At 50.6% G+C, this 118,746-nt stretch overlaps 2 protein-coding genes across 2 annotated transcripts; both read left to right on the forward strand.

Annotated features, from left to right (window-relative positions):
• The first annotated feature begins 15,259 nt into the window (after window positions 1-15,259).
• Window positions 15,260-75,316, forward strand: Cacng4 (calcium voltage-gated channel auxiliary subunit gamma 4). The gene is made up of 4 exons (XM_032912409.1): window positions 15,260-15,508; window positions 67,466-67,549; window positions 72,759-72,899; window positions 74,077-75,316. The coding sequence occupies exons 1-4, from the start codon at window positions 15,289-15,291 to the stop codon at window positions 74,613-74,615; spliced, it is 984 nt and encodes a 327-aa protein (XP_032768300.1). The 5' UTR covers window positions 15,260-15,288; the 3' UTR covers window positions 74,616-75,316.
• Window positions 75,317-92,370: 17,054 nt separating this feature from the next.
• Cacng1 (calcium voltage-gated channel auxiliary subunit gamma 1) lies at window positions 92,371-105,321 on the forward strand. Its single transcript, XM_032913317.1, has 4 exons — window positions 92,371-92,784; window positions 102,938-103,012; window positions 104,112-104,249; window positions 104,644-105,321. The coding sequence occupies exons 1-4, from the start codon at window positions 92,553-92,555 to the stop codon at window positions 104,868-104,870; spliced, it is 672 nt and encodes a 223-aa protein (XP_032769208.1). The 5' UTR covers window positions 92,371-92,552; the 3' UTR covers window positions 104,871-105,321.
• The last annotated feature ends 13,425 nt before the right edge of the window (window positions 105,322-118,746 follow it).

The raw sequence follows: 118,746 nt of genomic DNA on the forward strand, positions 1-118,746 counted from the left end.
TGTCCTTTTTCAAACTAAATTTTATTTTATTTTTGACACAGAGTCTCTTACTAGCCTGGAGCCCCCAACTAGGCTAGGCCGGCTTCCCGTTGAGCTCCAGGGGTCTGCTTATCTCTGCTTTCCCAGAACTGGGATTACAAGTGATTGCCACCCTGCCTGGCTTTTTTCCCTTTAAAGATGTTGGCGGTTGAACTAGTGTCTTTATTCTTGCATACAATCACTTTGCCAATTAAGCCATCTCCTCGGCTCCCTAGAATTAATCCTGACTCTGCCACTCACCAGCGTGTGGGAAACTTCTAGATCGCCTTGGGCCTCAGGCTTCACATCTGTGAGATGGGAAGTTGGGTTTTGGAAGGTACTGAGTGAAAACGTGTCTCAGTCCAGGGTGGAGTATGTTTTAAACAAAATGTGATTGTCGTTGTGCCAACCCCAGAACCTGGGTGGCCTGAGACGGGAGGAACAGGGCAGCACCCAGAACTAGGAAGGGCAGAGGGGTTTGCTTATAAGGACTGGGCGGGAATAGGGCATCCCTGAGGGACTCAAGCAGACCCCCACCTTCCAGAGCTCAGACTCTGGTCCTCCTCTACCTTCCCACTCACCTAGTGCCTCAGGGTGGATCCCAGCAGGAGAAACCGGGTCACACAGAGCTGGCAACAGAGTGTCACAGCCTGAGGCAACATTTAGCAATGACTTTCTGCAGGCTCGCCTCTCCTCACTCGGCCTCAGCAACCCATCATTCTAAGTTCCCATTAGAAAATAATGGTGATCATCCCTTAAATAATCAATGTTTACAGTTTACATTTAATTTACCGGAGGGGGATGGGCCCAGCACTTCCACCTCTGACCACAACTTGGTTTTCCATTTGCCTCCTATTCTTGGTGCCCATCCCTTAAAGAGGAAAGGGCACAGGGCAGAGGCAGGGGGATTAGCCTGTGTGGTTCTGGCACTTTCCCTGAAACCAGTCTGGCAGGACCTAGGAGACCCGGGCTGGTAAGAGAAGCCAGAGAGGAGGTGAAGAAAGGACTCTTAAAAAAGAGGGTCAAGTATGGGCCTCCCCTCATCTCTTCCCAGCAAACAGACCCCCTCAGCCAAGGACCTCAGTAAACCTCAGTAAACCTCAGTAAACCTCAGTAAACCTTTATTTTGATCCACTGGGCCTCATCATCTTTGACACTCTCAACTTCTGGCTGACATCTCCAGTCAGGCTGATCAAAACACGTCAGTCCCCAGCTAGAAACCCTTCAAAGGCTCCCCATGGCTCTGGGTGAGATTACAGCAGGTCAGACAAGCTGAAGTCAGCCTATGGTGGCCCCAAGGCTGCTCCCCTATGAGACTGCCTTTCCAGCCAACACCTCATGGCTATACACCAGGCCTCAGGGCACACAACCCATGTCATTTCCCTAAACGAATCCTTCGTGTCCAAATGAGAAGACACAGCAGTAAGCAATCCGGTTTCTTCTAGATTCTCCTAGCATCAGGGAGCTCTGAGACCTGTGGTCACCAAGAACAATGTGGCAATTGCTCTGCCAGAAGCCCTGGAATTCTACAGAGGATGCCAGATGGCTATCATCAGTGCAATTCAATTCTGACCCTATTAACTGGAGTTAGTGTCAGATCTTATTCAGGAGGGGTTCATTCTCCAAGAATGCCAACCCCACTTCCCACATCAGTTGAAAGCATAAGTGTCATCTGGGGTTCCCACATCAGGATTTATTAGAGCATCTCACAAGACTCACAGAAACAAACTTATCAGGAAGCACATCACTGAAGGGGCTAGAGAGATGCACCGGGAGTTAAATGCACTTGCTGCTCTTGCAAAGGACCACCGTTTGGTTCGCAGCACCCAACTGTAGGTTGGCAGCCTACAACTGCCAGTAAACTCCAGTCCCAAGGGATATGGCGCCCTCTTCTGGCCTCCTCCGGTACTAGGCATGCACTCAAAACCTTCATACACATAAGGCGTTCACCAGAGGTATCAGGACGAGGAGTGAACTGACCTAACATTAGCCAAGTAGCAATTCCATCCACCTCACTCGTGTCCCTCAATCCCATGGCACAGCCATCATGGGCTCTGGGGAAAAGGGTGTAAGTGTCTTCGGAGGCCCATAATTCTGTCCACCACGGAGGGGACTCAACCCGTGCATCCCGCAGAGATGAAGGACCGAAGTGAACCTACAAAAGGTTATGAACCTTTTTGCCATTATGAAAAGTAATCTTCAACAGGTCAGCTGCTGGGGGAGGTGGGATACTAGCTGGGGTGGGTGCAATATTCATCATGTGCCTCAGGCAAACTGGGCCCCACTACTGCCCTTCTCCCACAGACACAGGTTGCCTGGTGGCTGTGCCTCATGTGTTCCGATTGCACTATGGAAAAGCCACCTTGGAGAGGTGACTCCCCACTCTGATACCTTCGATGAACTCTCCTAGCACCAGTGGGTGGCTTCCCCTGTAGGAAGCCATTTATAGATAAAAGTCTGCCTTGCTTAGAATTGAGAGGCAATTGTTTAGACAAGGATCAACCACAGGGTCTTCCCAAAGACCAAGTTACTGGGAGCCTTCACTATGACTCTGAAAACATACAGGAGGGACTGTCCTGCAGGTTTGGCCAGTCCACCATCTATGTGAGCTAGTCCGAAGGCGATGGAAAAGACTAATTGGGTTAGGTAAGTGTCCGATGCCCAGGCCAGCTAGCAAAGCCCCAAGGCTAGCTTCACCAGGGAATGGTTCACAGCCTTGTCCTAACCGTTCTGTCTGGACAGCAACTTCCCGAATGCCTAGAACACAGCTGACTTTCTGCCCTCCTCTTCCTTCTGTTTTTCTTCTGGGAGAGAACGAGGGTGGTTGCCACAGCAACCCATTTCTCCCTGAGAGTTCATTTTAACTACTTTTCTCAGATGCTTGTCTGACAGGAACTCTTCCCTTCTGGGGATCTGCTCACCAGGTATGAAGTCGGTGGCCCCTCCCCCTTCCCCAGCCCTAAGGGTAACTATACACATTGACTCAAAGTGGGAAATCAACTTTAAAAACAAGACTTTCAGAGGAGAGAAGGAAACAAAGTAATTACATTCCCGAGCCTGCTCCCCATGCAATATTGAACTTCTAAGATTTGGAGAGCCAGGGAAGCTCGCTGTACAAGTATTGGTCTTTCTTCTTCACTCTTCTGCCTTCGGATGGCTCAGGAAATCTCTTCCTTTGTTTCTCTCAACAAATGTTTGTTGGGCTTTTCTCTCCATGAGTTGGGCAGAGGATAAGGAGTAAGTATGGCGCCCACCTCCTGGAAATGGGAAGGTAGACATCAAACATGCCAGCCACGGGCTAGGTAGGACTGAAGTTCTCTCTCTGGTATGCGCAGGTCCTGGGTCCCTTATCCCGAATTACACACAGACGAAAGAAAGCCTTTATGTTCATTCTTGGGATAAGGAAAGGAAAGGAACCAGGAATGGTGGTGCATACCTTTAATATCATCATTGAGAAGACAGAGGCAGGCAGCTCTCTGGGAGACCTAGGCCAGCCAGAGCTATAGCACGAGAGCCTGGCTAAGTGAACGAAGAGGACTTAAAACAGAGAAAAAGCATTCACCAGGCTGGGAGACTTGGAAAGGTCTCTCTGAGGTGATGTTGCAATAGAGTATGAGGAAGACCTTTATCCATGGACCCAGAGCTATGCTACGACGTTTCTGGGTTGTTGGGTTGGAGGAAAGGAAGGTGGCTGGTAGGACAAGAAGATAGCCTCTTAGGGAGGAGAAACCTGAGGATGGGGCAGAGCAGGTGGCCGGGGTAGGTATTGGTGCTGACGCTGAGCACACAGGAAGTTCTAATGGGATCTCAGCTGAGCATCCACCACCACTGAGATTCGCACACATTCCCTAGCCCATGGAAGGAAAGGACACCGAAGAGGCCAGTGTGAACTAGGAGGCAAATTAGGTAGAGGGTCTTCTGGTCAAGAACAGGGCAGGTGATACTGAGCTAACCCGGTGAGGCTTCAGACCAGAGCACACAGAGAGCTTCTAAATATATCCTACTTGTAAGACTGTGGGAGGCACAGACAGTGGGAGGCTGGCGGTGGGAGGCTAGCAGTGGAAATGTGAGAGGGGACCGAAAGGTTTGTGGCCTCAACCATGGGCTGATGGCTACATGACGCTGAGATGGAAAAACTGAAGAAGGACTAAGTTTAGAAAGAGGAGGAGGCTCTGTGTGGCCTGAGCTCTCCTTAGATGCCTCCCTAGTGTCACGCAATCAAGTCCGACCCCTTCCAAATGAGTGGGAAGTTTCATGAGAGCTGGCGATCACGTGTGCTGGGTCATGGCTTTGTCCTGGCTCGCAAAGCCAGGGTCCCAGTACTTGAGGACCCTGGGCTGCCACAAGAAACTATCGCTAACCTGAAACAACCACCCAGACTCACTTTCTCCATGCTTCAGAGGTCAAAAGCCTCAGATCAAGGTGTTCTTAGAAAATGTGCACTCCATACCTTGCTCCCAGCACAGCTGTCTGCTGGTGGTCTTCCGTGGGTCTTGGTTCTGAACATCATTCTCTGCCTTCACGTACCACAACCCCCATGTCTCCTCCCTTCTGTTTCTCCTTTTTAAATCATTTATTCTTAATTTGTGTGCATGCTTACGCTTGTGTGTGTGTGTTGTATTGTGTACATCCATGCAGAACTCAGAGCACAACGTTGGATAATTTCTTCTATCTCCTTATATTTTGAGCCAGGGTCTCATGGAACCTGGAGTTCACCAATTCAGCTAGATTGGCTGAGCAGTGAACCCCCAAGATCCTCCTGTGTCTGCCCTTCTCCCCCAGTGCTAAGATTTTACACACACACACACACACACACACACACACACACACACACACACACTTTTTTAATGCAGATGCTGGGGATCCCCATGCTCATAGCTGTGGTGGTTTGACTAGGAATGACCCCATAAACTCATGTGCTTGAATGCTTGGCTCTTAGGAAGTGACACTGTTAGGGGGTGTGGCCTTGTTAGAGGAAGTGTGTCACTGTGGAGGTGGGCTTTGAGGTCTCCTATGCTCAAGCTAAAAACAGAATCTCTCACTGGGACTCATTGACTAAGCTAGGTTGGCCAGTTGATTAGGATGCACTTCCTCCAACAAGGCCACACCTACTCCAACAGGATCTCTCACCTCAACCTTTCCAATGCTACAAATGCACATGCCCCACCATGCACTCCCTCTACCTCCCGACTCTCCTTTTTATAAGGGCACTTGTCTCTGGACCTCAGGCCTCCCTGATGCTCCGATGATCTCAAGATCATCTTAAAGTTGTTTCTATCTGTAAAGACCTTTCCCCCGCCTAAATGAGTTCACATTTACAGATTCTGGGGTTTGGACATGGCTTTGTGTTTTGAGAAATCCAATCTACCAGTTGAGAAGATGATTGACTGAATCTCATAATCCCCTAATCACAGGGGAGTGGCCCAGAGCCAGGCACTTGTAAGCTCCAGATAGGCTCACTGGTCAAGGCAAGAACCAAGGGTAATACAGAAGATAAATTCTGGCTTCTCACCCAGTGTTCTGCAGGGTATTGGTATTGCCAACAGTTTCCTATGTCAGCTGTAATTCCACAGCTAGGGGTTCTAGGCAGAACTCGTGGTGTGTATGAGGGAGAAGTGTGGAACCACATTTAACTGGCTTTATTTTTTTTTCCCAGAGCTGGGGACCGAATCTAGGGCCTTGTGCATGCATGCTAGGCAAGCGCTCTACCACTGAGCTAAATCCCCAACCCCATGGAACCACATTTAAAAGCAGCTGAAGCATCCCAAAGGGGAACATGACCAAGCCCCGTGACCAGAGCTGTTTCTGTGTCTCTTCCTCCCAAGACAGAGAAGAGCAAAGGTACCATCTCCCAGCCGAGGCTCCCCGCACAGCATCCAGGTTCTCCATTCTTCCATGTCTCTTGTGTGGTCATCCCTACATGTCCCAAAGACCAATGACGGTCCCCACTTCTGCTAGAGGAAAGCCCATGGGAGATTATGATTGATAGACATTTTGGCCAAGGTTGATGTGACCTCTAACACTGGTGCTGGGGACGGGCCCCTCATACACACCTTGGCTCTTAGGTAGGTTCCCCTATACTCTGTCAGCCAGTGTTGAATCCCCCCTCCATCTCGAGGGCACCAATCCCAGACAGGATCTGCTATGAGCTACTGAAGAAGGGGAGGGAAGCCTGAAGCCTGATTATCCACTTAGGCAAAGAGGTCCCAAGGTGACTGTCTACTCAGTACACATCTGCCTATCCAAGCTACACCAAGATTTGGGAATACAGCTTCTTCTCTCCACCTGAGGCAGACGTCCACAGGGGTCTGTCTCTGCAGATGGTATCCCATTCCTTGGCTCTGACCACCATCTCTGTCCCACAAAGAGGCTGTATGTCCTGTCCCCAATGTGGGTAGGGACCAGGTAAGTGACATTACAGGAAGACCAGCAGGAAGTATTCTGTCCATACCCAGACACCTAACCTGAGGCATACTGCTGTCTTCTGCTAGTCCTGTCTTGCAGGCTCTTCAGCCCTCCGGGGCCCCTTTGCTCATCCTCCATGGGCTCCCCTAAAATCCACTTTTCTCTATGCTCTACTTGTCATGGTGTCCCAAGGCAGTTGAGTTAAAGAAGCCGTTTTACATTATGGATAAGGAAAGAGAGGCCCCTCTCTCCCTTGCCTGGTCTGCATCCACACTTGCACTGGGTTTCAGCAGGCCTGTCCTCTCTTCTGGGGATCCACAGGACTAAACAGATCACGCCGGGCACCCACATCCCCAGGAATCAAGCATGGAGCCCCAGGGTTCCCACTGAGAATCCAGAAAGGTGCTCTTGCCGAAATCGCCCTGCATAAGGACCAACATGGCAAATGCCTTCCTCATTTGTTTAGAGCAACCGCCATGCAGTTCCACCACACAGGGACTTGGGGGTTTCGTCCTTTTCCCAATGCCTTTTTGCCTCTTTTTTTTTTTTTCAAATATTTATGAAGAGATTTTCCTTTATCTTGGCGCATCTTCTCCACCGTGGGTGTCAGCTGGGAGGGCTCAGACAACAAACTCCAGAAGGTATTTTCCCCAAAGCAGCAGCTGCCTCTCTTGGCAAATGCAATGATTGGGGCCTTAGCCGAGCACTGGCCGAAGCAGTACAGGGGGAAGTGGCAGGCTGGTGACCCCATGGCCTCAGTCTGGGTTCCCCGGCTCTGGACTGCCTTGATGGAAGGCACTGAGGCAACTCAAGAGAACAGGATATCTGGAACCCAACATCCCATAGTCCTAATGTCCTTTGCCAGCAAGGACTCGGGACACTTTTAAGCACCCCCACCTGTCTCTGAGGACATTGATGCAAAAGCCCCACACTCTTCCAGGGAAACCACCCCGGGGCTGTGACCTGAAGTTCCAGTGACTCATTTTCAGGGACTTTGGCGACACTTCCAGGGGGAAGATTGGTAAAGAACAAGCTAACTGGGTCTGGATTCCTAGGCTCTCCCATGCCTAGGAGCCTTCCCTGCATGCAAGTTTGGGGACAGGCAGAAATGCAGTAGCAAGAAGGCAGCTGTGTAGCAGGGGTGAAGGATGGTAAGGAGGGCCTTGTGAAATCATCCAGATTTCCCCCACCCTGGCAGTTACCCCTCTGAAGACCCAGCTAGTCTGGGAGCCGCCAGCCTTCTAGTCCCTGTCAGTTACCCAGAGACCAAGGCAGACTGTGTGGGCCCACGGTAGACTCTGTTGAAAACCAAACACTTTCACTGAGAACCTAGCCCCAGAGGCATCATGGCCCCATGCCCTGGTTCTCATCCAGATTTCTACTATTAATCACTTGGAAGTTTTCAAATACAGGATGCCAGGCCCTCTTCCAGATAGCCAGAATACCAGAGAGTGGACCATATATAATCCGAAATCTCCCAAGCCATTGTCAAAGGCATCTGGGGTTGGAAATTATTGTACTCTAGGAAGAATGTGTTCCCTGGAGACTCCTAGACAGGAATCCTAGCCCTGACCTAAAATAAGACACTTAATTGCTCTCTGGAAGCTTCACAGCAGCGTCTAGGAAACAGGGATAGCAGCGCCTTTCTCACGATGAGGAGCTCGACCCACAGAAACATCAGCCTCCCATCTTCTGGGACAGGGGATTAGTTATGATGTACTCAGAAGAGTCTGGAGTGGCTGGCCAAGTCACTGGGAATAGTCACGGTGTCCACAAGCTGTGATGATAGGTGGGTCACCTCTCCTACCTGCAAAGCCACCACAGGGCCCCACCCAGGTCTGGGTACAGACACTGTAGGGAGTTTCTGCAGATACTGAGCTGTACTATCCACTAAGTGACCATGCACCCTTCAGAAACAAAATCGGTGTTTGTCTTGGAATTTCAAATGGCTTGACACACCTAAACCATCAATGTAGGTAGCCAATTCCTTCCCAGACTGACATGGAATCCAGCACTATCAGAGACAGATTGTGGGGTCTAAGAACCTGGGCTGCTGTGAGACAAGGTGGGGAGGGGCTAAGATGCATAGCAGTCATGTGAGGGTGGGCGGGGAGGGGGGAGTGTGCTTCTGGACAGACAAACCGGAAATGCCCCCAGCCATGTAGCACGCCACTTGAAGAATTTCCAGAATACCTTGAATGCATGGCTTGTTCACACAAGAGATTTATCTCTCCTGTTTTTGTTTGTGGTGTGCGCGCGCGCGCGCGCGCGTGTGTGTGTGTGTGTGTGTGTGTGTGTGTGTGCGCGCATGTGAGTTCTAAGGATCCCAAACCCAAGTCCTCAGGCACAGCAATCGCTTTACTACCTGGGCCGTCCAGCCCTGCTCCGTTGTTGCGTGGTGAGAGACAGTCTCACTGTTCACCAGGCTGGCACGAAACCCATCATGAAGCCTAGGTTCTTCTCAAATTTGCAATAATCCTCCTGCCTCCGCTCTTGAGTTTTGTTCTTACTGGAGTGCCCCGCCGTGACGAGCAGGAAATATTAACTCTCGTTACAAGCATCTATGTGCGCTGAGCTAATGTCAGGCCGCTCTGTGGGGCTCAGGCAGACACCTAACTGCTCAGCTGCACTCTGGAGACTTCATCCTCAGACCTCACAACAGCTGTCTGCAAACAGCTACGTGGCCGGGAGAGCAAGTTCTCCATGAGTCCATGACATAGGGTGTAAGTCATGTTCCTCTCCTTCTAAGCCATGCACGACCATACCCTTCGGGGTTGGGGGAAGAATTCTAATAATATTTTAGTGACCGAATGCAGTGACTTTAACTATGTGCCTGTCCCCATCCGTTGGTTCCCAGGAGACAATATGGACCACAGAGGGGGATTCATTGATGGTGACCAACGTTTCTAAGCTGGATAAAGTAATGGGCAAAGGATGCTTGGGGTCTGGCAACGCCCCTGGTTGTTAGCATTCGAGGGAGCTGAGCACTTAAGCTTAATTGCTTAGAGGTATTACCGACCGAGATAACTGCTCCTTCAGTATATGTTTAAGACAAAATAAGCATAAGCTTTAGGCCAGACTGCTGAATCTCAAAATCACGCCATCCTTGGCAAAACGAGGTTCCAATAGTGTCTACACTGAATTGGGGGCGGGGTGAGCCTCAATATGAGGCAATGCCTTTAAAATATTGGCACTGCTTACTAAACACCAGTCTCTAGCACTCAGGCTTCCCCTGGCTACTATTCCACACAGCCACCCAAGACAGGTACTTGGATCTCTTTTTACCAGAGTGGTTCAGCCACTAGTCCGAGGCCACAGAGTACAGAAGGCAATGACTAGAACCCCAGGTTAGCCTGGGTGAGATGGCTTTCCTTTCCTAGTTCATCGCACGGTCTCAGACAAGTACGAGAGACTTGGAGCTTTCTGATGACCAAGTGGGCAGGAACGGCAGAGGAGGGGAGAGAGTGCAAGCCTTCTGCCGACCTGGGTGATTCAGAAGGACGCCCCATAGCATAAAGCGAGCCCTCCCTCTCTTCAGCAAGACGGCTCTGAGAGGGCCAAGAGCATCCCACCTCCAGCCCCCAGCGGGCAGCTGAGAGCTGTGGGAGGCACGGATGAAAAGGGAGGAGGGTTCAGGAGGCGAAGGGACCGGACCTTCCCCCAGAGCCAACCTTTCACTCGCAGCTGGCACTTGGCAGCAGAGCCTTGTGCTGCCCTCTCTCCCAGCTCCTTCACAGGCCTGTTATATTTTAGGAATTAAAGCTGCGCTCTGTAAAAGCACCGAGGACGACACGCGTTCGCTGAAGAATGTGCCTCTCCTGGCTGCACTCCCCACCTGCTGCTCATGCCCGGTGTTCAAAGGCTTCCTGTCTCTCGGTGCCTACCCAGTTTTTTCCTTGGAGTTGTCTCCACCTTTAAGAGTCAGCTCGGATTCAGAGGCTAGCTGAGGACAAAGGGACCTCTGGCCTGCTCGTCCTGTTGAGTGTTTTGAAAAGGATGTTCTCAGAATAACCATCTCGTTCTCCAGCGTACTGGGCTGGAAGCTTTGGCCGAGATGGCCCTTCCTGTCAAATATGCTCAGTGGCGGGGCCGGTACCAGAACAGTTTCTTGCTAGGGAGCTCACTCAGCCCAGCCCCGAATGTGATTCCCTTTGAAAGCACACTGGTCCCAAATAAGCGAATGAACCCACACCGGGCTTCACTCAATGGTTCACTATTTAACACGGACAGCAATGCGCTGGCTTCTCCTCCCACGGACAATGCCCAGGAGACAGCAGCAGCCAGAGGCCAGCATTGTCTGGAGGGGGAGCCAAAGGGCTCTCATATTACAGAGCTGATCTGCTTTCTGCTCCTGCTAGCACCTAGGGACGGTCCTGGTAAAGAGAGAAAGGTGAGCTCCTAAGACCAAGGGCTTCCAGCAAAGCACTTGCCCTCAGCCCCACCTCTGCCTCCTTTGAAGCAAGGGGAGGGATCAATAAGCCCTACACTCCACCCCCACGTGACTTTGATAGTGACTTGGACTCGAGTTCATCTAAACGTATAGGAGGAGTGGGGACCAGAGTAAGCAGAGTGGCCTCAAGCACCCTCTGAGAAAGTGGGGTGCCACGTTAATTATCAGAGCCTGCCCTAGAGAGAGCTGTGTCCAGACCCTGCCTCAGAGGAGTTACTGTTTACCCACATATGCAATGTGGTTAAAGACATCGTCCCTTCTAGGACTGAAATCATGATGAACTTATATGAGGCCACAAAGACCCCCCCAAAAAAGACACCCACTAAATACCGTCTCCCTTCCCTCTGCACTGCAGAGGGCCGCCTCTGAGGCTCCTATCTTCCTTTGGTGGAGCTGAATAGGAAAGCTGGGTATCCAGCTCAAAAGGGATCTCAGAGATAAGCAAATGAAACGGAATAAACTTGAATCCACAAAGCCAAGCCAAGCGGCATTTTCTGGTCTGTGCTCTCCCTCAGAGGAACCCTCTGAATAAGGAAGAATAAAAAGTCGTTTATTTTTTTTTTTTTGCGACTTTGCATAATCTGATGGAGGGAGCATTCTTCTGGATGCTAAGCAGCCTCCGAGTAGATAAGCCGCCTCCACCCTCAGTCAAGCCCTGGAACACTCTGAGACTCATCCCTAACCTTTTACCTATAAAAGCTCAAAATCATTCTTTCTGTCTAGGTGCCTGAGATGCTGCCCAGGCTCCCTCACCAATCCCCCTCAGATAAGCCTCCTGAAATCACCACAGCCATCTGCTTTGAGCATTGAAATAAGATATCACAAAACATTGCCACATAAAGGTCGCTCTTTAGGGAGGACAAAGGGAGACAAAGCCCTTAATAAAGGCTTTCGGAGACACCACCCACAGTGTCTGCAGCCCTGGTGGGTGGTGCGGCCTCTCTTCCTCCAGCTGCAGAGGTAGCCCGGCTCTACCAGGCCAGTTACCTTGGCATTCACGCTCTGACACGCATGCTTTGCGGCATGAGCAGCCCAGTACTGTATTCCTCTCCCTCCTCACTAACTGCCTGGTGTGGCCGCTGATCCTCAGATCTGAGACTGTGAAAATTTTCACTCACAATGGTTCCATCTTCACAGCTTGTGGAAAGTGAAGATTTGAAGCAATTACCAGAAAGAACCAATGAGGAAAGAACCACTCAGAATTGGGGGGTGGGGGGGAAGGATTCTGGAGAAAGGCTTTCACGGATAGTCTCATGCCCCACTTTTTTGACCATACAGGGGGGCAATGAAATACGTCGTCGCAGCACAATTTGTCCTAGGTGGCTCCCTAGAAGAAATGTCAAGTGTCCTATCTCTCTGGAATAAGACTAGCCCAGAATCTTCTCCCAAGCAAGGGTTGGAAATATCCTTCTCTCAGGTCTGGAAGCAACCCAGGGGACACTGAAAACTCTAGGGTCCCCAGGCAGCAAAACTCTACCATTTAGAAGCCTTGAATGTAGCTGAGCAGAAATTTCCAGATTTCAATTGTGCTCACCCAGGCATGATGAATGGCCTCGGACAGCCTTGAGTTTCTCCAGCATCTCTGCCGGCGGTGAAGTCCTTATTTGACTCCACAGTCTACACCCACATAAGCCCAGGTCCAAGGGTGGCTGCAGGTCGGGTGCTCACGGACAAACAGGCAAGCCAGCAAACCCCCATCAGTGTCCTCTCAAAAGAACAGGAAATAACAACGATCCTGAGGAGATGAGCTGAGATCTGGCCTGCTGGGGTGAAAGCTTCAGCAAGCTTCTCCACTTCTCTTCACCTTGACTGTCCAGGTGTTAAGGGGCGATAGTGACAACCCACCGAATGTCCTACATGTGCCCATAGCACGTCCTAATCTCTGTCTCTAAGAAAGAGAGAAGAAATGGCATCTGCCATTCGTCCACAAATGGCCATTCATCGCATGTGTGCCCAAGGCTGAGACCTTCAAAGCAAATCTGAAAGGCAGACCGGAGAAGAATCTTCCTCCCAGGTGGTCGTGGCTTGTCCAAATCAATCTGCTCAGTACTCAAGATGGTAATGACCTTAAATCCCAGGTCCCTGCTTCTCCAGATCTCTCCAACACTGTCCGAGCCCCCCTGTGGGTGTAGTACAAATGCTGCTTCCTAGAACTGAAGACTTCCGCCCTACCTCCTGTGTGACTTCTGGGTTGCTTACTTGGAGGAGGGGATATTATCTCACACCTACCCAAGAAGGCATGATGGGAAATCTACTCTCTACCCAACCCCTGGAAGATCAACTAGGTCACTGCATTGGTTTCCTCCAAGATCCTAGAAGGCTCTAACTAGAACAGGCCAGAGGACACTCCTGTGTAAGCAGCAGCTGGCTAGCTCAGATGTGCTTTGTCACATTTTCATGGAACTCTCAGGACCACAGAGGTGCCTCTGGCTGTGGAGTGTGAGCGTGTGCTCTCCACCTCATTTCCTCAGAGAGCAGCAGTGAGGAGACCAGGTTTGCTTGTGTTGGCCGACTGTTAAGGATTAGCTCTGAAACGCAGACTTGCTTGAAAAGATAGAAAACGGCGCCTCTCTCTCTCTCTCTCTCTCTCTCTCTCTCTCTCTCTCTGAGCACAGAACCTTGAGTTCGTCTTGGAGGCTCCTGGGGACAGAGGTGAGCAGCCCTGTTCTGAGCCAGGAGAAACCATCACGTGCTTTCCGGTCCATTCAGCCCTGTATCAGGCACTTGCTGTATACAGAATGCCAACCTAGACGACAGTGGGTTTTTCTTAAAGGGAAGAAAAGCAACGACTCCTGTCCTTTGAAACTCTGCAAGGCAGAACAGACACACCCAAAGGCAGAGAAGAGAGCCCGCTGACTGGGGTAGTCAGCCTGGTTCTCACACTTCATTATTCTGTAAATTTTTTTTCTATTTGTTTATATTCCCCTCTCCCAACAAAAGATAATTTTCCCAGGGCAAACATTTGCACACTGCTACTACACATGGCTATATACATCCTAGACGAGGGGAGAGCTCACACTCTCCAGAGAGGAAGAACAACAGTGCTTCCAGGCTGGGGTCATTAATTTTCTCTGAGGAGAGCTGGGAAGGTGCCACCGGGAAATAAAATTGCAAGGGCAGCAGCTTTTCTACGTTATCTCTTTCGAGTTCCAGGGGTTCAGAATAGCAGCCCACAGGACAACCCTCAAGGATGCAACAGGAACACTGGGGAGAAGTAAGAAAAGGCCTGAGCTCTCGGTGGGTTTCAGGCCTCCTGCGGGGGAGGAGGGGAACTGGATGGTGAGGAAGGAGCCTGACTCCAAGGAGCAAGGTCTGAATCCAGCTTGGGACCCTGCCAGCACCGAAGACGATTAAGCGATGAGGCCGGAGGGCCTGAGGCAGAGTCTGACAGGGTTAAGGGGAGGTGAGGAAGAGCCGGTTAGGCTGAAGAAGAAAATAAAGGTTCAGAGAAGGACAGGGAGAAGCAGCAGCTGGACAGGGAGGCTACAAGACTCTAAAACAGTTGCAGGGTTCCTGCCTCTACCAGCAATGGGCTATCAGAAGTGTGACTGTAGTGTGTCACATTCTCAGTCCCCCTCCGAAGAACTCCAGAGCTTCCCAGTGCCTGCTAGAACCCCTTGGCTGCTTGGGTTGGAGTGGAGGTCTGGCTTGGCCCATAAAGAATGTCTCCGGTCTGTGACCCACATCTGGGGCCTTTGGAAACCAGAGGAGTCTCACTCTACATCCCTAGACCTTCCTAACCAGGTAGAGGCACAAGGCCGTGCGGAAAGGAGGAAAAGGTATACAATTCCCATCCCACAGATTTCAGAATCCCGGGGACTAAAGAGATCCTGGCTGTCCCGGATTGGAAAGGGGGTGACCCGGGACGCGGTTTCCCCGGGGTCCTTCCAGGGAACCAATCTTTCTTTCCCTCACCTTCCTTCGCTCTAATAATGTGAATGAAGCCTGGGAGAGAAAAGAGAGCGCGCGTGAGCGCAGGGAGGGGAGCGAGGGGAGGGAAAATCCCGGCCGGGGGAGAGCGAGCGCGGGGCCCGAGGCGGAGGGGCGGCGCCGAGAGAGAGAGCGCGCCGGGCGGCGGGCGGTGGGTGGAGGCGCGGAGGGCGCGGGCCGAGAGAGGAGGGGAGGGCGGACGGAGAGGGAGGAGCCCCCGGCCGCCGCCGCCGCCGCCGCCGCCGCCGCCGCTGCCGCCTGGCGGCCCGCGTAGCCCGCGCAGCCCTCACTCGCCGCCGCGCCTCGGAGTTTGAGCCCGCGCAGCCCGGAGCGCAGGCACGCCGGGGCGCGGGGTCGGAGCGCGCAGCGCGGCGCCGCCCCCGGCCCTCGGCCCCAGCCCCTGGAGCCCCGGAGCCGCGCGCCGAGGGAGGAGGGCGGGCGGGCGCGGCGGGGCCGGCGGGCGGCGGACTGGCGAGGCGCCCACCATGGTGCGATGCGACCGCGGGCTGCAGATGCTGCTGACCACGGCCGGAGCCTTCGCCGCCTTCTCGCTCATGGCCATCGCCATCGGCACTGACTACTGGCTGTACTCCAGCGCGCACATCTGCAACGGCACCAACCTGACCATGGACGACGGGCCCCCGCCCCGCCGCGCCCGCGGCGACCTCACCCATTCGGGACTGTGGCGGGTGTGTTGCATCGAAGGTACGACCCCTGCCCCCAGCGCACGCACATAACACGCACACATGCACACGCACACATTGCCCCGGGGAGTGGGCCGGGGAAGGGGTGGGCGCGGCGCTGGCTCCACGCGAGACACAAAGAACCTGAAGCCGGGAGGGTGGATCCCCGAATGGACACGGGTGCAGCAGCCTCGGGTCCCTCCAGGCTGGGTACCTCCCCAACACACCGATTCCACAAACTCTAGGCTCGCACGCGCACACCCCCTCGCGCACAGACACAATGAAACACACAGAAACTCACGCACGCGCGCGCAACCCGAAAGCGGAGCGATCCCCAGGGGCCTCGCCCGCGCCCCTGGGGGAGGTGGAGGCTGGCGTGGGGGCGGGAGGAGTCTAGGGTGGGGGGGGGGGGAGCGGACGCGGGGGGGGGGGGGGGGGTTGCTTGGCAACCGGTGTCTGTGCGATTGCTATGGGAACTGGCCATCCTGGGGCGGGGCCGGCCGGGGGCGGGGAGCCTCGGGGCAGCGAGGCGCTCACTTCAAGCCCCCAACTGAGGGGGTAAGGGCTGGGTACAGGTTGGGCCCCAAGCGAGTCTGGGGGAGCCAGGTAGCTCAGTCGGTCCTCCTCGTGTTCCTTGAGACCACAGACTCACTCCTCCCTGCGCGATGGGGACAAGAGGGGAGCCACGCCGCGTCTCCCGTAATTGAAGCAGCAAGCCCTAGATCACTGTCCCTCAGCACGAAGTCGGCAAGAGACCTCCGTAGGAACCACACTGAGGAGCGTGGAGTCAAGAGCGGACCAAGAGTGGGCTGGGAGGGGCGTGGTCGCTCTGTCAGAGCAGGGCAGGGCTCTATGACCCCTTAGGAAGCAGAGACTTGAGAGGTGTGCTGCGGTTGAAATGCATCTAGAGACCGGGATTGGGTCCCTTGGACTGTGGGGACAGCTTCTAGGAGTGCGAAGCAGAAACCTCCGATGCATTAGGCTTCTTAGCCCTCCTGGCGCCCTCATGCCCAACTGTGAAACTCGAACTAACAGGTGTCTAAGGAGGGGCGGTCTGGTTCTGCCAGGTTATAGAGTCAGATCGATCAGCTGCTTGGTCTTGGCAGAACAGAGGAACTGGCGATCATTGCTTTAATTTTTCAAAAATCCTTGCGTAGTGTTTCGTCTTTCTTTCCCTGTCACCCTTTCTCCTGTGTGCACTCCGCCCCTGGGTGGTTGAGGAAATTCTTCCTTCCTCTCCTCCTTTCAGCTACCTAAGTGTGGTGGGATGCGACAGGAGGTTGGGACCGGCTCAGAAAGATAGCCCTTCCTGGCTGCGTTTTGAGTCATCTGAAAGGAGGCATTGTGAGGTTTTACTTAGTGATGCCCCCCTCTGTCCCCACTCCTGTCCATCCCTGTCCCCCAGTTCCGATTCCAGATCGGGGCTGCTTCTGCACTTGGGAGCTTTAAGCTAGCTTCGGGCAGTTTGTAGAAGACAGAAGTGTGAGATCAATAGTTAAGGGGGAAGCACATCTCACAAAGGAAGTGGTGGGCCCACGATGACAACCCCCCCTCACTTTTCTTCTGAAAAAAAAAAACACCATAATTTTGGGTATGCAGTTGCTCAGATCGTGAACACCTACACTTCTCATCTGGAGAATGTACCCACGTCACTACCTGCCACGGCACCTGAGTTAGACAGACAGCAAGGGCTGCAGAGCTGTTCTACCTCACACAGGCTCCACTAGATGCCCTGTGTGATGTAGGGAATCATGCCACCTCCCACCCCTGCCCCAAGGAACCCATGGAGCTGGGGCCTTTCCCGTTTCCCAAGGGAAACTTGAGCGCCCGCAAGGCTGGCTTGCATGGTGACTGCAATGCCTTCTTTATTAATCCCTCATCCTAATTAGGATTGATGCTGCACTTAGCATCTCGCCAGCTGCCTCAAGCCGTTTGAACTCACTGTTCATCCAGAGAGCCCTGAGCCGATCAGGGCAGCTGGCTCGCCTGGCAGAGGGAGCCATCTGGGGGACTTCATGGAAAGAACTGGGCTGCCTCTGTTATTCCCTGAAGCTTGGGGGGTTCTAAGGGGCGAGCAGGCTGTACCTACTGAGTGTACCAGGGCTGTGAGAGTTAGTTCGAGATTCCTTGTCCAACATGCAAATCCATAACTGGGCGGAAGCTGCCAGCTTTTCTCATAACACTGCATGGAAGCGGACAGCTCCCAGAGCCACTGATGCCTCCTGTGATGCCAGCCAGCACGTGGCGAGGGGCTGAAACCAGGACAGGACAGTTAACCTCGAGCTACTCCCTGGGGACACCAAGAAGTGTTTCAGAGGGTGGCTGCCACTTCGTTAGCTTTTGTGGGTAAAAATGCACTATTTCTTCCTGTTTTCTAGCAACCCCTACAAACACAGAAGCATGGCATCTGCACCTGCCCCCCAGCAACATCTGCACCAACATACACGACATCCGTACCACACATGACATCTGCACACACACATGACATCTGCACCACACACACATGACGCCTGCATACAGAAACATGACGTCTGCACACACACACACACACACTGCATCTGCACCCCACACATGACATCTGCACACACACATGACATCTGCACACACACACATGACATCTACACCCAACCCACACACACATGACATCTGCACCACACACACATGATGCCTGCATACACAAACATGACGTCTGCACACACACACACACTGCATCTGCACCCCACACATGACATCTGCACACCGCACACATGACATCTGCACCACACACACACATGGCATCTGCACACACACACATGACACCTGCATACACAAACATGACATCTACACCCAAACCACACACATGACAGCTGCACACACACACATGATGACATCTATGCCCAATCACACACACACACACACACACACGACATCTACACCCAACCCACACATAAGCATCTGCACACACACATGATATCTGAACACACACACACATACACACATACACACACACACACATGATATCTACACCCAACCCACACACACATGGCATCTGCACACACACATGATATCTGCACACACACACACACACACACACACACACACACACACACACACACACACACACAAGCATGACATCTAAATTAAGAGGTAGAGTTGAAAAGAGGAACCCTTTGGCTAACATGGACTCCCACAGCAAGCAGGCAGTGAATGAATACCCCAGGTGCAGCTTGGGGAGTCGGATGGGTTTGCTGGCAACTCCCAAATGGCCAGTTCCATTTCCTGAACGTTTCCTTGCCTGTCAGACCTGGAGAGCCAACCCTCTCTGCTAAGGCATCCACAGAGACACCTGACAGGGACAACTGTGGTACCCAGCTCCCCTCCACCCACCTGGCTCTCCACTGGACAGATGTCAGAAGTCCCAGGTACACAGTGCCCGCAGCAGGTTCACACGGCCCCTCAAGGTGCTGCCCTCACCTCCGTGTGCAGGCAAGTTCTGGACTTGCCCAGAGACACGCGGTCAGGAAGCAGCTGGGCTAGATTTGAGCCTCTATCACTACAAAGCTCTTCTTGCCACGTTACCCTGCCCTTTCCCCTGCAGCTTCTGGGTTGCCATTAAAAATAGAACCACGTATCTGGCTACTCAGGAGAGCCCAGCTCTAGGGTTGGGTGGTTGGCAGGAAGGCATTTGGAAGCGAGGATGTATAACGGGTGCACAGATTGCATAACACACTCTTCTCCCTCGTTGTGTGTCTCTCAATCCCTCTACTTCCGACTCCATTGCTTTCCTTCCATTGTGTTCTGGGCTAGCTTGTCCCTACCCGTCATTCTGCCCTCCCCACCCTACCTTCACCCCGTTAGCCATCTCTTTGTCTATCTCTGGACAAGGCCAGGGATGGACCGGGGACTGGGGGAAGATAAAGTCGTTTCCACTCTAGGCATCGTCAATGAATGTTAGTTTAATTTCTTGTCATTTCGGAATGCGGGAGGTGTAGATCCTGTCCTGCTCAGACACCCAAGAGACTGAAGTACCGTTTGGACATGGAAGGAAAAGAAGATCCTGGGCACAGAAGCAGGACCATAGAACCATCCGCCAAGACTCCATACCCACCATGAACCCCAAAACACACACAGGCTCCTGAGGCCCAGACCCCTAAGAGACCTCGTGCTGAACAACATGCTTCCCTCCCTCGCCCCTCTACCATGTCACCCATAGATGAAGCTGCCTCCCCCACACTCATGACTCTGACAGAACCCTCACGAGACAGTCTTGACACCGGGGGCGTCTCATGTTTCTTTTGTGCCGGCTGAGGGCTGGGCACTGGGAGGAGAAGATATAAAGTTCTAGAACGTGAGGAGTGAGGATGGGCAAAATCCTTTGCCCTAGTCACACTCACCTCCCTCGGCTGGCCAGAATCTTTGTCACTAGTGTCCCCAAACCTTCATTCCCACAGTGACACACAGATTAAAAATACCTATCTCCTAGCCCCGTTAGCCTGCGTGTGAGAAGGGAGCAGCTAACTAGGGTGTCTGCTCCAGAGGACCCAGCTATCCTAAGCTCTATCCTAAGCCCATAGGTGGGAGGGGTGAGTATTCTTCATACACCTCAGGTTCTTTCATGGCTGGTGAGATGGGAAGTAGGTCTTCACACCACACTCTGGGACGAACCAGACCATTCAGAGAGGCTGGGTATAAAGAATAGTGTTTCTGAGGCAGCTGCAAGGTCCCAAATTGTGCTGGGACCATTGTCACTCATGTTCGTTTTTCTTTGTCTTGCACTAACCTAGAGACAGCCCATCCAGTCCGGCTACGGTGGGTGGTAGTAGTAGCCAGAGCAGGCCCTCCATCCCTACGGCTTTGAGGTGCCAGTTTCTGGTTCCACATTCCCTCGGTGTTGATAATCGTCACCATTTACCTTAGACTTATACAGGGGTGTGTAGTCGCCAACAACACTTTCAGGGAAATATTCATTCTCTGTCTTTTAGAAATAGAGAAGCCGAGGTTCAAGATGGGTGGAGCTCCTGTGTCAGGGCTGCCTTTCCTCGTCCGCGTCAGCTTCAGTGTAGGCACTCCACCTTCCAACAGCTATAGCTTCCTTTATGTAAACCACTGATGCTTGGAGAAGGGCAGCTAAGGGGAAGTTTTACCAAATCTGCTGACCTAAAAGAATAATTAAAGATGCAAGAGGCAGGCCACTTAAGCAGTAGCCTTCTCTTTCCATGGTTCTAGAGGTCAAGGAAGACAGAAGGGGAGAGGCTAGTTCCTGAGCTCCAGGGCTCCTGGGCTCCTGGGCTCCTGGGCTCCTGGTGCAATGCTCTCCCTGACCTGCTGATGGCCACTTGCCTGAAGTGCTCACATAACAGTCAGAGGAGGCTGTTTGTGCCTAAGAGAGGTGAGGCTACTATGAAGACTCCTTCCTTATGGTCTCCAATAAATCTAATCATGCCCAAGCCCACCTCTGTGCTCTGCTGTCCACACTGAAGATTAGGACACCATCATATGAATTTGGGGGCACTCAACAGCTAGTCCAAGATGGGTGTGTTTCTTCCCCTACCTCGCCCAGCAGCTGTCATTCACGCCCCTGTCATTTGGAAGTACCCTTCCTCATCTATATACTGACAGACAATGCTGATGGCCTCCATCTCTTCTGTTTCTGTCTGTCCTTCCCTCATCCCTCTGTCTCTTACCAGGATCTTATGTAGTCCAGGCTGGCCGTCAACTCAATATACTAAGAAGACCTTGACCCCTGATTCTCTTGCCTCTCCTTCTGAGTGCTGGGATTACAGACAAGCGTGCATCACCATGTCCTGTTTATGCAGGTGCTAGGGATTGAACCTAGGACTTTGCATGTGTTGGACAAACACTGGCCCAGCTGAGCTGCATCCCAAGCCCTCTTCCTTCTCTCTCCTTAAAGGAAATACCAGTCCCCCTTTTTGGAAACCAGCTGACTTAGTAAGGAAAAGCTGCACATCTTGGTGGACCCTGGACCAAGGGGTGCCCAAGGTTCCCACCACAGCTGGCTCTGAAGAAGCTCTGTGCTACCGGACTTAAGATAGGCGTGATGGTGCAGTCCACAGGTCTTTACAGTAGGCCCCTCTTGTGTCAGTCTCCCCAAGCAGCTCAGATTCTGAGGACTTCCAGGATGCAAGTGGTCACAGGAGGGCAGAGTGGGAAAGGACCTCTGGTCCTAGGACCCAGGGTCTCAGAAATGTGAAAGGCAAAGACCAGCACAGCCAGACTGGAGTAACTCGCTGTGTTGAAGACAGACTGCCGGTTCTCTGTCTCCTGAGCTAACACGTGGAGTCCAGCTAACCTGGAACCTTCTCACCTACTAGAACCCCAGCCTTAACTTGCAAGTTGAGCAAAGCTGAGAGCTTCTGTGGGAGACACAGGGGCTTTAAGTTCCTTCAGAACACCTCGGCTGCGCTGTACAAATGTAATGTAAGCTGCCTGCCTGCTGGCACACTTCATTCATTCATTCATCCATCCATTCATCCACTCATCCGTCTGTCCACCCACCCGTTTGGCACAAGCTCACTAAACACCTGGTTTCCTGAGACCCGGGAGGCCCGGATTCTTGTTACAAACAGGACACACTTCCTAGCAGAGCGGTTGACACTCTGTGCGGATTCGATCCCTAATGGAATTAGAGAAGTGTCCTGGAAGAGACTGCAGTCCAGCCACACTCACAGCTGAACCAAACCGGATGTGGATGGAGGAAGATTGGCAAGGTGGGCTGTCCTCAGAGAGGGCACCCCAGGGAGACCCACAAGGGATCAGATGGCTTTTTGTTTTTATTTTTTCTAAGACAAGTTCTCATGTAGCTCAGGCTGGCCTAAAACTCGATGCGTAGGCAGAGTTGAACTTGAACCCTGATCCTGCTACTCCCCGTCTCTAGCGCTGGGCATAGACAATTCGTGTTTTATCCTCCAGCCTTATGTGAAGGATTCCATAAGCTAGGAGGCCCATGGTAGGTGGCCATACTGGAGTCTCTAGGACCAAATGACAACTGCAGGGATAGGACTTAAGAAGGAAGGGTAGGGAGAAAAGGAGGAGGAAGAGTCAAAGCTACGGCCCAGATCTGATGCTTCACAGCCGGCTGGATGACCATGGTGCCCTGTCTGAAAGGAGGAAGTCTGAAGAAATCGTAGGAAATCAGAGCCAGGGCTCACTCAGATTCTTGACATCACGAACCTTCATGTTCATAGTTAAGTAGTGGTGCTTGATCCTTCCAGGAGCCCATGATAACTGACAAGCCCCAAGGCTCATCATCGCCACTGGCCGCTCCCTGCAGGGCAGAGTTTCTAATCCTCGGTGGGCACTTGGTGTTTGGGCCTATACGACCGTATTGTGTCACTGCCTTTCATAGAAAGATCTTTAACTGGAACCCAACCTTAAACCACCCGAAGCCAGTAGTCCTCCTACTGTGACCACACAAAGTGTCTTCCGATGTCACAATGTCCCACGGGCTGGGGGAGTATCAGGCAGATGGCTGTGGGGATGGAGGCAGATAGGCCCGGCTCCAGCTAGAGGCTCTGCTCAATTCTCTAACCTTCAAGGATACACAGGGAACTCAAGCAATGGGTGGAGCAAGTCTATTAATGGGGTGACCTGACATCGGCTTTAGGTGCCCAGCTCCTTCCTTTATTAATAGCAAGGCTCCCCTGCCTGTGCCACCCCAGCACGAGGCCTCAGCCGTGCTGAGAACTGCTGATGGAGCCTAATTCTCATTCAGAGCAGGCAAAGGACACCCAGACCGGCATAGCAGAGTGACTTACCCAAGGTCACGTGGTAGTGACGAAGGTTACTAGTCACAGAGCTGGAGTAAGTGCAGAGGCCACCCTGTCAGGATCTGTCCCCAGCACAGCAGCCACCATGATATATGCATCAGGGTCATAGCCATAAAGGTGACAGCCTCTAGCATACACAGAGGACCCTTCTGGTGCAGCCTAGAGGTCTGTGTGACTCATACAGTGCTGTTCCTTCCAGACCCCAGGCTCTCTCTTCTGGCTTCCAGACAGTAGAGTGGACTCTCAGCCATACCCAGTCAGCTCCCTCCTTGGTATTTTCAGGCATTGACTTGGATGTTCCCCAGATACTGGTGGCCTCATAGGTGCATGGGTTTGGATCCTGACTGTAGCCACAACCCACCCACCCTAACCCCAAGCCACAGTCTCACAGGTAGGGGCATACAGATGCAAAAGTGTCTACAGACCAAGGCCAGGGGTCTCTCTGGTAACCCAAGATTTCAGTTGTTTATTCTTGGATATTTGAAACAGAGTCTCCTGTAGTCCAAGCTGAACTCACTTTGTAACCAAGGCTGACTTTGAACTCCTAACCCTCCTGCCTCTGCCTCCCAAGTGCTGGATTACAGATGTACACCATCATGCCTAGTTTGCCTGGGATCAGCTTTTGACAATACCGAGGTTTGAACTCAGGGCCTTGCACATGTTGGGCAAGTATTCTACCGCTGAGCTATATCCCAAAACTGTTCTAGTTCCTTACGGTGGTCTCGCTGCATGGCCAGGCCCTCTTGCTGTCTTCCTTGTTGGCCTCCCCACTGCTGGGATTACAAACTCACACCTGCATCACACCTGCACACCTGCACACCTGTACACCTGCACACCTGAATATTTGTACACCTGCACACCTGTACACCTGCACACTGACATACCTGCACACTTGCATACCTGTACACCTGCACACTGGCACACCTGTACACCTGCACACCTGAATATTTGTTCACCTGCACACCTGTACACCTGCACACTGACACACCTGCACACTTGCATACCTGTACACCTGCATACTTGTACACCTGCACACTGGCACACCTGTACACCTGCACACCTGCTGCAGGTGCTGTCTGTTAGTCCCTGCTGCCATCTCCATTGCTATCATCTCTGAGAAAGAGCCAGAGAGCTCATGAAGCTTCTTGGCTCAGCAGAGTTCCACACTGCCTAGGAAAGAAGTGAATGAGTAGAGAAATTGTCAGTCTGCCCGTCTCACCTGCCACCAGCCTTTTACCTCCTGGCTGTCGGGGACAGAGGCAAGACCCCAACAGTTCATCACAGATAACCTTTTCTCCCCACATCAGTCCATACAGAAGCTACAATAGCACAGCAGTCACAGGGATCCAGGTTCAAGTCTAAGCCCAGCCACCTGTTGGCTGTGTATCTCTAGACAAATTAGTCTCTCTGGTTATCAATTTTCTTAATATAAATCAGAGTGTTGTGAGATCAGCTCCTGAGGTTGTTCTAATGTCATGCTACGAAGCACGCAAAAGGCCCTTCCTTGTGCCTGGCACCTTGTACTCATTTGAAGTATCTTGCCACATTTATTCCCCCTTCCCCTAATTCCTGAACTTTGGAAGTTCACATAAGAAATAGATCTCCCAGATGTCGCAGCTGACCTGGGAGGTTGCCTGGTCAGCTTCCTGGCCACCAGGGTCTTGGGATGGATGAGTCTGAGCCCCCTTTAGTGGAGCTCATAGGAGCTAACTCATCACTCTGGGCAACAGAGCTCCAGATGGCTGCTGAGAACCCCAAAATTAATGGCTAAGGCAGAAACTGAGAGGCCATTGACATCCAGCAGCAGAAAGACAACATCTGGGATGAAGCTAGGGATGGTCAAATCCATCCTTCTGCCTAGAGCCAAAGTCAACCAAAAATCAACTCCAGATCTACGGTCGTGATTCCCAGTGCCTGGGACAGGGGCAGATAAAGAATGGCTGGGTTCTAGGGCATGGAGAACACTGAAGAGGGTCGGCAGAGCTGTGCGCTGCTCCCCATTTTGCCACTAACCATCTGGACACTTTTCAGCTGGTCCCTTAACCTCTTAAGCCTCCTTGACTTGCTCAGTCATCCAACTGGGAAATGATACCCCTCCCTGCCTCCATGCCTCCTCCCTTCTCTGTCACCCTCCTCCTTACAGCTTCCCTTCCTCCTCCAGCTTCCCGAGGCACTGTAGCAGGAACGACGGAGAGACTTCAGAATCCTCTTCTCGGAAACGCTCTTGGCTCCCCCGCCCCCAACACACCTTGATAGGGAAAGGCTTGCACGCGGGAGCCTCACACATGAGGTGTGGGGCAAGCTGTCTGCCCGCCGGAGGAGTCTCCCTTCCTCCTCCCACGGGTTGTCATCAGCCTCCGTCAAAGATTCAGGGGCTCTGCCTTGAGCCCAGCATGGCGCTGGCCACTGCAGAGACAAGGCAGAGTCTATTTCTTGATACTTGCCAGTCCTCTGGGCTCCTTCTAGAACACAGCCTCTGTCTCCCTGCCTAGCCAGTTCCCCTCTGCATGGAGCTGCTGCCCTGCCCACTCATGCACCTGGATTCAGGCAGTGTCTTCTTCGCCCTGCATGCAGCCACAAAGGTCTCGTCAAGCTATCTCCTCGTTCCCCAGCTCCCTCCAGTGAGAGTGCACCCCCCTTGTGAAAAGCTAGGCTTGTTCCCTGATGCTTCCAGCTCTGACACTTCCCAGAGTCTCATGTGAACCCGCTGATAGGGAGAGAGCTTGGAGGCTGTCCGCAAGACCTGCGTTTGAACCTTGCTACTTTCTGCTTGGACACGTTCCCTTGTTTCTCCGAGCCTCTGTTTTTCTCCTCTGTAAATAATGGGTGTATGGATGCTAGACCGTCATACAACAGTCACAAAGGTCAAATAGGATGCTACCCAAAGGTCCCCAAAGACTCTGCCCATACGTGGTGTCACTGTCTCACCGGAGAGCATGCTGTGCTGGAGATGCAGCCAGAAGCCTGGGAGCAGCATAAGGTGATAGTTTAGTAGGAGTCACTGAGTCGTAGGCCAGTGAAATACCTCAGCGGGTAAAGGTACCTAAAGCCAAGCGTGGTGGCCTGAGTCTATTACCTGGGTCCCACGAGGTGAGGGCAGGACCAACTCCCTTGAGTTGCCATCTGACTACCATAATCGTGCCATCGTGCCTTGAAATAGACAGCAACACACACACACACACACACACACACACACACACACGTAAGTAAATATGTTTTAAAATTTTAGTCACTGTGTCACCTCCCAAGCTTGAGAGGTAGCTTAGACTTACATGACTTACATGTAGTAGGCAGCCATCAAGTGGGTTTTGTGGGTACACCCCTCTTGTGGAGCAGACGGATTGAAGCTGGGAGGTCCCCAAGGTAGAAATGACCAGAGTCGAAGCCAGAATGGTGGTCTGTTGAGAGACCACCCCACTTGTCTATTGAGACAAGTAGGTGTTGGATGTCCAAGAAGGGTGTTTTCCAAAGCCTGAAGGAGGCCCCCTGATTGATTGGCTGGATGTGAAGTGTGGAAGTTGGGAGACAGGCACAGAAGTAAGAGGCTAGGAGGAATTTTGCAGTGGCTCAGTCCAGGAAGCCCACAGAAGAACCATTTCCCAAGGCTGAGTAGCCTGTGGGGAGAGGAGAGCTCAAGTTCTCTATGTATCTGGTTGAAGACCTCCCCTCTCCTGGGACTGAGCTAGCCATGGCCTGAGGATAGAGATGTGGAAGCCAGGAAGGAAGGAAGGAAGGAAGGAATGAAGGAAGGAAGGCAGGGAGGGAGGGAGGGAGGGAGGGAGGAAGGAGATGGATGGATGGATGGATGGATGGATGGATGGATGGATGGTTGGTTGTGGATGGATGGGTGAGTGGGTGATTGGATGGATGGATAGATGGATGGATGGATGATTGGATGAATGAATGGATGAATGAATGGATGAATGAATGGATGGGTGGGTGGATGGCTGTGTTCAGATGGATGGGTGGGTGGGTAGGTAGATGGATGGATGATTGGATATATGGATGGATGGATGGAAAGGATAGAAGGAAGGAAGGAAAGAAGGAAGGAAGGAAGGAAAGAAACAGCTCCCCCTGGTGATGTGAACTAACCCTGTGCTTTTGGCTTAAGGTAGCAATCAAACTCCTAAACTAAAACTCTAGCTGAGAGACTCAGGGACAGATTTTTGTTGTGGGTATTAAGTTGCAATACAGAGGATATCACGAGGATCCTGGAAGGTTGGCCTTCCTAGTTTGGGCAAGAAAGGGAGAGACATCTAGGAAATTTGAACTCAAGATGACTAGGAAAAACCCATACTCCAGGATCTGGGAACATAACTCGTTTGGTAAACTACTTAACTGCTTGATTCCTAGCAGCCCATAAACAAGGTATAGGGGAGCACATCTGTAAGTCCAGCACTCAGGAGAGGCAGAGATCAGGATCAGGTCAGGGTCATCCTCAGCTACATAGAGAGCTCAAGGGCTGCCTGGACGACAAAAGACAAGAGCAGGGTGGAGGGTGGAGACCTCCCCCATTTTCTCATGGTGGGCAGGGTCTGCGGGAAGTGTACACACACACACACACACACCCCACTGTGTGAAGTCCCAAAGGTTGATTTGGGGACCCATTCTCAGTCACTGTTCCACCTTATTCACTGAGGGAAGCAAGGTCTCTGCCCTAATTGGAGCCCTCGTCATATGGCTAATCCTGTTAGCCAGCTTGCTCTGGGGATCCTTGTCCCCTGCCTTTCAAGGCTGGAATTACAACCATGCCCAGCCAACCTGAGGAGATGGGATGTGGAGATCCAAACTCGGTCTTGATGGTTTCATGGCAAGCACTCCTGAGCCATCTCTCCAGCTCCTTAAACATTTCTGAACGAGAGGACCCTGCAGATGCCATCAGTGATCCAAGAAGACTTTGGGGTACAGAAAAGCTGGTGCTAGAGGGAAGAGGGTCTCAGAGATGGCTACACGGTAAAGACATCTGGGAACGGAAGCTAAAACTCAATGCTTTCCCATTTCCCGAGAGATCCCACCAGGATCACCCCCTATCTAGATCAGACTCTGTCTCGAAGGACAAAAGCTGGGTTACTGTAGCATCACCACCTCGAGGCACTTGCAGGGCCCTCGTGAGTACCTAGCTTTGAGCTAGGCGCAGTGGACCTAAAAAGTGCAAATCCTTCCCCTCTGGTTCTGGAGAGCCACCTACAACAAGGAGAGGCATTTCACAAGGTGGGGTGTGGGGAGAGCCTGTCATAAAGCAGGCCTGAACTAAACAGTATTCTTGGAATTGCCTTGCAGAGAGTAGGCAGGGGAGTGAGACAGAGCCAGACTTGAGTGAGTCAGGATTGGAGTCCAGACTGCCTCCTCCTTCAGGAACCCTAAGTCAGTCAGTCCACCTTCTCTGAGACTCAGTCGCTTTGATTGTAAAATGGGTTGGTAGCAGTCTCAGCAGAAGCGAAGAAGAGATAGGCACCTGCTTGGCTTGGGGCTGGAACTGTAGCCCTGTACCATCAGCATCTCATTTGATGTCATAAAGAACGCCCAGCACCTGGAGATGGCGTAACAGAGCCAGGATGAGCATGGGATTAGTGTTTAATCCAGGGCCTGTGCACACCTCCCTCCTAATCCATACCCCAAAGCATGGGCAAGGAAAAGCACTGGGGGGGATGCCCCCCACCACCAAGACTCTCTCAGGACATCTCAGGACACTCAGGCTCCCATCCAGGGGCTGCACAGCCAAGCCAAGGCCATGCCACCAACTCCTCATTAAGATGCTGTGGGTGTGGGGTGAGGCTACCCAGCACTGCTTCCGGGCCTCGCTCTGAAAAGCTCCGATAACAAGTGCACATTGACAGCAAGGGTTCCCCAGGCGAGCACGCCGTCCCCGGCTCGCATCTGAGCCCTCGCCTGAGACATTTTCTCGCTTCAGCAATTTGGCTTGTCATACAAAAGGGGCTCTGATTCCTCCTGATGGCTGACTCCTCTTGCATGAAAAATGGCTTTTGTTGTCTTTGAGTCTAAGGAGCCCAAGGATTCCAGACCGCGAGTCCAGGCCAGATGCCTGGTGGCTGAGAGGTCCCACTGGCTTAACCATTCAGAAGGGCTCTTCTCTCTCACTCCGGTGATCGCTTATAACCTGTAGCCTGAGGCCCTGAGGCTGCTGCCCTCTGGCCTCTTCCTTGGAGTGACTGTTTTTGATATGCCCCAAAGATTCTTTTTTGGGTGGCCACCATGTTCAACATAGCTATACTATCCACATCATTCACATACCTGGCCACCACTGGGGTCCTCCTTTCTCTCTCTCTCTCTCTCTCTCTCTCTCTCTCTCTCTCTCTCTCTCTCTCTCTCTCTCTCTCTCTCTCTCTCTCTCTGTGTGTGTGTGTGTGTGTGTGTGTGTGTGTGTGTGTGTTCCCCTTTGTCTCTGTCACCACTCTCATGTGTATGCGTGTGTGCGTGTGTCCATGGATTTGTAGAGAAAGACAGGTTCACTGTTAGGTGTCTCTCTTGGTCTTGCTTCACCTTGCTTTTGAGTCAAGAGTCTCTCACTGAACCTAAAGCTTACCAGTTCAGCAAGGCCAGAGAACCCCAGGCAACTGCCTGTCTCTTACCACCTCTCCTGGCCTTTGTGTGGGCGCTGCGGCCCAGGCTCAGGTCCTGGCGCTTTCGTGGGAAGTAACTTCACCCACTGAGCCATCTCCACAGCACAGACCCTGCTTTCACAAACGCCAGCTTCTCCCCCTCTCTTCCTGTCTATCTCCCCTCTTTCCTTTCCATTTTTCCTTCTAATAATTTCTCCTCTTCCCTTTCTGGCCAGCCACATTTAAATCATGCAAGCTTCCAGTGCGAGACCAGCTTTTTTAAAGTTCTTGAAGCGTTTCCTAGATTTAGAAAAAAAGAAAAGTATTATTTTAACTCTGCCATGATTAGGAGGGTTCTTAAACACAGAGAGAATTCTATTAAATACAAATCGAGTGAGTGGAAAACCCACAGTTGTGGGACCTCTAAAGATCATCTGGTGCAGAGTAGATGTGACTGTGGTGATGGCTGTTTTATTAGGCCGGGGAAAATATTGGAAGGAAATTCACCAAACTGTTAATGCAGTAGTCATGGTAACCAGGAGTGATTTATCTTATCTCCTATGGTTTCCAAATTTTCTATTATATTGAAGGTGGTGGTGTAAACCTCATGCTTATGAAATCAAAGGAAACCACCGGGCCCGTCTCCAGACAGATGAATGGATACTTGCGCTCGTTCCCCACTGATAGTGTTTCGACTCTTTTTTTTTTAATTAATTTATTTAATGTATATGAGTACACTGTCACTGTCTTCTGACACACCAGAGCAGGGCATCGGATCTCATTACAGATGGTCATGAGCCACCATGTGGTTTCTGGGATTTGAACTCAGGACCTCTGGAAGAGCAGTCAATGCTCCTAACCACTGAGCCACCTCTCCAGCCCCGTGTTTCAACTCTTTATTCTTAAATGTATCTGGGCACCACGCCCATGGCTTCTGGCCAGGGTTTCAGGACTGGCCACCCCTGACTTATAACCAAATTGATTCCTGGATCAAAGCTTTCAAGAGCTGCCTGTAGCTGGATCTTTTGTTTCCCATACGTTGCAGTTTACGGACTGGGTTTTCATCCTAGAGAGCTATCTCCTCCAGTAAAATGTGCCACAAAGTAATTGAGGGGGAAATGGAATGTGGGTGTGGGCTCTTAGGAACTTCTGTCACGTAGGTAAAGCTGAGTACCCCAGAGAGGGCTCTGGGGTCCTGAGAGACTCCCAAGAGGGCAGCCAGGCTGACCATGTTTCATAAAAACAGAAATCTAGTGCCAGTTAGACAGAAGCAGCTTTGGTCTGTTGCGTGCCCCTAGCCCCTGGCATTCTTCCCTGTGACAAGTTTAAACTGCTTCGTTGTTCCACAGATCTTCAAACTCGTTTAGACAAAGGGTACTCTCTCCAAAAATAATTTCCCAGCACTAATTCCATTTGCGTAAAGTTTGGGAAAATCTGCATAGCGGGTGCCTGGCAGGAAAGGCAGCTTCCCAGGTGTCCTGTCACGCTGGTGACAACATGACCTCTTTCTCTCGTGTCACAGTCACTTGACCCTTTAAATGCCACTTACTGCAGATGTCTAAGCTCCCTGCCCACCCTGATGGCCGGGCCACCACGCTGCTTCCCGTTCACAGGGGTCTCCATTAGGACAAAGGTGAACACAGCAGCAGGTGCAGTGCTGTGAGAGCCCAGCGCTCCCCAGCTCTCGTTCGAGCTCTTGACCTGGAAAAGTTATTCTCGAGGCCGATCAGAATGGCCAGCCCTCCAGCAGTGACGTCACTTCTTTTTTTCTTCTTCGATGTTTCCTGGAACCTGAAAACAAAACCCTCATCTGTGACCCTTCAAGGCCCTTCAGATTCTTAGAAGTGTTACTTCTCCTGAGTCTGCCCACCCCTAGAGGAACGGAAAGGATGTTTACCTGGAGTTTTGGTTTTGCATTATATATATATATATATATATATATATATATATATATATATATTATGTGGCTGCATTATAGATTATATATGCTTGCATATATATTTCATATTGGTTGTATATTTCATATACATATACACACATGTGTATATATGCGTATGTTGCTTGCCCATATCTGGCTTAAAATCAACACATCATTATAAAATATTGGTTGGTTCCAGGCACTGACAAGATGGGTCCAGACCTTCAGGAGACCTTCTTCCCTTTTAGAAGTGGAGCAAGCAGGGAGAAGCCCAGGCTAGCCCCATCCAGTCCCCGCGGTGTGCGCTTTCTCCTCCAACACGGGCAGCTCATCTGCCCCGCCCCCTGCTGATCACCTTTCTCTTTATCATAATTACAACGGCTCTCAAGTGCTCTCTGCGGACCAAGCACAGTATCTATTATCTCCCACTCCGTGTGCTTCCCTTACGTTATCCCGTCCCTCCTCTTAACAGCCAGGATTTAACGGTGTTTAATTAATTATTGAATTAACTACCAGGTAATCAGGTGGATTGTGGACAGAAGGAGAGCTAGTAGTTGCGGTGGTCCTTCCTGTGAGCCAGCAGCTGCCTTGAGTGGTTTATACACATTAATAGACATTAGCCTGCTTAATCCTCAGCCTCCCTCCGAGGCAGCAACAATCGCTACTTCCCATAGATGGAGAAACCGAGGGAAAGAGAAGTCCAGACACTTGCTTAAGGCTGCAAAGGCAGCAGCCTAGTGAATTTGGGGCTCTAATCACAATCAGTTGCCTCAGGGTTTCCTCCTTTACCCCAGCTACCATTCAGTTACAGTACTGGCTATGGCCTACTGCTACTAACACACAGGCATTCCACAGTGGTGTGCCCTATGACTGCCCAAGACACAGTGGGTACTGACAGCCAGGTCTCTGACTCCAAAGCCTGGTCTGAATTCTTTCTCAGCCCCATGCTAAAAGCTACCATGCAATGCTACACAGTAATAAAGAGAGAGGGATCGCATTGTCTCTGCGCCCTGTGAATATCCCAGAGACCCTACAGTGACACCCCCAGGAGGTGGGGGAGGGTCACCATGCAAGCAATTAATGCTACAGGGAGAGGCTGGGTGTGGTGTGTAAGCAGGGCCCACCCAGCAGGGGCATCCCAGGGGTTGTTACACACTGGCTGTGGGCCAGGTGAGCATGGAAGGCTTCATGGAGGAGGAAGAAGAAAAGGAGGAGGAAGAGGGGGAGGGGGAGGAGGATAGAGCTCTGTGACCAACGATGCTGGGTTCAGACGTGACTCAGAGGGTGGAGGCTACTGTAAGACAGGGCAGCTCTGAGGATGACGTGCTTTCAGTGAGACAGGGGGCAGTCTGCTAAGACAACTCTCTGAGAAGGCACTCTCCACACACATCAAACCTCCAGGGAAGGTCTCACAGGGGATGCCACCCCAAGTCCACACAAAGATCCCAACGAAGGCCCTCACCTACTGACTCCTGGCTAGCTAGCACACAACAGGCGGGAAAACCGTGATCATCCTGCAGGCTTCCGCTCAGATCATGTTGAACAGCGGCAAGACTGTCTAGGCAAAATGGCTAGCAAAATGGCTTCTCTGGGGGCACTGATGGACGGGAGACAAAGGGAGCCTGCCAGGCAGGGGACATGTTCCGTCATTACCTGCGTGGTCGTTACAAGGGGGAGGAAGCTTGCCCATCTAACTCCTCTCTCAGGAGTATGCTCTGTGTGTTAGCTTCAAGAAAAGTTACCTACAAGGAAAATAGAATGTGGGGTTAACAAAGGCGCCCCAGGTGGCCTGCTCCAACCCTCAGATGCCCCCCCAACAATTCCTAATTTAGGGCTTCTGATTGTTGTTGTTGTTGTTGTTGTTGTTGTTGTTGTTTGAATCTGATATACTCAGCTCGTTGGAGATGCATATACCTAGCCCTTGTTAAGTTCTGGGGACTCACAGATTTGTTCATTCACTCACTCATTCATTCATTCATTCATTCACTCATTCAGAAGTTGTTTCACAAGTGCCTTTTGGGGATGCTGGAAGAAAGGGGACTTTGTCAGCAAATTCTGTGGTGTAGAGCTGTCTAGAATGACATGGCCGCCCCCAGGTTCATGCCTTGGAACCTGTTGCTCTCACATTATCCTCATAAACTCCATGAGGTCCTGTCAGCCTCACAAGGTAACACGGCAGGAGGAGAATTGGACTTGGATTAACCCAGCCATGCCTTAACCTGAGTTCCAACAGGACCCTTCCAGCCACTCTAGCAGGCTTAGCATGAAGCCTGCCCTTGAGGGGCTCCTAAGTGAAGGAGGATATGCTGGAACCCTCGGTCAGGAGAAATGCCTTATGTCTCAAGTCTGGAATGACTTAGCCTCTGTCTGCCCAGGGAGAAATCAGGAAGGGCTTCTCGGAGGAAGTGGTCCTGCCTCTGTGCCTTTACAGAATGGGCAGGATTCCCTCAGGCAGGGGAAAGGGCCACACAGAGATAACCCGTCTTCATTCATTCACACAGTGCGCACTCCTTGTTCATCTAGCTACTCTTAATGGAGTTCTCTGTGACTCCTAAAATGCTGGCCTGTTCCTCAAAGAGTCTGAGCATCTAGTGTGGAGAGAGAGAGAGAGACAGACAGACAGCCATCACGGTTTTACACACAGCCGTTTTATACACAAACATGCGACCCTGTGCACACAGGAGCTTCAGCAGCAGGACTGGGAGAGGGGAGGCCTCTGAGGAATTGTGGACACCTGTGTGAGCTAGGCTGGGGAGTTAGCCATGAGTTTGTCAGGGGATGGGGGGGGACAGAGGGCTCAGTACAGAAGGTGGGTGCGGAGGCACGGAGGGAGGACGCTCTAGGCATCGCAGCCAACTTCAACCCTGGGCATTGAAGAGTCTCTGGGTAGGTGTGAGGAGAAGCCATGGATTGCCTTAGAAATGTAGTGGTGTCTGAGCAGACAGCAGGGTGGGTGCAGGAGCACGGGAGGAGGCAGAGGCCGAAGCTGACGGCCCTGTCCTCGCCTGTGAGGAGCCTGTGCCTGCCCTCCCAGCTGAAAGGTGCTGGGTGAAACATCGAGAGGCTGAGTGCTCACGGCCTCCGGGCAATGAGGAACGGGAGGAACAAGGCACAAGGGCAGGGCATTGTTAGGAACACGAGAGAAGAATTCAGAGTAGGCGCAATGGGATCCGTGGAGGGTGAGGGAGGAAGCACGCATTCGGTCTGTTTTTCATCTTGGAAATAGACTAGATGTGGGAATTTAGGGGAACACACTGTGGGCGACAGAGTGGGCGGTGGTCATAGTGAGGCCATGTGCAGGGGCAAGCAGGCTCGACCACCCCGCTCTAGTTGGACTGGACTGTACAAGGCTCCCAGGCCTTAACTAATTTCTTAAAACTTTGTCTTCATTTCATAGACAGGGCTAAGGTCGGGATTTGAACCTAAGGAGTCCGGTTCCAGAGTTGTCTCTCTAGCCGCTGTCCAGGAAGGTCGTTGCCCTCTAGATCCAGGATGAGAGTGATGGATGACTCTGGGTCCGTGACAGAAGGACATGGGGTAGTGGGCTGTGCCCTGCAGGAGCCCACAGCCAAAACATGGGAAGGTCTGGCGCTTCTCAGAAGCCTTGCCTACTCTGCTTCCAGGATGAACTGGTGCTCCTCCCCACCCTGCTCATGCCTCCTCTCCACAGTGCTGCTTGAAGCAGCATGGTCTCTACTGACTGGAGACCTCTGTCTGTCAGCACCCTGGTTCTGGTCCCTGGAGAATCCAAAGCACAATAATGACCCAGGCTACTCTATAGGTAACTTCAAAACCGTGATGCCAGGCAGGGAGGTTGGAGTAGAGCCTCCTGCACCCTGCAGCCAGTGTTGCTGTAACTAAGAACCGATGGCTGACTCCTGGTATAAACACCAGATACAGCTTCCCTTTGGCCAGGCCTGCTGAGGAACCAGAGGCAAGGGAAGCTGGGAAGTGTGGTTCCTTGGAGTGCAAGGAATCTCTGTAGACAGGTGACGGGTGAGCAGCGTTTCCTGTTGGTCTTGGTGCCAGTTCATGTGTGGTGGCATGACTCAGATCACACGAGGTCCCGGTGTGTGTGGACCACCGAGGTCCTCCCAGGGCGGAAAGCGATTGCAGTATGCACACACGCTCAGACATCTCACACCTGCACATCCTTTTTGTAACACATGACACTGCATGGCCACAAGGCCACTATCCTGACAGTCCCCAACCTGGCTAGATGACTCCCTGTTTGTGCTCACCAGGGAGCACAGGAGACCCTCAGTTGGTACCTGAAGCTCTTGTTTGCCTGGATACTCAGGTGGGGTAGCAGAACACCCCAGGCTGGAGCGTGGGTGTCGAGACTCTGCTTCGTCCTCTCAGGTTACCCCAGGGTGACCTGGCCATTCTGGTTGTGTGAGCCACCCTGCAGAAGAATCTTCCTCCTCCACACCGCCGCTAACGAGAGAGAAGCCAGAGGGGTTGGGGAAGAGGAGGGGTCCCTGCTTATCTACAGTGCCAGTGTTTTCTTTGAAGCTATGAGACAGCTTTCTTTATTTTGCTTAGAAATCTAACCTGGGCACCAACGGTGTTACCTGCCGTAGCCATCACCCTGTCTCCCCACACACTCACACCTCTGCCCCACCTCACCTGCTCCATTTCCCTTGATCATTCGTTTATCCCTGTGTCTCCGGGTATCCACTGTGCTCCAGAAGCCAGTGAGGAATATGAGACATCAGTGGCCAGAAAGTTCCAGAAAATATTGGCATAAAATCATATCATCTGAAAGGGGCAGGAGGGGTAGGTGGGAAGAGGGCGTTCCCAATGCCTTTTAGTCACATCATATGTAGATTTGGGGGTGGGTTGTAGACTGTATTGTCCCCCCTAATGATAGAGAACCAGAGAAGGTCTTTAGAACCAAATGTTACCAAGTTAAGGTCGTGCTCTGCTAAGGTGGCCAGAATCCAATATCCTGGGTGCCTATGAGAACAGGGGAGAGGGGAAGAGGAGAGGGCATAGGCCAGGCTCTCTCTTGGAACCAGAGAGCATGGCCCAGTCCATACCTGAAGCTTCCCAGGTACAAGAGAGAGTAAAGCCAGCTGTTTGAAGCCACCCTCCCAGGGTGTGGGACTTCATGCTAGCAGCCCCCAGGAAGTGAACCCAAGATGAATTCAGCCTCACATCCGACTGCCAGAACCAGCAGACTCCTGAACACCGCTGTGTATTGCTCTCTAAGAGAATACAGCATGCACAGTCTGGTTTACCACTGAGCCTTGGTAGTTCACTGTAGAAGGCCTGGGGGGATAGCTCAGAAAGTACTTGTCTTGGATGCACAAGGACCTGAGTTCAATCCCCAGCACCCATCTTTTTAAAATAAATAAAAAAAGAAGCAAAAATAGCAGCCAGGCATAGTGACGCGTGCTTATAACCCCAGGGTGAGGAGTGAAGGCAGGTGGATCCTGGGGTTAGTCTACTTGGGGAGTTCTAAGCTAGTAAGAGACCCTGTCTCTGAAATGAAGTAAGTGGACAGCAATTGAACAACGCCCAGCGTTGCTCCTGGGCCTGTATATATGAGGGTGCTTGTACACACATGTACATGGACACACACGCACACGCACACGCACCCGCACGCACGCACACACGCACATGCATGTGCACACAGAGTTCACTCTGGAGTCTAAGACTGCACACTACTATGATCCATCCATTGCTCCCCACAGCCAACCCTGTGATATAAATCTTAACCAGGGGCCCATTTCAGTTGTCATTTTAGCCTCAACTTAGTCCTAGAGGAAACAGTTTCCCAAAGGTGACATGACCTTCTCCCTGGGACTACAGCTCCTTTCAAGGCCGCTTTGAGCTCCCAAAGGCAAGATGAACTCTTTCTGTGGGCATGTATTCAGTTTAAAAAAAAAAAAATACTTCTACAACTCATCACGAAAAGCTCAGTGGCTTCAAAGAGCTCAGACATGGACTCCCTGTTACCATGGCTTGGGAATGGGGACATGTTCTGTAGGCCCTCTGTTTAAGTGTCCCGAGGATACAGATGAGTTGTGGGATGGGATACATTCTGTCCTCTGGTTGCTGACAGAAAAGAGTCAGTTGTGGTTGTCTGTTGGAGGCCTGCCAACCCACTCTCCATTAGCCAGGAGCCTTGAAGCTGCCCAAGGTGGCTTGCCCTGTGACCCCACTGACAGTTCACAAAAGCAAAGCCCTTTCCTTGCTTCCAGGCTGGGAGCCGAGGGGACATATATCCATGGCTGCTGCTTCTCCAGCCTGCACAGGCAGTCTCTATCAGATGATCCCATCAGCACATTCCCAGACTCCACCCAGCCTCCCAGAGATATCTCGGGGCCTCCTTAGGATTTGCCTGCCACAGATGGAGGGGTTTTATTACAAAGGATGACTTCCAGTCAGGTGCACTTGACTTTGATTTCTGCCTTTGTTCCTGATTAGGAGCATGATCTCGGGGAATTTGCCTCAGCACTCCTTAAATCTGAGTATCCGGCTTTATAAAGGGAAGGTGATAACACTGACTTAAAGGGCTATTGTGAGGATTAGATCAGCTCAACCACAAACCCAGGCAGTTGCTAGATGCTCAGTGATGATGGCTTCCCCTCTCCCCTGTGCAAACAGATCTTACCAAACATCGGCTCAACCCAGAAGACACCAGGTCCCAGAACCTGAAAGCCTGTGAGATTTCAGTCTGGTTTTGGGTGGGATTCACCTAAAAAAAAAATCATACAGTTTTCAACACCCCTCTGCTTCTCCCAATGTTGGGAACCACGGTAGCTTTGCTTGGAGAAAGAGAAGATGAGTTGAGATCCCCAGTCTAGGAGCACTTGTTCCCACGTGATGGAATGGCATTCCTCTTCTCAGAATCCAGAGCCCAGAGGAGGTGACCCTCTCTCTTGGTCGCTTCCTGGTGCTGAATCCAGGGGCGTAGGATACCAGCTTTGCTTCTGTGTGATTCTGTGTTTGTCTATTATATTGGTTCAGACCCTCAGGAGAAGCTGCTGTTGGACTCTCAGTGTCCCCTGATCACATGGGTAAGGATCCCAGCCTGGAGAGGTTTCCCCTTCCTGGTGAAAACCCATCCAGAGAAGAAATAATTCCCCCCACTCATTCCCCAACAATGAGAATTGTGGTTTGAAATCCTGGTCTACTTTTCAGCCATACTGCCATCTTGCCTGCTGGAATGGACTCTTTCAGGGGAGCAATTGCCCACCCACTCCAAGCATGCATCAGAATGTAACTTACAGGTGACCACCATCCCTAGTTATGGTGACACTTCTTCTCTCTGCTCTCCGAGTTCCGAGTCAGAGCCTGGACTTGGGTACCGTGCCATATCACCGGATTTCTGCTTATGGTTCCTACAGGTCAGGGATAGCGGCCTCCACTCACGATTCCAGAGCATCCAAGTCCGTGGCCTAAGCGAATGTCTGCTGGGTGGATGAATGTGCCAGATGGATCTGGAAAGTAAATAGGCCAGGGAGTCTTGTGGTCATCATTCTCCATTATTCTGTAGACCCTTGTTACCCATAAGGGTTGTTCCAGACCCCGCCGGACACCTGAGAATACTCAGATCCTTTGTATAAAGTGGTGATGTTTGCGTATAACCTTCACACATTCTCCTGAGTACTTCAGTCATCTTTGGAGGACTGACAATACGTAATACATGCCGTATAAATCACTGTTCTGCTGTAGTGTTTAGGGAGTAATAAAACCATCTACACACATATTCTACATATAATGTAATGTATTGTATTTTCCAGTTGTTAATCCTCAGCTACAAAGGGCTATCTGTAGTAATCTCCTGGAACCCCACATTGGGTCCATCAAAGAGTTCTCATGTGAAGCAGTCAAGTTTAAGACAAGCAGAGTCTATGGCTGACAAGCTCTCATCTACCACCCATCCATCCGTCCGTCATTTACACAGTCTAACCCTGGGAATTCCCAGGTACCCAGCATGTAGCAATAAAAAAACTTTCAGAGGGCTGAAGAGATGGCTCAGGGCTTAAGACGCACGAACGGCTCTGCTCTTACAGAGACCTGGAGTTCAATTCCCAACACCCTTATTAGGTGGTTCATGACTGCCTATAACTGCAGCTCCAGAGGAATCCAATGCTTCAGTATTCATTCACACACACACACACACACACACATACACACACACACACACACACACACACACTTACTTCAAATTAAAAATGAATCTTTTAAAAACTCCTTTTCCCAGTAGCATTCAAAGTACCCCACCCCCACTCTGCCCACATTTCTCAGACAGAGAAAGCTGTGTTTACATAGCTGGAGCGGTCCTGCCTGGGTTGGATTAGGTGGTAATGGCAGGGAGGTGGGCGTGGGAAGGGGATATAGGGAGTGTCAGGCAGGAACCTGTAAGTCTTAAAAGTTCCCCAGACCCTGATTCAGAGCCCTCCCACCAGGTGAGGGGCTTCCTGAGCAGGGAGGGAGGGCTGTTGTGTTCCTGCTGCTGCTTCTGCATACAGCATAGGTCCTGTGGCCCGAGGCCCACCCAGTGGTAGCCTCAACGGCTGCAGAGGCAGCCCCAGCTCCACCAAGGCCTAGTGTAGTTCAGCGTTTATTGGGTGCCTTTGTTTTGCTTTCTTATAAGAGGACCTGCCCAGTTACAGGAATTTAAGGGCCCAGTAAAATCTTGTTCTGCCCTTGGCTAGACTGTAAATGAACACGTCACCCAAGAAGGGCTTCCCATGAGAGTAGGGATGCTCTGTGGGGCACATTAGGAAAGGAGATATGGAGGCCCATTGTGGAAATGCTCACCTCTGGGTGTGGCTGCCTTCTCCCTCTTAGGATGGGGACAGTAGGCTTCTAGGGCTTAAGCAAATTGGGTTTCCAGAAGTGAGGTTGGGGACCAGATGGAGCTGGCTTTAATGCCAAAGGCCAAGCCTGCTCCTGCAATAAGGGCCATCGGCGTTTGCTTCCTTGCCTGCCTCTGGTCTCCACCTCCCCAGACTATCAGAAAACATGTTCCTCTGGCTGCCCTTTCCAACGCCAGCTGTCATACGCCCTGTCAGCAAGGAGAAACCGCCAAAGCTTGCTGTTCTGAGGTCCCAGAGGGAAGCCCCGAGTGTACCCATCCCCATCTCCACAAACAGCAGAATGTCAGCAGTCAGCCCTGCTCACTTGTCCAGGGTGACACTGGCTGTAGTGGACCTCAGAGTTGAAACAGGGCAGGGTACTCACCAGCCCCGGAGTGCCGCTTGGGAACTCAGTCTGCTCAGTGCTCAGGTCCCCAGCAGGGGCCCTGGGGCCTGATGCATGGCTCGGCATTTGCTGAGAGCTTTTTCATCATTTATGAATGAGTGCTGGCAGCAGCCTTGCGAATTAGGGCCCAGCTGGAGGCCTGGCCTCTAAGAGGCTGGGCAGGCAAGACCCAGCTTCCAGCTCCTCCTCCTCAGCTGTGCCAGCCCTGCCTCTGCTGCTGCAGCTGCCACCGTGGGCCGCACCTTCCCAAAGTCTCCTACTATAGGGGTGAAAGGCAGCAACCCCCACCTGCGGCTATTCATCTGCCTAAGCCGCAGTGCTGGGCTAGCCAGAGCCCACTGTTCTTCCTGTGCATGAGAAGTCAGCCCACCCCCGCCCCTCAGAGACAAAAGCATTGGAGTGGTGGGGCTACAAGTAACCAGGGCTTGCTCCTCAGTCTGCGGACTCAGGAGTCCCAATGGAGCTGTGTGCTGGGAACCCACCACCTCAAGGAGATCCTGCTATCCCGACTGCTCAAAACAGGACAGTGAAGAATGGCGTCTGGGCAAGAGGTTACCCAATTACCATGGACAGCCTCAGCCGGACTGAATTGGTCTCCAAGAGGCCGTCTTCTGGCCATCAGTGACCACAAGCTGGGTGCCATGCGAGAACGCAGCATGAACTTTGGAGCCAAGTATAAGCAGTTTGACTCCCCAGCTCTCTGTGCCTGTTCATTTTAATCATTCTGGAGCCTCGGTTGACTCCTCTGTGAAATGGAATAATAACACTCACCTCCCAGATTTATTGGATCCATTGGTACAAGTCAGCAGATCATTTTGACAGTACAAACTTGGCAGTTTGGGGTGCCGTTGCTTGGGGACATGGCTCAGGGGCAAGAGTACTTGTTGCACAAGCAAATGCCAGGTGGACGTGGCAGCCCGTTTATAATTTCAATCTCTACCAGCTGAGACGGAATCCCTGGAGCTAGCCAGCTAGTCTCATTGGTGAGCTCTGGGTTTGATTGAGAGACCCTGCCTTGATGAACTAGATGAAAGATCGATTAAGACTCTTGATATAGACCTCTGGCCTCCGCATGCATTTGCACACACATGTACCCATACCTATGCCTACTTGCATGCACGCCACACACAGACACCTGAAAAGAAGGTGTCGGGGGAGGGGCGGGTTGCCAACATCTCTGAGGTAAGGTCGAGAAGGCAGGAGCTGGCACCTGGACATTTCCAGAAGCACACAGCCTTAGACTGTACGTAGACCAAGCCACCATGCAGAGGACGTTAGACTCCATCTAGCATCTAGCATCTTTATTTTTCTTTAACAAATGTCCTCCAGGGCCACTTTCAAATCAAGTTTAATCTGGTGTCTGAAACTCTTAAATCCTGTAACTCAGAGTCACTAGGTGTAAAATATTCAGGCTTCAGTGGACACGGCGCTGGCTCCCGGCCACAGCGCTCGGGCCGCTGACCTGCTTTGCAGCACCTTGGCAAACTGCATTTTTGCAGCTGATGTCTGAAGCGCTGCCTTCTGTCCGTGACCCGGGGAGGGCTGCGAGAGAACTGAAGATGCGTGGACCATGTGGCTAAACCCGGATTTCAAGCAGGAGGGAAAATGGCTTAATGAATAATGAAAGCGTTGCGGTCACAAGGTGGCCTCTCGCCATGCCTGAGGAGTCTGGCTTTTGAGCTCCAGCCAAGCAAAAGGAGGCATGAAAAGGGGCAGAATAGAAGGACCGGCAGGGTTTTAGTCTTGGGATCCACCTGCAGTTTGCCGCCATCTTGGGTTGACCTGTATCACTCCACAAACAGCCAGACCGCAGGGACTGGGGGCGAGACATGTCGAAAACAGGATGCAGAGAGATCCCTGGCGTTTCTGTGTTTTGTTCTTGGAGTGATCTATCCAGCCTGCTTAATGGTGGTTATCTCACTTTGATGTTGAAATCAGTTAAAATGTAGGTTGGTGGCATAGCTCAGTCAAATAAGTATTTAGTGTAGAAGCATAGGGACTTGGGTTCTGTGCCCAGAGCATGTTAAAAGCCAGGCATGGTGGCATGCGCTTGTAATCCCAGAGCTGGGGAGATGGAGACAGGCCTATGTGTCCTTGGCCCGTTAGCCTAACCAAATTAGCAGGCCTAACGACGGCCCAGTGAGAGACACTGCCTCTCAAAAGCAAAGTGACGTTCTTAAGGAATGAAACCCAAGGTTGACCTCCAGCCTCAACATGTTTGAGCAGACATGTGCACCCATGAACACGTGTGTGCACGCCCACACACACACACACACACACACACACACGTGCGCGCGTGTTGTACTCATCTGATCACATTGAATCCTTCGGTTCACCTCCAGAACATCGTATTTATCATGTTACAATCTACTTGGGCTTCCAGCATTGATCTGTGGACTCAGCAGAAAGGCCAGTGACAAGCCACTCCCTTCATTGTCATCTCTTGGTCACAGACATTGATGTCCTCTCTGTGGCTTTCTCTGTCCAGGTTTGGTATTCTGGTTCCTGGGCTATTTTGCTACTGCAGGGAGAAAGGGAGAAGAGTGTAGAGTGAGCGTTCCCTTCTCTCTTTTGCACATGAGCGCAGAAGCCAGGGCTCAGGAAAAACCGGTGCCCCTACATCCGTCCCCAGCTTCATAGGTGGCCTCTGCTTCACATCAACATGCATCAAACAGAGACTCAAAGACAAATTATGTCAGGTCAAGGCCTCTGGCTTAGGGGTGGAAGCATAATTTAACTATATGTAATGCGAGAGTTTCCAATGGTTAAAGGTGTGCATAAAAGATGGATTCTCCCCGCCCCCAAAACCCCAACCGACCAGGGATACCAAAGTCAAGGGCGATGCTCAAGTTCCTCATGCAAAACAGCTACTATGCATTTGCATATCACTTGCACAAAGCCATCTCCGTGTGTGACTTTCAGCTTGCAATTAATTCCTAATACTATATATTATTGTGTTATTTAATGCATTTGTATTATACGTGTAATAATACATATGTATTGTTTAGGCAATTGTGGTGAGAAACAGTATATGTTCAGTACAAATGCACTTTTCCCCTGAATATTTTTGACCGACGGTTGACTGACTCTATTGATGCAGAACTTGATTACACAGAGGGCTGGACATACGAAAAGTGAGAAGGGATAGAACCCAGGAAGGTTCTGAAAAGGTGTAGCACCCTCCCTGATGACCTTCGAAAGTCTGCAAAATGTGGTAGCAGGGGTCAAGACAAACAGAATGTGCTTGGGAACAGCTTAGTGTCTGACGAGGGCTGCACCTAGAGCAGTGTGGCTGGAGGGCGGTGTCCACGGCAGGAGGAAGCCTGGCACCCACATCTGCTCCTGCAGGAGCTGGGAAGTCAAGTGCAGCATTGAAGTCCTGTGTCACCAAACCACCCTGGCAGATCCAAAATGGGGCAGGGCAGTGAGGCCAGGAGAGGATCAGGAAGGAGGCGACACTCGGATGTAAAAATGACTGGTGGATAGACAAACGGAGGAGTCCCCCGGAAATGCACCTCTGTGAGTTAGGGGAGATGTGTGTGTGTGTGTGTGTGTGTGTGTATGCCTGTTATCCCAGAACCTGAGAGATGGAGACAGAATGATCAGAGAGGTTCGTGGTTATTTTTGACTTTATAGCAAATCCCAGCCAACCTGGACTACATAAAACTTTGACCTAAAAAAAACAAAAACAAAAACAAAAACAAATCAAAAAACAAGGAAGGCAAATAAGCAAACACACATGCGCGTGCACACACATGCGCGCCTACACACATATACAAATACAGACACACGCAAAGACACATACATACCTACACGCATAAACACACACACACATATACCCACACAAACACACATACCTACACACACAGACACACACATGCACACACATACACAGATACACAGATACACCCACACACACTCATGCACACACACACACACACACACACACACACACACACACACACACACACACACACACACTCCAGGGCTGGCTAGATGGCCCTGCAGATTTTCCCCTGGCAACCTGCATATATACCCTCTCTATCACACACACACACACACACACACACACCACCACCACCACCACCACCACCACCACCACCACCACCACCACCACCACTAATGATGGCGATATTTTTCCTTAGAAATAAGCACATTTCAAGAGACCCAGGGTTCCTCCTTGGTTCTTGGGCACCTCGTGTGGTTCAGAATCTCACTCCTGAGAGATGGCGTGGAACATCCCGTCTTACACGCTGGGCATTGTCAACCCTCTTAACCACCAGGTACCTGTGTGCAGGCGAGTGCATTTGCCTCCAGAGAGGGGAGACCGGTGTGGTCTGAGCACTCCTGTTCTAAACACTGCCCTACACCTGGTGAACCTCCGGGAGGCCTCAGTTTCCCCTTTTGTAATGTGGGGATCACAACAAGGTCCAAAAGAAATAAGACAGTCAGAAGTGACGTCCCCATGAGATGCCACATGCTGGTATTGTCGTTGCCAGTGTCATCAGAGCAAGACTTGGTGCCCACAAGACCTTAGGCTTTGGTTCCATGCCTCTTTCTCAGCTCTGAAGGTAACGAGAAGCCTGGACTAGTGCAAACTGTCAGAACAGCCAAGGCCTTAAGTTTGCACTGACCAACGGGACAGAGACTGAACAAAGCTTCATCTAACTCGGTGGTTCTCGACCTTTCTAATGCTGAGACCCTTCGATACAGTCCCTCATGTTGTGATGACCTCCAATCATAAATTATCCTCGTTGCTACTTCATCACTGTCTGATGTGGAGACCGCTGATCTAGATGCATTAGTGACGAGCCCTCACCTCCTTCCCCAACCAGCTTCCACTGTTGCTAGAAAAGAGACATTGGATAATAGATTAAGAAGCCACCTGGAGAATTTAGATGAAATCGGCGAGGTCCAAACCTTGACCACCTTCCTAATCATGTGATGGATGTGGAGCCCTGCCCGGTCCCCACGCCAGCAGGCCGCCATGGCACCGCCCTCTGCTGAGCAGGCCGCTGCTTCAAATCCACCCCTTTGTGTGCTGTATTTGCCAGGGTTTGCTCTTGCTTAATGGTGGGGGCTGAAGTACAGCTTCTCATTAACTTTTATCCTCCCCATAAATGGCCTGCTTAACTCACAACGGCAATTGTTCTGCTCTGTTCCCAGGGGTTTCTCTGCAGCCTGGCTCCCAGCCAGCCCGTCTTCTCTGCCTCCAGCCCCTCCAAAGCCTGCAGCTCATAGGCCTGCTGTGCCTGTGTGTAGAGGGAGGGAAGCTGGCTTTTCCATTCTCTATACTTTTTTCTTCTTTGGGCAAGCAAAACTCCCAAGCCTTAGCTCCAAACTTCCTAGAAGAAGCTGAGGCAGAGGGAGCTGAGACTGGGGGTGAATGAATATGGAAGGGCACCACAGACAGCAACACCTGGTCTGGCACTGCCGAGAGGGAGCCTGGGGTGTATTGGCCTTGAGGACAAACTGTGGAAGAGAGGGGCATCGGAGGCTTGAGCATGGGCATACTCTGGAAGAGGTATCAGGAAAGCTACTGTGGCCTTAAGCCAAGGGTATTGGAAGTGGGGGATGGGTACTTAGATGGTGGACAGAGCTGGGGAGATACCAGGGAATCTTCTCTGTCCCAAATCAGCAGGCGAGCTTTCACGAAAACCTGTCTCCGAATCTGGATTTCGTCTGATCCCTCTGCTTCTCTGTCCCTGATTATGGAGGACCAAAAGCTGGTTTATTAACTGTCATGGCTCCCAGGGTTTACAAAGCCTCTGGGCCACCTCTCTCTCCTCTCCATGCCTTTCTATGTTCATCGACATCTTTTTACCTGCTCAAACATACCGGCCTCTGTCCCTGAGCTCTACCGTGTGTTCCCTGTGTCTGGAACAGCTACTCGGTCTTTGACTTCCTGACCCTTCTTGAGACTCAGCTGTGATGTCAGTTTCTCCCAATGGCTGCCTTGGCTTGGTCAAGTCACTAGGTCAGTGCCAAGCTAAAGGCAAGGATAGAACAGCTGAGGCACTCGTGCATGTACACACACACACACACACACACACACACACACACACACACACACACACAGCCAGGCGCCTGGTACATGACAAACTGTGGCCATGTAAATATTGACTTGAATTCAAGGCTAAGTTCATGAGTGAATGGACATCTGCTTTTCCGTGTTGGAGGACCCATCCTGGGCAAGATGAGGAAACATTTGTCTGCTGCTGTAGGGAGTGGACCGTGTAAGGGCCAAAAATACTGACTCTCTTCCTGGAAAACAGCCAGTGGACTGACACTGGCAGGACTTGGGGTTTCCAGGAAGCCAGGACAGAGGATGTGGGCATCAGGTGTGGCTGATGAGCCCAGAGCTCTGAGGTCTCCTCCAAGCTTATGAAGCTGGTGGCTCCCCTCCAAAGCACAGGTAGGCAACAGGGCTCCAGCTGATAACCATGTTTACTTGGCACTCTGGGCCACAGGTGTGGGGAGCAGGCATTGAAAATCATGTTTGAATTGGGTTTCTGTTTGGCTGAAATTGCTGCCCCGGCCCCAGGTGTAGTCAGAGAGCAGATCTGAGCTATCTCAGTTTTGTCTGGCTGCTGGAAGGCACCAGTGACTTGGCAGATATGTCCGTCCTTCCAACACTGCCCCTTCTACCTCCTTCCTCTTCTGCAGAATTCTTCAGGATAGCATAGAGGCCCGGAACTACGATCCTAGAGGCTCCTTGCGACTCTGCTAACAAATTCCCTGCCCTCTCTGAACCTGCTTTGTGTGTAACAGGTTTACAGGAGTCTCTACTTCTTTTGGGGGTGGGGGGTATCATATTAGGTACCGAACCCAGGGCTTTGGCGAATGCCAACAAACCCTTTACCACTAAGCTATATCCCTAGCCTGCTTCTTCAGGCAATTTTAAAGCTTAAACGGAAAATTGGGAAGAGCTTAGCAAAGGGCTTTGGTTCAGCTGCAGCCTGCTCTTGTCAGTCCATTAGCAGTAGGGCCAGAGGAAAAACAGTCGTCGCGCGGGGCCGCCTAAGAGTCAGGCAAGCCGCTTGTTTTAAAAGTCACCATGTCATGACCATATGAGGACAAGGAGGACTCCATGGCCGTGCTGGGGAAGAGGCAGGCAAACTTGGCTCTCTGGTAGAACAGCTGCCCCCTGGTCACCCAGCTATGGCAGCTCATAGCGTGTTTGACGCACTGTACGCCAGGATCAGTGACCTTGCAAAACCCTTGGGTCACCTTGAAGGTGTCACACCTCTGAGGTTGCCCCTGTTTGGGACTCTCTTTTTACAGGTGTGGAAAATAAGGCACAGGGTGGTTAATTAGGACCTGCATCACACTGCTGGTCGGTGACAACAGAGCCAAGATGGCAACCCCTAGGGAATGACTTCTGAAGCCACCACTTCTATGTTGCTCAGCCATGGGAAAACAGCTAGCATCTCTATTAGTCGACAGTGGATGGAGTGCTGTGTTGAGAGCGATTCGGACTAAGAGAATAGCTCTGCAGTGGGTTAACCATGCCTACCGTGGGGGTGGTCGCTTAGCTCCCTCACTCATCGCCAGCAAAGCCACTTTGGACATGCAGGATTACGTTGGAGTTTGTGGGAGTCGGAGGCCAGTGTCTTGCAGAATGTTCAGCATCGGCACTGCCCTTGTCCAGGAGAAACAAGGACGCTGGAAAGGTAGAATCCTGTGTTGAGGGCAGGCAACAGCGGGGTGAGCAAAAGGACGCTCAGCTTGAGAGTCCAGAGATCAACTAGAGAGCCCAGGCTTGGCCAGTCCACCAGCTAGCCTGTCACCATGGAAACGGCCATCACCCCTCCGGGCCTCGGGTTCCTAATGTGTAAGGTGAAAGAGATGAAGGTGCCCCTCCCTAGGGCTCCACTATGACTCCCCCTCCCCCACGAAGGACCTCCAGTCAAACCTCTCAGATTATTGGGGCATAACTTCCTAGAGATCCGCGGAAGCGAAGCAACGGGAAAGTCTGGATTCTGCAGAGAGCTTTTTGAGCCCCCTCCAAGCCCCGTATTTGTTCCTCATTAAAAAGAAAGAAGAAGCAAAGAGGAAAAGGAAGAAAAAAAAAAAAACCCAACCCTTGGCAACCAAGCTTTCATCCAAGCAGTAGTTACGGAGCAGATACAAGTAGAGAAATCACAGAGAACACCATTCCCCAGTGCTGAGGGAGAAGACGGCTATTGGTCGGGGAAATCTCTCTGGCTCGGTTCAATTATGAATCTCGGCAGGAAGCCTGGAAAATCCCGGCAGTTCTGCAGCCCTGCACTGGAGGAGGCAAGGTTGGGGCTGTGCTACCCTTGAAGGACTCTCTGAGCCCAGAGGGATGGAGAAAGCCGGAGGCCGAGGATCAGGAGATGGGCCATTGAACATCACGCCCAGTGTCACCTCTGAGGCTCCTGTGATAACTAGTTTTAATTGTCACCTTGGCGAGGTCTAGCGTCAGCTGGGAAGTCTCAACGAGGAGTTATCTAAGTGAGATTGGCTCGTGCCTATGCCTGAGAAGGATTTGTTAATTGGGTTAATTGAAGTGGGAAAAACCCACCCTGAGTGGGGGAGGTGGCATTTCATGGGATGGACCCTAGACTGAACGGAAAAGAGAGCCAACTGATGACGCATCCATTGTGCACGCATCCATTGCTCCCTGCTCTTGACTGTGGCTGTCCTGTGACCAGTTCTCCCACGCTCCTGCTGCTGTGACTTTCTAGCAATGACTGGCTGCAGCCGGAATTGTGAGCTAAACATTCTCCCCTAAGTTGCTTTTGCCAGCGTGTTTTACCACGGCTACGGGAAACCAAGCTAAGACAGCTCTCATGCGGGCTGGGGTTTCCTGACAAGGTAGCCCTGAGGAAGGACGCTGAGGGCTCACACTGTAGGCTGTGAGCAAGCAAAGAGGCTTTTCTTTCTTAAGTCGATGAGAGAAGAGAACCCACCATTTATGAGACCCCTCTTCCTCTTGGTTATAGCGACTCCGTGGGGTCTGTGAATAACCCTACTTCAGAGATGGTACTCGGAGGTGCTTGTGAGAAGATGGTTGGCTACTGGTTAACTTCCAGATGACGGAGACCTAAAGAGACTAGGAGACATGTCACATGTTCTCTGTGATGGCGGGCTACATCGTTTTCTGATTCCGTTTCCTTCCTGGCCCCCGAGGGGCCTGTGATCTCTTGGAGACCTGCCCTTATTCTCACATCTCAGAACAGTGGTGCTGACCTTCCCTGTGGAGTAGAGCGGGCCAGGACCAGGTTGGCACATCCTGCCCACAAACTGAGATGCAGCTAGCAGGGATCTAGGGTCCTCTTGATGGCTTTAGGGGAAGAATGGGGAAATATCCTTAAGGGTGTAAGGAAGAGTTCAGCCAAGACCAAGGGAGAGAAAAGCCATGGACCTCCATCATGAGCCGAGTATATGAATTCCCTGGTGTCTCTTGGGTCTCCTCTGACTCTGGTCTATATTCATGAGGGAGTATCTGAGTGGTGATATGGCCACTGTGGGTTGTTCTGTGTGAGAGCTTCATTCCCAGAGGAAGAAGTCACATACCAGAAGGACAGCATAGCATGGTGGGTGGCTCGCCTATTTCTTTGCCCTTGTATCTAACTGTCCATAGCATAAGACCTTGGTTTGGATGTCAATATTGATTCAAAGAATCCCACGTCTGGCTAGGCGCCTTTAGTCCCAGCACTCCAGAAGCAGAGGCAGAGGCAGAGGCAGGCGGATCTCTGAGCTCAAAACCAGCCTGGTCTACAGATTGAGATTCAGGACAGCCAGGGCTGCACAGAGAAACCCTGCCTCAAAAAAAAAAAGGAGAGAGAGAGAGAGAGAGAGAGAGAGAGAGAGAGAGAGAGAGAGAGAGAGAGAGAGAGAGAGAGAGAGAGCTTGTGAGAGCCTGCATTCATTATTTTCTTGTTACTATGGCAAACTGCCTGACAGACACGACTTAAGGGAGTGAAGGTTTATTTTGGCTCCGACTTGGAAGGTGCCATCCATCACGACAGAGAAACGGCAGCAGGCCCAGGAGGCGGCTGCTCGTGTTGCCCCTGCAGTCCGGAAGCACAGAGCAGTGATCTAACGCTGCTTGGCTCTTCTCCGTCCAACCATGGGCTGATGCCATCCACGCTCAGAACAGTTCTGCCCACTGCTCACTTATGACCTCACAGACATGGCCTCCTTCGAAGTTCATCCCATTCTGCCGCTGGCCCCAGCAGGTCTGTGGTCCTCTCGTAATGCAGAATGCATTCATTCCAGCTTAACCTCCCCGTGACTGCTATGGTTTCGACGCTCTCCTGTCTAAGTCCCTGTGAAATTAATAAGCATCTGGAGCTCGAGGTGTTACCGTCTAGGTACAGAAGGCAATGAGTAGCTCCACCCCTCTGGTTCTGTTTTGGACAGCACGCATAGCCTATCTCTTGGGCTGACTCCACCCCCCCACCTCCATCTTGCCTCCACAGAAGTCCTTCGGTCCTGGCATCTCCAACATCCTGGAGATACTACCACAACTGATGCTTTACACTCTACTTCATGAAACTGTGCCTTGGGACTTCCTTGCAGGGAAGCCGACCTCGGCAACTTTCTGGAACATTGATACAGCCTCTACAGCGTGCTATCTCTTGGCTTTTTTGCATGCCTGCAAGACCAGCCTCGTGTGCATGACACTGTAGCGGTAATAATTTACAACCTCTCTAAACTCCTGGTGGGTGCTTGCCGCACACACACAAAACCTTTATATTTTAATACGCCTTAACTAGCTCAATGGTTGGGCCACCCCTGAACCTCCACCAGGCTAACGCACTCCCCTCCGATATTCTTGAGTTAACACTTACTAAATCTAAATTTTATCTTTGCTGCCCATGGACCCTCTGGGCAACCCTTGTGGGGTCACTTTCCCCTTTGTACCTACATTTCGGCCATCTCCCCCACCCACCACACACATACACACACGCACACACACACACCCCCTTCCCCCCACACACACACACACACACACACACACACACACACACACACCACACACCACACACACACACACACACACCACACACACACCACACACACACCACACACACACACACACACACACACACACACACACACACACACACACACCTTCCGGGACCAGTCACAAGGTAAACTTCCCTCTTTCTCACCTGCATTCCACGCCCAGGAATCCTCTAAGTCCCGCCTCTGTCTCCCTGCTCAGCCATTGGCCACTGGCAACTTTATTTCCCAATCAGAGCCAACTGGGGGCAGGCTTCCTTTAGCCTCTGTGCAGGACACTGCAAGCTGGTCTTTGGGCAACATAATTAGCACATGAACACAAGCTGTTACTTGACACTGCCAGGTTCTGAGGCCAGCTGAAGACGCAGTGTGGGTCCCCTTCTACTACAGCTGTAGTGATCTCCGTGTGCCTTGACCGCTGGACCTGAGAACCCACCTCCCCAGGCTGTTTAGGAGCCAGAAGCCCCTTTAGCGGAAGTCTCTGTTCATGTTCTCTTCTCACTTTTTTTTTTCTGGTTTGCTGTGACCTTCCTTCCTCCCTGTCCTGAGTGTTGAGAATATAGGTGCATCCCACTGCCTCTGGATACCCCACCACCTCTTCACGTGCATCACCATACTAGGAACCAGTGCGCCCAACACGTGACTGTGGCGGCCAAACCACAGCAGGCGCCTCCTTCCCAGCCCCTCCTCTTTTCTATTGGGTTTACAAACAGTGCGTTTTGTGGTCCAATACGTCTCAACGGTGCTAACAGGCTATGAGGGGAGAAATGGGCTGATTCTGAAGCACCCACACCTAGCCATCCACAGGCCTCCCCATTCTCGTCCTGCCCCTTGCTCTGACAGCAGCCGACAAGGTCCTCAGGCAGCTGCAGGAAGCTGCTGACCGAGAGCCAGGATGAAATGTGTCCTTACAAGGGGTTCCAATGTGAGAAGACATGATGAAGAGAGAGCTTGTTAGATCTGGGCAAGCACAGCCTGTCATCTCCCAGGCAGCTGAGCTCCTCTGGGACTTGAAGCAGACACCCAAGAGCCCTAAGGGAGGGCAAACCCTAACAGGCCAAATGATGCCCATCCAGGCTGGGAATGGCACCAGAGACATCCAGAATCCCCTGAGGCTAGTGCTCCCAGAGCACGAGTCAGGAGGGGTTTTTCTAGTTGCCAGTCACGCTCCGGCCCCGCAGTATGATCGCCCCCTCCTTGTAGCACGTTGGAGCAGGTAGCATTAAATGCAGCCCCTTATAAGGAGCCTCCGGCTGCCTTTGTAACTGAGTCTTGTCTACTTTTTCAGTCTCAGTCCCCCCCCCCCCGATGTTCTCTTCCAAAAGCCCAAATCTCTGGGTCTTCTGGGCCTCCTCTCTGAGCTGCCATTTGGCCAGTACTGCTAGGTACTGAGCTGCTGACAGCTCCCCCATAAGCCGGATCCAGCACTGAACTTCCCCAGACCTGCTCCCTGCCTCATTCTTCCCACCTACCTCCCCATCCCAGACAGAATCTATGTCCTTTCACTCCCATAGGACCCGGCATCAATATAGGAACACTGTCTTAAAGAAAAGAATGGGAAGAGGTGGAATGGGCGAACCCCACCTAATAGGAAATCCCTAAAGATCACAGAAGGACAAAGATGTCCAGGTGCCAAGCTAAGGCTCTGAAAAGAGACAAGGGGCATGCAATTGGGATAGCAGAACACTTGCTTTGTGTACACAAAGCCCTGGGTTCTGTCCTCAGCAGTGCATGAAGTGAGCATTGTGGAGCACATCTGTAACCCCGAAAACTCTGGAGGTGGACGTAGGAGAATCACAATCAGGGGGTCATCCTCAGATGACCTTGGGAGTCTGAGTTCCACCTGGGCTACAGAGACCCTGTCTTAAATGCTCTTCAGTTTTCACAGAGTAGGAGGGATTGCGGTGCAAGGTTGTCTGCAAGTGTGGGTCTTAGGGTCGATGTTTAGCTGAAGAAACTTTCCGGTCTCCAAGCTGTTCATGGAGAAGACGTAGACAGCTTTCCTTTAAGGTATCCAGTCAAGACAAAAACACAACAAACAAACACAAACCAGTCTGGTTTGAAGGCGTCCGAGAGAAAGAAGGAGTTGAAGATCTTGTCTTCTTCCTCCTCTTCTCCTCTTTCTCCTCTTCTTCTCTTTCCCCTCCTCCTCGTTATGATGTTGGGATGAAAAACAGCTTTTCTGACCTCCACGCTACAGCCTCGGCCACGTACCTCGGCCCTGCATTCTCTGAGGCCCTGGACGCTCCTGAGGAGAGTTCCCTTCTCCTTCATCACCATTTAGAAGCTGCCAAGAGAAAGCTGCAAAAGGGCAGCGGCTGTGCATGTCTTAAGCTCTCCCGTTGTTGGTTCTTACTACAGCAGACATACTCTAGGATGTAGAAGCAGCCAGCAGAATAGCAGGTCACCTGCTGGAGTGAACAGTGTAACCGGAGTGGTCCTGTTAGAGGACACACGGCCATCCACCAGTGTGGAAAGCTATCTTGTCCCTCTTCCATTGCGTGGGAATGGTAAGGACGGGGCAGGATGGAGATAAAGGGGTACACTTCCTGCTCCAGAGCCTGTCACAGACACGGCAAGTATCACTCCTATCCCCAGTCCAAAGGGTGACTAGGCCACCTGCCCCATGGTCCGTGTGCCCAGTGAAAGGAAAGCAAGTATAACGAGAAGACTCAGCTACATCTCCAAGAATCCGTTGCCTAGAAAATAGCAAGTGCTCAAGCGATAGAAATTGCATGAAGAGAGTGGAGTCTGTGATTATTAAACAGGGTCTCGAAGTGTCACTAAAGGCCAAGAATCTAGGGGGAGTGCCGCCCGTCCCGCTGCTTCTCCGAGCCTGGCATTTCCCTGTAGGAACCCAAGGAAAGGTTTCCCAGCAGCCTGCCTCACTGCCACTGGAGAGCAGCCAGCCCGCAGGAGACCAGAACATGCCAATTGGGAAATCACAGTCATTAGGGAGTTTCTTTGGAGAGGGGAGTGGAAGTGGAAGGATTATGAAGGGGACCTCTGAGTGGGGAACAAGGCAGGATACGGAGCCTAGAAGGAGATCAGTCTAGTGCCTCAGCTTTGTTCGCTGGCATGCCGGGTCACTGCACCCTTTCCCAAGTCTGTGGTTCAGGTTAAATGACTCCCCTGCCCCCAAACCTTCCACGGGCATCGCTGCAGTACCTCACAATGTAACCTTGTATAGAGATAGTCTTTAGAAAGGTTACCTGTGGTCCTGAGGAGCTGGCAAAATGGCTCAGCTGGTAACAGTGCTTGCCGCCCACACTGATGACCGGAGTTTGGTCCCCAGGACATATGCACGCATAAGGGAAAGGGAGAACTGACTCCCAAAGCTGTCGCTTGACTTGTAGCAGTGTACTATAGCTCGTGCCCCTGTGTACACAGTGAAGAGAACCACAGTGTTGAGCATTTGCTGCCTAAGTAGGAAGGCTTGTTCTCTGAGGCCTAATGGGCTAGGATCGAGTCCCAGGTAGGTATTTGGCTGCAAAGGGTGGTAGTCACCCTATCCACCCCCCAGGATTAGGATGAAGGCTGTGCTGATAAAACACGGGTGCTTCAAACACTTCCTAGCATACAGTGGGTGCTAAGTGACACCAAGGGTTTCACTCCAAAAACAACTGTCCCGAAGAAACACCGCCACCCCCTCCTGCCCCTCAGCTCTGCTAAAACCATCCACCCTCTCAGATCTCTGCTTGACCCAGAGATTGCTCCTGATCAGGGTGGTTTAAGAAGTGGAAACATTTGCCCAGAGCTGCTACATTGTTTCTTCCCTTCCTGCAGAGAATGGGATGGAAGCTAGCCCACGGGCAACAGCTCTAGGAAGCCATAGCAGTAGAGAGGCATGGGGGGGAGGTTAGGAGAGACCCAGGGTGCCCTGCTCTGACGTAAAGACTTGGGCCATGTGACCCGTGCACCAGAGCTGTGAGCCACACCACGTTGTCACCCCATCTCAGTGCCCCGCCAGTGAACTCTCTCTAATTCGGACTAATTTAGAGATTGCCTAGGTAGGAAGCGTTTGCAAAATTAATAAGATTTAAGGCCTGCAGTTGATAAAATGACTCAGACACAGGTGGCAGGGTGTTGAGCCAGGTGTAGTCTTTGCCCTTGCCTTGACTGGTCTGGGCATTCTCAACCTATGCCTGCCTTCCTTCCTTCCTTCCTTCCTTCCTTCATCCTTTCCTTCTTTTCTTCCTTCCTTCCTTCCTTCTTTTCTTTTCAATTCTCTTTTTTGATTATTTGGTTCCCTGTCTCTTCATCTCTCCGTGTCTGCCTCTACCTGTCTCCCCTCTCCCCCTCCCTCTCCCCCTCCCCTCTCCCAACTCCCCCTTCCTCCCTCCCCTTTCCCCTCTCCCGCCTCCCCTACTTCTCTTCTGTCTCTCTCTCCCCCTCTTCCCCTTTCCCCTTCCCCTTCCCCTCCCCTCCGCAGCACCCCTTCTCTCTCTCTCTTTCTCTCTCTCTCTCTCTCTCTCTCTCTCTCTGAGACAAGATAACCTGTGTCATTCCTCAGGCAGCATCCATCTCTCTCCACCCTCCTTTTTACACACTTGCGTGTAGTATGGGTGTGTTGGTGCTCACGTGTGTATGGTGCACATGTATGTAAGCCGGTGATGAGGCCTAAGGCTGATGCTAAGTCTCATCTTTGGTCAGTCTTCTACTCTGTTCCCAGAACCCGCAGATAGGGTTGGTCTCAACAGCCAGCTTACTTTGAGATCTTCTATCTCTGCCTTCCAGTGCTGGGCTTACAGACCCACCCAGCATTTGTGTGGATTCTGAGAGTCCAGAATCTGGTCCTCACACTTGCATAAAAATCACATTGACCGCTAAGCCCTCTCCCTAGCCTGCATCCACTTTTTTATTTTAAAGACAGGACTCAGTGATTCGGGTGGACTGGCCACCCAGCAAGCTCCAGAGACCCACACCTCACCTCCGCAGTGCTGGGATTACAAGCTGTGCCACCATACCCTGCTTTTTGTATGGGTGCTGGGGACCAAACTTGGGTCCTCTGGTTTGAAAAGGCATCATCCCCATGATTGTAACTTTTGAGAGAGTATCTCCCTGTATAGCCTAGGCTAGCCTTGAACTCACAACCCTCATGCCCAGAATGCTGAGCTTATAGGCTGTGCCACTGCACCTGGCTAAGTTCTCTCCTGTATGATGCATCTGGACAGACTTATGGAGCACAGTGTGATGTTCCAATGCATACACCCAGTGGTTGCATTTGGGTGATTGGAATACACACACACACACACACACACACACACACACACACACACACACACACACACACACTCACTCACTGTTTCTTTGGGATGACATCTGAGGTTCTTTTCCAGTCTTCCTGACTTGACTTGGAAGGTAGGGAGCCTCTGCATGAGTCTTTCCCTGGATTTGGCCTCTCTATCCCACCCTCCAGCTCTGAACTTGGGTTCAATTTCTGAACAACTGTCCACAGCTAAAACCCTCCCTTGGCTGCTGCCGCCTGCCAGCCTCCTTGTCCATGCCGCGTGTCAAATGATATAGATGGCCGTTTATTTCATCTTCTTGGGTCTCAATTCATCCTCACGACAGGAGGTCTGTACGAGCACCTCCCCTCCAGCACCTAGCAGTGTGCTTGGCCATCTTGCATCTGAGGAGGCTGGAGCATGGCTCAGCGGAGTAATGCACTGGCCACACAAGCACGAGGGCCTGAACTTGGGTACTTGCACCCACATAAAAATCCAGAGGAGGCCATGGGTGCCTATAACCCCAGAGCTGTGGGGGACAGACACAGGAGAGTCTGGGAGCTGTGGGGGACAGACACAGGAGAGTCTGGGAGCTGTGGGGAACAGACACAGGAGAGTCTGGGAGCTGTGGGGAACAGACACAGGAGAGTCTGGGAGCTGTGGGGGACAGACACAGGAGAGTCTGGGAGCTGTGGGGAACAGACACAGGAGAGTCTGGGAGCTGTGGGGAACAGACACAGGAGAGTGGGAGCTGTGGGGGACAGACACAGGAGAGTCTGGGAGCTGTGGGGGACAGACACAGGAGAGTCTGGGAGCTGTGGGGAACAGACACAGGAGAGTCTGGGAGCTGTGGGGGACAGACACAGGAGAGTCTGGGAGCTGTGGGGGACAGACACAGGAGAGTCTGGGGCATGATGTCTCCAGGTCTAGCTCCAAGTTCAGCCAGAAACCTGATTCAGGGAACAAGGCAAAGGCTGCTAAAGCAGGACACCAGATGTCATCCTCTGGCCTGTGTGCATGCCTAAGGATGGGTGCACACACACACCTTCGAATATAATGCATATATACACTGCACACGCACACACCTTTGAATATACCACATACATACACTGTACACACACACTCACATACACACCTTTGAATATACCACATATATACACTGCACACACACAGCCCTTTGAATATACCACATATATACACTGCACACACACACATACACACACACACCTTTGAATATACCGCATATATTCAGTGCACAAAGACCTTCTAATATACCACACATATACACTGCACACAGACACAAACACACACACACACAACCTTTGAGTATACCACATATGTACACTGCACACACATACACACACACACCTTTGAATATGCTACATATATACACTGCACACACACACACACACAACCTTTCAATATGCTGCATATATTCAGTGCACAAAGACCTAATATACCACACATATACACTGCACATACACACACACACCCCTTTGAATATACCACATATCACTATGTACACACATACACATACTTTTGAATAGGCCACATATATACACTATGCACACACACTTTTGAATATACCACACACACACACACACACACACACACACACACACACACACACACACACCACCACGGCTGAGGAGTGAATGAATGCGTGATGAACAAGCAAATGTAAATAGCACTGAGGGTGAATAAGATGAAGGAACGAACGTGTGTTGAAGGCTTGTGAAGGAACAGACACGTCCCACAGAGCACCCTCCTCTCCTGGCCTCCTCTGCCCTCTATTTACACTGATCCCTTAGTACCCCTCACCCCTGCCTCGCCCTCCCTGGCTAATATCACACTGACTTTCATTCCAAGACTTAGACACTGCCCTTTCCCCCGGCTTCAGGAAGCAGTTTCTCTTACACTAGCCTGGTACCCATGCTGCCTACCCTCCGTGTAGATGGAGGCAGCTTCAGGGTAGCGGGGTGGAGCATTCGACAAGGAGCGTAGAGTCAGCAAAGAGATACACTTGGATCCATGCAGCTACTCTACCGAGCACACAACTGGCCTCGCTCTCCTCTTTTTAGCTTTCCAACATTTGATAAAATGTGTGAATAAACGCCTAGGGGCTCCACCCTTGGGCCTCTGTCATGGGCTTGTGCAAGAACATCGTTAGACCTCTCCAAGGTACCTCCCTTCGTCTCCAGAGGAGCCTTGTTATTAGAGACGCAACAGACTGGTGCACAGAATCCACACAGCACATCAGCCTTGGCCTAAACCAAGTCCAGCTTTGTCTACAAGTAGCACATGTCCTAGAGAAGAACAAGGAGTGGCCATCCTAGAGAACCAGACCTGAAGAAGAAGGAACCCCTGGCCCCAGCTTCCCAGAAGTCATTTAGAACAGACCACAGAACCAGTGCCCAAGGGACAGAGTCTAGAAGTTTCTCCACTTGCTGTGCTCCTTTGCACAGAGTTTACGGGGTGGGTAACTAGGGACGCCGGCAGAGCTCTGCCTCCCTCAGGCACCTACCCATTGCTGTGAGCAAAAGGCAAGAAATAATTGGTGCGGCTGAGTCGTGGAATGGACAGGGGACATATGCACGAGGCTGATGGCTGCAGCAGATGTGAGGTGGGCAGGAGGGTGTCTGTGTGCTCCTGGTAGGTGCTCCTAGCTGCTGTTGGTGCTTGCAGGGCTCCAGTGGTACTGCTCTGGAAAGGCTATGCAGGAGATGAAGGATTTGGGGAATGATCACTGTTATTATTAAGAGAGCAGCTGGCATTCTTTCCCCCGGGATTCCCTTAATTAGAATGGGCTGCTAAGGTGCCTCTCACCAAGGCTAGTGTCAGGTGCCAACATCCTTCAAATGACTCAAAGAGTGACTAACCACCCAGCTTTTATACTGAAAGTCTTGTCTCTGGAATCCCTTGAGTCCATGGGATGGGTCACCCAGGCTCTCTGTGATGGCTTAGCCCTGAGGTATGACCTTCAGAAGGATCATGGAAGGACAGGCTACCCCCATCCCACTGCACATGCGTACGCACACACATTCTCATGCACACACACACAGAGACATACCTACAATGCACACACATACACACCCCTATACACACAGAGATTCTCATATAGAAACATTCACACACTATACATACACACACACAAACTCACACACCTCAACACACACACAGACTCTCACACAGAAACACACTCACACACTGCACATACACTCACACACAAACTCACACCCAATGCACACCTATACATACACTCACAAACAGAGACTCACACAGAATCACACACATACACACACATGCACACACACACACACACACACACACACACACACACACACACACACACACACACACTCCTGCCACCACAGATCTTGCCTGGTTCACCGGCTTCCACAGCCAGCACCTCTGTGGTCATTTCAGATACACTTCTATCACCGTGTTTTCTCTTACAATTAAAGGATCTGGCCTCTTAAATGAGCTTTGTGGTTTGTGGCAGAAAGTTCAGAAAACACAAAGGAATTCACAGACTTAGCTCGCTTATTAGTCCTGCCATTTAGGAAATTTCTTTCCAGATACTTCCTATGTTGGTATGTATGTATGTGTGTATTGTATATGTACGTGTATATACACATAAATATATACATATACATACATATATACATACACCATACACATACATACACACACACATACACACACACACACACACACACACACACACACACACACACACACCTTTAGGGGAAGTGGCTCATGGTGGAAGGAGATGAGTGGACGTCTATGTACATGCTGACCCGTATGCATACCTCCACAGGAAGCCATGGAAATCAATCAGGAGCAGCCCCTCTGGCCCCTTCCTGATTTTGACAGATGAGGACATAACTCACCTGGGGCCACGTGACTCACAAACTCTTACGCCAATAGCTTCCTCATCTTCCAGAGGGCCACTGTGTTCCTGTGAGCACCCCGCTTCTAGTGCCTCTGTATTCTTGTACCCAGAGTCACATCATGCACTAAAAAGAACCTCGGAGTCACTTAGCTGACAGCACAGCAGAGTTCAGTCTTGCTGAAAAAGAACTCCAGTGACAAGAGTTGAAAACAGCTCCCTCTCCTGCTTCTCTCATTGGCCATTAATTTTCTCCCTGTTAATTGCCTCGAGCCGATGCTAATAAAATTAAACTTGTCAGAGATAAATGTGAAGTTCCCAGGCCTGAAACTGTTGAGCTCCACATAAACAGGTAACTCTCGTGGGGAAAACTCCCAGGGAAACTGAGGCAACGGGGACTCTAGGTCCCATTAACAGAAGCAAGGGGTCTGGAGAGGGAGGACACAGTCTGGGTGTTTATTCGTTTTGAGACAGGGTCTCACTATGTAGCCCTGGCTGGCCTGAACTTGTATGTAGACTAGGCTATGTGAGTGAGTGTGTGTGTGTGTGTGTGTGTGTGTGTGTGTCTGTCTGTCTGTCTGTCTGTCTGTCTGTCTGTGTCTGTGTGTGTCTGTGTGTGTGCACACATGCACACACACACACGTATAAATGGGTACATGTGTGGAGACCAGAAGTCAATGTTGGGTTGCTATGCTTTAGGACATGGGTTTTCCAGCTGTCCCTAATGGGAGGGGGAATGGAGCCACCATGCAAAGAATAACTAAAGATGTCTGACCAATCAGGACGGTTAGGGGAAATATCTCAAATTCTTAGCTTTGAGGTCAGGGAGTAATCATTCTCTTTTTGTTCATTAGACGCAAAAACAGTGGGTGACCACCTTCTCCATCACCCACTCCCTCCTCAGACAGTGATGGGGTAGAATTGATTGTTCTGGATCTAGCTCGCCACATGTGAATTAGGGTAGGCCCCTCAAAACCCTGAGTGACTCCCTCATAACTTGATTTCGTCTGCAAGACCCTCTTTTAAAATAAGGATCTGCTATTTTAGAAAGCCAGAATTCCCTCCTCCAGTGGCCCAGCTTTTAAAGCTTGCTCCCCACGCTATGGCTCTATTGGGTGGCAGTGGGGTCCTGAAGAGGTGGGGCTGGTCGGAACAGGCTTGGTTAATTGGGAGTGTGCCCATGAAGGAGATGGAGACCTTGGCTCCTTTTCCTTTGCTCCCAGCCACCGTGAAGTGAATGGGGCTTCACAGCCTCCCCCTCTCATCCTGATGTACTAATAAATGCTATACCACAGGCTCAAAGAACGACAGACTGGAGCCTTGACTGTGAGTCGAAATGAGCCTTTCCTCTCTCACCATTGTTCACCTCCCATGTCACGTCACAGTGGTGGAACGCTGACTGTCACAGGCACCTTCATAGCTACTGCAGGTTAGGCTGCAGGATGCCTCTGAGGGCAGCAAAACTTAACCACAGTGATGCCCATCTCTCTAATGCATGCTAGTCTCTCTCTACATATGTGAGGAAGCAGGGAGAAGGAAAAGGAAGCAGGGAAGGAAGGAGCAAAGGGGAGGGGCAGGGAAGACTAGAAACACTACTGCAGAATACAGACTCCCTTTGATCATTCTCCCACAAACGGTGGGACCCACCATGTATGAACAGAGCCACCATGTATGAATAGATCTAGACATGGAGACATTCCTGCAGCCACTGCAAATAACGTGCTTAAGAATGAGCCACCGGGGAGATAATTCAGTCAGTAAAATGCTATGCGGGCATATATTCCTGAGTTCAATCCCCAACACCCAAAGTAAAAAGCCAAGAGTGTTGACAGGTACTTGCAGTTCCAGCCCCAGAGAAGCAGAGACTTTGCAGAGGCCAGACAGCCTAGGCTACTTGGCACGTTCCAGATTAATGAGAGACCCTGCCTCAAAAAACAAGGTCAGTAGCCCTTGAGGAAGGACACCCAAAGTTGACTTCTGGCTTCCACACATGCACGCTCATATTCATTTACACGCATGTGTACCCATGTGCTCATGCACACCACACACATATACATACCATACACACACCACACACACATGCACAAAACACACCCCACACACTCACCTCGCACATACCACACACACACACACACCACACACTCACACCACACACACACACACACACACACACACTCACACCACACACTCATCAGACACACACACACACACACACACACACACACACACACACACACAATGAGTTAACAGGCTATGGATGTTGCTTGGTATCAGGGCATTTGCTTAATTCACAAGGGTTTGTGTTCCATTCCCAGCACTTTAAAAGCAAAGTCACAGGCCTGGCCTGGTGGTGTTAATTCCTGCATTCAAGGCCAGCCTAGTCTACCTCGTAAGATGAGGCCAGCCAAGGCTACAGAGTGAGACCCTGTCTCAGAACAAACAAACAAAAGCTATGAAAATGGGTAGATGTACTGCAAGATCTTACTGACGAGTCTACATAAAATAAATTAAGGACATGGGACTTAGTTCAGTGACAGAGAACTTGCTTAGCATGCTCAAAGCCCTGGGCTTAATCCCCAGTGCCGTAAAAATCAACTCACAAGTTTAGTTAAATCATTTTCTAGCTGTAGAGTGGGTAGCAGTGAAATATATCGGAAAGATGCTTGGAGCAGATGTCTCTGTGTGAGTACAAGCTAGGCTTCCGGAATCTCAGCTTTGTCTGCAGTTGGAATGACTACAGGACAACCTTAGGTAGCTAAAGCCCTTTTCCTCAGTGCTGGGCAAGGGTGGGGCTCTTATAACCCTCTCTTCCATGTGACTTCCTTTTAGGGCTCTTCTAAGCATCGTTTGGATAATATCAACTTACTATTTTTCTAATTAGAAAAGAAAACTTTACTGGGCAGAGGTGGCGTGTGCCTTTAATCCCAATATTCGAGAGGCAGAGGCAGGCAGGTCTCTGAGTTAAGGCCAGCCTGGTCTACAGAGTGAGTTCCAGGACAGTCTCTCTTAACACTAAGAGTGTTCCTGTCCTGTGACCCAACAATTACTACACCCCTGGGCGTTTGTTTCAGAAGGGTAATAAACATATTCTTTCCCAAAACCTGAACATGAACACCCACAGCGGCACTGCTGGAAACAGCGGACCTCCTTCGATGGGTCATGGCTTAGCAGAGGATGAGATTTCCTTGTTGTGGAACACTGCCAGCCATGGAAGGCACAAGCCACCAACACACAAACGGGGAGATAACCTCAGAACTGTGTTGAGTACAGAAAGCCACCCACTAAAGGTTACTGGGCCACACATTCCATGGGTTGACATTTTAAAGGGCAAAGCTACCACCATGGAGAACCCCACCGTGATTGCTGTGGGTTCTGGAGAAGCTGGGGTAGACAGGATGGGTGTGACTAAAAGCAAAGGGCGCCCAGGGCTAATCCCTGTGATGGAAGGTTCTGGATCACACATGAGGTCAGTGTCACCACCCAGGATGTGACACTATGCTAGTTTTCTCAGGTGTTAGCAGGAAGCCGGGTGAAGGTCACCTCATGTCATATTACTTCCTCCTCTTCACGTATGTGTGTGTTTGGTTGTACTGCATGTGCACATCAGTGCAGGCATGTGATGGGGCCAGAAGCTGACTTTGAAATGGTTCTTGTTTATTATTATGCTTACTTGTGGATGTGTGTGTTCATGTGCACACATGTGTGCTCACATATGTGGATGCCCATGGGTGTGCATGTGTGTGAGTGCACATGTATGTGTGTATGCATGGGTATACATGCATGTGTGTGCGTGCACACATATGTGTGTGTGTGTGTGTGTGTGTGTGTGTGTGTGTGTGTGTGTGAGTTACTGTTGGGTCCTCTCTCGTTCTTCCCCTTGGGTATTGAGGCAGTGTCTAGCTGAAACCAAGTCTCACCATTTAAGCTATTTTAAGTAGCCAGCTTACTCTGAACTCCCTGTATCTTCTCCCCCACCAACCCCCAAGCACACCACCCTGGGGTTACGGGCACACCACCCTAGGATTACAGGCATGCCACCCTGGGTTACGGGCACACCACCCTAGGATTACAGGCATGCCACCCTGGGTTACGGGCACACCACCCTGGGTTACCGGCACACCACCCTGGGTTACGGGCACACCACCCTGGGTTACGGGGCAGGCCTCCTCGCCCATCAGACTTTGGCATCCTCTCATGGGATCTGAATTCCAGTCCCCACACTCGCATGCGGTAACCCCAGCCTTCTCTACCTCATGTTTTGAGATGGAGGTTCCTCACTGAACTTGGATCTTTCTGATTGGCTAGACTTTGCTGCTTGGCTGGTGTGCCCAGAATCTCTTTGCCCACCTCCTCACCCTGCACTATGAGGTTACAGGATACCACCAAACCGGGCATGGGTGCTGGGGACTCAGACTCGGTCCTCATGCTCGAGTGGTGAGCACTTTAATCCACTGAGCCGTCTCCCAAGCCCCTCTCATGCCTCACATGGGCATGTGAGTCTATAGCAACTCAAAATAAGGTGTTTTAAAAGGAGAGAGAGAGAGAGAGAGAGAGAGAGAGAGAGAGAGAGAGAGAGAGAGAGAGAATATCCAGGGGTAGAATATGTACTTAGTATGAGCAAGGACTTGGGATCACCTCGCAGAACCCCTTAAAACTAGGGGACACCCCTGCTTGTATGCATGTGCATGGGAGAGTGTAGGAAGACAGCCAGCCCATCAAGACAAGTCAGAGGCAGGATTGTCAAGCTGCAGAGATTGTTTTCTTCTTTTCCAACCTCTTGTCATTTGACTTGTTCCAGCAAGCATGTGTGACTTGATTTTCTTTAGACCCATCAAGTGGCAAAAAAAAAAAAAAAAAAAAAAAGAAAAAAGAAAAAGAAAAAGAAAAAAGAAGGGAGGGAAAAAGGAAGAGTTGGGGTGGACCAGAGAGCTCTGTTCACCCCACTCAGTTAGTTCTGGGTCTGTGGAAACAGTTTTAAATCTGGGGTGGGCGGGTCCTAGGAATGAGGCGGGGGCAGTGGCTGTCCCACTCGAGTGTCTGCCAGCCTACCTACCCTCAGCCATCCCAGGCCCAGCCCATTCTGTTAGTCCTTCTTCACCAGCTCCTGTTCACTGACTCAACCACTCAGGGACACGTGAAGTAGAAGACAGGCAGCTCTGGGCCCAGCAGTAGGGAATCTCTCTGACTCATTTCCAAGGGCTAAGAACTACCTCAGTGCCTCTCTGTGGTATCATCTCCCGTGGTTCTAAGGGATCTGAGAGCTGAGGTTAGAGATGAGAGCTAAGGTTGTGGCCACTGCATGGGCAAGGGGACTCAAGGTTAACCAAGTTCCCACAGAAAACACACCCCACCCAAGACACCTCCTCTGAGACGCTCTGTCTGCCTCCTGCACCTCTGACCTGGGGTCTGGGGAAACATTGGCTGCTGCTGTGCACACAGGTCTTTGAGCAGCAGCCAAAGGGAGGGGGAGGGGAGGGAGAGCCCGGAGTGGAGCAGCTGGTCAGCAGCTCGGGTGTCACCAGGTAGGAGAGTGGCAAGCTCTCACCTCAGCAGGGAGACCTTAGTTGGACACACAGGAAGACAGATGTGCTCCTGGCACACTTCCAGCCTCCAGTACTGTCCCCACCCACTGGGAGGCCAGGCCAGGCTGCTGGAAGCCAGCAGGGTGCTTGGCAGCAGCAGCAGCAAGAGAAGAACTGGCTAAAGCTGGGAATAAACCAGCGCTGACCAGTTAGGGGGTTGGGGAGGAAGAGCTCTCTGGCCATCGGCCGCTAGAGTCATGTGGCTGAGTAGGCACTAGGAGTTGGCAGGCCCAGGCACATAGTGGCATGACACCCCCGCCCCCATGTGACTCCCTCTCTGTTGCTGTGTTTAGTGGTGGGCATCTTCAGGCTGCAGGGTGACAGATAATTGGGAGGAAATGGATGGAAGATTCTGGAAGGGAGACCTGTCCTTGAGCTACGAAATAAACCAGAAATTCTGCTTTTCTACGCCGTGAAGACCTCTCCAAATGGAGAGGAGAAAGCCAGGCGGGAGATAGTTGTACCCTCGTGGAAGTTTCTTGGCTTTGCCTTCAATCAGATTGAGGAGATCGGAATCTGAGTCCACGCTAGCAATTGGTGGGAGGGATTCACTCCGACAGTGAGGTGTGTTGTTCCATCCTTGAGGATGTCAAGGCTTAACCATAAACGATACAGTTCTGATCGAGGCTCACCTCAGTGTGCAAGACCTCCGTGTGCGCCTGTATCCTCATGGGACAGTAAGCAATGGGGACTTCAGACTCAGCCTCTCTTCTCTCTGCCCTGTGACCTGCCCAGAGCTTCAATGTCTAGAACAAATGGTTGTCTGAACCCACGGGACATTCACAGCCTGTGTTTCCCCCTCATTTCCTCCAGGCATCTACAAAGGGCACTGCTTCCGGATCAACCACTTCCCAGAGGACAACGATTATGACCACGACAGCTCCGAGTACCTCCTCCGTGAGTGACAAGTACCTCAGCGGCTTTGTATGAGGAGGGGAGAGGAAGGGAGGGGCTAGAGAGGTGAGCCCTGTGGACTTGGCTCCAGTTCTTTGACCCCGGGGGTGGCTTGTGAGCATTTTCATTTAGAAGTCCTGAGCTCAGAGGGCGGGCTTAATGCAGGAGAGACCTGACACACTAAGTATTTGGGGGTAGGTGAAACACTGAAGCCCAAGCAGTAAGGATAGCGCTTCAGGGGGCCGCTGTTGGAGGAAGTGAAGGTAAGGGTAGGGACTTCCACTGGGGACATAGCCCAGTTGGTACAGTGCTTGCCTAGCGTGTGCACAGCTCCCTACCCAGCACAGTTTAAGCCCAGCTTGGCGGCATGGGCTGGGTAATCTCAGCGCTCCAGAGGTGTGGAGGATCAGGAATGGAGGTCAAACATCTCCTGCCGTGAAGTAAATTTGTGTCTAGACTAGGTTACAGGAGACCCCACCCCCACCACACCCGGTCTCCAGTTCTACGAAAAGAAAAGATATGAGCTCTCTGAGCCCTGTATGACTGTTCGGATTAATAATATCAACACTCACAAGGTAGAGAAGCAGGAGAACCAGGAGGCCAAGGTGCTCCTCTGCTGTGTAGCGAGAGACTTTGAGGCCAGCCTGAGCTCTGAGGCCCAGCCCTGGAAAAAGCTACCACATCCTCCTGAGGGGGTAGAGCATCTGAGGCACACTCTGTAGGGATTACCTCACCACACTGCTTCTGAGAGGAGTCATGTCAGTTAGGAAGCTGAAGGGGAGAGCGACCCTATAGCAAGACCAGCAGTCTCAGCTAACCCAGCGCCCAGGGAGCTCCCAGACACTGAGCCACCAACCAGGAGCGCACACACATAGAGCAGAGGTCGGCTTGGTCTGGCCTCAGTGGGAGAACATGCGCTCAATCCTCCAGGGAATGGGGGTGGAGTGTGTCGGATGTAGAACTGTGGGAGGGTGGAACTGAGAGGTGGGCAATGGCTGGAATGTAAATAAATAACATAATTAAATTTTTTTAAAAGTATCCCACAGTTGGTGATGAAGCTGACAGGGCCTCCTCTGACAGGTGGCCCTAAGTCCCTTCAGCTCCAACTAATTAATGTAGCCACTGCCTCTGCCTATGGACTGCCCTTAAGCCCTTGCTCCCTCCCACCTGATCCTGGGACTGAGTTATGCCTCCCCATTGGTACCCACAGCACATGCCGGACCCCAAAGGATGGGCTACCCCTGCTCTTAAAGTCAATCCAGAGGTCCACGAGGGACACCTCCAGCAAGGAGGAAACCTCAGCCAGAGAAGGGCTAGAAATGGATGCTTTCCCTGTTGCTCCCTCCTCCTCATCAGCCAAAAGACACAGAGCTGCTTCCGGCAGCACCCTGGGGCTCAGGCCCAGCCTCACACACAGAGAATCGATACCACTGTGTCCTAGAGAGAGCATAATTCACCGTGCACCTGATTGTGGGTCGTTTTCTTCCCCCTCCAAGAAAGGATTTGGATCATGAGTCATCTGATGAAATAGAACAGCTCGCGGTTCCCATGGAGCTGAGGCCATGTCAGGCTGCTCCAGCCAGGCCTAGAACCTGAAATAATACGACCAGCGCCCTACCTCCAACCCACCTCCATATCTTCTCCCCTTTTGCCTTCCTGCCCTCCGATTCTAAGTACTGGAAGCTCACACTCTACGTGGTAAACGAGGGGCCCCTTAGGGTAGCCGTAGACGGCAGAGATTGCACACGGCGAAACTCAAGAAAGGCCGCTTGCATAAATAAATTACGGGTGAGCGACATCCTTCCGGCTCTGCGATGCTGAGCTCACGAAAGGGAGCTGGAAGGACAGACTGACCGGCAAGAGCTGAGACTCTTAGGCCAGAGCCTGGCAGCTTCTTCATTTTGCAGCTTGGCAGAGAGAAGCCTTGGGAAATGTCTCTATCGGTGATATAGTTCTCCAAAAGCCAGAGTTGGGAGCCTTGATGGTTTGGTCCATACCGTCAGCCTCCTGGGGTCCAGGATGGGATAGAGAAGGACAGAGTAAGGGTCTGGAGTCGCACAAAGCACGTGAGCAGAAACTTCAGCCCTGATGCCACAGGTTCTCCCACCAGCAGTGACCCCTGGGTACCCAGGGGTCTGGGACTGCCTCAGAGTGATAAGGTCCATATGACAGTTGTCTCTCCCACAGAGGCTATATCCTCGAATGTACAAGATCCCCAGGGAGACCTGCTGGTCCGTAACAAGCTACTGTGTGTCCATCGGTGGCTGTAGAGCTAGGTCCCTGAAAACTGGTTTCCACCTTCCCTCAGGACACAGGGAAACCTAGAGCCAGCTGTGTACCAACCTGTGAGGGTCATAGTCCCTGTGGTCACAGGGCCTGTGTGTCTCAGGTTACCTTGATTCCCAGTATTCAGCCCTCTGGTCTCTGTGTAGAGAGAATCCCTGGAGAGAGGTCTCCGGCGGCTCATAGGATGATGTCATCTATTTTTTTCACTCATTTAATGTAATTCTGTCATGGACTTGTCACCATCCTGAGTCAGTGGGATACAGGAGCATGGAAACAGCTCTGTCCTCTGTGGGGTGTCAGAGTACAGGAGTCTGAGGAAAACAGAAGCTTCTGTGGCAAGGGGAGGCCTGTGAGACAGCAGCCCAGCCGGCCTCGAGGCTAGGCAGCTCCTCGATCTTAGAAAGTTCAAGAAACAAGTCAACTCTAGCCTCACATTCCTGAGAGAGACTGGACTTGCATTTTGAGTTGCACTGGGTACCTGGAGGCCTCAGAGCATTGCACACTCACAGCTTGGGGTCTGAGGGAGTCACCACCTCACACTCTGTGGAGAGTCTCTTTCTCGGGTGTGTCTTATCCCCATCGTCCCTGCCTGGCTTGTCCCAGGCCTGGCACCTTCCTCCTAGGTTCCAGTTAGATGGCCGACACCTGTGCCAAGCCACAGTGCTGGTACCCAGGCAACTGTGAGCGCACAGTGGGGCTTCGAGTAAATTGTAAGATTGTGTCCGTCCTCCAGATATATCTCCTCTTCCATGGCTGGATGTGTTCACTGGGGCATGACTGACTCCAGCTTATCAGAGTCCCTGTGGCAAGACACTTGAGCATCTAAGTCCATGTAACGAGAGACGGATGCTGGCAGGACTCACCTGGATAGGTGTCTCTGGGCCACAGGGCCCCCACTGTCCTCTCCGGACCCTCTGTCTGGTCTGCAGAAGGCAGGGCAGGATTGTGACTCGGGTCTGACCATCTCAGCTCAGAGGCACGTTTGAGAAGCACACAGGAAACCTCCTCCCGGGCCTGCGACTACAAGAAAGCTAAGAGGAGTCTGGGAGGAAGTGGCAGAGAGAGGAGTTTCATTTAATGCCCCCACACAATCCCTTCTCTGTGGAGCAGGGGTTCACACTGTGGGTGTACAGAAAGGAGACAAACACTGCCTTCAGAGGCTGCAAGGCCCCAAGCCAATCAGCTGGCTCAGGAGGGGCACCTGCCCGCGTTTCCTGACTCACAGTCCCCCCAAGGCACCACCGAGGTCCATGCAACTAGATTTCTCTAGGACTATGAGGACACAGAGGAGGCGAAGCTCTGAGCATCTCCCACGAATCTGTTCTCTTCCTCTGACCTTGTCATCCACCCAGACACTCAGGGTGAGGACCAGAAGGCTACTGTGCGCTTTGGTGGGTATTCATTTCCTAGGGGTCTGTAACAAACCGCCATGAACCGCGTGACTGAAAGCAACAGAAATTGAGTCCTGGGTTCATTCAGAATGGTCTCATCTTGAGGCCCCTAAGGTCCCTAAATGCATATGTAATACCTTTTCCCATAGGCAGCCACATCCACGGGGAAAGGACACAGTCAACCTTTCCAGCTTGGTATCATTTCACCACTGTGGCCAAGTTATGAAACAGCGAACTCCGGCAGTCTCTGAACTTCCCGGCCCTGCCTCCAACCCTGCTGGTCAGGGGTAGAGCAAGGAAGCAGACACGGTCCTGCTGGCCAGTGTGATGGACAGCATCTTGGTGTGCCCTGCCCTGCCGCCTCTCCTGTGACTCACGCACGTTGTGAGCTTGCACATCTTCGTGTGTCACCAGACCCAGCGGTGACTTGCTGAACATAAGTAGCCACTTAGATGGTGCATACTGCAGCCATCCTTGTGCTAATCACCCCACAAGGACACAACCAACCACAGCACAGTGGCCCCCGCTAATTCATGGCTTTAATTTCCGAGATTTTAGCCAACAGCAATTTAGACTTATGAAATGGGGAATGCCAGAAATAAAGAACCCGTAGGTTTTTTTAATTAGCTTTTTATTACAGTGTATTGTTGCAGCGATCCTATTTTATTATTAGCGGCTATCAGCCACTTCCTACACTTGATTTGTCCAGTGTGTGTGCACTAGATTTTATCATGGTGGACTGGCAAGATGGCTCCAGGTAAGGTAAAGGCACTTGCCATGTGTAGGAAGGAGCCTGGTGACGTGAGTTTGGTCACGGTCACGGAACCCACATAAAGTTGGAAGAACTAATATCACAGACTTGTCCTCCGGCATCCACACATGGCCTGTGGCACGTGCATCCACACAACAGTAGCATTAAACGAAAACGTCAACTTTATTGTGAGTACATATATATACATAAGAAAACACAGGGTCCTTATAGGAGTCGCAATTTGGAATGTGCCCCTTGCAGGTGAAGTGGGAACTGAACTATTAAAGCCATTTCTCCCAAGCGGGTAAAGAAGAGTGAAGCGATTTGGCTAAGGACACACAGCGTGTGACAGAGCAGGTCTCTCACCTAGTCCCACTTCATGTGCTAGAGCCTGTTCCCCCAACCACTGGTCAGAGCTGGCTCTAGACACACCACTGCCCAGCCTTCCAATGCTCCTATGGGACCATCCAGGAGAGAGCTTAGTGGACTGTGAGCTGTTGTATCAACGCCTTACCAGAACATTAGTCGCTGTGGCCTCTCCAGTGTCAGTGAGGGTCTTGGATTCCTCTCGTCTGGAGGAAGTGTGACCCACACCCAAAAAAGAGGCCCAGCGGCCCGCAGGCAGGTGTGATTATGGTCAGTTGGCTTCTGAGAGAGTAAACAGCCAACCTAGAGCCACTTTTTTTTGCCAAGGTCCAGCAGCAGGACGCCTGGGAGAGACATGTGGCCGTGGCAGGAGTGCTGGCTGACCTCACTCCTCTGCTTTGTTCCCACCCTGGCCTAGGCATTGTGCGAGCCTCCAGTGTCTTCCCCATCCTCAGCACCATTCTGCTCCTGCTCGGAGGGCTCTGCATCGGCGCTGGGAGGATCTACAGCCGCAAGAACAACATTGTCCTCAGTGCAGGAATCCTCTTTGTGGCTGCAGGTATGCGGGGCTGCCCCTCCGGACAGGAGCCGAGGCTATCGTGCAGCACCTGAACTCGTGCTCTCCAATGCCAGGAATGTGCTTCCTGGTGGGAGAGCGCTCTGAAATCACAGCCATGGGTAACTTGAAGAGGCCAGGTGTGTAGGCCTGGGGCAGGGATGGGGTTTCTGTTTGAGGAGATGACAGCGTTACGAATGGGATTTCACACGTCATAAAGGGTCACACACGCGTTTGTAAGCGCACTATGTGCCACTGGATTGCGTCCGTCCAAGAGGTTAATTTGATGGTGTTCAAATTGCACCTCATAGCAAAAAATCCGATGTGCAAAATGCCACCAGGCAACGGGGTGCTGGGTGATTTCCAAACGTGTAACAGGGTCAGGAGCTGACTGAGTTGGATAGGAGGAAAGAATGTGAGGCCTCGTGGGATGCCAAGACCCAAGGGAGTTTTTGCCCTGTAAGACAGGGTGACTGGACTTAGGGGAAAAACGAGCTACCACGTTGGCTGGGGTGGTGCACAGCTGTAATCCCAGCAGCTGGGAGGTAGAAGCAAAAGAATTCCTGACTGGGAGAGATGGCTCACTGGTTAGGGACACTGGCTGCTCTTACAGAGGACCGGAGTTCGATTCCTAATATACACATGATGGCTCACAACAATCTGTAACTCCAGTTATAGGGGATCTGATGCCCTCCTCTTCCTGCCTTTTCAGGCAGACAAGTGTTGCACAGACATGCAGGCAAAATACCACTACACATGCACATAAAATAAGTATTTTAAACAGAGACTCGGGAATTTAAAGCCATCCTCAGATACCTAGAGGCGTCTGAGCCAGCCTGGGCTACATGAGACCCTCTCAAAAGGAAAGAGAGAGAAGAAAAAAGGAAGGAGGGAGGGGTGAAAAGAGGGTATAAAGAAAAAGGAATTAGTTACCAAGCCAGCTGAAGTCGTCCATGCTTGTAATTCAAGGTCATCCCCAGTTACATAAAACAGGGCAAGCCTGGGCTACATCAGATGCCATCTCAAAAAAAATTAAAAATAGATAGACTACCATAATAAATAAACATTCACTGCGGAGAAGACTGGCCACCATCCCACGTTCAGCAAGCCTGTTGCCCATTCTCTCGTTCCTGCTGTGAGTCTAACCTCCATCTCTCTCCTTGACCCGCTTTTCTTTCAGGCCTCAGTAATATCATCGGCATCATCGTCTACATTTCCAGCAACACGGGCGACCCCAGTGACAAGCGTGACGAAGACAAGAAGAACCATTACAACTACGGCTGGTCTTTTTACTTTGGAGCCCTGTCGTTTATTGTGGCGGAGACCGTGGGCGTTCTGGCTGTAAACATTTACATTGAGAAAAACAAAGAGTTGAGGTTTAAGACCAAGCGGGAGTTCCTCAAGGCCTCTTCCTCCTCTCCTTACTCCAGGATGCCGAGCTACAGGTACCGGCGACGGCGCTCCAGGTCCAGTTCGAGGTCCACCGAGGCCTCACCCTCCAGAGATGCCTCTCCCGTGGGCCTGAAGATCACGGGGGCCATTCCCATGGGTGAGCTGTCCATGTACACGCTGTCCAGAGAACCCCTCAAGGTGACCACAGCTGCCAGCTACAGTCCGGATCAGGATGCTGGCTTCCTACAGATGCATGACTTCTTCCAACAGGACCTAAAGGAGGGTTTCCACGTCAGCATGCTGAACCGGCGGACGACTCCCGTGTGACCTACCCGCCCCTCTCCGCGCAGGCCTCTCCCAAGGTGGCTGTTTGTGAAACACAGAACAGGGTGACCCTTAAGATTATAGACAGTGAACTGGAGCTGAGCGCAGTCCTCCCTGGCCTCCAGAAGATGCCATGGGCTTGCTCAGAGTGAAGGAAGTTGGGAGATTGGAATCAGGGATAAGGTAGAAACCGAAGGCGGACTCTCTGCTGCCCTCTGTGATCTTGGAACTTCCCAGGAGGCCTAAGAATTTCCCAGAAGCTGCATCAGCCTGCCTCTTGGGAACCAGGAAACCAGTCATGCCAGATGCCAAACGCATCCCCCTTCACCGGGCATCGGGCCACAGGAAGGCTTCTTCTAGATACTGGGACCTCTGGTTTCCCATCGTCTGTTTCCTACCCAGAAGTTCCTGTGTCCGGGAGCCCCGGAATGAGCCTAAGCTCATTCCATTCCCTTCTGTGTCTCCCTCAGCCTCTCCCTGTCTGGCACCCTGGCGGATCTGGTGGTTGTAAATATCACCCATCCTGAAGAGAAAGCTCTATGGCTAACTGGTGCTTCGGCCTTGAGCTGTCCTGCGGCCGGCTTCTCTCCACCTCAGGAGACCAGGAGTCCAGGGCAAATTCAGAAGCTCTGCTGGCTTTTCCTACCTGCTTCTGGAAGTCTCTGCTGAGCTCAGAATATACAGGACATACTGACTCATCTTGGTGGTCTGGAGGATTTCGTGGATCTGAGGGAAGGTGGATATGTGGCCTTCGGCTCTGTCCCTCCACACTGGCCTGAGGAACCACTCTGTCCCCTGAGCAGCAGAGGGCCCTGCTGGGTCAGGCCATGCCCCCACCTCCAAACTGGTGTTCTGGAACAGATGTGCAAGCTTGAGAAAGGGGAACCTGAGAGTGGGCAGAGACCAAAAAGAAGAAAGAAAGAGCATCCATTTCCACTCGGTTGGGAGTCTCGGCATCCCGGAGAACATCAGCCGAAGATCAAGCTGGACTCACCTCTTTATCCTCAGAAAGATCAACAGCGTCTCCCCCAACTCCTGCCATGATAATTTATTCTGCCCGCTCCAGGACTCGGTGAACATTTGACTCAAGGGGCCACGCTGGGCTTTCTAGCTTTGCCCGAATCCAAGGATCAGTTCTGTGTCCCACAGTTCGTCCAACCAACTCCTCTCTTCCTCCTTGAGGCGAACAAAAATCGAAACCCCATGAGCGTGTTCCGTTTAGAAAGAACTCTCCAGAAAGCGAGACTCACCCTCTTTTCTATAACACACGTGCTTTCTAAGGATCAACTGTTTCTTACTTTTTGAGACTTCTTAATCCAATTTTGAACAGTCATCTGTGACGCCCCCCCGCCCCTGTCCCCCGTAACTGTCTCACTTAGAAGTGACAAGCCAATTCTTACCTCAGTCACCTGCTCATGGAGCCCACCCCACCTAGGCTAACTCGGAGTTCAGATCCAGGTCCAGTTGTCCTTTCCTGCCCGCCCTTTGTTGCCCACCACCACCACCAGAAGACAACCCGTATCATAGCCAGTTGCCTATGAGCTGGTGAGCTGAGACGTGAGCATGCCAAGACTCCTTAGTGCTTGCTCAAAACCATTCCCTCCTGGCCAGGTTGGCTCCTCAGTATGTGTCAAAGCATGTGCAGCAGTGAGGTGCCAATGTCAAGACGTGTGTGGTCTGTCCCTGCTGCAGGCCCTCTCCCTGCCTCCTTCCCCGCCCACCCTCCCCTGTCCTCACCACCATTATAACGTCCAATGAGGCTGAAGGAAGCCCCAGCCCCCAGGGAGACCCAGGACCAGTCTGATGTCTCTTCTGGTAATAGAGCAGCCTGTGGTAAACTTCCACACAAGCCACCATCATCCCAACCCTGGTCCCCGAGGTTTCCACGATTCCACATAAGAAAGCTGTGTTCCGATGACTCCTACCTCTTGTCCGGTTCCAACAGGCCCATTCCAAGAAAGAGTTAGGAGAAAAGAGACAGAGGGGTAGAACACAGGGAGAAGGCCTCAGCTGTCCCAGCCCTCACGGTCTTTCTCCCACTGGCTGCTGGCGTCATTCTGGGGACCCTGGTCTCCAGCTTTTCCCTTCCTGTGGGACAAAGGGAGTAGAGCTGGACCCTACTGCTGACAGGCTCAGATCTGGTTCCCTGTCTGAAGGGACACGCGGTCTGAGACCACCTTCCTGCCCTTCCTCTGTCCCGACCCCCGCTTCCCTGTGTGTTTCACCAGTTAAGCCCCAGTGACCCTGTACCCATCAGTGGTTTGGGATTATTAGTTCCGTCTTTTTTTTAATTAAATAAAAACGTTTTTAAAATGTCCTATTTTTGATGTGGGGAGGTGAGGAGCGTGCTCCTTTGAGGTCCTTAGGGGTGCCTAGCATCCCAGGTGTAGGAATTAAGTGGGACATCCAAGAGAAAGGGTAAGGCAGTTAGGGTAGACACCATGTGGGCAAGACTGATGTCTCTGTCTTGAATCTGAGGACCGGGCTGTGCTTTGCCATCGAGGTGCTTTGCCATGCGTAAGCTGGGAGCCGCTGAGCAAGTCACTGATGGGACTTGGCAAAGCCCTGACTTCCCCAGGTCTATGGGAACTGGTAGCTCGGGATTCCCAGGGACACTTTTCCTTAGGTTTCCTTCTAAGATGGGAAGAAAGGGGCCGGGTAACCAGGACAGAGAGTTTAGATGGACCGGGTAGAAATATGCAGGCAACAGGGACTCAGCCTCCTAGTTTGGTGCCCTTTCCTGAGACCGGGATACAAGAGGCCTTCTTGAAGGAGACACTAGGGGGGACCAATGGCTTCCCTTGGCTGATAACTGTCTCCGCACCCCCATATAGAACACAGTCAGAGCAGCCAGCTGCCACTGCCCCCGACACAGGGAGGGGCAGGGAAAGAGAGGGTGAGAAGGGCCAGGTTGACCCATCCGCCCAAGCTATACTTGGCAGATTGTGCAGGCTCCAGTAACTGCTGTGAGTCACCAGCTTCTCCCTCGCGTGGCCTTTGCTGGATATCGGGGGCCTAAGGAAAGATCATTAGTGACTTCCCTTCGTTCTGCCCACCCCACAGCCCAGCAACGTCACCACCCCACGTCACTATTCCTGCCTCGTAGGACTGTGACCTGGAATTTCCTTCCCAAGCGTGATGGGCTTGCTCTGCTGGGCTCTCTGAAACAATACTCTTTCCTTCTTCAACAGCTTCTCCGCATCCTGATCCTAGGGAAGGGCACCAAGCTAAGGACCAAGATCTGTTGTCCCCATACTTCTGCCCTCTCCCAGCCTGTCTGAACTCTCTGTCCTGGTTTCTTATCCCTCTTTCAAACACATGTCCCCGACTGTGCTGAGCCATCAGGTCCCAAAGCCTGGGGAGTCCAGGCCTTTGCCAGGTCCCACCAGTGACCACAGTGTAGACTGGCCGTGCTGCCGTCCTGGAGTCAGTTTGGCCTGGAGTTAACGCCTTGTGCCAAAACGTTCATGTCCACTGTTTATTCTTAGCCTGGAAGAAACCCTGTCTCAGCAGAAGCTGTGCGGTCATCCTGGGCTGACTCTCGGGCCCGGCTGCATGTAAGGACTTGCCACCACCTCCTGTGGTCACGTGGTCACGTGTTCAGCTCAGTTGAAAGGGCTGCCTCCCTAATTTGCAGAGACTGGGTCTGTAAGAATCAATACAGAAGGGGTTGGGGATTTAGCTCAGTGGTAGAGCACTTGCCTAGGAAGCGCAAGGCCCTGGGTTCGGTCCCCAGCTCCGGAAAAAAAGAACCAAAAAAAAAAAAAAAAAAAAAAGAATCGACACAGAAACCAACGTTGTAGTTCTTTAATTTCGGGGCTGGAGGTGGGGGACGGCTCAGTCAGTAGAGGGCCTACCTTGAAAGCATGAGGACCTGAGTCCAATCCCCAGATCTCACTCAAAGATCTCCAGCCTAAGGTGGTGGGTGCCGTGCCGACAGTCCCAGCATTGGGAGGGCAGAGATTGGAGTATCCCTGGTGCTGCCTCTGGCCAGTCAGATGTTCTCCAAGGTCAATGAGAGACCCTGTCTCAAAGGATGGGGATAGGGTTTCTCCATGCATCCATGTGAACTACACACACGAGAGAGAGAGAGAGAGAGAGAGAGAGAGACTCGTTTTTTATTTGTAGCTTTAGGAGTCAGGGTTTCTCTGTGTTACGGTCCTGGCTGTCCTGAAACTCATTTTGTAGACCAGGCTGGCCTCAAACTCACAGAGATCCCCCTCCCTCTGCCTTCCAAGTTGTGAGATTAAAGGCGTGTGCCCCCATGCCCGGCATACATTCATTTCTACAAAGAAGAAAACACAAACACTCCTTGCCCAGCCCCGGGCCAGCTCAGTAGCATCCATCCTCGCCTCCATTGCATTATGGAAGAGAAAGCCAATGACATCCTCAACAGCCCCCAGTGTTAACGATGAAGATAAAAGAGCTCTACTTCTCTCATATGAGGTCCGCCCAGTAGGGTGTGGAGACAGGCCCTGGGCTATGCTGTCATGCAGAGACTCATGCCCAGGCTGTGGAGGTTGCCCTGTGGCAGGTGGGTTTGAATGGACCAGGAAGGTGTGACCCCCCCTTTTGCACGCTGCCAGGCAGAACACAGTCACATCGCTACATCCAAGCGCAAGAGAAAGTAGGACTGTGACCTGTAGGAGGAAGAAAGAGTTAGGGGGACATCTTACCAGGCTCTGCCCCTGGCAGACACCTTTTGGAATCTCCTGCCTTTCTACAACCCAAAACTCCTGAGACCTGTTCACTTAAAAGTAAAGTCTTTGCCTGTGACAGTGCCAACCTCTATGTGTCCCGAGCCCCCTCTTGGGTCCCATATGGTTTCTGGCTTTATCTTTGCTCTGGATACAGGAGCAGAGAACTCTGTCCCAGTCCTTTGTGTAAGATGGGCCCATGTCACCCTCTTCCCAAGTGAGGAACAGATTTGAGCCCAGGCCTTTATCACACAAGGACACAACACCGTCGAGCACATGTCGAGCCGGCCTGGCCTGGCCTCATCCACCTGCTCATCACAGAGGAATCAATTTCAAACACGGGAGAATGTGTAGAAGAAATGAAAGAAAGGGAAGGCAACCTTTATAATTTCATAACCACTAAAACAGAGTAAGACGTCCTGCCCAGTGGCTCTCTAGTGGGAAGAGATTTTACACCACAGTGGGCACTTGTCAATGCCTGAGACATTTCTCCTTGAAGCGGATGCATGTGGGTCTTCTGGGAGCACAAAGGATGCTACTGAATCTTGTTCAGTGCCCAGAATAGCCTCTTACCCTCAGGACGTCTGTTCCAAACATCAGTAAAGCCAGGGGCAAGAGCCCTGCACTAGGCTGACTGCAGAGAGGAAAACCAAGGCACAGAACGGGGTAGTCACTCATGCAAGACCACACAGCAGCCACAAGTTACTTGTGTCTAGACAACGAACCTAAGATATTTGCTTTTCTAATTCTCCACATTCCTTTTTTTTTCTGTCACGTGGTAGGATTTCTGCCTCTTTTTTTTTTTTTTTTTTTTTTTTCCCTCTTGATTGTCGAGCTATGCATTTCCAAAATAGAAATTGGGGGCTGAGGAAGGAAAGTGGAAAATGGCCCCAGTCAGGAGATGAAGGATGGGGAGCCTCCTTGAAGCCTTTGTCCCTAGATTTTGGAAACAGAATGTTAGTAGGATTGAACAAGTTCAGAAGCATTGCCCAGCGTGACACATGGGCACACCGCTTGGTCACATCTGGCAGGTGCGGTGATGTGACCAAGGGTCAAGAAAGGTCATGACAAACTCCAGCCCTTCCCCCCTAGGGCAGCAGCAATGGGCAGCCATCAGCCTTTCCCAGCCCCGCCACAGCCCCATCCCTGCTATCCGATGAGGAGGCTTGCCACCAGGGTCTTTGAGAGAATGAATTAGGTTTTAAACAGGGAACTGCTTTAAAAAGACCCAGCTTAAACTCTTCGTCGGAGGGGCTGGAGAGATGGCTCAATGGTTAAGAGCTGCTATTAAGGACCTGAGTTCAGTCTCCAGCACCCACGTCAGGCAGTTCACAACATACTGTAACTCCAGCTCTAGGGATCGGATACCTTCGGCCTCTGCAGACACCTGCACTCAGGTATACAGACCTGCATGCAGACACAAACATCTACTCTGCACATAACTAAGATAATAAGTGCAAGTCTTTTTTAAAGATCCCATTTTAATGCTCAAGAGTGTCTAGTGAAAGCTCTCAAGGAGCTGGATTGTTCTAGAACAGCTCTTGAGAACCAGACCTGGCCATGCCCACCGCTCTTGACAGCATACCCGCATCTGGTAGAGCCTTCCTATGACCAGTTCCTTCCACTGACAACCACTTACTTCACCTTTCATGGGCCCCAGACCTTTGGATAGTAATGGCTAGGATACTTGCAAGCCTCATCCAGCAACCTCCATTCCTTCTTGGGAAATTTCTGGCTTCTAAAGCTCACACACAGGGCTGAAAAAGCCCGGGGTCCCCAGAAGCCTAGCCATACCAGTAGAAGACCTGTCCTGTGTCACCAAAGTGGAGCTGGCTTCAAGGAAAGGAGGAAAACACAGAATGGGCCACCTGACTTCTGGTCCCTGTGTGGGTCCCAAATACAGCACCCGTCTGCCCAGCCCTCAAGATGAGAGCTGTGAGGGAGGAAGGGTGGGGCCAGTCATGGATCTTAGAGTCCAGAGGGGAAGTGGAGTAGACACTCTCCATAGAGAAACGTTTAAACTTGCAGCTTTCAACAAAATTGCTGAAGGGACCTCAGAGACTTAAGACTGAAGTCAAGGAAGGATCCCACCTTGTGCTTCTGCCTGAAAGGGAAGGGGCTTGTCCTTTCTGGCCTTTGTCCCCTGATAAACATTCTAGGGGACACACCATCCCCAGTGGAATACCCAGAACCTACAAATAGAACTGTAATAACCAAATCCACTATATATATATATATATATATATATATATATATATATCACACACACATATATATATATGCTTCTGTTTTAAATTTTCTATGGTCAAGCTGGGTGGTGGTGGCTTTCTCCTTTAATTCCAGCACTCACGAGGCAGAGGCAGGTGGATCTTTGTGATTTCAAGGCCATCCTGCTCTACAGAGTGAGTTCCAGGACAGCCAACGCTACACACACACACACACACACACACACACACACACACACACACACACACACACACAATCCTGTCTTGAAAAGCCAAAACAAAAAGAGTTAGTAGACCTGAGGTTTTTGGACCTCAAAACTCACATTAAAAGGCCGGCATGGCGGCACACATCCATAACCCCAGTGCTGAGGTGACATAGACAGGTAGAGCCTACGAATCTTGATAGCCAGCCACTCCGGCTAAATCAATGAGCTCCAAGTTCATCAAGAGACCTTGTCCTGCACATCAGGACCAAGAAGCAAGTTGGGAGGAAACGTTTATTCAGCTTACACTTCCACATTGCTGTTCATCACCAAAGGAAGTCAGGACTGGAACTCAAGCAGGTCAGGAAGCAGGAGCTGATGCAGAGGCCTTGGAGGGATGTTACTTACTGGCTTGCTTCCCCTGGCTTGCTTGGCTTAATCTCTTATAGAACTCAGGAATACCAGCCCAGGGATGGCACCAATCACAATGGGCTGGGCCCTCCTCCCTTGATCACTAATTAAGAAAATGCCTTCCTTACAGCTGGATCTCTTGGAGACATTTCCTCAAACCAAACGGAGACTCCTTTCTCTGTGGTAATTCCAGCTCGTGTCAAGGTGACACACACGGCCAGCCAATACACCTGGAAACTCGCTTCCTCAAAGACCTGACGGAGGAAGCAGCAGGACAAATGCCTCTCTCGTGGCTAGAAAACCCCTGCGCGTAGCTTCTGATACAAGGACAAGTGTCCTAAAGGCAAGAAAGAAAGAAAGTGGAAGTCTCAGAAGATGGAAAACCTTTTCTGGGCTCAAGAGAAAATATTCCTGCTCTTGACTAGGAATGGCAGTTGCAGGGGAAGGCGTAGCAGGGATTCTGCAGTGGTTGCTTTCAAAATGGCCTGTCTCTGGGGCTCTGCCTTAGCTCTAGCTCTCCTTGCACCTCTCACCCATTCTCCATTTCCATGGTGCTCTCCAGAACTCCCTACAGCTTCAAATCCCTCCTCTGAGTTTCTTTCCATCTGTCTGGAGCAAGGATTCCACGCCCTCCCGTAAAGACCCCGCCTCCTCCAGGCCTCTCTGAAGAAACGCACCCACCCTGGAAAGTCTCCGTTTCTCAGCACAGCACCCTTGGCTGCTCAGCCCCAGAAGGTAAGTGGTAAGGGAAAAGGGAGCTCTGGGGACGTGAAGGGTCCAAAAAGATGCTAGAAGAGATACGCCTGAGACGCGCAGCTTCCAACAAAACCGGCAAGATGATCTCGGGAAATAGAAGGCTGGAAAGTGGGGGTCATGGATTTGGAGTTATGGGAGGAGGCATCCAGTGCCAAATGTGGATAGCTCCAAACCCTTTTTCCAGGAGGAAAACAAAAAACAAAAAAACAAAAACAAAAAAAACAAACAAACAAAAAAAAATCACCTTTTTTGCAGGCTTGAATGGGGCAACCCAATCCTTTCCTATCACTGCTATCCCTTAAGTCCTCTCCACTACTCCTGCGCATGTGTCAGAGACGGTACGTCTGCTGACAGACTTCCTTTATGCCCGAGCCCAGCCACATCACACACAAGAGGGTCCGTAAGGTTAAGTCACTCCGAATGACTGGCTCCTTGGCCTCCCAGCTCTCTAAGCCTCTCTCCTATGCTGATACACATATGTACACATAAATGAGTAATCCAGTAAATCATTTTTTAAATGTTAAGTATTCCGCGCTGAGGAGATTCCCCCGGATTACCCATATGCCCCTAGTGCTATCACAAAAGTCCTCCTAAAGGAGAGAGAGAGGCGGAAGATCTGGGAATGTGCTGGAGGCAGAGGTCAGAGTGGCAGGGCTGCTGGCTTTGAAGAGGGACCGTACCAGAGGCGGAGACACACGGATGGTTTCTTTGCTTCCCACAGAACTTCAGAAGGAACAGAGCCCATGCTCATCCTCCTTGTAGCCTGGTGGCAAAGCAGTCTGAACTGTGGCTTAATAGATGTGGAGTGTTTGAACCACTGAGTGCGTGACGGTTCCCAAAGCAGCAGAAAATGAGTACAAGGTCCTGGCCGTGCCTCAGCACGTCACTGACTCCCAACAACCGTTCTTGGTGCCCCGTCTAAGCTGTCATCCCATCCTCACAACGGCTGTCCCTGGACCCTCCCTATACTTCTAGGCTCAGCTCTTGATTTGATCTCTTAGGTCACCAAGGAAACCAGAGGCTTCCGAAGCTCACAGCTCTCATCTCTCTACCACCTGTACACTAATCTGTCCCATGATGCTCCTCTTCCCCGCCATGGTAGAAGAGGTAACTGGCCCTCCTCCTCCTAGCTGATGCTGGCCCTGCCATCTGATCGGGTTGTCCCTACCCCCTCTTTTGGAATTTTTTGGGGGGTTTCCTTTTTTAAAAAACGTTTTATTAATTATTAGTATCATTCTGTGTCTGTATGATGATTGAGGTATATGTCACGGCACTTATGTGGAGGTCAGAGGACAACTCTTTGGAGTCAGTTCTTGTCTTCCATTTTTATGTGCGTTCTGGGACTCGAACCCAGGTCCTCAGGCCGTACAGTTAAGTCTGCCAGCGTTTTCACCCCCGCTGAGCCATCTTGCTGGCTCTCCTCTTGAATCTTGCTCAAGGGTGCAAACACATTCGATTTAGCTCTTAAATTAATAGCCAATTAATCCTCTTCTACCCTACAAGCCCTTCAGGTCTTTGCTCCCCCTGTGACCTTCTAAGCTAAACATGTCACGGCAATGGCCTCTGGTGGCTGTCTGTCCTTCCTTACCTGCCATCCGTCCCTCGGCTATAACCATAAATTATTAGTTGTTGTGTTGCTTTATCGCCTGTTGGTTGTTAAAAATCAGCGGGCACTTTCCCACCGGGACCTTCATCACACCTCATCTTATTGGCTGCTGCCTTCTAGTAAACCTAGGCTGCTCTACCTTAAGCTCAAAATTGCTGACTCTCAGGGAATTGCGATCTGCCCGCCCATGATTTCCTCCAAATGGAGGGATACACCCGCCAGTCCACTGGCAGCAGGGAGTTTAAGTTCTTGCCAATTCAAGAGCATTGCCCAGCTTGAGTCTTCTTCACTGCACATCTGACTTGAACTGGAAAACTCTTCTTGAACCTTCTATTTAGCCTCCCATGAGAAAACAAGCACACGGCGAGGCAGCAAGAGGGCAGATTCCTAGGTGCATGGCTTCCTGGATGAAAATGGCCACCCTACCACCCTACAGCCTAGACTATAACTTGAAAAGAGGGTATACTGCCAAATGAAGTCATTGCCTTTGAAGATCTAGATTATAACAACAGACTAGACCCAGGAACACAGACTCCGAACCTAAAACTCAGTTTCTCCCTCAGCTATCGTGTTCCAGTCAACAATATCACTGCCTACCAAAGCCTCTGTCTTAGTTAGGTTTTCCATTGCTCGAGGTGGCACCATGTCCAAGGCTACTCTTATAAAGGCAAACATTTAATTGGGGCTGGCTTACATCAGAGGTTCAGTCCACTAGCATCACGGTGGGAAGCATGACGTCATGCAGGCAGACTCAGTGCTGGACAAGGAGCCAACAGTCCTACATCTTGACCCGAAAGCAGCCAGGAAGAGACTGGAAGGTAGCTAGGAGGAGGGTGTCTTTCACACTGCATGGAACCTGAGCATAGGAGGTCTCAAGGTCCACCTGTAAAGTGACATATTTCTTCCAACAAGTCCACGCCCCCTCCAATGAGGCCACACCTCCTAATAGTGCCACTTCCTGGGCCAAGCATATACAAACCATCACATCTTCCATGACACCAGTCTTCGCTCTTTCCCATAGTCAGTCTCTCATCAAATCCTTTTGTGTCTGCACCTTTGGGTTTTACAAACAGACCCTCTCTCACTTGGCACCTACCTTGGTTCGCTTGGTGACTGCCACTCGTAGGAGTGGCCTCACTCTCTCCCATCACTTGCAGACAGACAGCCTTGATGCAAGTGTAGTGGTTTGAATGCAAATAGCCCCATAAGTAGTTCATACACTGGAACACTTGATCCTCGGTTGGTGGAACTGTTTGGGAAGGATTAGGAGGTGTGGCCTTGTTGGAGGAAATGTGTCTTTGGGGATGGGCTGTGAGGCTTAAAAAGCTTATGCTGTTATAAAGTTCTCTCTCAGTTAGAGTTCTCATTCTTTCTGCCTCTCTCTCTGCCTTGTGATCGTTGTTTTAAAATGTGAGCTCTCCCCTACTGCTCCAGTGCCATGCCTGCCTACTGCCATGTTCCCCATCATGATGGCAGTGGACTCTACTACTCTACAACTGTAAACCCCAATAAATTCTTCCTTCTAGAACCATGGTTCTCAACCTTCCTAAGGCTACAGCAACCCTTTAATACATTTCCTCGAGTTATGGTGACCCCCAAACCATAAAATTATTTTCGATGTTACTTCATAACTGTAATTTTCCTACTGTTGTGAGTTTCAATGTAAATATCTGTGTTTTCTGATGGTCTTAGGCAACCCCTATGAAAAGGTCATTCAACCCTCCAAGGAGTTGCTGCTACTCACAGGTTGAGAACCTCTGCTCTGTGAGTTGCCTTGGTCAAGATGACTCTTCATGGCAATAGGAGAGTAATTAAGATGAGACATATAGCTACCTTGCTCAAAGCCCTTTAGTAAAAGCAAGCCTTGTGGCTCAGGCCTGTGACTCCAGTTCCTCAGGAAACTATGACAGGACAATTGCAGGTTCAAGGCCTGCCTGGTTACAGAGTGAATTCAGCGACCCTGACTGGGATCCTGTCTCAAAAGAACAAGAGACAACGCTGGAAAGATGGTTGAGTAGGTAAAGGTGCATCTCAAGAAAGCCTGGCCACTGAGCTTCCCCAGAAGCAGCATACAGGGTAGGAGAGAACGAGCTGCAGAGTTAGGCTCTGACCTCCACATGTGTGCCATAGGACGAGGCTTCCCCTGCCCCCATCATGCATACAGTATAATTTTAAGGGGGAAGGGGTGCTGGAGAGTTGGCTCAGCGGTTAAGAGCACTGTCTGCTCTTCCAGAGGTCCTGAGTTCAATTCCCAGCAACCACATGGTGGCTCACAACCATCTGTAATGAGATCTGATGCCCTCTTCTGGTGTGTCTGAAGACAGCTACGGTGTACTCCTATATATAAAATAAATAGATCTCTTTTTTTTTTAAAAAAAAATGGTTTTGGTTTTTTGTTTTGTTTTGCTTTTTGTTTTTATTTTTTTGATACTGGGTCTCTCTGTATAGCCGTTGCTGTCCTGGAACTCACTATGGAAACCAGGCTGGCCTCAAACTCTCAGAGATCCACCTGCCTCTGCCTCCCAAGTGCTAAAATTAAAGCCATGTGCCTCTGTGCTTGGTCCAATTTTTTTTAAATGTTAATTAAAAATGTAAATAACGGGAAGGAAAACACTTCAGCCATTCTCAACATTCTTATGACTGTGACTCTGGGACATTCTGTCTTTTTACATGGTTTCCAGGGCCCTGCAAGGTCTGACCCTGATGACCTCTTTCCCTTCGTTTTCCTTTTATAAACTACATGCGATTTTTTAAAAAATCTGGGTTCTTTTCCTCTCAGTTGCTTCCCATCTTCCAGTCCACTCCTCAGCTCCCTCACAATCCATGCTAACCCATGTCGCTGCTCCCGCCTTTGTACGTTCAAGGGGAGCTGTCCCCCAAATGCCCTCCCTTGGCTCACAAGAAGGACTCACAGAATGGAAAAGCCTTTACCCTGATTGTGACCGCTTGCTCTTTTTAGTGTCTTAATTTAATTTACCATCTCATCTTTAAGGATGAAAATTCAAATTAGCAGAAGAAGAGGATCTGCACGGCAGAGTTTAGACGAGACCAGGTGCGGACTCCCAGCTGACCTTGCCCAGCAGAGTGATGAGGTCAAGTGTAATGTCGCGTGTCACTACATATACAAACTCCTGCCAGTCAGAACGGCCTCTGTGACTTCATGTTCAGAATGTCTTCTTAAGGTCCAATAAGAATGTGATTCTAGTGTGACCGACCTTCGCATTTTAGTCTCTAGCTTGAGTTAAGCCGGCAAGGTCAGGAGCAAGGGATATATCTCTTCCCATGATGCCGCTGACTTTAACCATATGCAAGCTCAATTATGTATAGGCGTGAGATGGTGAATAGGAGTGCTCCCCCTAACAGTTCACTCAGAAAACAGTCTGCCATACTGCGCATGCACCCAGACCAGTCCAGCCAGGATGGGCTCCCTGTCTCCCAATCCCTGACATGCCCTGGAGTACTTTGAACAGAAACTAACCAGAAAAGGCGAAGTTGGCAAGAAGTCGCCAAGGGAGGAGAAACTCCGTTGATGAAGTCAGGCGTACATATGGCTCAACGCAGGTGAGATCCTGGATTGCGAGGTGCACTGTTAGACAGGAGTACGTGCACTGCCCAGACCAAGTTCCACCCCGAGTTGGAACACTCTCCTCATGCTTGCCCGCTTCCACTGTGTAAAGCATCCCTCAGAAACTGAAGGTAAATTGCCCAAGTCTCACCAGATCGACAGCTACTGCCATTCCTAGGTGCTTGTGACCTTAAACACGTGGGTATTTCCTCTGGCTCATCTCGTGGATTAGAATCTATAATCTACTTTTAGTCCATCTGTCCATCCATCCACCCACCCATCACTCAGTAGCCACTATGAAGATGCCTCCATGGGTTCAGGTCTAGACTGAGCCATTCAAGAAGATCTTAGAACGAGCGCCTAGCATTGCCTCAGCGCTTGCCTTCTAGAAGTCTCTCCCTCATCCAGGAAAACAGATACATCTGTAGCCTACAAAGAACACTACCCTGAGTCAACTGCTTGCTGTATTAGTCTGCTCCGACCGCTGTTGATATAACAAAATACCACAGACCGGGTGGCTTAAATAAGCAGAAATGTGTTCCCTCAGAGTTCTGGTGCCAGCAAGGTTGGATTTTTTTCAGAGAGCTCAGATTCCTTGGCTCGCAGACAAGCTGTCTTCCCTTCATGTCCTCACATGACCAAGAGAGAGGCTGAGACAGCCCTGACCTCATCTTACAATCCCATCAGGGGGACTCAGCCAGCGCAGCCTCGCCTAAGCCTAATTCTCTCCTCAGACCTCATCCATTCAAATAGCATCGCTGTCACGCCTAGGACTTCTAGATGTGAATTATAGGAGCCATAATTCAGCTCATAGCATCTGTCATGGGCTAAACTGGTTAAACCCATCATCTTAATCTCTACACCAGCTCCCTCCAGACCCATTGCCCCGGATTTACAGAGGAGGATGGGGCAGCTTAGAGAGGCTCAGGTCCTGCTGGAAGCCACACAGCTGGTGACTAGCCCAGTGGGGTGTGATCCTGGGGCCACTGGCTCTGTCCCCTGTAAACTTCTGCCCACTCTCCTGCTACCCATGGGAGATGCCCTCTTGCCTGGTACTCCAGGAAGTGCCCAAAGTAGGCAGGCAATGTGGAGGTCACCAGGCCCTGGTTCCCAACACACGTCTAGCTTCTGAGCCCCTTCTGGGCCTAGCAAGGCCCTCGATGAGTCGACCCGGAAACTTGTGAATGGTCTCTGAGCAGGAAATGGTGTAAGTGGAGAGATTTAGCGCAGAAGGAAAAAAGAAAGACTCATCTGCAGTCACTGGAGCTGCCAGCCAAGTGGCATGCTTCGCACAAAAATGGCTTCAAACAGAAAAGGCCATCAATGTTTAATGCCTCCACTCCGCAGGGTGGAGGACTCAGCACATACCTGCCCCCAGCCGAAGGAAATGCAGAAAGAAATAGCTCAGTGCCTGGCTTGCGTGATGGCTGTACAGTGGCATCCTGGATGACACTGAATGTATCCCTGAGCTCTGCCCCATTATAAAGACACCCGCCCCCAGAGGTAGTACCGGAGAGCAAAGGGTGAAAATGGCTGGAAGCTAAAAATGTATCTGTATGCTTCAGGAGCCCACAATTGCTAAAATTACGTAGTTTTCTTTTCTAGATACTTTGTCTTCAAACACCAGGAGTGTCTAGTTCCCCGAATACCACTTCCACAGACATCAGGCTCATACTGGCTGTATCTGAGGCCATCCTTTGTCCCCTAAGCATGGGACACCTAAAAGGGCTCAAAGGTCCTGAAACGTCTCAGCCCCTCAGAGGTCTCCATGGAGACAGTGGACCTCTGAGTTGAGCAAGGATCACAGCACATATCAGAAAAGCATCTGGCCATAGGTCAGCCACACTTGATGTCCGGTTGAGAATACAGAGGTGGGGACAGGGAGGAGAAGCAGAGACAGAGAGGTTTGTAGAGGAGCTCTTGGGGGATTCTGCCCCAGGGACAGGGCTCTCTTATAAAAGTGACAGTTCTGATGGAATCACACTAACACAAGCTCCTCCATGCTGGTGGCAGGTCTCACTTCATCTCCCACAGCCTATTCAGATCATCTCCCCTCAGTGCACATCTCCGGGCTGCAGATTCCTCATCTGCTTCAGGGACTTTCAAAGTTTCTCCCAGCTCCAGCCATTGGCTCAAAGTTCAGGGTATGAAATTCAGACACCCGGCGTTCCAGTTTCCCCGTGGTGTGGACAGATGACACCTTCTGTCTGAGTCTGTGTGTCCTTCTCTATAAAGTGGGAGTGACAGCTGTACTCACCTTGTGGGTTAGTGTGAAGATTAACTTGAGAGCCTGCTTTTGTCTGTGGCACAATGGCTGCTGTCAAGAGCGACTTAAGGGGAGAAGGATTTCCTTGGCTTGCAGTTGAGAGAGCTCAGTCCAACATGGTGAGGACATATCAGCTCGGTGGAGGCAACAGGAGCCTTTGTGGCGTGACCTGTCACATCTAAGTATATCGGAAGTCAGAGGACTCTCTGGAAGCGGGCTGAGCTTCCGTAGCTTCTCACCTTAGCTCTCTAGAGCCCTCCTCCAGTGACCTCCACCAGCCATGCCTCCCACACTCACACCAACCAACCGGAAGGCAGGTTTCCAGCAGAGGGCCACTTAGACAGCAAGCACTCCCTGAGGAGAAGCTACAGTAATTTTTCTCAGTGGGGTCAGCACTCTGTGATTTCAGCATCTGAATGCTTCTCACACCCGGTGAGAGCCTTCCTAAAATGGTCATAATCCTGAGGCTGGGATTTTGAAACACAATGCCCTGCCCAGCTCTAGTTGGGTTCTAGTTCCAGTCATGTGTCAACCTCATGGATTCCCCCCAAAAGGGCCACCTACTGGCAGAATCTCAGGAGCTGGGCTAGGAAGCACAAGGCCATCAGACAGGGATCCAGAACCTTCCCCACATTCCTCACTCTACCTGCATCCTGTTTGCTTCCTATGGGTCATCTGTGAATCAACCTCCTTCCATCCCTGTTTGAAAATGAAATGGCAGGCTGGAGAGATGGCTCAGCGGTTAAGAGCACTGACTGCTCTTCCAGAGGTCCTGAGTTCAAATCCCAGAAACCACATGGTGGCTCACAACCATCTGTAATGAGATCTGCTGCCCTCTTCTGGTGTGTCTGAAGACAGTGGCAGTGTACTCACATACATAAAATAAATAAATGAATCTTTAAAAAAGAAAGAAAGAAGGAAGGAAGGAAAGGAGGAAAGAAAGAAAGAAAGAGAGAGAGAGAAAAAGAAAGAAAAAGTTGGCCCTGACACATAACCCAGTTGATCGCACGCTTACCGGGCATGCACAAGGCCCTGGTTTGAGCCTCAGCATTGCCTGAACTAAGCACGGTGGCACACAACAGTAGTCCAGGCATGTGGGAGGTGGAGGAAGAGAGGATGAGAATTTCCAGGACTCCTTGGCTACATAGCAAGTTCAAGGCCAGCCTGGGCTACATGAGAGGTGAGGGGAGCACAGGATGGAAAATCTTTATTGCCTGTTTCTGAAAACCAGGCAAAGCAACCGCTCCAGTCCAGTTCCTGGCCTCATGACCCTCAAGGCTGCTGCGTGCTACAGAAAGCTGTTTGCAAATGTCTGAAAAGTACAGGGGCTCATGAACCTCAGGAGTGGAGCTGCTCTTCTGGGCGCCGTCACAGGGAGAAGACAAAAATAAAAAAAAAAAAAAAAAAAAAAGGTAGGCTCAGGCCTGGGGACTAGGTGGAATGTACGACTTGTCATGAAAGTGCTTGCTTGAGAGGTGCTCTCGGGGTTGGGGATTTGCTCAGTGGTAGAGCGCTTGCCTAGGAAGCGCAAGGCCCTGGGTTTGGTCCCCAGCTCCGGAAAAAAAAAAAAAAAGAGAGAGAGAGGTGCTCTCTGTGGGACTTCCTTCTGCTTTCCTGCAGACATTTTCCTGAGTTCCTCACACACACTCGTGCTGGTGCCTTGGCAGTGTGAGATAGGAACATTGGACAGCCAGGAACTCTTGGGGTTCCCCTTACCTGGTAATGCCCTTTGGTTCTAAGCACCCACACATCTAATGATCCTGTTGACACACACACACACACACACACACACACACACACACACACACCCTAAATCTACTCTGTAGATCTCTCAAGTCACTATCTAGAGCTTGATAGTGGACCATTGGATACCCACCATTCTCTGTATCCACTCTCTGTCCCTTACCCTGGGCAGGGGTATTTCTAGCCCCCAGATGGGGAAAAAAAAAAGCCCTGAAACTTGAGCAGAAGGAATCCTCAGTGCCACGCCTAGTGACAAGCATTAATAGAAGCCTTCCTCAGGCCCATGACACGTCTGAGCAGCTGCTCCGACAGCCCAGTGCCTCTCAGCCCCAAGGCCAACCCACTCTGGCTCAGCCAGGCACACTAAACTTAGCATCCACTCCCAACTCGGTAGCCGCTGCCACCATCTAGCCGCCTGGGAGACCCTGCTGCTGCCCCCACAACCAGACCCACACCTCAACAACCGCCATGTCACAGACCAAAACAGCAAAGGTTCGCGTGACCCTCTTCTTCATCCTGGCGGGTGGTGTGCTCGCCATGGTGGCCGTGGTGACCGACCACTGGGCCGTGCTGAGTCCACACCTGGAGCACCACAATGAGACGTGCGTGGCAGCCCACTTTGGCCTCTGGAGGATCTGCACCACTTGGGTTGCCATGCACAACCAAGACAAGAACTGTGACGGCACCATACCAGCGGGGGGTAAGATTCCCATTTTCTCTACTTATTTCAATTTCTCCTCCTCCCAAGACCCCAAGAGAAGTTGCCTGGGGGCACAGAGTTGTTACCAGACTTCTATGCAAAGGACCAAGAGGGAAACAGCCCAGAGTATTGTGTATGGCCAGAGTTGAGGTGGAAACGAGGGCATCAGCCTGCAGCTCCGTCTTGTAAGGCCTGCGTTCTTCATCCAATGCAGGTTGCTGGACCACGTGAGTTAAGAGACTCCAGAAACCGCTGGTCTACCAGACCAGTGACTTCTGGTCCCAGCCACAGACATTCAGAAATACTCAGTGACATCTTAGGTCCATTCTCTCCCTACACAGACAGGCTAGTGACCCTAAGATCTCAGGGTAGAGGGAACTATGGGACAGGCTGGCTCCTTCCTTAGCCTCTAGGCCAGCAGTTCTCAGTCTGTGGGTCACAACGCCTTCGGGGCTCTCATATCGGATACTCTGCATACGATCCCTAACAGTGGCGAAATTACAGTAGCAACTGTGCTTTCTACTTTGTACTTTGGGGTCACCATGACACAAGGAACTGTATTAAAGAGTCTCGGTATTAGGAAGGTTGAGGCCACTGCTCTAGGCAAAAGTGCAGGCTGGATACCTTCACCCTAGTTTGCCAGGCTGTGTAAGAAGAAAATGCCAGGCTCCTTGTTTGTAAGCCTGAGCTTCTTGGAGACTGGGGCGGGGCAAGGCTGCTGCATGGCTATGAAGTGGAAGGTCGTGTAGAAGCCTTGCTAAGCCTGTGGTCCTACTACGCTTTCTTCCTTAGTTTGCCTCGCTCGGATTCTCCACGTTTCCTTCTGGAATGATTGAAAGGTATTCTTCCTTTCCCTACCCACACCTTGCAGGCAGGTTCCTTGCCTAGGAGCCCGGGCATTTGTGTGATGCATCTCTAGTCTGCCAGTGTAGAGCCCCTGGGATTCAGAGCAAATGGAGCATGCATGGTAGGAAAGAACATGCAGAGAGAAAAGAGGCCCAGGCTGGAGCCACAGCCAGCCATTGCTCTCTTAAAGGACCTTTCCTGGTTTTGAGACAAGGTCTCCAACTAGCCGTGTATCCTGACAGTTTATGCAAGGCTGGGGATGGAACCCAGGGCTTTGTGAGTACTAGGTAAGCAGTCTGCCAATTGAGCTACACCCTAGGCCTGGGAAGGACTAGTCAGAGCAGACAAGATCTAGCTCAGCCTCTGTGTCACCTGTGTAAAGCAGTAGGCTCACTTCTAGGGCCTACAGTGCCTCTAAGGCCTCACTCAGTGGGTCCCAGCATGTGTGGCCTCCATCCTGACGTGCGGAATGGCGCCTTCTGTCCCCCTACCTGACGCTTGCGGTTTGAGCGCTCAGTCCTGAGTCTTAAAGACCCAACGGTCTGCGTGTGGAGAGCTGAGCAGGCCTTCCCACACTGCTCTTCCCCCCTCTTTCCTAGCTCTTGCTTCAGGAAACCCAGGCGTCACTCACCGCTTCTGGGATCCAGAGATTTGTAAGCACTCAGCTGTCTTGGAAACACAGAGTCTCAGGATGAAGGGCATTGATTGGTATGCGTTGGGAGGGTATCGTATAGCCTAATGCCCACACCCCTTGGCCGCTCTACACACTCGTAAACAGGCGCATCATCTGGCCAACTCCCTGGGCAGGGAAGGGCAGGGCAGAACGGGGCGAGGCAGATTTTCTGGGATCGTGTGTGAGGAGGGACATTATGGTTCTGTCCACCTGTTCCTTCGAGCTGTGCGCCTTTTAAAGTCAGAACAGAGCCACCAGTCTACAGGGAGAGACAGGCTGGTGAGAACACCAGCCTCAGGGGACCAACAGGCGAGGCTTGCCCTTGAGCCTAAGCAGAGTCTGTCTGCCTTCTTGCCCTCATTGGCTGTGAATCACGCTGCCCACGCATGCGACTCTAACCCTAGCCTCCCCCAGTTGTCTTCTAAAGCCTGTTCCTGTGTCCAAACGGACATCTGTTTCCTTCTGCGTCCATCTTTTCTGTGTTCCCTAGGACCTGTCTTTTCTGTAAGAGGGCTCATACGGTGCTCTCTTATTTATCAACAACTGTAGTAACAGCACATCCGCATAGGGCTCTGTGCTATGAGGGCTTTGCGTATCTTAACTTTGGGCAACACCAGAAAGAAAAAAAAAATGACTGAGGGAGAAATAACCCCTCCCCCACCAAATCTTCTCCCTCATCAACAGCGAAGAGAATTCGGGGAGGAAGGGAAAGAAAACAGATTCTTTATCTTCAGAACTCTGGAAATTAACCAAAAATCTTATCGCAACCTGGCAAGCGCTTATTCCAGAAAAGCAAATTTTAAGGTGCTTTAATTTCCAAGAGCAGTCTGGCGGACACTAGAGGAAACAGAACAGGTTGGGCCTCTTGCAGAGTCTCTCCCCCAAAACACTGCCATTGTGTGTGTGTGTGTGTGTGTGTGTGTGTGTGTGTGTGTGTGTGTGTTTGTCATCTTGCAAAAGTCCTCACCTACAAAGCTGTGAGTGGGAGATAAATAGGTTCCATCCATGTTAGAGCACCTCTGTTAACGGATGGCCAAGTTAACAGAACAGAGTTTTCCAAGAATATAGACATCCCAAAATTAGCTCAAACACAGCAACAGGAACAAGCATCAAGGAGAAGCCGACTCCCTGAGTTGTCATGTGGCTTGTATGTTTAACAAATACAAACCATTAAGAAGGGCATGATGGTATCCATCTTTGATCCCAGCACTGGGAAGGCAGAGGCAGGTGGATATTTGTGTCTTTGAGGCCAGCCTGGGCTACATAGGGGATTTCAGGATAGTCAAGGCTACATCGTGAGACCCTCCTTCAAAAGCAAGCAAACAAAAAACAAAACAGAAAGCAAGCCATGGGAAGAATGAAGATGGTTTGGGTGGTGCATGGAGAGGAGAGCCAGAAACTAGAGTGAACTTGAACGACCCTTTAGGATGTCTAGATGTGGACAAAGACTTGGTTACATTTGTTTATCTGGGTTTACATTTGTTTCCGGAAGAGTGTCAGAGGATGGCGTGAGTCCGTTCTCTCCTTCCACCGTGTGGGTTCTGGGAGACCACAATCAGGTCAGCTGGCCAGCACTTGACCCGCTGAGCCACCTCAAAAGCCTTGCTAGACAAAGACTTTAAATCAGCCAGAAATCATATCTCAAGGATGAAAGACGGAGAGGCTGCCTCGTGAAATAGATACCAATCAAGAGACAGAAATTAATTTTAAAGCATCAAATAGAAATCCTTTCGCAGAAGGCAATAATTAAAGTGGAAAGTCCACAAGAGGGATTCAAAGGCAGATCTGAGCAGGCAAGTGAAAAAGTCTATGACCTTTAAAGAATGTCCACTGAGGTTCCACAGGCAGAGTAACAGGCAGGGGCAAGGGGCAATGTCTCAGACACATGTGAGACACTGTCATAAACACCATGGGAGTCTCTGGAAGAAGAGAAAGAGGAGAGGGATAATGGTTAAAAGCTTCCCAAAACGGATGAAAAGCATAAATCTAAAAATACATGAAGTTCAATGAATTCTGGGTCGTGTAAATTTAAATAAATCTGTACCTCCACGCATCACATCCAAATCAGCGAAAGACGCAGAGAATGCTCAAAACAGAAAGCTAGACACAATTCCAATGGCTTGCTTGTCAACTTGATGCAATTTAGAATCACCAGAGCGGTTCCAAGAGGGGTTGTCTGCATTAGGGTGGTCTGTGGCGAGCTTACGAAAGATATGAAAACGTTACTTTGTTGCTCTCTGCTGTTGGCTCTGGGTGTGACCAGCTGTTTCCACTTCCTGCTCCTTCAGCTTCCCTGCTATGAGCCGGCAATTATCACAGCAACAGGAAATGAAACCAAGGTCAGCAACTGTCCTGGGTTGCTTCGCTGTTGCTAGGATAAAACACTGGCCAGAAACAACATGGGGAGGAAAGGATTTATTTCAGCTTACTGGTTACAGTCCATTGGGAAGGGAAGCCAGGGCAAGAACTCAAGGCCGCAAGAACTGAACAGAGGCCACAGAGGAGCAGAAAACTGCTTACTGGCTTGCTTTCCAGGGCTTACCCAGCTTGCTTTCCCATACTACCCAGGGCCACACATCCAGGGGTGGTACCACCCACAGTAGTCTGGGCCCGGCAACATCCACCACTGATCAAGAAAGTGTTTCTGGGGCTGGAGAGATGGCTCAGTGGTTAAGAGCATATACTGCTCTCGCAGAAGACCCAAGTTTGGTTCCCAGCACTCGCACGGTGGCTAACAACAGGAACTATGGTTTCAGAGGATCGGACGCCCTCTCCTGACCTCTCCTGGCATTGAATGCATATGGTGTGCTTACATACACTCATGCGCACATACATACACATAAAATGCATATTTTAAAAGAAGCTGCCCCACGGACATGTGATCAGGCCATTCTGATGGAGGCTAGTTCTCAATGGAGATTCCCTCTTTCCCAGTGACCCTAATTTGTGTCAAGTTGGCAGAAACCAACCAGCACAGCCATTTATCACACACATGAGATTCTTGATAAGCTAAATAGATCATTTTCTCCAAACATCATGGAAGCCTGGAGATCATGGGAGTCCACACCTATGCAGCTGTTTACCACATATCAATATTTGGGTCAATGATGGACCATGTGTGAAATGGTCGCCTCATGGTATTATGTCACCCAGTGATGTCATAGTCATCCCAGTTTGTGTGTGCACACTCCATAACATTTACACAATGGCAAAATTGCCTCATGGTGCATTGCACAGAACTCCACACACTGCTAAGCAAGCCACAACTGCACCAACTCATCCAATCTCACATAAACCTGCAGGAGACTTACACATTCAACATCCCCCCATGTCACAGATGAGGGAAGTGACACACTCAGAAAATGCTCATAATTTGACTGAGATTATGTACTTAACAGGGATTTGTCCCTAAACATTTGTTTGCTGACTTGCTTCCCATGGCTTGCTCAGCTTGCTTTCTCATACCACCACGGACCACAACCCCACGGGTGGTACCGCCCACAGTGGTCTGGGTCCTGCAACACCCATCATTAATCAAAAAACTTTTCCTGAGGCTGGAGAGATGACTCTGTTACTGCATCGTGCATGTTTTCGTCCCACAAAGAACACTGAAGTCAAGCATAGCCTTCCCTGAGCTAACTACCTAACAAAGAGGTTCAACACACACACACACACACACACACACACACACACACACACACACACCTTAAATCCTGATACTCCTGGCTCTCCAGAGCTTCCCATAACTTCCAATGCATTATGCTCCTAAAGTTCGGTAACTCAAGGGGCCACAAGGAGCCCCACATAGGACACAACAACATGGTCTGAGGCAGCCAGGCCAAGAGCTGATACAAGGTGATTTCACTAGAACCCATTCTGCAGTCCTCACAGGATGGAACAGAGCTGTCTCCTGTGAATGTCCTACTGTCCACAAAGCCATACAAGAACCACTCTGTCCAAGACCAACACCTAAGCTTGGTTGCAATGTCTCCTGAGTGGGAGGAGGGGCCTCCCCAGTTTATACAGGAGACCGTGTGTCAGCCAGCAAACCCCAGAAGGAGCATTCTTTCTGCTCTTGTTTCTTTCAGGTCCTGCCTCTCTAGGGCAACCCCAGCATCCCATTTCTCTGCACCCACATCTCTCCTCGGTGTAAGGACTGTGGGTGTAAGAAGAACATGATGCCACTGAGCCCGGGAATCTCTAGGGCTCCCTCCTCTACCCACATGAACTCATGTTGGAGGTTGGAGCTTTAACTAGACTCTCCCGCAGAAGAACAACACCACTAGTCTCTGTGGAAGGCCTTGGGATACCCCCAGCTTAGGAATCTTAGGAATCCTTCAGCGGTGGTTAAGAGAGCACATCCGTATAGGTTTGCCAAAAGCAAAAACAAACATCGTATGTGAGACTTTCTCCCTAGCTCTAACCCACTAGTCCCTGAGGGGTTATACATATCTAATTATTTCCCATATATTAACTCTGCACTACCAGGTACCTGCTACCCTGGGGATCTTCTCAATGGTAACCCAGAGATATCCCCTGTTACCTCAACTTCACCTCGGAGTTCCATATGCCTGCTGCTCTGGTTCTTTGAAATGGCCACCCTGGGTTCTGCACAGCCGATGACTGAACCATACTGTGGGCTTAGCCGGCCACCCCTTGCCCCAGTTTTCAGGAGAGTCTGAACTGAGCTCTCTGTTTCTGTTTTTGTTTTGTCTTTTGAGACAAGGGTTCGCTATGTAGCTCTGGCTGGCCTGAAACTCACAGTATAGACCAGACTGGCCTGGAACGCACAGAGATCTGTCTGCCTCTGCCTCCCAAGTGTCAGGATAAAGGGCACGCACCGCCCCACGTGGCCGTGTGTATTTTTTAGGAATAGCCCCATTCACATTTTTATATCACTGAGTCTCGTAGAAAGAGAAACTTTAGAATCATTATAAGCCGGCTTCAGGGACAAAAGAGATGGCAGTAACCTCAGAGACTCTAATTACAGTCCTGTGACCATTTGGCACTGCGATCTCTGCTTACTTGCTCTAAAGCACTGTTGGTGTCAGCACAGTGGAGGAACAGAGAGCACCAGGGCAGAGTGTGAGCCCCCAATCTATGCACGGGTGCTATACCTAGTATTGGAGACAAGAAACGGCATCCAAGACACAGAAGTGAGAGGCTCCAAAACCTTCGAGCGCGTACAAGACTAGCCCGTACCTCACCTCTCCAACTTTCCCTGTGACTAAGTGGCCCACTTAAGGTCTGCCCCAGACGGTGCGTGTGCATGTGAGTGTGTGTTTGCATGTGCAGACTCGCACGAAAGACAAAGATCTATCTGAGGTGTCTCAGTTATTCCTCACCTGAGTGTCTGAGACAGGGCCTCCCACGGAGCCTGGAGCCCACTGATTTGCCCCAGGGGTCCTCTTGTCTCCGTCCTTCCAACCTGGGATCACAAGTGCAGACCACCATTATTCCCAACCCCAGAGGTTCTGAGGATCAAACGCAGGTCCTCAGACTTGTACAGGAAGCACTTTACTCACTGAGCCCTCTGCTTTGGGCTTCCCTTGATGCTCTCAGTTCCCCCCAAATCCTACCATCCTTCAAAGAGGCATACATGGAGAAAACCGAGTCACATGAGGTGTGCCCTTCAGGTGGGACCCTCTGCCCTCTGCTAGCGATGCTGGCTTGGTTGGTCTGATGTGACTACTCCATCTTTGGGGCCAACAGGAACTGCGAAAGGGCTCGTGGTCTCCCTCAGACAGGCTCATGGGCTAGGAGCAGATATACTTCTCACAGGTGGAAAGCCAAGAATATGGGCCTTCTTCATGTGCCAAATTCAAGAGAGACAAGTGGGTCAACCTTCCTGTCCTGCGGACCAGAGTTGAGCATATTGGAGAGAAACTGAGGCTTCCAGTATTCCTAACATACCTTATCATCACCCACAGTTGAAAGTGTTTAATAGGAGGAGACATTGTGTTGCCCAGGGGAACGTGTCCCCCAGTGCCAACTGTCTAGTCCCCACGGGAATGCAATTTATTGTGCCCAAGCTCAGACATCTCTGCCCTGATATCCAGAACGTCTGTCTGTACATTGTTGTGAGCCCTGAGTGGAGCCTGGCATTTATCTGGTGGTAGCTGTCTCCCCAGCACGCGATGCAAAAGCCACCTCTGCAGCCCACAAAGGTCAACTATCCGAGGTCACCAGAGTCTCGAAGCTGCCTGTACCTCACAGCCCTCACTCTGAAGGCTCTTTCGTAACTCACAGGGAGTGAGTAGCTGGGAGAGCAGCTGACCATGAAATACACTTGAATCCAGTCCCATTCTTCTTGGAGGGTTTTTCAATGGCAACTGAAATTGGCCCTTAAAGAACGAAACAGAAATGTTCCTTTGTCCGGAGGGAGACCCGGGGAGACGTGTCACAGAGCGTGAGCCGTTCTGAGGCAGTGATTCAAGAGAATCTACAGCAACTGTTCTCATAAATATAAGAGGGTTTCATTATGCTTTAAAATAGCCGTGGACGCTGGAAGAAAAGAGCAGTGTTAAGTCTGACATCACAACCGGTCGCCAGACACCCCAGGTAACTTGGCTCAAAAGAAAAGTGATTTAAATATAGAAGCTTGGGGAAAAGGCGGCTTGCTGCTGGGAACAGTCACTGCTGCTAGACCAGATCCCTTCTCTAGGTATCCTGGTCCTCGACCCTTTAGAGGCGTGGGAAGGGACAGGATTAAGCCGCAGAAACATGATGTGACCAGATAGAACGAACCTTCACCCTGTTCAAACACATGATGGTGGCAGCCCTGGGGCACACATCTAAAAGAAGCTGGGCACCACCAGTCCCTGTGGAACGAACATTCAACCGTAGCCCGACAGCAAAGCCGTGCATCTGCACTAAATGCCATTGAAGCTAAAGGCAGAGATAGCTTTTATACTAAGGGAGACGGAAACCCAGGAAAGACACCAAGGCAGGACCTCACCTAAATAAAAAGCAACCTAATTTAGTTTTCTTGGGAAGCAGAAAGTAGGGCGTAGGGTATAACGGGGTATAGTGCAGTCAGGAGAGCATGCACAAAGCCAGAGGCTCTATCCCAGCACCATCTAAACCAGAAGTGGTAGCAAGTACTTGTAGTCCCAGTGCTTGGTGGGCAGAGGTAGGTGGATCAGAATTCCAGATTATCATTGGCTGTATTTGGATATATAGTGAATTCAAAGCCATCCTGGGCTATGTGGGACCCTGTCTCCAAAAAATAGGAGAGAGAGAGAGAGAGAGAGAGAGAGAGAGAGAGAGAGAGAGAGAGAGAATTAAAAATAACCCATTCTTCTAGTCCTTAATTCAGTAATTCATGGATAAAGATATTGAATGTCTCCCACAAGGACGGCAACAGTACTTTGGTGTTATATCTAGTAAAAGATACTAAAGACTTGGCAGGGGTGAGCATGCCTTCAATCCTAGCACTTCAGGAGGCAGAGGCAGGCAGATCTCTGAGTTTGAGGCCAGCCTGGTCTACAGAGTGAGTTTCAGAACAGCCAGGGCTACACAGAGAAACCCAGTCTCGAAAAAGCAGAGAGGTTAGGCGGTGGGGAGGTGGAATTAGGTATAAAAGTCATCAAGGCTATATTTCCTCTCAGCCCCTCTCCTACTGCCCCATAACATCTAGGTCTCACGTCTAACTGTCTACAGACTGTCTATGGTTGTCACGACAATGCTCAGGGTCAAGAGGCTGGCTGGGGAAGACTTTGTCTGGGGTCCACATTATTCAGGTGCTGAGGGCTGAGGAAGCAGCATGCAGAAGACCCATTGTGGGGCAAAGCAGAGTCTTCTGTAAAGTGCTCTCCTCTCTCTCTCTCTCTCTCTCTCTCTCTCTCTCTCTCTCCCCTCTCTCTCTCCCCCAGATGCTCACATTTGGTGTCTTCTTCAATTACTCTCCACCTTATTTTTGAGACCAGGTCTCTCACTGAAGTGGAGCTTGTCAACTGGCTAGTCCGCTGGTCAATGAGTTCTAGGGATCCACCTCCCTGGCGGCGCTGGGACCACAGACACACATCGCTGTGCCCGGCTCTTTACAGGGTTGCTGGGAATCCTCGTGCTGCGTGGCAACCTTTAACAGCTGAGCCATCTCCCTGGGCCCTGGAAATCTTTTGAAAATACTGCTCCCCAGGTCCTACTGTGAATGGACCTGGGGTCCGGTTCTGGTTGATCAAGGCCCTGTAGCCTTATCACTGTTAATATTTTGTACTGGATAACTCCATCCTGTAGTGGGCTGTATCGTGTGCTGAGTGGTTTTAGTACAGTCTTAGCCTCTAGGCATCACCCACGAGAGGGATCCATACGCTGAGATCACTGGTTAATTGCTAAGCATGTATGCCCCCTACTTTGGGAACAATCTGAGCCCTGGTCTCAGTTACCCCAACTGCATAATGGGCTCAGAGTTTGCATGCTCTCTGCCCTGAGAATCCTTTACTCCCTGATGCCGTCCCAGCCTCCTTTGTGATTCCTTTTCTGCTGAAACGTTGTGCTAAAAGTCAGGGAACTGTTTGGCCCAGATTCAGAATGTTGGAGGAGGCAGGTAGCCAGAGCCAGAGGGCCCCTACATGCCCTGTGGCGAAACACCTGCCCTTTCTAACCGCTCACAGACTGTCTGCTCCTTTACAGAAAAGAACTGCTCCTACTTCAGGCACTTCAACCCAGGAGAGAGCTCGGAAATCTTTGAATTCACCACTCAGAAGGGTGAGGCCCTTGGAAGCAGGGGCGGTGGGAAGCCATTTCTGTCACAGGCTGCTGAGCCAGGAGTCACTTGGCAGAAACTTGCTGACTCCTGCTCGGGAAGAAAAGCAGCTGCAGCCTGCGCCCTGTCACATCCTTACACACAAAGGGCGGCTCCCTGCCCCAGACACCGTGCCGTGCCGAGCACCATTTGTTGGTGTTAGGGATGGTGGGCTGCAAGTTGCATCAGGAACATATTCCAGCACAGCCCAGGGAGTTAAGAAGAGTTCCAGTACCTAAAGTGCTGGAGCAGGATTGTGGGGTGGATGGGTAAGTGGGAGCCCTGGCCATACTTAACTAATAGCTCCCTGAGCTGACAAAACATGATAATCACACCCTTCCTTCATCGATAGAACTCTGAGACCTCATTAGCAGGTCCAGCCTGGCCTCTGGGGAAATGAGTGGCCACACAGTGTATAAGAGCTGACACAGACACACTTGTGCGCAGGCTACAGACCCTCACATTTGCACGTGTGTGTGACACACACACACACACAGATGGACAGATCCACATGCATAAGGCACACATATCCACTGAGAGCCTTAATGCAGGGGACACTCGTGCATGCATGCATACTGAAAGCGTAATAAAGGGAACACTTACACACACACACACACACACACACACACACACACACACACATCCTCACACGCAGACACAGAGCACATACTCTGCTGGATTCTTAGGCAGCCCACACACATCCACACCCACACACTGTCAATCTTCCGGAGTCCTCTTGTCAATCTAAGGCAGACCACCTACAGCTCAGTGCCTCCTTCTGCCTGTCACTCAGGAGGCCTTTGGCTCTAAGAACATCTCAAACCACGGGGTGTCCTGCCTCCTCCTGAGGCCTTTGTTTCAGAGAACCCTGCACTTTAGTGCCCATGAGGGCACGGATGAGTCCATCCGTAGCACCTGGCCTCACTCTTCACCCGGACTTTGCGGGCGTAAACCTTGCTCAGGTGGGAGATGGGAACCCTGGATGAAGAACCACGCTGAGAACCCTGACAGTAGGAAGTGCTGGGAGAGGCTCTGGTTCTGAGGCTCCCCTCTGTTTTGCAGAGTACAGCATCTCAGCAGCGGCCATCGCTATCTTCAGCCTTGGCTTCATCATCATAGGCTCCATCTGCGCCTTTCTGTCCTTTGGGAATAAGCGTGATTACCTGCTGAGGCCGGCGTCCATGTTTTATGCCTTTGCAGGTAGAGTGGGGTTCTGCAGTGTCTGGGTGGGAGGGGGGACTCAGGTTTTACACAGAAGCAAATCCAGTCAGAGCCCCGGTGACCCCAGGAGGGCTGGGAGAAAGCTTGCTTTGTTCATTTTCCCCCCAATGATTCTACCCTTGGGAGGGACACTGACCAAACCTTCCCAGAGAGCGATTAACAAAAGAAAGAAGGAAACATGGCAGGTCTCTGACTAACCTCCTGCGGGAGGTGGGAGATGCAGAGTGGACCACTTTTGCAGATTCCCAGTTAGAACTGTCTAGAAGCAGCTTCCCCTCAGGACCAGGTCAGAGGCAGGGAACAGAGGTTGGGGGAGGACTGAGGTGGCAGCAGGAGAACCAGCAGTCACTAGGACTCTTGGCTTTGTCCCCAGGGCTCTGCCTCATCGTGTCGGTGGAGGTCATGAGGCAGTCGGTGAAGCGTATGATTGACAGCGAGGACACAGTCTGGATTGAGTACTATTATTCGTGGTCTTTCGCCTGCGCGTGTGCCGCGTTCACCTTGCTCTTCCTCGGTGGGCTGTTTCTCCTGCTCTTCTCCCTGCCTCGGATGCCCCAGAACCCCTGGGAATCCTGCATGGACGCTGAGCCAGAGCACTAGATCAAAGCAGAGTCTTTCGGAGGTGAGGAGGGAGTCTCACATCTGCCCTGACCTCTTGTCTATCGTGTGTCTCTCCCTCTGAGCTCCTCTACAAACGGTGCACATGGACACAAACCCAGACCTGCCCAGGTCAGAGGAAGCAGGCCAGCAGGCAAGCAGGTATACGAAGGGTATACTGTGCCTTCCGCAGCTCAGGTTTGCTCACCATGCCTGCTGTCTTTGAAGATCTGGTCTGATCATCTTTAGAAAGCTTCCCGGAACAGCCTGTACTCATTCTGCAGTTCTGAGCATCGCCAGTGTCCAGAGCCAGCTCCTCCCCGCAACTCTCTTCCACCATCATATGAAACCCTCTTCCGTGACCTGAACATCCCCCCTTGGCTTCCAGGATTCCCAAGAGACATTTTTAACTGGATAGGATCTGTGCTTTGAAATAAAAGATCTCAGAAATGTTTCCTTTTCTCCATCTGCCTTGCATAGCACTTGCTGATACTCCTGGCCATAAGCTGCCCTAGACCCTGGAGAAGGGAAGGAAGGTATGACTCCCTAGGGTAGCAGTTTTCAGCCTGTGGCTTGCAATCCCTTCCACAGGGTTCAAATATCAGATACCCTGCATATCAGATACTTACATTATGATTCGGAACAGTAAGTAGCAAAATTGCAGTTAGGAAGTAGCAATGAAAATAATGTCATGGTTGGGTGTCACCACAGCATGAGGAACTGTATTAAAGGTTCGCAGCATCAGGAAGGTTAAGAAACTCTGCCTGGGTATTGAAGACTATGAGAGAAGAGATGGGGTTAGCTTAGAGGTTCTGAATTCCAACTTGAATGTTTGAGCCCTGGAATTGTTTTGAATGAAACTAGAAACCTTGTGGCTTGAGCAAGGGTGTTAAAAATAGGAGGGGTTATTTCTAGAATCATCCAGCCCCTCTCAGCACTGAAGCCCCATGGTCTCAGCCTAGCTTCTGGTGCCAGATTCTTGTTGAGTAGAAGAGGTGGAGGTGGAGGGAAGGAGAGGAGAGGAGAGGGAAGAGAAGCGGGGGAAGGAGGAGGAGGAGGAAGAGGAGGAGGAGGGGGGTGGAGGATGAAGAAGAAGCAGAAGAAGCAAAAGCAGCAGAAGCAGCAGAAGAAGAGGAGGAGGAGGAGAAGGAGAAGAAGGAGGAGAAGAAGAAGAAGAAAAGAAGAAGAAGAGGAAGAGGAAGAACAAGAAGAACAAGAAGAACAAGAACAACAAGAAGAACAAGAACAACAACAAGAACAAGAACAACAAGAAGAACAAGAAGAGGAACAAGAACAAGAAGAGGAACAAGAAGAAGAACTTCACAGGCACTTAGCACCACCATGTAACCACTGCTGCCTCCTCAGACCCTTACTGTACTGAATTTAGCCTCCAGAAACAGAAGTCAGACTTCACTGTCAGACTGTGAGGACCCTTTGTGGTCTTTGCAGAGGACACTGGAGTCCCCCATGGAGCTTATTCTAGCAAGGGAAACACCCCTCACCTGAGGAAAAGACCTGGCCCGCCACTTCTGTGCAGCCTGCAATACAGTGTAGTTTTTATAGCATGAAAGACAACAGAAGAGCATCATGAACATGAAGAATATCTCACATTGTGAAAACTGTATGCAATTCAAACTCTGGTGCCTATAAATATTCTATTGGCACACAGCAGCACCTTTTCCAAAGGGTGCTCGGTGCGGCTGCTTCCCTTACAACAGCGTTGAGTAGCCTCGTGAGAAATGTTCTACCCAGCAAAGTAAAATATTCCTTTACATGTTGGGCATGGTGGCAGGAGTTTATTTTGGCTTGTGGTTCTGGAGAAAGTCCATCATGGCAGGGGAGGCATGACAGCATTCAGGGATGGTAGCTAGAGCAGGAGACTGAGCCATCACATTCTCCACCATGAACACCAATCAGAAAGAACACACCAGAAGTTTTGCAAAGCATTAAACTCCCAAAGTCCACCCCCAGGGACATACTTCCTACATCAAGGCAACACCTCTTAAAGGTTCTAAAGAGTGAACTTTAAAACTTCCCAAAGAGTGCCACCAATCAGAGAGCAAGTGTTTAAATACATGAACATGTGGGAAACAGTTCTCACTCAAACCACCACAGGCGGGGTCCTATAATGACCCCAGAGCTGAGCGAATAGCCAGCAGGCCTCAGAGGACTTCCTGTCTGACCCTCAACATCACTGAGTTTACAGGTGCATTCGGCCACGCCCAACTGCACAGAGATGCTGGGATCTGGACCCAGGCCCTCAGGCCTGCTCACCAAGCGCTCTTACCCACTAAGCTATCGGCCCAGACATTGGTTTTTCCCTTTCTGGTCCTTCTTGGGAAATATTTGCTGACCCCTGCATTAGCTTCCGTCACCGCCAAAACACCCGAGATGACCTAAAAGAGGAAGAACTGATTTTGAACTCACTTTCAAAGGCCTCGCTCCAGTCACCGACTCTATTGATTCTTGGCTTGTGGTTAGACAGAACATCAAGAGGATACACCTTGAAGCAAAGCTGCTCACCCCACGGCAGCCAGGAAACAGAGAGGGAAGGAAATGGGAACAGGATATATCTTTTGATGACACTTCCCAAGGTCCTGTTTCCTTTGACTGGACCCCACCTCATGAAGGGTCTACCATTCCCAATAGCTCTACATCTATAGGTGGGGTGACCCTTGGATGAGATCAGAGCCCTCACGATCCAACCACCTCCCAAAGCCTCACTGCTGACCACGCCATCACCTTATGAGATCTTGGGAACGTATTTCACACCCAAGTCATAACAATCGTCCCTGGCACCCAGAGGTTCAAATCCTTATCACACAAAGTACACTTAGCCCATCTTCGGGGGTCCTTAACTCCCAACTCATCTGTAAATGCTACAGAAGAGGACATGCGCTCATTCTAGAAGAACAATCTAGAAAGAAGGCGTGTTGGTCTGGAGGCAAGTGGATAGTGGCTATTGTAGGGTTTATAGACGTCTCAGGAGCCGGTCAATGGCTTGTCTGGGGGCTTGTCTGAGGAGTTCAGGGTGATAGCTCAGTCCCTCCTGCTTTGGGGTTGGGAACTGAGCAGACAGTCTGTCCCTTAGTTAGGACATCTAAATGGGGTGGGGGTGTCCTAGGGAGATAGTTCAATGGCCGAGCAAGCACAAGGACCTGAGTTTGATCTCCAACCACTTAGAAGTGGGTGTAGCTACAAACACTGGGTAGGCAGAGACGAGTGCACCATGGGAAGTTGCTGGCCAGTCAGTCTGGACAAATCGTCCAGCTCCGGGAACAGAGTGAAGGACGCTGTCTCAAAGGATTAAGGTAGAGAGATAGAGAACAACTCCTGGCATCCGCCTCTGGCTTCCACGTGTGCATTCGTGGGAGAGCACACTGGGGGCAGAGCGGGGGGTGAACAGGACCTATGAATCTGAAGCCATGTCGAAATATGGGAGAGGCAGTGGCAGCTACTGCTGCCTAGTCCATTCAGCCAATGGCAGGAGACCCCGCCCCAAAGATGCTACCGTTGAGTCTGAGAGAAAACCTGCTCCGAGTGAAAGAGAATGCAGAAGTGAAAACCCTCAGGCTCCCACCGGGACCCACCCTACTAGCATCTAGCCATAGGACTCTCTGTACCACCTACACCTCCCTACCCTATACCCATGTCCTCCTCCAGGGTCTATCCTGGTAAGAGTAGTTCTCACCCCTCATCATGGAAACGTCTGTTTGCAACAGACAGAAACCTCTACAGAAAACTACAGCTGCTCAAACTGCCGTGGCGCTCAGTCCCAATGGATCCATCTACAAAATACTCCCATACCTAAGACTCGGGGAACATTGCAGAAGAGGGGGAGGAAAGATTGGAAGAGTTGGGAGTTCAAGAGATTTTGCTGTGAGATTGAGTCTCCGAGTCACATCAGGAGTCACACCTTGAACGTCTCACCAACCTAATCATCCAAACATGAGCGGAACAAGAAAGATAAAACAAAGGAACAGGTCAAACTGCATGAGGGAAAGCCCACCAAGCCTCAACCCTGCACAGAGGACTACAGGCTTATAGTAAAGTGCGGAGCAAACGCTGCAGCCATTCCCAGGGAAGAGCACACCGTTTGGTTGTTCAATCCCAAACCGCCAGCCTTGGAAGCGTACATTCAAGTGGCATCCTATAGACTTAGCGGGTTATATTTGGGAATGTATATGTATACACAGATGCACATATGCATGCAATAACAGCTAAAGAGAAAACAGGCCATAAATATGAAGGAGAGCGGGCTGTGTGGGAGAGGTTGGAGGGAGGGAGAGGAAGGGAGAAATGCTGTAATTAAAACACAATTGCAAAAATTAAAAAACAAAACAGACAAAAGGCTGTGGCCATCTAGACTCACGGCAAAGGAAGGGAGGCCTGTGACTTCATCCCACAGACAACTACTTGGAAGGACCATGTGACACCCTAGAGAGTCTCCCCACCTGTGTGTTCTTCACGTGCTCTGCCCCAAAGTCCTTCTTTCCCTGTAACAGAACAATGAGATGTTGGAGGTTAGCGCACGCATGCACACGTACACACAAACACGCACACACAAACACGCACACATACACACACACAGGCACACACACATGGACACACAAACACACACAGACACATGGACACCCACACACGGACACACACACATGGACACACACACAGAGACATGAACATGTACACACACAGGGACACACAGATACACACATATGGACAGACACACAGATGCACACACACGGACACACACACAGGCACACACACAGGCACACAGGCACACACATAAACACACAGACAAACACACATGGACACATGAACATGAACACACAAACACACACGGACACATGGACACCCACACACAGACACACACACACATGGACACACACACAGGGACACCCAGACACACACATACAGACGGGACACACAGATGCACACACACGGACACATACACACAAGTTTTAGGGTCAGGATGGAAACATCTCAAAGGGCTTATTGTTTGTGTACCACCATGGCGGTCAATGTTGTGTGCTATGTTAGGTACTATGTGGGTCAGGGCACAAGGAGGGAGAATTTATTTCCTCACCCGTCAATGCTGAGTGGCTTCAAGTAAGGTCTACATTCTCTGAGAGTTGAGAACACTCAGTGGACACTCAGAGGGTCATGAGGTTGGCACCTGTGGAAGTGACATATTCTCCAGTCCCTCACATGACAAGCCTTTCTCCGTGAGTTCTTGGTGTCCTGTTCATTTCTTGTACTCAGCTCATTTTGACACAGTCCACTGACCCTCCTGCTGCTAAGGTCTTTGAAGGTAAGGCCATGTTTTCTTCAGAATCACTGTTGTAGCTAGACCCTTCACTGCACTGAACCTTTCCCCAAGTCCTGCACAGCGTCCAGGTCCCCAAGCCTCAGGACAGGCTCTGAGGAGCTCATGAGCTACAGTTATGCATGGACAAGGCAGTGTCCCTGAGGGAGAACGGGCAAGGCACACCTCATACAAGAAAACCATGAGGGAGAACAACAAAGCCCAGAAAGGCCTTTACAGCAAGAAAGGGGTGTGAAAGGGCTCCCTCCTGCTCTGGTTCCCCAGCCTCAGCTGTCTCCGTCCCAGGAGTGGATTCTCCACACACACAGCTTGAGTCAGATTAGTAAGACTGAGCCAGCTGCATTCTCCAGAGTGGATCCAGAGTGGAGCTCAGAGCATCATAGACGCAAGATGAAATGACTTTCCAAGCTAGAGCACACCAACAGAAGCCTTTGGGAAAGGCGGATTTCCCTAAGAGGTACAAAGCTACCTTTATACTAGATCATAAGCTTTTTTTCCCCAAAAGCAGTTGATCCTCCACCCTGTCCTGAGCCAATCCAACAGGTTTGGTAACTAGATTACATACAGGTTCACCTTGCATTTGGTCGGCTTTCCACACCTGTAACCTTGGGCACATGAGCTCATAAAGAAGAAAGTACTTTAGCCCTCAGTCTTAGAGGCTTCACAAGACTGATTATTGCTTTCCATGGCACAACACATCAGGTCAGATTTAGCTTCTCAGCAGTCCCATAATCCCCTTCGGTGTTGCGCTCCCAGTGACCTAAGGGCTTCAAATTAGGTCTCATCTCTTAAAGGGCCCACTACTTCCAAGTGCACCACAGGCTTGGGACTGTGCCTTTAGCCCCTGGGTCTATGGGACATGCTTGCCCAGACCTTGAGAAATACATGCATTCCCACAAGCGGAAGTCTATTGGCCTATCACCTTCCAGTTGCCTGTGACTTTGGCCCTGGCTGTGAAACTTGGTCACAGAACTAAGGAGGCTGAGTCTATGACACCATCTTTTGGGAAAGCTTGTGGGCTAGTGCAATCACTTCTGGTTAGCATTTCATAGTGAAACCTTGTCTCTAAATAAATAAACAAACAAACAAACAAATAAAATAAAAGGAAAAAGAAAAAGGCCATGGTGGTGATGGGGAACCACTGTGGGCTTTCAGAGAATGAGTCAGGCAGTTGGTAGGATAAACATGAAGTAAGGCCATGCAATGGTCAGTTCTTCAAATCCTAAGGATTTTCATCTGATGGGGATTGACTGGCTAAGACAAAACCGTGAAATTCAAGCAGTAGAGTCAACAATGGGTCTTGAGTACTCTAGACTTACCTAGAGCAGCAGCACCACTCCCCACCCCGTCCCTGCCAGCCCAGCCTTCCAACTGTGCTCTGGGCTTTTCCCCACCTCTCTCCCACCTCAGTGTTTATCAGTCAGTTACCATCTCTGTTGAAGAGTCACCCTTGCACTTCTTCCCTGATCAGAGGTTACTTCTGCAAAGTACAGAGCACAGCTTGAGGGGCCTCTGAATCCACCACACTTACATGGAAAAAAACCTGTTTTCCTTTTTAAAAATCCAGAGGCTTAAAAAAAAAAAGCAAAATGTCTGCCTGCAGCAGAGGAAGCTGTTTGGTGGCCAGAAGCTGCTCTTGCAGAGGATCCGGGATCAGATCCCAGCACCCATGTCAGGGCTCACAGCCATCCGTGACGCCTCTCCTGACTTCCTCAGGCATCAGAACACACATAGTGCGCAGACATATGAACAGTCAGAACACCCACACACAAGAGGTAAACTAAAAACTAATGAACAAGAACAGATCCAGTGCCACAGACCACAGGCTACTGTCCCTGGGAAAGGCCGACTATCTCATCTCATTCACAACAGCAAGCCCGAGAATGGTGTATTCAAGCTGGATTAATGGCGTCCTACTAACAGGCCTATAATGTGGCACGGGAAGCCGTCTGAAGCCCACTCGTGCTTCTCAGAGCAGCAGCAGCATCGCAGACACAAACCTTCCTAATAGAAACATGATGGGTTCCGGGCAATCCTCTGTGTAATTGTGGGGTGTAGTACTCGCCCTACTTTAATATATCAGTGTATACTAGATTAATGGGCTCTCGAATTCTGAGCCACCCAAGCCCAGTATTAATGACAACAAGACTTGGGGAGAGAAGTTCAAAACATTTGCTAAAAACAAATAAATAAATTCCGACCCGGGGAGTGTGACCTTGAAGAGGGCTCATTCTCTCCATTTATGTTGCCCGGTGACATTCGAGCCTTAAGGCTTGAGTGACTGCTGAAGTTGGTGAGCCATGTCCCAGATCTCTGTAAAATCACAACCTTACTTCTTGACACCTGGACTCTCTCTCCCATGAGCTTCACCATGTCCGTGATGAACTTAGTCAAACGTGTGCTAGCCTCTTCAACGCCTTTAAGTTTAGAGGGAAAAGGGAGCGGAGAACCAGAGTCCACACAGAAGACACACTCTCCCAATTATTAAAAAGGCATTTTTATTATAAATACATTTTAGTTGTAGCAGTAAAATACATTTTTGTGTTACCATGAATCTTTTAAAACAAAAAACTTCACTGACAAGGATCACACTGCAGACTCCTGGGCTCAAACAAACAACCAAACAAACAAAACAAGCCAAAAAAAAAAAAAAAAAAAAAGTGTCCTAAGGAAGTAGCATCAGCTAAGGGGACTCCAAAAACCAAGTTAGGAAAGAGGAAGGACAGAGAGAAGCGAAGGCTTGGTGGACAGCTTTGGGGCTGATCTTATGATACAAAGCCATCTTTACTCTTAAGAATAAACTCTTCAGATCTTAGAACCTCTCAGATGAGGTGTGGTATACTGCAAACGAACAGTCATTGTTGTTACTTTTGTCACAGATTAGGCTGAATTAGATGCTACGGAAGTGATGCTTGTACGGTAAGTGGACCAGGGTGGTTTTATATACAGCCTCCCTTGTGAAGGCTTTTCCAATAGAAGACCCAGAACGAATCTACCATGTGACTGATCCTGCACATTGCTGACCACATTCAGAGAATTGTATTTGCTTTTAAAACATTAAAAGAGAAAGAACCTGCATCACTGATGGCTAGGACTCTTGACTAAAATGCAAACCCCATAAGCTTTATACTTCAGAGAAAGTATTTGGACCGCCCCGTTCTCCCGGGATGCAGCTGTTACATATAACCAGTACCTTTGCGGGTTTCAAAGAATCAGGTCAGACGGCTGGCGCAGAAATCAGATACAGTACATAGTGTCATATATGTGGACAGATAGGAGCGGCCGTGGTCCTGATGCATGGAGATCAGAGACCCTTCCTCTGGTGGGGGGAGGGGCATCGCTGAGAAACAATCTTAGGTACAACGGACACTTTGGGACTTCAACCTGGACAAAGGAGCCCTCTGACCTCCTGAGAGATACAAAGTGGTATCGCGCGAGGCAGATCGCAGATAAACCAAAGACCCTTATAAGCCGGGAGTGCATAGAGGGAGCTGTGGTGAGCACACCAGCAGCCTGAAGCTGAAGCTTCCGGGCCTTTCATGTAGGGGGTCCTGGGGGCTGGGAACGCTAAAGCCACGCGTTCTGTGATGGTCACTGTGTCTTATGCTTTGACGCCTACGCTGTTCTACATTCTACTACCTTAGAAATGGATTTGTTTCCTTCCTAGTAACTCAGTAAATTCAAAGTCAAACTAGAAACCAGGAAGCAGAGCCCAAAACCCACCAGGCTGCAGCCCAGGCTGCACATTAAACACAACACACAAATGTAAAAATAGTCAAAGTCCTGTCAGGTGTGTTATGTTGTGGGTGGTTTCCTTCTCAGAAATAACGTGCTTGTCCACGTCTTCTGTGACTTACGGGTCGCTCGTGCTATGGAGGTGGAGTGTTCCCCTCGACTCTTCTGCAAACATAGGTTTGCAGGGAGTCAGTCAGAAACAATTGCTTCTTTCCTGCCACGTGCAACACCCAGGCTCCCCCTAACACCTGCAGGCATGGCGGAGGACCCAAAATAACTTTGTTAACCTGAGAAACATAGAACACGAAGGTAAATCCCTCGCCCCCAACACATATGCCGAAGAAGAAGGGGACAAAAAAAAGATTAAAAACTATAGGTTCCATTAGTTGGGGACTATCTAATGTTTCTGATGCCCCAAGTCACTGCCACCGTAGGACCGGGACTCCTGTACTAAGACCCTGGACGAGTGCAAGTACACTCTCAGGGCATCCGATGGCTTCTTTCCACAATTCTGTCTCCATGTGGAGGGATCGAGGTCGACTCTAAGCACATCTCACAAACGCACAGCCTCCAAATGACAGCCAGGCAGCTGCGTCGTCGCTAACAACAACAAACTTACTCTACCAATGAAGGCGCCCCTGCACCCTAATGGGGAGGAGCAGCAGAGACCCCCAAGGGTAGAGAGAGCTCTTTCCACAAATGGGCCACTTGTGGTGCCAGGATGATTAAAACAGCCCAAGAGTGAAGAGATTAAAGCCCCCACACTCTCTCTCTCTCTAGACCAGTGGTCTTCAAAGTGCGCTTCCTGGACGGCTGTGCTGGCCACCCTGGCAGTGGGTCCAGCAATCTGTATTTCAACAACCCGTCCAGGGGAAACTGAGGCAAGTTTCAGCCTCAGAATTGCTTTTTTTTTCCTTTTTTTTTCTTTCTTGATCTTGCTCACAATTCTAGAATCTTAACATACAATAGTTTGTAGATAGTTACCGCTGTGTGTAATTTGCTGTCCCTGCCCTCTTCAGTTTCAAACATTAAAATATTAAAACGATTATTCCATAAAAAAAAATCAAAGTTTTCTTAAAAGGTAATATTGATTTCCCCCTCCCGTACATCGTCCTAAGGCAGGCAACCACATGCTCGTATACTAAATAAAGAGACCTCGTGTGAGGTAGAAATAGCCAAAAAGACCCCTCCCCCAAAAAAACATACCGAAAATCTCATAATATTGTTTAATGAACTCATAGAATTATATAAAACTTACTATGCTTTATGTTTAATATTTGTATCAAAATAAAATCTCTCTGTTGAACAAATTGCAAGTAAAGTCTGATCTACCACTCTGGTGACTGAAACTGTAGGACCCGTGGGCTTTCTCTCGACACTCGTTCCGGAAGCTTTAGACTTACCCCTGGATGAATGGGCTAGAAAGTAACCACAGCGCACAAGTCTAAGTCTAGAATCTTCTATTGTGCACCTCCCTTACAGAAAGGTGGTTTTTTTTTTTGTTTTTTTTTTTAAGTAGGTATTTTTCAGTAGGTTCGAAATATCTGAGTGTTACACTAAAACTTAAAAAAATTGTCTGACCTGATGTTCTAGTCTAGAGTTGATGATATGATGCCACTTTCTGATGTTTTATTGGGATGCTAAACTTTAGTAAAAAAAATCCCCTCCTTCCGTGGTCTTGGAATTGATAATTAAACGGGGATACAAGTGGCAAGTGTGAACTTAGCGGCCTCGCTGTCAAGTCGCAGAGGGAAATGAGAAGGACTGATGTGGCGGATGTTCTGAAGACCCAGATGAAGGGGAGTCTGGGTACCATGATTCGAAGGGCATGCCAAGTGACGCTCTGAAGAAGGGAGACAATCTGAGGCATCATCCGCCTCCTCTCTAACTTCTGGGCAGTCTGAATACTGACCAGATGACAAGTCAGGTCGACCAAGACACCTGCACCCAGACGCAAGCAGACACAGAGGGCGAGCAGAAGCAGGATTTTCAAGGGATAGGCAAGAAAACAACAGCATCTACTTATGGAGAGAAGACAGGTTTAGCTGTGAGGAAGTTGGGAAGTGGGTGGGAAGGGATGGACAGCCTAGATAATATTTTAAAGCAGTAATGTGTATGTCTTACTATATGGGAACTTTTAATCATGTTTTTATAGAATTTTTCTATTAATAAAACTCTTCACTATGCAATGATTCTTTCGCTCCTGGGCATCTCCTAAAAAAGTCAACTAGTTCAGGAACTCTAACTTTCCCATGACAATCAGAGGAATACTCAGATTTAACTAAAATTGTCCTCAACACCGTGACTTGTCGTCACGGTGGCTGGAGATGCAGTCTTCTACATTTTCAGCTTTGCTCTCAAAATGAAACCAAACTTAGAGCCGTCAACTACACTACGGCAACATTAACACAACACATGAGCTCAAGGTTAAAAAGACAGTTAGCTTCCTCAGGACTTCAACGCCCTCAGAAAGAGGAAAACCTCTTCAATAAATCGACTCTAGAGACTGCCGTGTTTAATTGGGTAATGCTTATTCCTCGAGATTTCCCCTTCTTTTACTTACCCTGCAGCTCTCTGGACAGGAAGGACCAGCTGATGCTTAGATCAAACCTGAACTCATCCTAGAATTTTGATTAGAATAAAACAAAAGAAAAAATAACCCACAGCGGACAATTTTGCTCTCCTCACACCAGATGACTCAGACAGGGAGCACGTCTGTGTGAAGACAGGAAGGCTGAGGTCCTTAGTCTCAATGATCAATAACTGACTACTGACCAGTCAAGGACAAGATGTCGTGACTAGTAATGGCAGAAGCAGGATAGAGTGCTTTTAAAAACACACCAGAACATATCCATGATACAGGGAATGAGGTCTGTCAAACCTCATCAGGAATTAATTTTTAGGTCAAGAGGGAACCGTGGGGTAGGGGGAACAAACTTATTGAATACTCTGAATTATCATCTACAAGAACTGGAAGAGAAAGAGGAGGAAGGGAGAGAGAGGAGGAAAGAAATACCTCGAGTTGTACAGCAATGGCCAAAACCAGTACTGGCAAGGACAAGGAAGCACCTCAGGTAGAAATGAATGGATAAACGAGAAAAATCAAAAATAACCTCAGGAGAAAAGGGCGTAGCAGACCTATCAAGTTTCCTTTAAAAGAACAACAGATGTGTGCTTATGTATGTAAACACATATATACACACGCACGTAGGTGCAAATGCTCCGTCTGAACTCGAAAGTTGGATCTGATGAAAGGAAGAAGCTATTTCTGTGAAGCTGACTAACCCTGCTAACACTACCAGGGGACTGCAAGGAGCAGCGAGCGACAGCTCGCCGTGGCTCTTCTGGTAAGGTCTGCTATAGACTGTTACAAGATGCTGGCCATACCTCACAGGCTCCTTAGAGCCTGGATGGGAAGACGGGAGTAACGCTGGGTATGGGGGAGCCGGGTGAAAATAACGCCAAGCCACAGAAATAAACCCTCAACCTAGCTGCAGAAACAAGAAAGAGATGGGGACACTCTGACATTCGCAACAGAGCGGTCAAGTAGAAAGTAGCTAGTGTCATTTCCTAGACATAACCACGTTGAGAATGTCACTGCAACCTGACGGGTTCCTTATCCAGACGGTCCCACCGTCAGTGTTCTATATAAGATGATAGGGTGCACACGCGACTTTAACTATATATAAATAATTTAAAAAACTGATATTTTTTTTAAGGTTCAAGTATGAAAAACAGAAAGTAGGCAATGACCTCCTGGTGAGAAGTGACCCAAAAGCTGACAGAATCGTTCTGTCTGAATTAGCAGAATGGCTCTCTGAACTCTTGCCCGGCATGTCCTGCTGTCCTGTGTGTCTGCATGTGTGGGCATGGGAGCTAACACCGATGGGACATGGATAGCGTATTACAGGTGAGTTCTACTTCTCGCCTGGGCATGGAATTAGAAAACAGAGCCCAGTGGCAAAGTTGTCTCATTCTGCCTGAAACATGACAGCAGGTGCTGATGTCATGTAACATGCCAGCAGGTGCTGATGTCATGTAACATGCCAGCAGGTGCTGATGTCATGTAACATGCCAGCAGGTGCTGATGTCATGTAACATGCCAGCATGTGCTGATGTCATGTAACATGCCAGCATGTGCTGATGTCTTGGCTCACTGGATGCCTGTCCATGCCGTGACCTGTACTATCCGTGAACACAGCCTTTAGTCTGCCGGTCCACATCTGGCAGCTCAGAAGAGGCTCACAGCCGGAGACAGGAGGCCAGGTTCTGCTAGCACAAAGGCAGAACTGCATCTGAGAGGCTGTATCATCGGTCCCGGAGTTTACTACCTCTTAACCAACGCAGCCTTCAATCCCACACTGTGTGGGGTTATAGGGGGCCGTGGAGGGCCGCCATAAGCTAATCTCTAGTCACACGGACTAAGTCTGCTGGCCCCTTGCCACTTTCAACTCATCTTAAAACGTTCTATGGAAAGTCTTCCAGAAAGCTACTCTTGAGCGATCGTCAGGAAAGTCTGGCTCTTTTGAAATATCCCCTGGACTCATCTTAGTTTAAAAAAGGGGGGAAGGGGGAGAGATACATTGTAGTCTCAAGATTTCTCAGAAATGTAAAATTAGAAGTACGGGATCAGGAAATGACAAAGGACATTCATTGCTTCTGATGTGTTAAAGAACACATGAAGAGAGCAGCCTCTTCCTTCAATGATCATTCAAAACAACTGGCAGGCCGCGGACCTGCACACGCTTGCTTACATCCCATATTTCTAATGAGTCCAAGGGGGGATTTCTGAAGACTCAAAAGATCTGAAACATACCC

This window comes from Rattus rattus, chromosome 9 (assembly GCF_011064425.1).
Source record: "Rattus rattus isolate New Zealand chromosome 9, Rrattus_CSIRO_v1, whole genome shotgun sequence".
Classification (NCBI taxonomy): Eukaryota; Metazoa; Chordata; class Mammalia; order Rodentia; family Muridae; genus Rattus; species Rattus rattus.

Excerpts from the sequence above, each read along its gene's own strand:
- Cacng4 (XM_032912409.1), top strand. The coding sequence starts at position 15,289 with ATGGTGCGATGCGACCGCGGGCTGCAGATGCTGCTGACCACGGCCGGA. Across the intron at positions 15,509-67,465 it reads GCGGGTGTGTTGCATCGAAG|GCATCTACAAAGGGCACTGC; the intron begins GTACGACCCCTG and ends CATTTCCTCCAG. Across the intron at positions 67,550-72,758 it reads CAGCTCCGAGTACCTCCTCC|GCATTGTGCGAGCCTCCAGT; the intron begins GTGAGTGACAAG and ends ACCCTGGCCTAG.
- Cacng1 (XM_032913317.1), top strand. The coding sequence starts at position 92,553 with ATGTCACAGACCAAAACAGCAAAGGTTCGCGTGACCCTCTTCTTCATC. Across the intron at positions 92,785-102,937 it reads CGGCACCATACCAGCGGGGG|AAAAGAACTGCTCCTACTTC; the intron begins GTAAGATTCCCA and ends GCTCCTTTACAG. Across the intron at positions 103,013-104,111 it reads TGAATTCACCACTCAGAAGG|AGTACAGCATCTCAGCAGCG; the intron begins GTGAGGCCCTTG and ends TCTGTTTTGCAG.